Source organism: Anser cygnoides, chromosome Z (assembly GCF_040182565.1).
Source record: "Anser cygnoides isolate HZ-2024a breed goose chromosome Z, Taihu_goose_T2T_genome, whole genome shotgun sequence".
In the NCBI taxonomy this organism is placed as follows: domain Eukaryota; kingdom Metazoa; phylum Chordata; class Aves; order Anseriformes; family Anatidae; genus Anser; species Anser cygnoides.
In genome coordinates this window covers 81,674,567-81,818,745 of record NC_089912.1, presented here as the reverse complement: position 1 = coordinate 81,818,745, position 144,179 = coordinate 81,674,567, and the positions used below count along the sequence as shown (strand labels likewise).

Below are 144,179 nucleotides of genomic sequence, written 5' to 3'. Positions count from 1 at the left end.
AAGCAAAATTTGAATCTGTATAAAACAGATGTATGTATCTTGTATCAAAAAGCAATTGTTCTTCTAAACTGCCTTGCAAATGGCAATCTAAATTCAGTCCCAGGAAGAAAACAGACTTAATCGATTACCACAACTGAGTGCTAAGTAGAAGCAAAGATAAGCAGAAATGAAAACAGACATAGTAAAACAGTTAAGCAGAGATTTTACTTACGCCAAGGGAGCAAGTTGGCTGATAAAGTTGTCATCTTTACAGGAAGCTCTAACCTTGATAATACTTTCAATTTAAACAAAGCTCGCTATGTAATAGATATTTTGCAAACTCACGTAGGCAGGGCTTCAACAACTTCTCATGGAAAGTCTATGTACTTCACAGGCATATTCCAGCTTGACAAGATCTCCACAGATTGGTAACAAGTACTCCATCTTCTCCTCTTTTCCATTTTAATATTGTTCAACACCTCCTCCCACACACACCTCCAACACATGCACCTCCCTCCAGCAGACAGACAGATTCACTTATCTAAAGAGGAATTTATGCTGGTCTGAAAAAACACCAGCCCCCTCAACTGCAAGGACATGCCTGGATAACATATTGAGATATGCCTTAGATGTTGTGTCAAATGCTTCAAAGTCAGTTAAAGATGCACTACATAGCACCAGAAGGGTAATTACACTCTCACTGGGGAGAAAAAAAAAAAAACATTTTAAAATAGATTTGTACGTGAAGGTAGCATTTCTAGAAGTAAAGACATTATTTCCTAGTGAATGTGATGTATTTTTGGACAGAAAGCTCCCAAGTAGCCAAAAGCAATATTGCATCTTGGTACACTTCACTGGCATAAGATCTCATAATTGCTAAAGGGAATAACTAAGGCTACGTCTGCATGGCACAAAGGACGATGCTAATTAACCTTGCAGAGACACTAATTAATCTGGGCAGGACGCCATGATAACATGACTACACTGCTGTCCTGGGAATCTCCCCATGCCAATGTATCATGCTCTTTGGTCATACACGCCCACACACACACCAGCAGTGTCTTTCACATTAAGGAGTCTTATGCTGAAGATGAATCCCCATAGAGAGGTGTTTCCTCTCAGAGGCTGCCATATAGATTTTTTTTCATTATTTAAATCTGGGGTCTATGGTATACAATACCAAACTATACACTTACATAATTCTTACCGAATAGTAAAATAATTGACTGGTGTTACAGAGGATAATTAAGCTGTTAGGAGGACCATAAGAGGATGTATTTACGGACAGTCTTCTTGGCATTTGAAAGTTGGCACAGAAGTTTCAGGACATCATCTCAGAGGGGTAACTGTAATAATGGTGATTGTCTATCAGCCTTTCAGCAGCAGCAGTTCACCCCACAACAGTCCAGTTTCTCATCTGGTCTCCAGACAGGGCAAGGAGGGGTGCTTGTACGTGCTAGTGTAAGTGTTCGCAAGTTAGTACATTCCAAATAGCAGATAATGGAGCCACTGTAGTTGTTAGCACATTTTCAAGAAGTTAAGTTGTTGCCAAACCAACTCCACAGCTTTCCTTTTAACATTATGGTGATTAAACAAGTCTTGGGCTATAGCCAGAACAACAGCTACCTTATCTGCTATAACTGATGCCACCTCTTGGTACAGAAACCAACTCTTCATATACTGCTAATGGACTTTGAGCTTCTTCTGACTTGTTAAAACACACACTGTAAGTAATAGTGTACTGAATAGCAGCTTTAAGTGCCTGTTCCAATAGGAACTGGTCTTTGAACATGCAGAGAGCAAGAGGAAGAGGGAACATTTGGCATACAACACAACCTGCAACAGAACATAGTCCGCCCAACAGTGCAGAACAGGAGAACACAGAATGTCATTCACTGTGGCACAAAACAAATCACAAAACAAGTCAGAAAGTCATTCTACTGCCAGGCAGAACAGGCAGTTTCAGAGAACAGCCCCTGTCTATCCCTCTTTCTCCTCTCCCTCCTTAATCCACATTTAAAACCAGGGCTTTCCAAGACTATCCTTAAAGTCCTAGACTTAGAGGATGTCCTAGACGTAAAGGATGGACTCTCAAGCAAGGCAGACCTTCTACAAAGCACAGCCCCATGAATTTATGCATGAGCTACTTTAGTGACAGAACTCATATTGCTGGTAAATGGGATACACAAGATCAGCTAGAACCTGGCAGGCAATGCTGGCTTCTCATGTTTCAGTTAGTTTGCAGGGGCAGAGGTAACAGCACAACAAAGGGCAGCTTCACCTTGGTCCTTGGTTTGCACTACATCAGTCTGAAAACTTCTAGCCCTATGGAAAAAGTGACCAGTTTGAACAAGCGCACTGTTTCCTGTGGCAAAAGCATAGGGACAACTTAATCTTGGAAAGTGCACTGCATTCAGACAAGGACAAACCACATAAACGGCATCAAAGTGCTTTTAAGCCCTCCTTGCTCCTATCAGAGAGGACAAGCACTCAAACAAGTCTGTCTGAATTGGTCACGTACCATTTCTACACTACTGGGAAAAACACCACTGTAAAAAGCATAATCAGATTACTAGAAATGAAACAGCCCTTGATAAGGTGGTGTTAGTTGCAGTTCTCACGCTTGGACCCAAGGTGCATCTGCTCAGAAATGGAAAGGTGTTATTAAAAAACACATTTGCTACATGATCGCTCTCAAAACCAGTAATCTTTCTTTCACACACACATATATATACATATCAGATACCCATGGAAAAGACTAATAAAAGCTGTCTCCTCCAAAATGATTAATACTTTTTGACCCAAAGGCTGAGTGTTTGTGGATGGTACACAGTAACAATGACACTTTGGATAAACACTTTAGTCTCTAACCAGCAAAACTGGTCTACATTGTCACAGAACAGTACAACCCAGCAATCCACATGAATAGATGTGCTGAGCCTTAATACCTTTAGCTGTCAACTCAGATGAGACTGATTCAAATCACTGAATCCTCAGAAGCCAGAACATGCCCTACTCCTTCCTTCCTCCAATACCTTGCCTAGATAAATAGCAGAGTTCATCCTGAGTTTTCTGAAGGGTGATCTTTGCTTAGCAGGCCAAACAGTTCTGTGACACAGCCACCACTCCAGATTTTTAGCTGGCAGACAGCAATCTGAGCTTTAACGAGAAACAGGCTAACTTCTGAAACGGATAAGCACAACTATCCATTCTCTAACTGATGCTGCTATCATAGATGAAACTTCACTGACAGCACTTACAGCTTACCCAATGCTTTCTTTTATCCCACTTGCAGGGGAGTCACTGCTCATGGACTGTGTCACTCTATAGACCAAGAGGAGGGGAAGTCATCAACATACACAAGTTTTTTTCCTCTTCCTTTTTCCCATCACCCTTTCTGTAGGGGGACCAAATTCTTTGTTCTCTATCCAGATGACTTTAGCTATCACAAGTCAGATGGCCTAGGTTTAGAAATGCAACCTATTTTCTGTTGCTCTAAAGCAAGATGTATTTTACACAGCCACTTTAGATGGGCTAAATGTTAGGCAATGAATGGAGGGAAGATAGGGTGTCACAACTGAAGCAAGTTACCTAAAAGTGATTCAAGAAAGATGGAAAACTAGGACGACTCTCAGCTACAGATGTCTTCAATTAACCTTTCTCAATGCACCAGTTATTTATTTTTTTAAACATACTGTATCCAGTTATACCCTTTGCTTAGTCACAATATCACACCATGTAACTCGTCTGGCAAACAAAGTACCTAATAAATCTGTGCTTGCTCCCGTAAGGAGACCAGGGATTACCAAAGGCTGCGAAGGTCATCCTTTTTGTCCTGCAGTGAAAAAGAACTGGAAAAGTGGAGAACGACACTGAAAGAGGCCATAAGAAACTATCTTGCTTGTTCAGTTACTACACACAGATGGGACATGGGCTTCTACTGACAAAAGCCACCTGCATACCCCTCTGGTCCCATCAGAGATGGTCAAACAGGAGAGGGGGAAAGGCTCTGCCAGCTTGTAAAAGGAAGAAGGTTACTTCACTAAGTAGACTTAACTTTCAAAGTTAGGATACAGAGCTGGTTGTCATTAGCTACTGAAATAGCAGCTCAAACACTAGTAATTGATGAGCCTCAAAGAGTCTTAACTACTGGATTTCAAGCAACACAAGCACAAGGAAGCCTCTGTAAGAACTGCCCTTTCTTTGTGCTGTTGCCCCATCCCCTCATTTTCTATGAGAAGATTCCCCAGCATCAGGTATCACAATGTATCTTCATGGGTGTAACACAGCTAAAGGTAATAACAAAACAAAACATATATAAAGCAGCTAATCTGCTTTAGAACCACACCTGTATGAGAACCTGTATGGTAGAGGATACATGTCCTTCACATCTCCTTACCTAGGCCTGGGAGCCTCGGTCCCCCTTTGTCTTGGGACTGGCAACATCCTGAGGCTTCAAGTTGGCAGGAAAAAAGACAATAGGACTAACATCCCCTTCTGGCACCAAGGTAAAACTTGGACCAAGTCAGTCTGCTTTGCAGCTCAGGCTTTTCTATATCTGTTTTGTTCACATATCTTTGGGATTTTCAAACGGGTGTTACCACCATCTCCCTAATGAGATTCCAAAGCACTTACTCCCAAAAGATGGGTTTTTTGGATGAGCTACTGTAGAATAATCTCCAAGATCCATCACTTTTCTGAAATAACCCTCAGCACTCACCACACACAGTCCTTCTGTTATGGCTCAGTGGAATTTCTGATGCCAAACCAAGATGAGAATGTGCTTCTGTCATGCTTTCAGCCTAAAGCTTTGGAGATGAAATGAATTAATGAACCCCAAGCTGCACAGCACTGTTCTGCAAAAGTGTGAATAGTCACATATCACTGAGGGTTACTGTCATAGCAATGCTGTTTCCCTTGTGCAAAAGGAAAAACAAGAAATATGGCAAGCTGTCGCAGATGTTCTTTATCAATGACTTAAGCAAGAAGAGCTAAAACCAAAATCATTCTGAATTTCTAGGGATTCAGTGACCAAGAAAAGTAAGCAAACAAGCATGTGGCCTCCCAAAGAAAGGGGATATTGTCCTCCAGAGTCCCCCCATTAGCTCTTAATAGAACTGCTTTCCCCAATTTCATTTCAAGTTTACATTTCAAGGAAATGTTTTACTGTGTCCCTCAAATGAAGCAGGGAAGTAGCTGGTCCTCATCCTAACACAAGCTAAAAAGAATAGCAAGGAGAAGACAAGCACAATTAACATGCAGTGTCAGTCAGGATAGTCTTCTCTGTTGAAATTATCATGGGTAGTATATTCAGCAATGGGTTAGATCAGAAATTCTACCAAAAAAAGTACACACAAGTGTAAATATTCCTGTCCCTCCTGGAAAAAAAAAAAGTAGGGAGACAGACATTACAACAATACAATACACTGGATTTTCAAGCTCCAACTCACGAGCATTGAGTTTGTAATTTAACAGCTACCTAATTACTTGTACGGGGGAGTGGTGGGTGAGGGAAGTAATGATATACAAATGTGAATTCTGTTACTTTAAACGTGTTTCCGTCAAAGAGCCAGCCAGAAGGAAGAAAACAAAATTTGCAAAAATCCTCTCTGTACACAGCTCATAAAACACGAAGGCCACAGAACAAGGCAACTCAGACCCATTCTCCCCAAAAAGCTGCAGACTTTCATTTGCAAGCACAGCCCGCAGAAGGCGGGGGAGGGAGAGGACAGAAGAAAAGCACACGAAAGCCAGCGCAAACCTTTGCAACCCTGCTTCATCATGTCAATGTGAAGGCTCAGAGTGCTTGCTCAGGGTCACTGCCGATGAAAAAAAAAAAAAGATCACTAACTTGATCGCTGTCATGCCACAGCTCCAGCCTAACAGACTTTGATTTGTGCAGGACCATCCGGGATGTTGCAGCACCCTGTATGCTGCTTGCCCACCTCGGAGATACCGACGGAGGATTTTCTCACACACACGCATTATACACTCTCTGTAATACTTTCACGACATTAAGTACTGCCCTTCAAAAACAAACCACCACTTCACGCCACAAGGACTCCCCGATTAAGATATATTTTAAATAGCCCATTGGACTGTAACACTCAAACCTACTCAGCCACACGAAACCGGTCAGATTTCACTATTTCACAAAAAAAAATGAAATAAGACTAAACTTACAGGATTGTTACTCCACCGTTTCTCTCTAGCACAGGGCACATCATTGAACTGCAACGCCTGAAACAGTAACTTGACCTCTCTGGGAAGGTGGGCGGTATTATACAAGCTGAAACATTAGAAACATGCATAATTACGCCGGGTATTTGCCACACATTCTTTCATCCGTGAACAAATATGAATGGAAAAGTCACACTGACACTCCAGGCTTAGATTATGTCCAAACCATCAATTAAGAAGATTTTTCATGAGGCCTTGGGAGAACAAAAGTTTTCAGAGCAGGAGAAATTTTCTGTGGAGTTACACTGTGCATATATTACGAAGAGAGCACTGCCAGCTCAAAGCTGAGACAACAGTGAGCTAAGACTAGGGAATTTTGGCTTTCTTGCCCGCCACCACCGGCAGCTTAGCCTGTTGCTTTGTTCTCCTGGGAGCACACGGACCCGTGGCACCCATTCATGCAGCGCCAGCGAGGACGCCTGCCAGGGCGCCACCTGCATCCTGCCACTAATCACCCACCCCTTCCTGCAGGGTGACACCTCTCCTCCATGCCGGTGTATCGCCTTTCTGTCCCTCAGCACAGCCCAGTGAGAGCTTCATCCAGCCAAGGACCTTAAGCAGGACCCGTCTGGTTGGGCTTAAAGCATTAGCAGATGGACAAGGAGGGCAGGTGACTGGAGACAAGACACCGTGCTTGCCCCCAGCTGCACACACATCCATGGCTCACACCACAGCCGCTCAATCTTCTGGCAACGCCCCTTTTACACCAAGCACGTGGAGGACCCTCAGGGTATGTAGCCTTCCCTTCCAAAAATGCATTTGGAGGAACTGTACACACATCTAACCACAGTCTTCTGCTGTCACATGAAGTTTTCCTCTTCTTCAAATTCAAGACTTAGCCACGCTCCTGGCCAAGCAAGATGCAGCATCCACAGCTGCTGATCCTAGTTTCCCACTGAGATGTTTTGACAGCAACATCCACACACTTTACCTGGCAGCTCTCTAGCTTATCCCCTTTCCATGAGGAAAGGCTTTGCGTTCTTGATTCAACCACTTCATTCCCCATGCTTGCCCTACAAATAGACGTGGAATACACAGTGTTTATTTCAGCTAATTCCCCATGCACTACGGGCAATGCGTGCACATCTGAAGCACTGGTACGGAGCAGAGACATGAATTATTCTAGAATAATTCTTTTGTTTCATACTTCAAGCAGGCCAGCTCCCTTTCTCTCTGCCCCTTTGTTTATATACTTCAAAGCTTTTGAAGGTCATAGCAATGCATACATTGAACTGCCTCTCAAGATCTGAGAATCAGCATTGGTTACAACCGTTGCAGTTTCCAGACATGAGCTGCCACCAATGATCACATACTAAAAACTTAAGCAAAGTTTTTTCCCTACATATACCTGAAAGCACAAGATAAAAAATTGGTGAGTGCCAAGCAGCGTAAAGTGATACAAGAACTCGGCAGGGATTTATTTATTTATTCTTGTTAGCTTTAAACTTGTTTTTTCAAATAGTTCAAATAGTGGTTTATTCATTAGAGGTTAAAGCATGCATACTTTCTTGGACACTTCTGAAAACTGCGGGAAGCTTTATTTTGAAATTTCTCACCTTCTTTATACCTTAAAAATCAGTTAGAAAAGGAAAGAGCAGCTTTCTTAAACCTTACCTAAGATATCTGTCCAAAATGCTTGAGCTGTATGATGAAAAAGCTTTCAGTCAGAAGTGGTTTGTGGCCAAAAGAAAGGAAACAATGTGCATCTGCAGCATAGAAATGCTCACAGAGCAAAGACCTGAGTTTGCAGCAAATCCCCGTTGGAATCATTTAATTGCCACTACGTATGAATAGGAACTTATCAAGCCTTTTTCAGTATTTGCTTTTCAAGTAAATACTGAAGAACAGAATCTTAAAGTTATAGTATTGACTTTCCCATTTAGAAGTGGCTTGATAACAACCTTCCTCAAGTCATTCTGCCAGGAAGGAGTAGTGTGAGCACAGAGCTAATTTGGGCTTGTTAGTTAAGTTCCTCCTCCTGCTTTATTCAGAAAGCCTAGACAAATAGTTTATCCATGGACAGACCTCAGGGCCTTACAAAATATTTTGTATTCCACTGCAAGCTTAGGCACATCACATAAACATCTGGAGTGACCACTAAAAATGTGAACACCTCCCCCTCAGCCCTGCAGTAGTGTCTTCATGATACTGCTTCATAAACTGATCCCTGACAAAAATTTAAGAAAAAAAGTGTTATAGAGGGCTTCCATCAAAAAAAAAGTGTTGTAATCCATAGCCTGTCTATACATAAGCCAGGGTTTGGGGAAAAAGGGAGGGAGGGGGAATTCAGGTGTATAAACAAACTTTTCCAGTCTTCCTTATCAGTGCTTAACTTCTGAGAGGAAGAAAGAGCTTTGTATCATTACTGATAAGAGACTGTTTCCAGAAGTGTTGGAGACCAGACTGCTCTGGGGGGAAGTGACGGTGAGAATCACGTATGTTCATCTTCCCCCTGGAGGTACAGTCCTGTCTGGAAGTGCTCTGAGCACGCCGAACCTAAGACAGCGTTCAAGTCATTCTGGTGTACTCTGACACCTCCACAGACCGGGAGCACTGAAAACCACAGATCCTTCATGAAACGAGCACATCTACAAAGGCTCCCAGCTGTGTTGTCCATGCCAGAGCCCATAATTAGTGAACAAGCTGCTCAAAATGCAGCAGATACTTTGATACCACATTTCACAGCATATCTGGACTGGAGCCAAAGAGCTGCTTGCTGCCTGAGATAAGCTATAAGGGGGGTGAGGCTCAGTCCTCCCGGGAATGGTTTCCCCAAGTCCTAAAGCAGCAACAACAGCACCTTCAGCTTAGATTGCAAAAATACCTGCAAAATCACAGCTATCAAGCCTAACCACTGGGAATTTTTATTTTTATTTTCAAATCTGTAAAGAAGCTGTGCGTTACTGCGTATGTCAGCAACTGCATAATAGATGCAACTTGATTACCTCAGAACTTACTCTTCACAAAACCAGGGAAACATCATCCTCTTCACTGCTACTCCACGGGAGAGCACTAAGTGCTTCTGGTGACACGCGGGGCAGTAGCAAACAACCAGCATGATAAGCAGTCATTCACATTTCACTCCTGTGAGTAACGCATATATAGTTTAACAATACACAAAATCAATGTATATGTTAAACATGAAAGGAACTGTCCTCAAGAGCTAGATGCTCCAAGATCATGTTTCAAAGCAATGCTGTATCTTTCTGTTAATCTTTTGGGAAAACCAGCATGGATAGTCCGCTGCAATGTGATTAACACAGGAATTCAAGCCTCTCCATTGTGACCTTCCACAGAAACCTCAGGGGTCAAGAGGAGCAGCTTGTATGTGTTTTGCTACAATGCCAAGATATCTGAACTATCAACATAAGCCTTCTCTAACAATAAGACCAACAAGTTTCTTGGGGGGACTTTCACACAAACTCTCTTAAGTTTGCCACAAAACACATTCTACGCAGCCACTAAGGAAAAGTTATTCTTCTAAAAAGTAGTTGCAGAGATTCCATTTTGATATTCAGCTGGGAAAAAAAAGTTTACAGACTATCAGAACAGTAACAAGAAAGAAAAAAAGAACTGCTTTCTTAGAGCAATGGTTAATTAACAAAATGAAGCTGAGAGGCGATTTCTTGTTCCAGCAGTGAAGTGCTAGGCAGACAGAGGGAGCGCTTGAGGAAGGTCTTTTTTTTTTTTTAAATTTAATCTTCTTCAGCCACATCACAGCAAACCCTTGGAAAACCCTGATGTGCACAAGCAAAATTGAAGCCTGGCAGCAACGATGCTCTGTTGCCTTTGATGCCGGAGGTGGTCGTGCCATCCTCCCCCAGCTCGGTGACCGGCTCGGGGAGAAAGCAGCGAGGTGGGGAGGTGGCTGCAATCTATTGCTGTGCTCTGCAGAGGCCCCAGGCTCCGTGAGAACAGCAGGTGAAAATTTAAACTCAATCCCACTCAGTATGCTTGGTATAAATAGCCCCAGGGTGGCAAACATCAAGCCATGAAAAGAGATTATCAGATGAGTTTTTTTCTCCTCATTCTTACCCTTTGCAACTTGAGAAGAGTGAAAGAGGACACCAGCAGCTAGCAAGGAGGCTGCTAATTAATTCCTCCTCACCCAGGCATTGCAAAGCTTCCAGACACAAAGTCCCTGCCAATCTAAGAACAAGGACTTGATAGCACTAGAAGAGGCTTGATTCGTTCTGAAAAAATGGCATCAGAAAAGACATGATCATTTCACAAGATCAGCTTTCCCCCTGTAGGCAGGGAGAAAAAAAATGAGAGAAGCAGCATCACTCTTGGCTACATAATTTTAGGACAGGTTAACGTTCAGAGCACTGACTTGTGTCCCCAGTCATTTCAACCAGGGGTCAGCATGCTACAGGCACAGATACTTTCAACAAGATGACTTTGCATGAGGAAGAGTCTTTATGTTCTCTCTTCGGTGAAGACACTTCCCCCAAAATAAACAATCTCTGTAAGTTGCAAGAGAAATGCCCTGCTGTCAGGGCAGAGCACACATGCCATTTCAGGGTGACAAGCCAGCACAAGACAGGCAGCTGAAGCACTTGAAAGTGAGGGAGGCACAGCCCTGTTGTCTTTAGGTGCTCAGTTAACCTGGATAAAAGGCTATAAAAAGCTCTTTGAAACTGGTAGTAAGATGAGAGATGAGTCAGAAGAAATAATGGGAGAACACTAAGAGGCTCTGCAAAGATATTTCAGCTCTCTCAAGCCTTCTGCAACCAGCAGTAATTTGTTTGCCTAGCATGGCTGCTCTGTTAGCACTATCACAATGCCAGCAGAGAAGCCCTGACAGCGGGAGCTGGACTCCTGGCTGTCACCAGGCAGATAAAGCCATAAGTCAAAGCGTCATCTGAAGCACCTGCAGATCAGGTGCATCTTTCTGGACTGCCAAGCAGACACTGCAGTCATTAAAACTTCAAGGAACAAACCCACCTACAAGCACAAACACTCTAAGCCCAAACAACTTTCACCCTTTGCACCCTACCTGTGTCTGTGATGTCCCTCCTTTCAGCTAAGATGCAATGAAGCATGCAGCTGTTTGAATTTATATTGTGGTTTTGGATGGGGGAGGCTAAGATATAAACTAGTGCAACATCCAGAGGAGCTCTAGCCCCATCACCCTTTGCCAGTTATGCTTAAACACTCCCAGTTTTATTCCCCTTCACAACCTGCTTCTACCCAAGGCAAAGGGGGAGCACCAAGATCCTCTCTTTGCACTGCACGGGTCAAAGCTGGCACAGGACAGCTGGACAAAGAGCAACGTAAAGGATTTGGCTATGTAATATATACTGTGTCACCCCCTGGGCACACAGCACACATTGAATGCACCACAGATGTGCACCTAGCCAACTGTGTTTCCTCGCATCGGCTTTCCCATCCCTTTCCCCATCCTGAAACTGCTTTTCTTCCCTCCTGACCAGCAGTCTCAGCTACATTTTTCCCTTGAGAAAGAGACTACAATTTCTTGCCTTACCACAGAACAGAAGCTTCGCTGAAATCAGAGAAGAAAGAATGTTTTACTTGGTTTGAATCTGAAGACACCTGCAGTTCAGTCTCGGTGTGCAATTCAGAGCCAACTGCAAAAGAATGGAAGTGTCAGGACCAGACACTTAAAGACACCAGATTTTGCTCTGGGCAAACAAGAGGAACATATATAATATACATACACATAAAAAGATACTAAAGCAGAAATCCTCCACTGATGATACCCTGTTGCTGGTTAATCGGTTCCCACGGACAAGCTCCTCTTTGAGGAGACTGACTGGCTTCAAGCCCTTCTTCATGCAGGTAACCTGGAAGAGGATGGCCAGAGGAACCTGAAGATGCAGACAGGCTGGACCAGGAGTGCTGCTGGCCAGCAGGTTGTCTGGGTAAGCAGAAGTTACATAGCTATCTTCCAGATGGGTACTGAGCATTTCATTCCAATGCTATCAGATTTGAAGCATGAGATGGAGCAGAATGTGTAAAGGCAAAGTCTCTTCTTTCCTACTAAACTCTGTTTTTCATTCTCAGGAGCAATACAATGCCACAAACATTTCTTTTTTTGGTGTAAACTGAGGGCGAGTCCTTCCCTACTTGGGATAAACACACTTGCACACATTCCTTCCTTTTATACTGTGTACATCACTGCTAGGCATCACAGGCTGTGGCGGGATGACTCACTGTGGGATGTTACTGATTAACAGCTCACTTCAGGACTTTTCTGTGTGTCCCTACACAACTCCTTGCTCATATCACTCAGGCATCCTGACACCACCTGTTTCTTGTGACTGCCCTCGGGTATATCAGACAAAAACTGCCTTAATAGCCCAGAGTTCACCAGGTACCAGCAATCTTTTTCCTCCCCTCCAGGCCACAGATCTGACCTGCTTGCAACTGCACAGTCCTGCAGCACCAGCCTTTTGCATCCCTGGAGGCTCTGCACACCATAAAGCAGGATTTTGGGTCTTGCTAACGTCCCAGGTGTCCAAGCATTAAGAGACAAAGCTATGAGTCACTGAGCCCCCAGGGGCCAGGGTAGTGCCGGGCAAAGGCACACTGCACCTGCATGCCATGGGCTGGAAGCCTGTTGTTTGCTGGTCTAAGAGTTGTAACAGCTAAGGGACCTTCTCATGTGTCTACACACACACCTGGTCTTATTTCCAAATGCAAGCTCTAGCAGTCTGCTGCGATTAGTTGTGCCAGCCCCACTGATTTGCACAAAAGCCAGAAATCACTCCTGTGTCAGGGGACTGGTAGCCCCTATGAGTATACTGTAAATATTACCAGACAAAATGTACATCTGCGTCAAACCTGTGGTTTGGAAAAAAAAAAGTTATTTCAGCCCATCAGTGCTTTGATCCTCTGACAAATCATTTCCTGACACAAGCTGAAACAACACAAAGGACTTTGGACACCAACCAGCTGTCACAGTTGTGCTGAGAGCTGGCACTGAAGCCATGCAGCCAGAGGGGGAAGATTTAGGTGGTGGTAGTGGAGCAAATGGTAGTCTGCATGTCTGGATTCACAGCTTGTTTCTTCTTTAGATGAAACTTTTGGTGGGAGCTGGCGGAATGGGAGCCCACCAAAACACGTGAACAGCTGCTGCAGGACACTCTGACATCACCAAGGTATAGCAAAAACTCTTGGATGTATTACAACCAGGGGCAGGGGCGGGGATGAAGGAGAGATGGTTTTTCTTTGTTTTTCTCTCCAGAGGATGCTTAGGCATTGTCAGAGCTCCAAATGCAGTGACCCCTTTTTGACCTTTGGGCCTGAGCTGAGAGAGAGAGACAAGTGAGCTTAACAAACATCTGAGACACCAGATGGGAAAAGTGAAGGCAGAACTATGGTTTAATAGCCCTCTCCTTTTATCCTGTTTAAAATGAAGTATTCACACGGTAACCCACAACCTAGAAAAAAATGAAAGAAAAAACTGATACTAGCAGCCTGCTTTCAACATCCTCCCTCAGATATTCTCCTAGCACAGATATATTCATATTTTCCTCTGTTTCTACTAGCATATATAGCACCTGGCAATTAGAAAGAAATGCAGCTTGAGGGGAAGCAGATTAGAAGTATGACTTGCTACATAGTTCTGGTATGATGAATTCTTAATTAAAAAAACACTATTAATTCAAGGTGTTGAAAGGAACAGTCCACAAAACTAAGTAGTTTTTTCCAGCCTTCATCCTCATTTTAACTGATGTATTTTATCACCAGCCTTTGAGAAACCGATTCTACAGTCTTGAGTGGAACTAACCATAGCACACAAAACAAAGAGTGACAGAAAAAAAGAACCCTTGAGATACCCCTGACATTTATTAACTTTTCCTACAGACAACATAAAACTGAACTCCTGAAATCCTTCTAGTGTCAGACTTGTTACCCTAACGCTTCTTTCTTAAAACAAGTTTTGGTTGCCAAGCAGCTCTCAGATGTGCAACTCGACCTGCCAAGGTCTGGCTGCACCAGCGTCTTCAAGCTTCACAGCACAAAGGGATAAACTTAATAAAACCTGTGCTCGGTGCTTTGAACTAAGGCTAGATCCAGAACTGACATTACTCTGCAAGCCTCTGTTGTGATGCAAATGTCCAGCCTGCTCTCTTCCCCCCCCCGCCGTGCATCACTGCTCCAAGACTACACCACCCAGCCCTGCCCACGCTCTCGCACCAACATTTCACCTTTGCAGCCTCCTGGTCAACCTGACACTCGTGCCAGCACACCGGCAGCCACAAGGGAACAGCAGCAACGTGCCAGCACTGTGCGTAACCCAGAGCCAAAGCCAGCCCAGCTCCACAGCTGCTGGCCAAACAGGGCAGCGAGCAAACTGGGCAAGAGCGGAGGAAATGCTCATGTGGTGTTAGGTCAGGAGTTAAAATATCACAACAACCTGCAACTTCCATCGTGAACAGAACTGAAAAGTGCCAGAGCAACACAGAGGAGAAACTCATCTGCACAAGGCATCCAGCTTACGACGCAATTTCTGCCACCTGAGATAGCCAGCAAGGCAACAGTTAGAAGGGTCATCCTTCCTCCAGGAGGAAATTAAAACATGACTTAAAATGAAGTTTTCAAGAAGCAGCCAAGAAAATGGATGGAGCTAGTAGAGACTTCCTAAATCAGAGAGAAGCTCGGGATCTCAGTCTAACAAGATGAATATTATCCCTTTTTCACAATAACTAGGAGCCTTCTTTTCCTGCAGGTCCATCTTCAGCTTCAACATCAGTGCTGACAGTACCATTACCATCACTCACCTCACCTGACTTCAGTCCCCATTGGGCCATCCAGTGAATCATAAGCCAGCCATGGAGTACAGCAGCTTCCCCCCCCCCCCCAATAACAAAACATAATTCATACAGGAATGTAAAGCACAAGTCAGTTGTGGCCATACTTCTCCCAGAATGTTAGCAGCCCTGTAACAATCATCACTCAATTAACATGTTAATGAAAGGAAATCAAAAGGTCAGGTCAAAAGCCATCTGTGTGTAAGTCAGCATTCACAGCTAAGAAAATACCAGACTGCTGCACACTCTGCTGGTCAGAGCCTCTGGCATGCACAGCACACACGGCGGACACAGTCCACAGCCCACACTGCCCAGTTACAAACATCTCAGACTGCAGTACTAACGGCAGCACCCGTGACATCTCAAACCATTTGCATGCTCTGACCCCTGGCAAATATGCTTTTTTTCCATTCTTCTCTCCCTCCCAGTTTGATTTTATACTGTTTCCAAGATGACAACAGAAATGCAAGAAATGCACACAACACACAGGCATGACAAAATTCAGGCCAACATGCCTTGCTGAGAAAAGTTTCCTCTCTGCAGCTTGCCAGAGTTGGCAATTCCTCAATTGTGCATCTTTTATTAGTTACAGATAATTCTTCTTTGTAACTCTGAGACTTGAACTTAGTACCAAGAATAGCCAAGGCAGCCTAGCACCTCTTTTTTCATAACCAAACTATAACAGCTCACAGCAAAAACAGCCTGAAAAGTTGCAATTATCGCCCAGTGCTGCTGTGTTATGAGAGGCACCTGTATTCCTTCCCTTCCCCCCCCTCCTTGCAATGAAGCGAAAAGTAATTGCACAGCTGACTCATCACTCCTGCAATACTCCCTTAAGACAAAGCTCAGGACTAACACAAATTTGATGACAGACTGAAAATGCAAAGGAACAGTTTCTCAAGACAAAGTTTTACTTGCCAGATTCAACAGAGGAGCCTGAGGTCTATGAGGGCCAGCTCTTTCACTTTTTATTTTTTATTTTTTAACTTTTTTTTTTCTTGCTACCCCCTTCTCCTGTATTCTCTTAGAACCTCTGAATAAACAGAGTGGGCACTCAGGGGCAGGATGAAAGAGGAGGAGCGGGCACAACTTGATGGGGAGTGAACAAAGCATGTGCTAGATAGAAAAGTTACAGGAAATAGGAGTCAGGAGAGCTGAGGCAGAGGAATAGCAAAAGCATGAGAACAGCAGAGATGTTTCACAGACACGTCTGGGCAAACGTTCAAGGCCACGAGGTAGAAGTACTAGGAGCCGGGAGTCACATTGTGCCTCTTCGCCCTGAACAAAGCTACTGCGAGCAGCTCCCATGAGGGACCTGCAGGCGGTGCCACGGCTTCCACACCAGCAGCTTGTGGGCAGCTGGGAGAAACCAGATGCGCTGGGCATCCAGGCCTCCCCTAATCCCCCTCAATCAATACTCAGCTGGTGATCAACGTGGCTTAAGTGGTCAAGATGAGGCAATCGGCACAGATGGGACGAAGAAGTCCAGCTTAATCAGGAAGGCAGTCAGCTGGCATGGCCCAGACAGAGCTGCCCCTTGAGCAAGTTTAACCTCAGTGTCAGAACTGGTACTTTTAGCAGGGATACTTTCAGCCGCCTTATATTCACGTGGTGCAGTCAGAAGCATCCTGCTAATCCTCCAGAACTACCCTCCTAATTCACCAAAATCAGCAGGAAATTGATTTTAGCTTTTCTTAGGACATGTGCTGGAGACTACATCACTACGAGCTGTTCATTCATCCTCCTGCAGGCAGATACCTCTCACTGTGTGGCAGGCAAGGCAAGTGGGGGAAAGCACCATTTTGGCTATCTGACTTTAATTTACCTCTGTATGCAAGTCAAAACCCATCTCAGATAAGACCAGCCTCTTTGTAGGAGAAGCTACAATGATCTACTGCAGTTAAATCCTCACCTGCAAGCCACTATTGCTTTAATTAGATTCAGTTGAATCCAGGACTCTGCAGTCTAGACATGGTTTAGCAATTGCTTTTATGTGAGTAACTCATTGCAAGAGAACACAGTTCTTAAAGGAATTAGATACTCATCACATGTTAGGTTTTATCTGGGTCTTACCTCAATTTTTGGCAAAGAAAACTACTCTGGATTTGGACAGGACAAAGTCAGCCTAGCTGAAGTATTCAAGCACAAGTCCAAATGAAGATTTTACACAGGCAAGAAAATAAAATGTTCCTCATATAACCCTAACACTTTTCCCATGTTTAGGCTTCCTGTTCAGAGCAGAAACGTTTACACTACAGTTTTGCAGAATAGTATAGAAACACAATTGAGGCATTACAGATTACTATTACTTGTTCTGGCCCCTTCTGACAACCTCTGTACTAATATGGATTTTAGGCAGACAGAAAGATTGACACAAAGGAGAAAAAAAAAACAAAGTACCTGCTTCTGACCTACAGTACAGATACACTAGTCACATTTTCAAGGACTTCCCATGCTTATGCATCTTTTCACAGAAACCTAAGGCAGAAACATCAGAGCAAATCTGTCTCAGCAACTTGGGGGTTGAAATCAACGTGGCTAAATGCTCTAGCCCTCAGCTCAGCTGAAGTTGGTTTGACTAAGTTTAATGTACATAAAAAAGTGCTGTTGGATGAGAGAAAATAGTAAGTGCCATTCTTCTAGCTATAAATACATTTAATTGCTATTGATGCTTTTCTCAAAGAATCTCTGGCAGAGTTTTGGTTAGACAGGGGAACACCAGCCCAGTGTTTCTGAAGACTGGATGTGCAGGGAAAGACATCTTACATACCTGTCTAGTTCCTCTGCAGGGCACCAGTCACAATGGCCAGCCAGCACTGGTACCAGAATGGCTGTAACTTGACATTGCATAATACAGTATTGACCAGCTCAATTAACAGTTGCTCTCTAAGGCACCAGAGAGCATAAAGAAACCCATAAATCAGCCCATTTCTACTCGAGCAGTTGAAGAGAGCTTATTTTCTGCAGCTTACAGAGGAGACAACCCTGGCCAACTTTTATGATGCAAATCAACACGTTGCTTGGAGGAAGAAGGGGAGAAAAGGCCTTTTAATTGAAATTACAGTGAAACTTCCTCCCTACACAACAGCCACGGAGACTCCAGGAGCCAATTCAGGAGCACTGCGCCTCCTCCAGAACTGCACCGCACTCCTTCAGACCCTGCACAGCCAAATTTCTAGCCCCTTGTTTGCACACTCACGTGCCTTCTGTCACATCACTGACCTGCTGTCACCAAAAAGGTCTGGAACCACCTGAAACCAGCACCAGAGCACCAAGCTGTTCCTGAAACTGGGGGAAAGGGCTGCAAGTCACTGCCCTTCCACGAAGGTGTAGGTACAAGCAAGCTGCTGCGACTCCTTCACGAAGCCGTAAGTCTCCAAAGCAGAGCGCCTGCCCGACTGAAACAACTCAGGAATGCGAGCAATGTGGGCAGGGGGGCTCTGATGGATACTGAGGGAGGACAGGAGCAGGCAGACTCCTGTGGTTTCCCGGCCGAGCTGAAGGACCAGCCCTGCCAGCCCCACGCGTGCACGCACAGGCACAGGCATCACGGGAATGCGAGCAATGCAGACGGGGGGCCGAGGGGGCTTTTCTGCCTGGTAAAGGGGGATGAGAGCAGGTACAAGACCCAGGGCTGACTCTGGTTGCTGCAGGAGTCTTTAGGTCACAGCAGATGGGTCCTTTCCCATCCCAGCCTGTGCTTGTGGATGCAAAACTTTACACGCAGCTTTGCAGCAAGACCTTTTGTCGCTAATACCTACACTGGCTGAAACAAACTGCAGGTCCGTCCCCTGGTATTTGGCAAGTTGCTGACATCAAAAACATACCAGCATCAGGAGCAATAAACACATGCACTTAACACTTCCTCGGCCAGTGATTTGATATTCAGCCCTACAAACACAACCCTTCTGCTTTTTCTCCCCCAGGCTAACAGAACTGCTGCACATGGAACAGACCTGACGCTCTCCCAGCTTTACTCCGGCCAAAAATAACAATTCCTTACGGCACGAGGAACGCTGTTTTAAAGGTTCATGAAGAACACCAGGCTGTTTCTACCACACTTTCCTGGTCCCAAGGTCCAGCAGAGAGAGGGGCCGGTGCAGGAGTGTTGCTGCAGCAAGAGCTCCCTGCAGGGCTGATGCCGCAGCCGGCCAGCAGCATCTCCTTAGCACGCCTACCGTGCAACTCGTGACAGTCATGATGTGTGCACGGGCACAAAGAAAGGCTTGTTTTCCTTAAACTTCCCCAGCTGAGAAGGTTCCTGGCAGCCACTAGTATTTTCGTGGATGTGACCGATCTCACACATCGTTTAAAAACATGACAGTGGTCACAAGCAGCAGCGGTGATGGGGTGAGAAACTGCAAGAACAAACACACAAAAGAGATAAAGGCCAAGTGATAAATCACTGATGGGATCAGGAAGAGAGCAAGAAAGCTCATACTACACACTGCTCAGCCGTTGTCCGCTTGAAAAAAGATCACGGAAAAAAAACACAGAAGAACAGAGTTAAGAAAAATGCATGAACTTTGTCAGCGCAGCAAAGTGAAGCTGACAAACTGAAACTGCAGCTTATCACACCTACACCATTTTCAGCACGTCCTGATTTCAGAGAGATTCATTCCCAGGGTCTTCTTGCAGGTGACTCTCTGACCTGGTGAAGCTACCAACGGGCCACGCACAGAAGAGAATCCAAGCAGACTGCAGGTAAAGTATGTGTGTGAAAAAAACATTCAGTCCCAGTTTCCAAGCCAGAATAAGTCTTGCATTCATCTGAGAAAATAAACTCTTCAAGAGCTTACCATAAAAAAAAAAAGGCAACTTAAAAGTTTAAGAATTATTTCAATACCACGTCAGGAAGGAATGGAACTTTAAAGAAAATCTCTTCTTGTGTTGCTTTGTGTAAAATCTTAAGGCTAGTCAGGGATAAAGACTGTTGTTTTAAAAGCAAATTGTTTGAGAAATGTGAAGTGTGTTTTTTTAAAAAAATGCTATGAAGCAGCTTAATTCTAATCCCATTCATAAATCCACACTAAGTCTTCTGGCTCTTTTCAGGTGTCTTTGAATTAGAAACCAAAATGCAAATTTGCCTGCTCAAGAACTCTAACATTTTCCAAAGTCAACTTTTCTTTTTTTAAAGAAAAAATTTGCTCTTCAGCAAAACTGTTCAAGGACTAAAATTATGAGAATTGACAGTTAACGCGGAAACTTTCTCCCTGCTTTTCGTTTTGTTTGTGGAAAACTGGAGATTATGAAGAGAATTTTAAGTTTAAAACATACATTTCTATTAACATCTTCATTGTGACAACTGATCTTCACTCAGTTGCCAGTCTCTGCAAGAAAAGGTGACAGTGACAGATGAACAGAAAGCTGGAGAATACAGAGCAAGTTAGGAGGTATACTGAAAGACACAGGAGCTATGGTAACTCTACTTTAGTATAGCCATGAAGTCCCACCTTGGTGTACTTGTATGGTTTTCCATAGCGTCCATATGCAGTTTTGGACAGTGTCCTCCACTTCATTAGTATTTCTCCAGCCATAACTCAGCTACATGACAAATCACAGTGAATGACCTGCCTGATTTTGACCTTTGTTTGGTGATCTAAAATGTAAACAATGCATATCAAAGTTATCTATCACAGAATACCAGATACAACTTGGTCTACCTGTGGGTAATTGGCATTAAAAGTCAGATTCAAATAGATGTATGATTATACATTAAGGCACTCTGTTCCAAAAAAAACAGAACAACAATAACAAAAAAACCGCAGGATCAACCCCAGCATCAGTTCCTACTCTGAAGAAAGTTTCAGCTAAATATCTTCCCTCAGCAGATATTTTGCTATGTCAACTAAAGGCACATCCACTTCGAAGAAAGCAAGGCTTTGCTCCAGTGAGGCCCTCCAAAAGCCAGGCTTGCCGTGGGAAGCAGACTGTGCCTTAGTATATCAACCACTGACATCACAAGGAGACTCTGAAAAGAAGGAGTTGAAATAGAGTAGAACCTGTCTACTAGCATCTGAGTTACTAACAAAGCACTGGTGAGACAAAAAAAGACAAAAGCCCCACGGGCTTAAATTGCCTTTGCCAAACTGCAGAACAGAAAAGACCTATCAACTCTTTTGTTCCGATTTTTCTGTCGGAAGCTTGGAAATCAGAGACACAAATTTCACAATATTGTTTCATTAGTAATTATGCATGGGTCATGTCCCCTTACTTTTGTCTGATAATCAACATCTTGACTGTCCTTTGTTACTTTTTATATCCTAATTTTAAAACACTTAAAAGCCAAAAACAAGAGAAAGAAAGGCTCTAGTCTTAATACAAAGATTTTTTTTTTTCTTTTCTTTCCAGTCACTGCACTTCTTGGCAAGTTCTCTGGCACGGTACTGAAGAACTGCAAAAAAACTGATGTATCTTTCTTTCTCTGTCCAAACCGGATTAGCTGGGAGTAACCCTTAGAGATCCTCTGCATTACCATATGCTGAGACAGGGATGAAAAGAGCAACATTTGCAGAAAGTTTACTATTGTCTGCAGTCCCTTGGTTTTTTTTGACACAGCTGTTCCAAAGCAGCTCTGGAATGAGACCCCTCCTTTTCTCATTTAGCAGCTCATGAAGTGAATGAAAACACTGTGACAGAAGTCCTAACATACACAGCCATGTTTATGCACCTAAACAAACACATTCAACCTCTGACATGTCTCACTCCAGGGGAGACTCCCAGCCGTTACATATCAAAACCAATTACATTAAAAAAAAGAAAAAGTCAGAACAACTCAGGAAATCACTATTTTAAACTAAACTCTTCCATCTCTGCATGAATACGAAACATGAGGCAAAGGCGTTTTCCAAATCCCACGTGCAGAGTGGGATGCTCCTGCTCACCACCTTCGAAGATGTTTGTTAATGGGGCAAACTTTAGAACAAGCCACGTTGGCTTCCACAGGCTCATGGGGGAATCCCAGTGTCAGGAATTAATGGACATGAAGACATGGCACACCTCCGTGCTGGCGCTGGGATGCTGCCCACCCCTTGATCTAGGTCTAACAGGTTTGTTTCCAGACACATTTGGTGCTCCCGATCAGTTTCATCCCACAGCCCATAAATATTAGTGCCGTCACAAAGAAGCTGGCAGCAGGAGGACAAGAGGAGACCTCGCTCATCTCAGTGGGGCACAGGTTTGCAGCGGGCTGCAGCCCAGCAGGGAAGAGCAAGGAGGTGCAAGGATTCATAGGGATGGCAAAAGACACCGCAGCAGTTCCAACGCCATGTCTGACGTCCATGGTGCAAAACCACCTGGGTCAACCTGGGCAGCACCCTCCCCCTTAATAATTACACTGGAGATCTGGAAAGGGATCAGAAATGTGTCAAAATAATGAAAAAGTCTCAAAAGAAACTACTCTTGCTTTTAACTGATTGAGAAAGCACTGTCTGGAAGCAGCTAAGGAATCACATAAAATAAAGGCACATAAAAGGTAAATCAGAGCTTCTCCTTATCACAAGGATGAGGTATGATCAAGCTATGCAATTAGGAGTCCAAAATAACAAAAGAATAAAAAGATGTCTTGACTGCTCCCACTCCTGGTCTCATGTGCATGCATGCATACAGATCCATGCTACAGAAGTCATTATCACTGCAAAGCATCCATGAAGGCTATCAGCATGGTGAGGCTGAGAGAAGGATTGTACAGGTAATAGTATTATCCAGAGCTACACTTGGAAACCCTAAAGTCTTCCGGGAAAAAAAAAAAAGCCTAGGGACTTAATGTTAAAAAAAAAAAAATCAATGTCTGCTAATTACAGACTGATACGAGACATAAGGCAAGGGACAGATTAGTCCTCCTCAGCCTTGGGTGTGTAAATGCTACACTTCTCAAAGCCTCTGTTACAAAACTACTCAGCACAGAGCAGCCTTACTGGGGCTGGAGCCTTGCTGGATAAATAACAACTTGGCTGCTGTCTTCTCTCTGCGACCCTCCCGAGCAGCCTGCGCTGCCCCAGGCCCCTCTGCTGCCTATCTGCTAAAAGGAGCCAGGTGAAGGAGAGAAGCCACCCAAACCACCTGAGGAGAGGAGCCACCCAGACAAGACACGCTTGTGCCATGGTGGGCTAAGGACTGAGAGAGCAGGACAGCAGAAAACAGCAGCAGCACAACCCACACCTGCCAGGGCGCTGCAGCAGCACAACCCTGCACGGGCCTCCCTCCGGGCACAGAAGAAGGCAGGCCAGAAAGAAAGCCACAGATACTTGGCAACCTCCACCAACAGAGCTCAGGGCACTTACAGATGGGAAGGGCACCCTCTACTTCCCTGGCAAGTGCCAAAGTTTCATAAGGCATGGGCTTAAAGGCTTCCAAACCATGGCAGGCCACCAAACCATCTGGTCTGTCACTTGAGAGGTGCACTGATCGTAGGCCTGAGACCCACAGAGGTGTCCTTGCTGTCACCCCCCCGGGTGGCCCATGTCCACCAGCTGGCCATGAAGCAGCTCCAGCTCCCAGCAGTGCCATTCTTTTGTAATTCAACCAGCCACCACCCTTCAACAGACCACTTTCCTCAAGAGGCCTTGTTTTAGGGAAGTGTTGCAGCCTCCAACCCACCAGGGTCGGATGAGATACAAGGGTCTAGTGTTGGCTCCTGTGTGCAATAAGAAGCCTGTGCAAACATTTTCAAGATCAGTATTTTGGTTGACGAAAAGGCCAGACTCGTTTGAAAGATTTGCTTAGCTACAATTAAGTTTCAACTGTTCGTGCCTGACGCCTCTGCCTTCAGTATACTAACTCATCTGAAGAATTAAAGGGACATTTGAAACGCAAACTTATGACTCAGGTTTAATTGTCAGGTGTCCTTCTCCAGTACAGCTCTAATTAGAAATCAGAAACATTTCTGAGAGCAGAAAGAGACTAAAAATTGACATAAGCTACCAAGGGAAGCCTGTGGGAGCATTTTAGTTCTAACAGGGTGCCTTCTTTAACTTATGCTTTAGCTAAACTACTTGTTGGGCTTCATACATGGGTAAGAGCCTAGGGCCTGTGACAGCCTGGAAGTGAGGACAGACTGCAAGAGCATCTGATCTGAGTGACAGAAGTCCTTGCATTACTAGCAAAGCTCAGAAAGCATTGTCAGTATCCACAATCAACACCTGAAAAGCCATTTCCTGTTTTCCTCATCAATGGAAATGTACAGTTTAATGGTGAAGCAATGACTATCACCGTACACATCTTTCTGCTATCTTGCAGAGGTTGCCAGGGAAAATTTTGTAAGAAGAATATGATTATGCCTTAAACCAGTCTTCAGATTTAACTTCCAGTCTCAACATAGCTGTCATGATTGCAGACAGCTTCCCTGTGTAAAATACATGGAGGAAGCAAGTGAGATAGAAATTAGAGTATAATTCACAATAAAACACTGCTAGGAGTAACCTTCACAAAACATATAACTGCAAGAAATAATCAACTATCCTATTCCTGACATGTACTATTACTACTCTTTGGGCCCCAGCCGTCTGACATACAGACAGCTTGCACATTATTGCACCTCAATAGGCAGCATCTATAATGGTAGCAAGAGATAACCGTGGAGTATCAAAGTTGACAAGCCTAAGTGGTTTCCATGATTTCTCCATGAGATGCCTAAATGCTTTTTGGAGCACTGCCAATTATTCAACCGCAAAAACAGATACTTTTAAGATACTTAAGATGAACCATTTCCCACTAGAACCAAACACATTAAGTTTGATCATAAATCTGAACCTCTAGTCAAGACAAACTTATCTATCTTTTGTAAGTAATGAAATAAGATTTGTATAGTAAAATTCAGAATAAAACTCAAACAAAGAATGTTTTAAGTAAATGCAGTAAAAAAATTGAATTTTATTCACAAAAAAAAATTTAGAAAAGTTAGAAAGTTACTCACAAACTACATATACTGCATCATCAGAAAATTAGGTGGAATCAAAACTTTTTGCAAGTTGTTGGTTGTTCACTTTGTGTTGCAATTCCAAGTGAACTCCTCATCATTATGACACAACCTAGTTATTAGCTTTATTAGCTTAACACTCGTCATCTTGCCACAATGCACAAAAATCTAGAAAAAAAAAATCATACCTGCACCTGTACATACACACAAGCTTTCAAGCCGCCTTGGGAGTTCTACATTTCTTCCCTTTCTAAGGCACACAGGCAAGTTTGGATGGATCAGACAGTACAAGAAGTGACGCCTGAAACTCCCACCATGCCCCATTAGCCAATTCCATTAGCTAAATGACTAGGAAAAACCTACTTTTCCGTGACCTACTACTACAGTAGGTGCTGACACCACAAGAAAATTTGCAACTGTCCTCAATTAACAACTAATGCTTTGGTAACTAAAAGCACGATCAGCTGCCTGTTTGCAACAGCTCTGCATCATTTACAAGAGACTCTTCATTTAGAAGTTTTCATTTCACTTTCAGCATCTATTATTTACATGCACAGGGCACTGCAGAAAGCGAGTCCACAAGCAGTACCAGAAGCTTACAAGCCCAAGAAAACTGCCTAAAAGGCAAACATATACAAGGGGGAATGACTGAAAAGACTTGTCTCCTACAGAAGCCATTCATGGTATGAGAAATAGATCCATTGCCAGTTCTGCCCATGGCATGGAAGTAGCGTTTAGAAACCTGCTCAAGCAGCACCTGAAAGCTCCACCTTCAGTTTCCAATTGAGGGCCGAGTTTTGTCCTCAATTTCCCCAGTGCAATTTTAAAGTAAGACCTAATCTCTAAAGAAAGCAGGTTTGCGCAAGTTTAAAACCTGAGGCACTGGGGACTCCTCTACAGGCTGGAGTGCTACAGAAGTTGTCAACAAATTAGCCAGAGCAGTCATCTGTAATTTATTTAATGGCAGTATCATGTTTGCCACCAGATAGCCATCCACATCAATTGTGGAGTTTTCCTCTGGCTGGGACTCAGGCAATAGACAGAAAAATCTTGATGTGACATCACATAATTTTGTTGTGACATCACATAAGAGTTTAGAGTAACATCAAATCCCACCAACAAGCACACGATGGGCAAAATCACACATTTTGATCAGCACTAGTGTGTAGCCACCTACGCCCCTGCCCAGCCTGGTGTTACGCTGCTGATGGGTACTGTCCTGTCGGAATAAGCCATGTTTCCCCACATGCACCTACACCCCACAGGATGCTCACACTATGAACTCACACAGCCAGTCCCCCCAGGTCCCACACAGCAGAGGTACAACCTCTGACTCAAAATGGCTGGAGGAACAACACAAGCTCCCGTGCCACAAGACACCTTCTGCTGAGGAGGCATGCTGGGGGTCTGATCCCATTTTACCTAGTCACTAACATGAGCCAGATGTTCCCAGCTGGAGGAGAGACCAGACTTCATAGATGTCACTGGCTGGCTGGCTGGGTCCCAGCCAGGAGCTGTGCCCCACGTGCACCACTCCCCTTGGGAATCAGACTCCAGACCTGAAGACCACAGCAGCAATCCCAAGGGCTTGAAAATCCACTCAAAGTCAGAGCTTTCTTTCTACCTTGGGTGCCTATTCTAAGATTCAGCCTTTCTAAAACTCGCATTAAACCAATCAGGCGCCTTCCAACTCTCGCATATTTTACTTTCTTCACAACATGCACACACAACCTTTAATCAGAGCCAGCCACTCCATCAGAAAGAGTGAAGTAAAAGGGCAAGACATCTGATATTTTCAATCAGCAAATTGTCATGGCTACCTTTCTTGGCTCGCCAAGATTCAAGGTTGTCAACTAAGCTACAGAATTGCCAGAAGGACTGTGCTGTTATTTAAATGTTTTAGAGCTTTGATTTCACAAAAAGCACACCAAGACTGACCTTAACATCAGAACACGAAAGCTAAACATAGCTTGGTCTTAAGTAAAACCCAGGGCCAAAGAAGTCACAAGAAAGTCATTTGCAGTACCGAGGCTTACAATTATGCCTGAATAAGTTTTTAAACACAATTGTACATCGAGCTATAGGGCCTTTTCATGTTCTTTGTTTCGGAAAGAAACAAACAGTTTTCAGACAAACCATAACGTCTTTAAGTGCTTTTCGAGACCCATGAACAGCAGCCAAAGTTAAGGCACGTTCATAAGCTGGGCACTAAAACCCAAAGCTTCCCACCTCCACCGCCCCAAAAGAAAAATCGCTACTTTTAAGTGCTAGCTCACAGGTCAGACGGTACCGAAGGCAGTCCATTTAACCGAAGCGCGGACGAGCACAGGTCCCTCTGTGGATGCCACCCGCTCCCCACGCCGATACCCAGCCTCGCTCCCCCCCTCTACAGGTGCCTCTCCATCTCCCCTCGCTTCGGCCCCGAGACGTGCACACGGGGCACGACCAGCTCCCGAAACGAGCAGCAGAAACCTGCCTCCGGCGTGCCGCGGGCTCTCGGAGGGGCGCAAAGGCAGGGTGCCGGCAAGGCGTGCGGCTCGGCAGCGCTCCGTGCCCCGCCACCGCACCGCCGGCTTTCCCCTGCAGCACGGTGGCAAAATAAATACAACAATTAAATAAACAAAAAGACCGAAAAAAAAAAAAAAAGTTCGCATACCGCTGCCCGCCCCGAGGGAAGCTCCAGGCAGGGGACCCGCACCCGCACCCGGACCCGACGGCAGCGACTCCCCGCTCCCGCCCCTCCGGGGGGGGCTCCGCCGCCCCTCGCCCCCCTCCCGCCGCTCACCCGCGGTCTCGGCGCCCCGCGGGGGCCCCGCGGCGGGGGCGAGCATCCCGCACGCCGCTCCGCCGGCCGCTTTGTACCGCCGGCCGCCCGCACTGCGGCTGCGCGATGCCCAAAACCGACGGCGGTCCCCGCTCTCGCCCCCCGACGGCGCCGGCCGTGCAGCGACCCCTCCGCGTCCCGGCTGAACTCTCCTCCCCCGGACCGGCCGGGGGTGGGACTTGGTGGGGCGGGGGCGGCGGGATGCCGTGGGATGCCGTGGGGTGGGGTGGGATGCGGTGGGATGCGGTGGGATGCGGTGGGAAGCAGTGGGATGCGGTGGGATGTGATGGGTTGCGATGGGATGCGGTGGGATGCGGTGGGGTGCCGTGGGAAGCAGCGGGATGCCATGATGCAGTGGGGTTTTTGCCCCGGTGCACAGCATCCCGTTGCTGGCCGCAGTGCGTCCCTCCCCCCGCCCTCCAGCTCCGCAGTGTTGGAGATGCGCTGGAGGGTCGGGGGTTAATGAGGAAAAAGTTTCGTTTATTTATTTATTTATTTATTTTGCATCCATCTTATATCCCGGGTCGCCCAGTCACTGGGATGCAGGAGCTCCACACCGGGGAGAGAGGGGTTGCCGTTGAAGAAAATGCAGCATCCTTGGGTAAACCCCACAACGGTTCAGGGTTAACCTGGGAGAAGCCCTCCCAGTGCTCTGGGTGGAGGGACTGGCCCTAAACCCTTCGGGAGGGTTTGGACCAGCCCTGGTGCCAGGACAGGGCTGCCAGAGAAATGAATTTTTCAGCCTCAGAGCCTGGGCAGGAGGCACCCACCCGCTGCCAGCCTCTCTGCTGGACAGGGGCCTCGGCCACGAGCCCGAGAGGAGAGCAAAATGTGCACCAGCTCCTCTGAGCTGCTCTGGAAATCTCAGGTCAGGAGCAGTGTTATTAAGCCAGTGCCTCGATCTTACTGGCCTGAACAGGCTGGCTCTGAAGCCCTTGAAGCTATGAAAGGGCACAGCGGTCTCTGTTCCATGAGTCCTGAGTTTTTGGCTTAACTGCTTGAATATTCAGTGTGGATTGAGGCATGGTTTCTTTCACTCTTCCCACACTTAACCCAGGTGCTATCCTCATTGCCCCAGGCTCCCAGGTCCCTGGGAGCAAATGCTTTGGAGGCTTTGTGGTGGCCCCACATATTGGCACACCTCTTTTCCTGGTCTTGCCTGCACTACGGTGTCAAATGCTGGCACCTTCCCTTGCTCCCTTCTCATTTCCTTCTTTCTATGTCACTCCTCTGCTTTCCTTCTGCCTTTTTCTGTGTGATTCTCCATAAAACATGAATATTTCTAGATTTTTTTTTCCAGATAAAACACCTGAAGCTCATGAATGGTGAACAGCAAGGATTGCTTCAAGAATATTGATTCCAGAATCTAGCAAGGAAGACATTAAGAAAATTTTTAAATTTCTGGTTTTCCCAGGGGACCACACCCAAGTGGCATTAGGCAAGAAATTATAGGGTTTTCTTGTCCTATAAAAAGCTAGCAGGCTTAGTGATATTTCCATCTAAATCATTTCCAGTATTTCTTCTGAAATATCCAAAGCCATTAAAACATTTTAGAGATTAAAATGCACTGAGTATTTTTGTAAGTAAAGCTGTTATGATGTTGATATAAAATATCTCTCAAACCACTAATATTTACTTAAAAGAAGAAAAAAAAAGACACTTAAAGACACTTTAGTATATTTTAGTTCAACAGCATGTATTTTTAGAAATATTTGCAGCCCAAGTCTGTGACCAGGCCCCACAGCACTTTAAGACACTAATAATTATGACTGTGCTAAGTCTCTATGAAGAGGCAATTTTTTTTATGGCTGAGCTACCAATTCCAGAAAAAGATGGGGGGCTGATGAAAGAAAGTTGAGACAACAGAGAGGACCGCTTACCATCAGTTATAACAACAACCAGAAGTAAAGCACGCTCAGGCCAGCAAACAACTCCTTTGCATCAGCTCATTCATCCAAATAGTTGGGTCAGGACCGTGTTGTACCAGAAACTGTACAAACATGGAGTGAAAGCACTCCAGACCGCGGCAATGAACAGAGCAAGCAGAGAGGGCTCTTTCTACTCCTCCCACTTAATCCTTTCTTTCAGGAGTTGCCAGCTCTTGACAGTTTACACAAGCAAAATTAAATAAAGAAGTCAATTGTTGGTTACCTGCGTAAGTGTGGCCAGAAAAGACTCTTAGCATGGTCATGCAGCAGATGTTACTTTTCTCTTGGACATTGCAGCTGACATCAACAGATCTTGGTCCACCCTTCAGAAAATGGGGGTGAACCTGAGGGTCTGCCAGGTGGGGAAGAAGGGGGATGTAAGGGAGCAGAAAGAGAGGAGGGCCAGTGAGCGTCTTCATGCTCAGCTCCATCCTCCCTGGCCTCCCGGGCACAAGCACGTGGGGGAGGTTGGGAAGCGAGGTGGCAGACACTCCCCAGGTTCCCTGTAGGGAAAAACCAGCTTTAGTCTAAAGGAAAGCTAGCAGAGCCTGAGAGAGGGAAGGGGTCGAGGGTGACAGCATGTTCCTCACCCACTGCAGGTGGGCACATTTAGTGGAGGAGCAGGGTGCTGCTCCCTGGGGTGCACTGCGGGTAGGAGGGCTGGATATACCCTTAACTTTCAGCAGACAAAACCAACCCATTCACCCCCTAAACCAACAGGAACAACAACAACCAGAACACAATCCCACCTATATTCCTAAAACCAAACCAAACCAACAAAACAGGTGCCCCATATTGGTGAGCAAGGTGGCCAAGAAAATCACAAGAGTCATGTCCTGGGTTTGAAGAAGTAAATCAAGGTAATTACTTGAAGAAAGTGTTCACATTGCAATTTCCATGATCAGGATCTGGCCCAGATAAATATAGTGTATGCTTTGACACACTTGTCTGTGAGATATTACTTATACTGTGAGTGCAAATGGCCTGGTAGCTACATCAGAGGCAGGCTGCACCAGCCCTGCTCCCATTTGCGGCCCAAGCCCTGTTTCAAAGTGTGGAAAGGATGCCACAGATATATATCCCAGAGGAGTCACTTTAGGACTTCCTCTAACCAGGATGGTGAAGCTGTGCCTTCACAGCAAGCAGCTCCTCAGCAGGACAGTGGATGGAAAAGGCTGATGCTCACTGATGTTTTGCACAGCGCCCTGCCACCACCTCCCTGCAGCACCCCAAGATCTGAGATGCAAAAAGTTGCAGCAGCTGCCAGGGCTCTGCAAGGCTCGCAGCTCCAGGGAGGCCCCTGAGGCCACAACAAACTTCACCTGGTCTGTTGCTGTGAGTGGAAACAGCCCTGCCTCTTGAACAGAACAATCCTATTAAAATTTCACAAACAGAATAATCCCGGTTCTGCCAAAACAAAACAAAAAGTTGAACACTTTCTTTCCATCGGAAAATCCAGTGCTTCCCTGTGCCTGATTTTGCTCAGCCCAGAAATATCACCGACACACACACATAGACACACAAAGAAAAGTCCCCTTACCAAAAAGAGGCTCTGGCTTGTGGGAAGCAGTGTTCACAGCACAGGCATAGGCCACGGCACCACCCCAGTTCACCCCTGCCTTCGTCTTCCTCGGGTCCTGCAGGGGGATGGGGTGGGATGGGGCTGTGCCGGGGGGAAGCATCTCCTGCAGAGCCCTGGGGTGCACCGCTGGTGTGTGAAGGACACTTTGAAGTGCTGATCACTGCCCAGCAGCTGCTGCTGCCAAAGCTGAGTACCAGCTTAAGGAATTAAGCAGAAGTGCATTTTATAAGCACTGCTTCCTTTCTGCCCTGCGAACCCTCCTGCAGAGCAGGGGCCACACGCTGTGCTGGTGTGGATGACCCCACTCTGTGGCCATGGCAGCTGGGACCATTACACATCCCAGGACTTAGATTAACCCTCTCTGCTAGCAAGCCTGTAAAAGCCCAACTCTTTTTTCCTCTGTGCGTCTGCTGTCCTGACTTGCTTTTTAGGGAAGCAGCAGATTCGGGACCTGTATAGACCCTCTGACACTGCCCTCAGCCCAGCGCTCCGCTAGCAGATTACACTGCATGGCTTGTTCCCTAACACCGTCTGCAGAGGAGGGAAGCTACACAAACACAAAAGGAGGCAGGCTGTTTTCTCTGCCCTGGCTCAGGACTCACATCTGTGGCAGCCTGGAAATAGTACCATGTGCTCGCCTGTCAGTCCCAAGTGAGATGAAGCGATGCAGCGTGCGGCTGAGTTCCTATCGCCTGAGTTTTCAGCCCTGGGGGGTGCATGTTGCCATTTGTCACACGTTGTCTCGGATCCCACCATAATGCCTGTGGACATTTGAGGCTCAGCAATTTTCTTGATTTGTGCATGAATGCACAGGAATGCAACTCCAGAAATCATTTACCAGATGAAATGTAGCACTTGCCTTTCCCCTTATCTTTAAAGGAGCAGTGCCAGAATACTATACTCCCCAGGGTTTGACCGGGTCTAATAAAATGGAGGAAAAGTCACCATAACTTTGCCTTCCAGATTTAATCTACCTTTTATCACTGAAATGTTTCAAAGGATGATTGCTTTTTTCCGGAGCTACCAGAATTTTTATTGTACTTCTGAGCTTGGTGAAAAAGCTATTGCATTTTCAGTTGAACCAGCAGCATTATGCAGTTTTGTTACCCAACTCAGCCTCCACAAAGAGCTTTACTTGGATTTGACATCTGCCATGAGTCATCTGACAGCTAGAGCAGGCACATAATAATTTCTGTAATGGGTACCTGCACAGAGCAACCTGGGTCTAGAACTACCTTAGGGAAACATGCTACAACCTAACATTGCCACCAAAGGTCTGTTAGGACAAACACGATGGAGGAGATGAGTGGGTCCACAGGCCAGCTCAGGAGCGGGAGGGTTGGGCTGGAGAAGTTCACAGGACACCTGTTTCTCCTGCCAAGGCAGGCAAAAAACTTTTCACAGCACCCCAACAGCAAACTAGAGACCCATAGTGAAGGAGAAAAGCAACAACCATATTATGCCATAAGAAGAAAGCAAGAGAGAAAAAAACTTCAGCAATTTCTTGCTGGAGCCAAGATGTTTTTTGAGTGATATCCCAAAGTTAGACTCAAGCCAGAGTGATCCTAAATCTGTGTGTGTTCACCCCAGGGAACGGCAGGGTCAGGAAATTAATGATCCAAGCATTCTTTTACCTAATGGAGGAGTTCCTGCCTTCCTTGCAGCTGATACTCATTGCTGACTTTGGCTCTGCAGCAAGAGATAGGACCCGAGGGACACTTTGAAGCATCCCTGCATTTTATATGCATTCAGAATTTTTTTTCTATCTTTGTACCCTAAATTAAAATGTGCTCTGCTCAAGATTTGGGCTAGTATGGACTGCTCTTAGGCACAGACAGATCTATTTGCTTTGTATAAATGATGACTGGATTTCAGCAACGGATTTCATGAAATTCATTAGTCAATTGTTCTCTCAGGAGGACAGCTTTCTCGAGATGGAATATTTCTCAAACTTCATCCTAGTTTCAAATTCACAATGTCATTTAACTTAGCAGAATTGTACTTTTCTCTTTTTCTTTCTTTCTTTCTTTCTTTCTTTCTTTCTTTCTTTCTTTCTTTCTTTCTTTCTTTCTTTCTTTCTTTCTTTCTTTCTTTCTTTCTTTCTTCTTCCTTCCTTCCTTCCTTCCTTCCTTCCTTCCTTCCTTCCTTCCTTCCTTCCTTCCTTCCTTCCTTCCTTCCTTCCTTCCTTCCTTCCTTCCTTCCTTCCTTCCTTCCTTCCTTCCTTCCTTTCTTTTTTTCTTTTCTTTCTTTCTTTCTTTCTTTCTTTCTTTCTTTCTTTCTTTCTTTCTTTCTTTCTTTCTTTCTTTCTTTCTTTCTTTCTTTCTTTCTTTCTTTCTTTCTTTCTTTCTTTCTTTCTTTCTTTCTTTCTTTCTTTCTTTCTTTCTTTCTTTCTTTCTTTCTTTCTTTCTTTCTTTCTTTCTTTCTTTCTTTCTTTCTTTCTTTCTTTCTTTCTTTCTTTCTTTCTTTCTTTCCTTCCTTCCTTCCTTCCTTCCTTCCTTCCTTCCTTCCTTCCTTCCTTCCTTCCTTCCTTCCTTCCTTCCTTCCTTCCTTCCTTCCTTTTTCTTCCTTCCTTCCTTTCTCTCTTTCTTTCTCCCTTTCTTTCTCCCTTTCTCTCTTTCTCTCTTTCTTTATTTTTCTTTCTCCCTTTCTCTCTTTCTCCTTCTCTTTCTTTCTTTCTTTCTTTTTCTTTCTTTCTTTCTTTCCTTCTCTCTCTCTCTTTCTCTCTTTTCTTTTCTTTTCTTTTCTTTTCTTTTCTTTTCTTTTCTTTTCTTTTCTTTTCTTTTCTTTTCTTTTCTTTTCTTTTCTTTTCTTTTCTTTTCTTTTCTTTTCTTTTCTTTTCTTTTCTTTTCTTTTCTTTTCTTTTCTTTTCTTTTCTTTTCTTTTCTTTTCTTTTCTTTTCTTTTCTTTTCTTTTCTTTTCTTTTCTTCTCTTCTCTTCTCTTCTCTTCTCTTCTCTTCTCTTCTCTTCTCTTCTCTTCTCTTCTCTTCTCTTCTCTTCTCTTCTCTTCTCTTCTCTTCTCTTCTCTTCTCTTTCTCTTTCTCTTTATTTTTCTTTTCTTCTCTTTCTCTTTATTTTTTTCTCCCTTTCTCCCTTTCTCTCTTTCTCATTCTTCCTTCCTTCCTTCCTTCCTTCCTTCCTTCCTTCCTTCCTTCCTTCCTTCCTTCCTTCCTTCCTTCCTTCCTTCCTTCCTTCCTTCCTTCCTTCCTTCCTTCCTTCCTTCCTTCCTTCCTTCCCTCCTTCCTTTCTTCCTCCTTCCTTTCTTCCTTCCTTCCTCCCTTTTCCTTCCTTTTCTTTTTTCTTTTTACCACCAAGCTGAAGAAAAGAGCAGGTTCTTCATTTCTGTTTTGCAAACAAATTTGTGAAGCGGTTTTGGCAGAGATTGGGGGAAGTTTTAGCTGCTCTTCAAATGTATGCCTTGCTGATTAACTTGTGATTTATAGCACAGGAGCTGGGTATGTGTTCTCCCTCATAACTCAGAGATTCTTGGTCCAGCAGCATCTGATACTGGCTGCTGCACGGGTAGGAAACAGGACGAGCTGAACCACATGCCAGGTCTAATAAAGCTATATTTATTTTTTGAGAAACTTGTGACCACCAGTGGAAATCTTCAGCCTTTGGATGTACCTCCTGACAACAAAACCTGGCACAGACAGTGAGTATGGATTCCTCTGTAAAGTAAACTGCCCTATTGCTTTGTTTTTGCCAGGCAGAGGCTTAATTTGGGACGTGGCAGTTATTGTACACACACAGATACCCTCTTACTGTGGTCAAACCATTTGGGAACAGATGAAGAGTCCCTGATTTCCACACATGGTGTTCTATTCCCATCTTTGCAGACAGCGATTGCACTTTGGTGTTTCTAACCATGCCATGGACAGCCCAATTAGATGAGTTGTTTTTACTGATACAGAGCACTGCTGGGGACTCAAAAATAAGTTAGTCCTTAAAGCATTTCTTGATTTGTTGCTTTTCCTGCAGACAATGCTGTGACAACTCTGTTTCACTGAGTAAGGGCAGTTTTACAGCCCTGTTTCATGTGTTCACTAATGATCTGGGTGATGGGGCAGTGTGTACCCTCAGCAAGTTTGCAGATGACACAAAGCTGGAAGGAGTGGCCGATAGGCCAGTAAGTCCACAGTGATTCCAGTGCCCTTGGAAGCAGTGCCCTTGCTGCCAAGAAGGCTATCAGTATTCTTGTCTGCATTAAACAAAGTATTGCCTGCAGGTCAAGAGAGGTGATCTTTCCACTCAGCACCGGTGAGGCTGCTCCTGCAGTGCTATGTCCAGTGCTGGGCACCCTGTGAAAGAGAGACCTGGACATACTGGAGAGAATGTGGCAAAGATGATACCAAGATGGTGGAGGGACTGACGGGAACACCTCGCGTGTGAGGAAGGCTGAGAGAGCTGGGGCTGCTCAGCCTGGGGAAGAGAAGGCTCAAGGGATCTCAATGTAAGTACCCAAAGAGGGTGCAAAGAAAACAGAGCCAGGTTCTTTCCAGTGGTTCCCAGTGATGGGATGAGGCAATGGGCGCAGACGGGAACACAGGAGGTTCCTTCTGAACACACTTCTGTGCTGTGTGGGTGGTGGAGCACTGGCACGGGTTGCCCAGAGAGGCTGTGGAGTCTCCTCCTTGGGGATCTTCAAAAGGCACATGGTCCTGGGCACCCTGCTTGCTTGGGCAGGGGTTGGACCAGAGGTCTTCCAGAGGTCCCTGCCAGCCTCAGCTGCCCTGCCGTTCTGTGATCCCACCCTCTTTCTAGCACTGGCATTCAGCAGCCCCCTCGGTGGCACATGCTGGCATGTCTCAGCTCTCCCATGTAGTTTCCTCAGTGCTCTCCTGCACAGATGTGAACCACAACACCTTAGTGAGCATCATAGCAGCTCCCTCTGACTGCTGACTGTCCTTCTCAGCCCATGCGTGTGTTCACAGCGGTCAGGCACAGGTGTCTTGGTACATGTTGAAAACTAGAACAGCATCACAGAGGGTGGAGATGGGAAGTATTTAAAAACAAACCGCTGAAGTTAGACAGAGGATTAAACAAATGCAAATACCAGGTCCTGAATGCTTTCCCTTAGTGGGCTGTGGGAATGATCAGCAGAGAAGGAAGGCATAGCTGACCTTTCTAGGAAGATGGCCTCCTCCCATGAAATGTTCTGCCTGCCAGGTGGGGCCAGAGGGTCAGTGCCCCTCTGAGGGTACCTGGGTCGCCAGCATGACCACAGCGAGTGGACTTGGGTACAGCCCCCATCAGCTAGTAAGAGAGATCAGCAGTGAATCAAAACTGGAGGGAATGTCAGGGCTTTCTGCCTTTGCCCTCTGTTTCCTCAAATTGTTCTGTGAACTGGTGTGTGTGCAAAGAGCAGTGCAAGCTGGAATGCCAGATACAGATTTCCCAGCCCCTCACGAGGACAGGATGGTCGAGAAGCAGGAAAGCAGCAAAGCACGAGCCTGGTGCTCCCTTTCCAACCAGCAGCACTCCATGAAAGGAGCGGGATGCAATGCAGCCATGTTCATGCTTCCTTATCTGGTGCTCGATGGCCAGGGCAGCAGCACTCCACGTTATGTACGTGCTTGGAAATGCTGACAGCAAATCCACTGCTTTGAACTTTTAATGACATGAAGTCACCTTGGCCAGATTCCTGTCTCTGATGGGAGCTAAAAGCAGATGCCTAGGAGAGAGGATAAAAACATAGCAAGTATAGGAAAATACTTCTGTCACTATACACATCCATCTCCTGGAACGCTGCAGTGCAAAGACTTCCTAAGCTGGGCTTCGTCTTCAACACTGAGTTTAACTGATCTCACTGTACCTTCCTTTTTTAGATCGGTACAACTACTTACTTAATCTATTTATATTTCTGAAATCCAGATTATTTTAGGGCAAGGAGTTCCAAATCTAGTTCTTTTTTTTTTTTTTTTCTTCTGGTGTGAAAAAGGTCTTCCTCCATTTGCCCTAATCCTGCTGCCTGATCACTATCATTCTTGTGCCATGTGTATAAGGCAGCCCGCGTTCACCTTCTCCATTCAATTTGTGATACACACCAGCCACATCTTCTGGAATACCCGTGTTTCCAGGCTGAATCATTTTCACCCACAGCATCCCTTGTGTGCACAGGCCGTGCAAACCGCAGTCACTCTTGGCACCAGTTGCTGCAGGAGGTGTGTGGAGCCGTGACGCTGCTGCCCGCTGCCTGGACCCTGCTCTGCAGGCACAGTTCAGGAACCTACTCTGCACCCTCCAAGGAAAGCACAGGGTGCCTTTTCTTTGCTGCTTTTTTAGTCTTCCAGGTCTTGATGGAAACTAGCGAAAGCCAGGCAATCAGCAAAAAATATACACCACCACCTGCACCAAGAAAATCCGACAGTAACAAAACCCCACCAAACCAAAACAAAACAAAAGCAACCCCTAAAACAAACTAAGAAGAATATAGAAAAAAATATCGTTTTTTTCCCTGTTTTCTTATTTTTTAATCTTCTGTAAATTATGTTTGCCTGGCAGCTCCCATGAAAGGACAACACCCTGCGTTTGGTGCTGAGTGCCCCAGGCAGTCTAGAAAGTGAGGTGCATCCAGTGCTCCATCTTACTTCTTTCTCCCTTTGTTCCCTGCAGGGTGCTGGGTTTTAATCCTTTGCCCTCTTACCACTTATTTATTTCATTATGGATGGATTTCTTTCACTCAGCTGCAGCCTTTGCCCCATGCTGAAGCAGGTCATGCGGGGCTACTGGGTTTCTCCACAACCCGAGCCTACCTAGTCATGAAGGACTGGTTGTATTCTCTTTAATTTGCTGTGGATTACAAGAGTTTTGCTCTTCCTATTGTAATCCATGGCTGAAGACTGATACATGAGCAGATGTAGTTGAAATTTCTAGACCCTATCAGCTATTCTCCCAGTGTTAAAAACTGGAAGCATAAAGTTACAGTGGAGGTGGCATCATTCCGGGACAACTCCAATCTTTCAGGTAAGAAACATCAGCTTAGTTTTTGTAAAGTTGTTCTCGCTTGCCTTGTATTTTGGTTTTGTTTTGTTTTGTTTTGTTTTATTTTATTTTATTTTATTTTATTTTATTTTATTTTATTTTATTTTATTTTATTTTATTTTATTTTATTTTATTTTATTTTATTTTTTATTTTTATTTTATTTTATTTTATATTTATTTTTGTTTTGTTTTTAATTGTAGTATCAGTTAGGAAAAATGTCACCCCAAGGGCTCAGTTTTAAGTCCAGGATTTTATGCCTTCACTCAAGAAGGAAGATAGTCTTTTGGAAGCACTTCCAACCTTTTCTTGATACCTGAAAAGGGGCTGTACATTTCTCTTAAAGTTGACCTGCAGACAAAGAAAATTATATGTTTTTTGTTTGTTTGTTTGTTTGGTGTTGCCTACTTCATCCTCTTATTAAGTAAGTCCCAAAACACTTGTTTGCGTGGGGTTTGAAGATCACTTTCTGGTACTCTCAAGTTTTGGATGTATCAATGATAATAAGCTTTTGTTATTGTTGTTGTTGTTGCTGTTGTTGTTGTTTTCTTTCTTTTTTTCTTTTTTTTTTTTTTCCTTTCTGCAGAGATTTCCTTGGGAAACTAGAATTTGTGCAGTCATTCACATTTCAAAAGTCAGAAATGTGCAGTAGGAAATCATCCCTTCCAGTTGTTTTACAGATGTTTGCTAAATAGCACAAAACATAGTTCCCCTGCTATCTAGCTGAAATTCCTTCCCCTCCAATTATTAGAGTTTCACTTACTTTGTAATTTGGATTTCACCAGTAGGCATCCAACACATGTTTAGATATATTCCACAAATACAGGTAAATACAGAAAAAAAAAACTTATTCCTATCAAAATAAATAATATGAAGTATTATTGAATATGAAGTATACGAAATATTACATAGATATTTTTCTGTGCTATAAAATTCAAAGTCAACTTTGTAAGATAGAAAAAAACACATGTGTAATGATTTAGAATACTTATATTTGTATTTCTATTTCTATACACATGGAATTTAAATAAGTACGTACCAATTTTTCCTCACAATTTTCATTGAGAAGGCATATAGTTTGTTAAAAGTGTGTAGTTCTTGTGTAGTAAACAGGAGTTAATCCATGTTTAGGTCTGTCCAACACAGCATATGCTGCATAAACTCACTAAGGGGAAGATTAAAAAAAAAAAAGGTAGAATTCAGGTTTGCGATTTTTTTCATAAAGGGAAATTTTTGTTTTGAAGGGTACAAAGCAGCAACAGATTGCTTAAAACAGACAAGCAAAGCAAAATGTTACAATTTTCAAGGTTTTCTAAACTAGTCCTAAAAAAAAAAAAATCCAGGGTCACTGGCATTTTTGTTTGTTTGTCCTGATCAGCTAAACATTTTGTTTGATATCCTCAAGATTTTTTATTAAGCAGGATTCCATGACTCTATTGTTTGTGAAAAAACTTCAGAGAGTCATAGAATATTCATGTTCGAAGGGACCCACAAGGCTCATCGAGTCCAACTCCTGGGTCCCCAAAGGACCACCCCAAAATCAGATCATGTGTCTGAGAGCGTTATCCAAATGCTTCTTGAATTCACTTGGTTCAGGCTTGGTGCTGTGACCACTGCCCTGGGGAGCCTGTTCCACTGCCCAGCCACCCTCTTGGAAGGTTAGATTTTTAATTCTTCAGCACTTGGAAAACAGTCGCTTTTTAAAATAAAAACATTTCGTTTAAACCAATCCCTCACTGAGAGCATAAGCAGCCACAGAATTATATTCATTTTACTCTGTCGAGCAGTCAATCAATGCCAGGTTTTACTGTTACCTTTCCAAGTAGTAATTGAGCTCTACTGTGAGCATGCATTGCCTTTATTCATGTAATCAAAAAGTACTTTTCTACAGGGGCCCCTTCTCCTTTCACTGCCCTGGTTAGACCAGTGCATTACCCAGGCTGAGATGACTTATTTTAAACACGTCATTTAACCAGCTTAAAAGATTGTTAAAACATAGTCAATTGAGCTACTCCTCAAATCACCCCACTTCCAAATTCAGCAGTAATTGCAACATCCTGTGAACACTTTTTGTATGTGGTTCTGTCTTCCAGAAGGAAGTGGCACTGTCACGCAGTAAAACACTGTTATTAGGTGGTTCATTTCTGCAACAAACTCTGCTCTGAGAGATTGTAACACCTTGAGGAGTTCTTGCTGTTGTGGCAAGATGGGGCACAGCTGGGGCTGTGAACAAGCAGATGCTGGCACTGAGCTGGAGGATTCCAGCCTTAAAATCAGCCCCGCACTCCTTAAAGCTGATGCTCATTGGTGGTAAATGCAAGGAGTGAAATGAGGTGTGGTAAACTCTCAGCCCAGCCACCAGTGGGAACCTCTGGATCTGGATGGAGGTAGTTTTGCTTGCATTTGATTGCAAGTCTCCATAGTTTACCCCTGAACCTCACTCATATGTGTGGACACACACAACCTTCTCTGACCTTGAATAGCCCAGAGAGCATGTGACTGAAGAATCAGGTGTGATTCTGTGTTATACCTACACTCCGCAGGAAGGAAGGAGGGCTTTACAGTCACTGAGCTTCCAACCTGCCATTTTTCATGGCAATTGAACGAAAAAAGAAGTTGCGAAGCTGCGCAGACACAATTTATCCTAAGGACAGACCAATGCTTTCCCATCCCAAATCTTTGCTTTCTGCTGAATGGACGATTCTACAAGGAGAGGCTGTTCCTACTGAAGCTTTCAGACACATTTTTTCTGAGGTACAAGATGCAACACAGTGGTGCTTCTGAACTTCCTACGAAACAGTCACTTTATTGAAAAAAAGAATATCATAAGGTAGAAAATTTACATTTCATATAGTTCAACTCTTCAAAGAAATGTACAAACCATGTGTCATTTGTGGAAGGGATGATGTGGGCTACAAAGTGAGGGCTAGACTGGCCAACTGTTTGAGGGGTGTTCAGCTCATAAAACTTGAGCATTGAGTCCTTCAGTATTCAAATTACCCAGAGAACTGTTACAACACAAGGAGATCAATTGCACAGGACCACACAACATAAAACACTTCCTTACTTTTACATACTATATTGTACACCTGTAGGATTTTTTTCATTTGTTTCGATTTTGTTTACCTGATGTTTCTGATATTTAGCTGTAAAGGATAAGCATCTTGTAAACAATGAGGCTGGATTATGGGGTGGAAAGATGACAGTATGCTCACCTTCTTCCAAAATAGGCTGTTAAAGAAGGTAGATAAGAGGCTAGGCTTTGTCAGGCAGCGATTTCATGGCTTCAAAGCTTTGGGAAATTAGTCATCTTTTTAACTTAAAACTGTTTCACAGTAGCTTTAATATAGAAAAGCCACTCCATGGAGGCATCTTTTCCTTTGAGCTTTTTAAAGTATATATATATATTTACAAACTTTGGATGCTTTCACTTCAAAATCACAGTATTTATTTCTGATTGTTACATTTAACAAGACTATGAATGAGAAGGGAAGTATTTCCTTACACTCTAAGTGCTGTATAAGTGCAGTATTTTATTTAACTTGTTTCCACACCTCGTCTTGTTAGACCATCTCTGTGAATCTTCTGCATATTACATGCAAAATCTGGCTTACTCAGATGTCAATGGAAGTGCTGGGAAGATTCCTAGGGAATTCCTAGGGACTTCTGGGAAGGCTGCAGATGAGCATAAAAAGTCAAAATGTTTCCACTAAAAGCAGCAGCCTCAGCCTACCTTTTACTGACACAGCAAATAGGTTTTGTATTGAGAATCACATGATCTCTGAAAAGGTTCAGTATAATTTTCTAAAACAATGTATGTAGAAAAAAAACTCCTTAATTTCACTATTTCATTTAATTTTAACATTAAATTATGTTCTTGGGCAAATAGGATTGGTTACTTGAATCAGCACTGAACTATCATTTCCAAACAGTGAAAAGATAGAAGAAAGGAAGTAACATCAGGGGAACTTATTTCAAAACACAAACATTACACAGTAAACAAGGTCACAGTGCAAATTGTGGTTCTGCCATGGCCTCACTAAATGAGTTCTGAAGTCTTAAAATCTCTGTGTAACAACATCCCCATCTGCATAATAGTAACAATGTCTCCTCACTTCAGAAAAGTGTTGTAAAGACTATTTAGTAAGATGCTTGCTCAGGGATCAGAAAATACTAAGCATTAGGCATTATAAATTACATGGTAATTTATCTTTAAATGCAGTAAAGCCTGCATAAGTGCTTTGTAGGAAACCCTCACTGTGTGCTTTTGAAGTTAATTTTGAATAAGGTTATCTATGTAAGAGCATTACATAATAAAAATCAGTCATAGCTTAGCATCTCCTTTTTAAGCTATTACTTATTAGCTTTGCTAAACATGACATTGAGTATTAAGAAATACAAGAAATCCAACATGTCAGGTAGTTGTCTCTACATTTCACAGGAAATGTACATACTTTTCATACAGAAGAAAGAAAAAATAAAAAAATTTATAAGAATTACTCTTTGCTACTTGCTTTCTGAGCTTTGGTAAGAGAATTTGTGCAGAAATCTCTCTGCAGTTGAACACTGTGTTGGAAACTGGTGATAGAAACTGAAGGAATTTTTCCTTCCTACAGCTCCAGCTCAGTGAACACTGAGCAGGGGTCCATGTCCCTTCTCATTAAGAAAACATTTAAGCATGTGATTAACTTGCAGAATGTGTTTTAGTGCCAAATGGACATGGATAAATGCTGTCTTGGAAAAGGAACATAAATAGACGTCATTCCTCAGAGTCTCTTAGACATCTTGTTTGGATTCATGTAACACCTCAGCCAAACCTCAGCCTGCCAGTGGTGACCAATCTCATGCCACTGATCACTGCAATGCTCTGCCCCTTCCGCATTACACGACTATTTCACAATAAATGTAAAAGCATCTAAAAAGCTCCCCCTTTTTCCCAAGCCCTTATGAGATATAGTTGATTTGGAGTCATCCCACAGTTCTCTGAGATCTCATTTAAATAAATGCTGTCCAGAAAGAGCACGTGCTATCTTGTAAGAGGAGATTTCTGATTTCACTGGTGTTGAATACTCCCATCACTTCTGGCTTCTGGCATGAAGCTCTTCCTTGGCTGAAGCAGATAGTTCTTAGGTGCTCTGTGAACTCTGGGCATCATATTTCTTAAAACTGTGGTTATGAAAAGATTCCCTGCAATGAAATGGATCCAGAAATAAAATTTGCAAATTAAAAAAATCCAGGAAATACCTGCACCGTGAAAAGGAGCAGCTTCCCAATCACCAGCTGAAACATGTTACATGTTTGCAGGCCAGAAGCTTAGTCCTTCTTCCCCTCCCACCCCACACTGGACACAGTGGATTTGTGAACAAGCATATATTCTTCAGTAAAGAGCAGAAATAAAGACTCTTCTGTCTCAGTCATGGGACTAGACTGGATTATGTTATCTGGAAGTGAAAGAATCATTCTTACTTCATGCTGGCTAACACCACAAGGTGCCATACATTCAAAATATACATGTTCTTATCTGGCTTCAAGTGTTTAAGAAATGGTTAAGATACACTTGATCAGGTTGAAGGGGAAGTCTTTTGTCACCGTGCATTAAAATGACATCAGTCCCTAATCCATGATGGAAGTGCTTGAGAAACACAATACTACATTCTGCTCCAGTGGAAGTCAGCAGACTTCTTTCATCAAGTATGAATTTGACAGTGTGTATTATGGCCTGTTTTTTGCTGCTGGTAAACCTGCCTTTCCTCCTGAAAAAAAAAAAAAAAGGCATATTTTTGTATAGCTGCAACAGAAAGTCCTGCCCTGTCTGTACCTTGTACTGTGGACTTTCACTACAGCATTGTACAGCTCTGGGATCTTCCTCTCAATCATGGGCCTAAGGTTCTCCTTCAGCTTCCCGTAGTTCTTTTTGAGTTCTTGTTGATATTCCCGCTGGTCAGCAGTTATAAGGCGCTTGTTCTTATCCACTGCTTCACCACACCTAGACAAAAGGAAAGAAAAGAAGGTATGACATGTATCACCTAGTTCTGCTAAACTCATTAACTTTGCATTAGGTAATCTGAATAGGCCAGTTGCTGGCTCCTCCAGGCCAGCCATTCCTGTGATATCTGGTCAAGTTGAAAGTGATAAAGGACAAGTAAGAAATCTCTGTCCAAGTACACAAACTGAAGTAATATTTTTAAGGAAATTAGAAACGCATGAGAGAGCTAATAAAAATAAAAACAAAACAACAAACAATAATAATACAAAATAAATGTAATGGTTGCAGAATACTGAGTAACTGGCCAACTTACTGTCAACACATGCAGCTACGGTATCTGACAGTAGTATTATATGCACAAGGCTCATTCTGATTTTATTCAGAGTTGTCCTTCAGCAATTGTGCTTTGTCTGGACTAAAAGGATAAGTATCTTGCTACATGAGTATGCTTATTAAAATTTACAAGCATATCTCAAAGCAAAGGCCGTATGTGTCTACCACTACCAACGTGTCCTGAGAGGGTCAAACATTTTCTTATATAAATATATATAAGAAATATTTATACATTTATATTCCTATATATAAATATCTTCTAATAAAATCAAAGCATTAGTCTTAAGTGCTCAATTTCCCTAAAATATCAGAAGATAAAACAAATTTAAGCTCTTATTTTCTACATAATTCTTTTGAAGTGTTAAAATTTACTCTCATTTGGGATGCAAAACCCACCAAAGCACTGACCATGAAGCAGAGACAAGTTCTGCACCAAGTGTCTGAAGCGTGAGCTGTCAGGATTTGTGGTTCTAGTTTGCATAATTAATTACACAGTCATATTACTGTTGCATTATTGCCATTACTGACACTATTGATGCAATTCAATATTTCAGTTTTGTTTTACTGACCTCATTATAAATTCTTTGAAGCATAACCTCAGCTTGTTGTGATGTCGATAAAGTTTGGGGTCTGCTGGAATTTCAGCCAGGAACACTTGTGCTACCTCTAGCGGTCCCTTGTAGGAATAACAAAGGAAAATATCAGAAAAACATCTGCTTAGACTGAAAACAGACCACATGTTTGGTTATTTTGTTTGTTATTTCATGTGTAGAATTATGAAAGAAAATAAAACCATGCACAGTCATGAGAACAGGACGTTTTTGCTTGTTTTTTCCCTATTTTATTTTTGTTAGAGTTTTTGCCTATTGTATTTTATCCTCTCCTCCTTTTATTTCTCCTCCAGGCCCACAAAGAAGAGAAAGAACAAATTCTAGTCAATAAAGAAGATCTGGGGTAGCTGTACCACCAAATCTGGTTACATGAGAGAAACACAGTTCCTTATGCTTGGTATTACAAAGACCTCAAGGGAGTTAGATAAGCCCAGGGCAGAAAGGTGCCACTCTCCAAAGCTCAAAACTGCATCTTACTTCATACTGGAGGCTTTGGCTGATGAAGAATCTGGAGAAACCAAGTGTATTTAGGCTTTCAGCAAAGAAACCAAGTCCTGTGAAAAGGCAAATAATGCCGACTTCCATTCTTTCCTTTCAGGTTTATTTATTTATTTATTTTTACTGGGCATATTTATGTTATTATAGCCACATCTCAGCTTTCTTTTTGAGCACCCATGTATTCGGCTTCATGTATTTTCTGTGAACTGTCAGTTTGTGATGATCCCACAGCAGAGTTATTATTATATTAATTCCCTGAGGACGCATCTGGAGTGAACAAAATGGCTGAGATGGCTAGTGTGTTAGAAATAGAAAATCCTTGGATGAATCCACAAGGCTTATGTGAGTATCTGCACCTACAACCAACACAGCTCTTCAACAAGCACTTTTGCCAGGAGAAACACTCCCACCTCTGCTTGACTTCACCTCTACTTGACACAACCACATAGCAAACCTGATGAAGGAACTGTGCTGAGAACTACTTGAGTAATAAAAGAGAAGATTGCCTCCTTTCATTTTTCTTTTTTATTTTTATTTTTAATTTTTTATCCCTCTGCCAGAGAAATCCTCTGCATCTGTATTGGTTTGAAAAGAAGGAACTGTGGACACGAAGGGAGCATGGAAGACCATTCTTGTCAACAGAGACATGTTATGTCAGTTTAGAGCATTTCCTAGACCTGACACCCATACCTCAGCTGATCTAATCCATGTTAGAGGCTCTGTGACCTGAGAACCAAGCTCTCATGAGATGTATCTAGCACTTCTTATATCACCTGGGGTGGCAATATCACAGAAACACAATGTCTAAGCATTTTAGTGTTTCTGCTTTCAACCAGGACTTGGAAAGTGTATGCACGTGCACAAACCTGCAAATGAATGGAGGATAAACTATTTATGCTCCCTAAATCTATGAGCAGAAAGTCCTAATGACTGTACAGAATACAAGAACTATGTATCAAGGGATAAAGTTTAAATGCACATTGTGACTAAATGTGTCTGACTAAATGTACTTGTCCCAGTGCAAGAGATTATTGCGGAAAAAGTGCAGAGCATTATGCAGGAAATATTCATCTGGCTTATTTTGATCCCTTACCTGATTTACAGTGGCTCCAACTGAGCCCTGCAAAACCATTTGTAACATTTTGGCATCTGGTGGCTCTTGGTTTGTGGCTGCAGTTAGTTCCTGTGTTTTTTTCCTCATATCTTCAATAGCAACTTCAATTGGTGTTAAAATAAACTAGTGGAAATGGAAGAGATTCTTCATTACTTGAACTATATACACAGTTGAACCATTCTAAATCTGGCAATAAAACTACCATCAATCCATGTTAGAGTAGTAGTTGTGAAGTCCAGGAAGACTGTTCTTTCTAAATGCCGTCTTGATAAATGCTCCATCTGATCCACAACTCTTTGACGTCTTACCTTGCAAGAGTAGGATTTGGATCAGACTCCCTGTTTGTACATACTCATTATTATCCTAAGTTACTGATTTTATGTCTTAAAGAGTTTTCCACTTCCTACTGCTAAGAAAGTTTCCTTGCCTCTATAGCAGCTCTGAGCCCAATTTAACTCTTTAACTGTGCTTTATCAGCTGAAGTACAGCCATAAACAGAGCTCCACGTATCCTCCAGCACAGCAACTCAGAGGTCAAAAGAAGGATGTATATCCTCCATCCTCTCTGTTTCACCGTAAGTATTCATCTTGCATTTCTCTACCTATTCTATGCCATTCCAATTTATGAGAGTAATGTCTGAAAAATTCAGCTTTCTTTTCTTCTGTCAAGCAAAGAATTTGAAAATCTCCCCCTCTCCCTACCCTCTGCCCAGAGACTCCTTCAGCCCCCGAGAAAGTAGATCTGTCTTCAAAACCCAATTACCTCTTCTTTTTGGATAATATTTATTCTAGTTTTGATGTAGGGGAAAGCATGCATTGTTGTCAAGATGGTGTTCCTCTTGTATTGCTCGCTAAGCTCTCCTCTAGGGCGCCCATCCATGGTGAAAGGCGTAGTGTACATGAACCGACAGAGGTTGAAGTTCTTCTCAAAGTAAGTTACCCTGTCCTTCATCTCATACTCATCAAAATACGGCTCCACAAAAGTAATCTGTATGTATGCCTGAGAGAAGAGGAATACAATGAAAAGAGTAAAGGAATGGTACATATGAAATATCCCATAGTTCACACTTGGCTAAGCATGGTCTGGAACTGCACAGAGCTGCAAATCCTTCAGAGCTCCTTCTTTTCTCCAGAGCTGACAAAACTTATCTCTGGAGAGGGCACAGCATAACTCCAGGAATCAGAGCAAGAGCAGGGACTGGAGATCAGAGCTTCAACTTTCCATCTGCTGTGACTAGCTACCAAACCAAGCCTTTCACATAAGCTTTTATGGAATCATAGAATATACCAAGTTGGAAGGAACCCACAAGGACCATTGAGTCCAACTCCTGGGTCCCCAGAGGATCACCCAAATGTCAGACCATGTGTCTGACAGTGTTATCCAAATGCTTTTTGAACTCCATCAGACTCAGTGCCATGACCACTGCCCTGGGGAGCCTGTCCCAGTGCCTGACCACTCTCTGGGTGCAGAACCTTTCCCTAACACCCAGCCTGACCCTCCCCTGTCCCAGCTCCATGCCGTTCCCTCGGGTCCTGTCGCTGTCCCCAGAGAGCAGAGCTCAGCGCCTGCCCCTCCGCTCCCCTCGTGAGGGAGCTGCAGGCCGCCATGAGGCCTCCCCTCAGCCTGCTCTGCTCTGGGCTGAGCAAACCAAGGGGCCTCAGCTGCTCCTCATACCTCTTGTCCTCTAAACTCTTCACCATCTTCACAGCACTCTTTTGGATGCTCTCTAATAGTTTTATGTCCTTTTTGTATTGTGGTGTCCAAAACTGCACAAAGTACTTGAGGTGAGGCCACACCAATGCAGAGAAAAGCAGGACAATCCCTTTGCTTGACTGGCTACCTTGATGCACCCCAGGATATGGTTGACTCTCTTGGCTTTAAGGACCTCCCTAGTCACACAGGTATAGCTGTAGTGTTTTTTTTTTTTTTTTTTTTTTTTTTTTGTGCTTTGTTGTTTGAATATAAAAGCTTCAAGGAAGGAGATCCCTCTCTCTCCCTTTCTCTTCTGTGATGAAGTACTCAACTAAGTAGTACTTTCCCTACCTTATTAGGATCCAGCTTGCTTTTGTCTACAGGAGCGGAGTCTTTAATCACTTCCACAGCATCCTCCCCAAAACACTGGCCATAAAATCCCTGGAAAAGAAACAGAATTATTCCAGAGTGTTTTAAGTCCTTAATACAAAGCTATTGACCTAAGTGTCTCTAGGGAAAAGGAGCAACTATGACTATTTCTGGGCTCTGTACAGTAAACACACTGCTTCATGAACAACAGCTGGCCAGGCTCAGGCACCTTATTGACAAAGCTCAGTGTGAGCTGCTCACAAAAATGTAAAGCTCCAGCTAAAAAGAGAAGAAGAGAACATTGCAGTTTGAAGAAAAAGTTGAAAAGGTACCAAAGCAAATATTGGGCCTGTTTAGATCAAATCATTCAACATATCATGAATCTTCCCATTAGCGACATGGCCTCAAGGTACTGAGAATGGATCACTTTCATCATTTTGCCGTAAAAAGGCTATAAAAGAAAGGATATATACAAAGGGAATAATCTATGGTATAGATCAGATTGTGATTGATTTCTGTATATCAGTAATAATATTAGAGTTGTGCACATTCATTAGAAAGTATGACATAGCATAGGAGATTATATTATCACAACATTTTTTTCTTTACCTCTAATCTGTGAGAAATCTCTGGAAGTTTGGTAATTGCAGGCTCCTTATAAACAAATTCCTGTTCATCTAAGTCCCCAAATTTAGATCCATAGAAACCAACACGGAAGTAAGTTCCAAACATTCGCTTTTGACCCTAAATGATGCAGAAAAAGAGGAAAATTACAATTACTTTTTATTCAATGGCAACATAGAATACTTTGAATGCCTTTTTTTTTTTTCAATTTGATGTACTGAAAACAACTGAAAACCTACTAATCCTACATCTTCCCATAATTCAGAGTCATATTTAGTTTTATGTGTTTTCAATGCCAATGAATTAGAAGCACATGTTCATGAAAGCAAGCATAGAGGTGAAGGGCAGATTTGACTGAAACCTAACTTAAAATTTAGGCTGACCATGAAGTGACTTTTACAAAACAAAATAATATATTCATATGTTTTTTTAATTCCATCAAACTTGACAAAATTCAAATTTGGCAATGAGCAACGGTTGGTAAGAACTTGAAACTGACTAGACTCAGTAGTAAAATGCTTCTGGAGGTAGAGAAATTAGGGGGCAGCACGCATGTTGAGAATTCAGCCAGGCATTTGTCTTTCTTCTATTTGTGCATTGAAAATACTAGCTAATGGACAAGAAGGTTGTTTTTCTTAAGTCGATGTGGCCAGGTTGAATCAGGCAATTTCTTCTTCTAGGTCTGTTCAGATGTTCTTCTGTAACTCTAAAACAGTTTTAGATTCATTTCTTCTTTTTCTTACAGGGAGAATAGAGCCTGTTTCACTGTAGAGTGTACTTCAGAGGTAAGACAAAGCAGATGGTAGCTGTTATTACAAAAAGGAAATGAATCTAGTTCATACCAGTTTTCATTTTATTATCACCAGTCATAAACAAACAGTGCAACCCAGTAACCTGTCTTGCTAGTGCTGCCTTGCCTTACAAGTACCTTATTAATAATGCTGTCAAAGGCCTTCTGTAGCTTGCTGTGTGTCAAGGTAAGCTTTCTGAAGTCTCGATGTGCTTCCAGTATAGGGATGACAATTTTGTACACCTCATTCACAGTTTCATACAATCCTCCCTTGGGAAAAAAAAGGGAAAAAAAGAAAAAAACATAGAAGAAAAGAAATGAGTCCTCAGGCACTCTGAAAAGGAACTGGATCTATACCAATGGACAGGCTGAAAAGGGTATTTATGGGACTTCAATCTGTTATGTAATTTGTTTTAGCTTTCTAAAATCCAATAATACTAGAAGAGTAGTTCTTAAAGTAGCTCTAAACCAAAAACTGGATCAAATTTGGATCTCTGATCTGCTGAGCTCTCAGCCCCAAATTCCTGTGTGAAGAACGTGGTTTCTGGTTATGGACCAGAACAGTTAGAGTTCTAGGTGAGAAGAAGGGAATGGATTTGTTTTGTGTGTATAGCTTTATTGAGACCAATGAGCAACAAAATCTGCATCTGCAATAAAGGAACCCAAATGATTTCTTCAGAGATGCTAAATAATGCTCTTTACCACTGCAGCAATGCAATGAGCTAGTTGAGTATTAACATCGTGACTCTCTACATAGTAAGGGTAGATTTTTAGGTCAGTGGTTATACTCTGTGTGAAAGCATAGCAGTAACTCTCACATCTTTCATAAAATCTGTATTTTAAGCAGGCCCTTTTTTTTTAAGATGTACCATCCCATGAAAATATCAGCCAGAAAGTCAATCACTTTCTGTTCATGCTGCCTGTAGTCCCCACAGTAGAGGTGGGTATGTGGCTGAGCTAGGCTACTTGTAAAGTGTGTTATGTGGAGCTGTTTGAGACAAGGCTGGGTCAACCACAAGATGCATCCCTTCCTTTGTTATCTGCAGTGGGGCAGATCTGTGGAGCCTGGCTGAGCAGTAAGCCTGCCATTCCTTGTGTGCAGGAAAACAAGCTGGCATAGCCCCTCTACATCTCCCCATGCTTTTGGCCCTCACTCACCGTGCTGAAGAGTTCTGCTGCTTGTTCCAGTAGCCCTACCAGACCACTTTCTGAAAAATACCTCCCAGAACATATACCATCTTCGTCTGGAGACAAAACATCATCTGAAACAGCAGATTCCTCCAGCACATTAGATGAAATGTTCTAAAATAAATCAGAGTAGAAAAATCAGGATCCAAGAGCAATAGTCTACAGTAAAGACCCAGGCAGAAACAGTTTCAACATATTTATATGACAGGAAGAAGAATGAGATGGAAGTGCAGCCAGGGGGTAAATAGTTAAATCTTATTTAGAAGCAAATGGAACATCATAAATCTTCACAGATGACAGATCAGGAGATTTTTAGAAGAATCCTAAACTTTCTCGCCTCAGGTTTAAAAGGCAAACTCCTGTAGATCACTAACTGACCTTCCTCTGGTAGCTGGATTTCCCTGGATCTGCAATGCACAGAATCTCCTATGCTGCAGCGGTCACTAGCAGCCATACCCTTTCAGTTTCTTTTACCTCAGAGGTGAAAAAAATTCAGGCTGTACATCAGGTCTCCTGTGAGCTGTTTGAATAAGCTGAATTTTCAAGTTGTTAATTTTACAACTTCTGCAAACAAAGAAGTAGAACATATACGATATTATTCTAAGAACTATAATACTGGAATGTTCCTTCTTGGCTCAGCCTCTACCCTGTTACACCTTGATCCTAAACAATTTACTCATTTTTTTGTTAAAGTTACTGATCTTATCGTGTGTTTAAATAAAACTAAGTAAATTATGCAGTGTTAGTCACTCTTTTGAGATTCTAGACCACAAAGTAACAAGTCCACAGCTCTTCAGGATCCCTTTGGATTAATGACACTGGGTAGAACCAACATAAAAAATATTAGAATATATAGAACTACATGTAAATGCACATTAAAATATGTGCAAATACAATATGGAACTAGCATATGTGACTTTCGAGAGCAGCAATAATCCTAGGGTTCAATTTGTTAGTAATTAAAAGAAGTTAACTTGGTGTCATGGTGTCTCACTTCAGCAGAACTGACAACGGCAATCTATCTGAGTGCAGGATAAATGCCAGTTGGCTAGCTATCTGACTCCTGAAAGACATCTTTATAAAACTGCAGAGACACTGAGGGCTGTTACTATTGATCAGATTTCAGATAAGGAATTGGCATCACATATCATTAGCAACACAGGACTTTTCCCTGTGGATTTTGTAGCTGTATTTATTCCTCCACAGGTGAAATTTACTCCAGCCATGCTGCCATTACCGTGTCTAGTCTGAACACCATGTCAGCTCCACTGCAAGGGTGAGCACAAAGCTCAGGACAGCATCTGCAGGAGTTAAGAATGTGTCTGAATTTCAGCCAGAGGGAAAACTGCAGCACCTTTTAGCGTTCCAATGCCTGCCATTTTTGACCTACCAATTTCATGTCATGGAAGACAGTGACATAAACCACAGTTGGCATACCTGGCACATATCTAGGGAAACTCATACAACACGTTACAGTTCAATTCCTGGCTTTCTGTAGCAGTAGCCGTTAAGACTGTTTTCAGAGAGTGGCATGCAGCTTTTGAGGGCTTTCTTGTTTTGTTTTCTTTAGCAATGGGAAAAGTGTCCAGAGAAGTGATTTATTTGTGAGAGAAAACCAAGAAAATCACAGACATTAATTATCTCTTCTTTGGCTCTAAATCTGTAATAACTTATGTCAGACATGTATTTCCATGTTTTACAATCCACATGTTCTAATAGGAGGCCACCCTCCATGACATATTTCTGGTGCTAGTATGATGTTTTGCAAAGTGGACATACCTCATTCACCTTTAACCTTGATCTACCTTCCATATGGAAGAATTTTGTAAGTCACTATATGATAAAGGCAATACATAAGTTATGTCATATATTATTTGCAATTATTTTGGACCTCATGGACCTATTTTTCTTTAAGGAAAAGTGACACTTTTGTGAACTCAAGAGGCTTGACAGTGATCATCGGCCCTTATCCCCATGTTAGGAAGGAAGACTGCAACTTAGATCCCTAAAACAGCATAGCTGAATTAGCCTGACACCAGGCCCAGGCTAATTAGCCATGTGTCTCAGCAGGTAGATGTACACATACTAGGACCTTGTCTGTGGTAATATAAAGTGACTTTATAGTTAGTCCACATGTAGTTCATGGTTTCCTTAAGTCCTCCTCATCACTTGTAAGGGTGATTTATTGCAAACACAAATTGCTAATCTCCAGGGATAGTTTTATGATTGCAGAGATGGGAGCATATACAGTTTTGCCTGGCACAGTATAAGGACAAGTGTTATATCACTGACAACCAGTTGTCTGGATGTTAATGGAGTTGTCACAAGAGACCTATGTCAACTCGTTTAATTCTTTGCTACATCACTTTACTCTTTTATGCATATATACGTATATAAAAAGATAACACTTCTGCTCATTCAGAACAATAGTTTTTATACACATTAATTCTCTCAATTCCACAACTGAATACATATCACCAATACTAGTTAATTCCATATTCAAGCTAAATGGAGAAATGGATACAGAAAGAATCAGTGGGTGAGATCTGGAACTCCAGGTAAAGCTGGGACACTTTGAGTAGTGTTATTCTTTTTTTAAAGAGGTCATCTGAACAAGGTAATCACAGGTGCTACAAAACACAAACCTGTTTGTAAAGAACGGGAGCTCCTCTCTTGAAAAGCTTTGTAAAAATGCGAAGTGCTATTATAGTTAATTATTGTCATTGAGCAAACTGAGGTTTAAAATTATGCTGTCAGATGAAGAGTTTTGTAATTGGGTTTCTGGTCATTAAGGCATTTAATTCCCGCTCCCCTATGGAGCAACTGTTCCTTTAGCAAATGTAGTTACATAAGCATTTTGACAAAGGAGACTGATTTGTCTAAGATACTCTTAACTCCTAAGTTTTAACTTCTCTAGTGCCTTGTAGAATAGACTTTAGTTCTCTAAAATAACTGGAACCATACTCATTCATCTGATCAGTCTGGGAGGAAGGAAAGAAGGAATTGCATTAAGGTCAACTGCGCAAGATTACAAGTGTTCATGGTAGACTGGGAGCAGAAAGACCTTGGAAAAGGAATGCAGATTTCATCTACATGCAGACGATAATCATATAAAACAAGTAGGGAGGAAAGAAGAAAATAGAAATAATTATTGTAAGTTACAAGTCAGGAATGCAAAACTGATATGGGATGCAAAAGAATAAGGGATGCAGAAGTGTAAATCCATGGCCAGAATATTATCCAGTAAGAAGTATATACAGGTAACTACCAGTGTACTAATTGTAAAGGAATTCTAATAATGCTAGTCCATTGCCTGATTGCTAAGGTGGAATTGTGAATACTATTCCCCAACATATTTAACTCAATGCAAAATGCCATGTGGTTCAATAATATTCACATTTACTATTCTGAAGGGAAAAAGCAAATGTGTTGTGATTATATCAAGGGATGATGAATGTACCAACTACTAGTGTTAGCCATTTCAAAATCACCTGGATCATAAAATGTGCCCCTCAACTCTTCGAATGAACTAAGCAAAAGGGTATTCATGCAGCTAGTACTGAGTTGCTGTATGTTTTGGAAAACTGGAGAAGTTCCAGAGGAGGAAATGTCTTTTGGGGACTACATTTTTAAAAAAGCGAACAGGATAAGCAGCCATTGGTAGGTTTATCAGGCTACATTCCAGACAAAATAGCGGAAATTCTGATACAAACTTTTACTAAGGAAAAAAAATCAGAGATTGTAATTAATCTGAATCAACACAGACTATAGAAACTCAGGTTCTACTTTTAAAGAGATTATAATCTGACAAAGGCAATAATGCCCAAACAACAGATGTCTATCCAACATCTGAGTTAGTACTGCACAACATTTCTATTAATTGCTTAGAACGATTCCAAAGCATTGCAGCAAATGCTACAAATGAAAAATAGTCTTAGATAGATCTTCACATGTCTTAGACAATAATCACAAATGAATAATCTACACATGGGGATATTTTTAGGGTACAGTCATTTCTGGTTTTTAATTATGTGTGGAAAAAAAAGTGATAAACTCACTAAGTTGGCACAAAAATTAGTTCAGGTAAGGATAACTAAAACTGCATAATCTGACAAACTATGTACAAATAAATAGTTGCATTTCACAATGTCTAAGTGACAATAAAGAATGACTTCCTTATCCATGAGATGTAGAAAAGAAGTGTGTAAGAAAACAAATAAACAAACAAAAACCACAAAAATTCTTTGGAAAAGATCAATGTATCACTGAGAAATGAGCTCAACAAGGCCAAAACAACCAGTGGAGTCTTTGAAGATAAAACTGAGAGATGGTACTTCACAGGGTTAGAGAATTTATGGGACACTTTTACTGCTTATAGACTAATATGATTATGCCATTCACTACTCAGAAGGATGTTGGTTAGTAACTAGAGGACTGTCAAAGAATTGGAGAACATATCTAAAAGAACACAGTAACTCCAGTTACCTAGCTTATCCGAAAGAAGGTTGAAAGATTCATCTCTAGTTATTAAGAAACAACCCTAGGAAAAGATATATGATAATAGAAGGGTTCTATTTGGCAAACGTGAGATTACAGCATCCAAAGGATGCAAAGAGAAAATAGAGACAGAGAGATACTACAGTACCAGTTTTCATCAGTGAGTGTAATAAATCTTAAGCACAACCTATCAAAAGCATTGATGGATTCACTGTAACTTTTCCTTTCCATACATGCACTCTTACTCTGCTTTAACACAGGAAGAAATACACACACCATGACAGATCATCCCAGCCTTATACTGTCAGAACTTTGGATCCTCTCCTTACCTGAAAGCTGACACTGCCCACTGGGAGATAGCTATGATCTTCAAGCATGCTGAGGTACTCAGCCACCAGTGCTGCAGCATGGACAAGACACATGGCTGCTTCTGTGTAGCACTTCCTCTTGGTGTGCTTCTCTGCCATATTCTGCAGCCAAGTCAGTCTCAAGTCAGGCGATGTCTGGTATCCTTTAGCAATTCTAACAACACGAGGAAGAAAGGAGATATGACTGATCTCTTCTTCTCAAATAACAGAAAGGACCCCTATAGTTCCAGGGTAAATGGAAGCGGACACCTGTTTCTTTATTCCGTGAATATGATTCACTGAGCACTGGGCAAATGAAATAACTAGGGAAGAGGAACGAGGACAGAGAGAGATTATGAGGAGAGTAAAATTCCTGAATCCTGGACCCTTCGGTGATCATTAGTCCCTGACTCCTGTCCTTGCCCAGGCCCATGTCCACCAGCCACCTCCCACGGCTCCACTGCAACACTGTCCATCCTGCCTGGGCCCCCTGAGAGAGGTCAGCTGTGCTGAAGTAGCAGTGTACATGCAGAACAGCCATTGGCTTTGTCCACAGATTGTCCCTAACATACACAGCTCTTGTGCTCACCTCACTGCAGAATTTCCTCAGTAACAACTGTAAGTGGATTCACCTGTACATGAGATCCATGAGCATCTCTGGATCTTCCTGAAATTCCCTCATTTTCACCGTATCTGACAGGATGCTGTTCAGATTACACAGCAGCTCCTCTACCTGCAGTAATATAAAGATCAACATGAATTTCTCACGCATTTTTTTTCCCTTCTAGAAAAACACCAGCATCTTCACCAAATGATAAGTTATTCCCATTTAGTTCCTCTTAGCCAAGGAAATGACAGGATGCTGAATTGCTACTAGGTATGTTTTTCCAGCTCTACTCAATGCAGCAAACACTGCTGACATAGTAAATCTTATACATACATTTTAATGAATCAAAATGAGTTGGACCCCTGTGATCAGTTTAATTCTGAATGGAAAAAAATAAACAAAGCAAAACAGCACAAACCTACCTGCTAATTCAGTTCATCTTTAGTTGAACTGTGATCTGATAACAAAGCAGGTGTTTTTGTAAGTCTTCAACACAAACTAAGTTATTTTAAGAATTTCAGCAAAGCACCTGGAACTTGTCTGAAATGTTTTTCATTATTGCTACTCCTGCCTTATAAACTGGGAGATAAGCTTTCATAGTGCTACTTGTCTGAAAATATAATTAATCAGATTCCTTCTTGGGAAACTCTTACAGTGTACAATTCCTGCTGGAGTCTAGGAAAAAAATGTGCACAAAGCTAAGAGATAACTCTTCTCTAACGTGATTCCAATGGAAATTTCCAAGAGTTTATTCTACAAAATTACATCCTCCACTTTTGTCCTGCTTATTATTGCATAAGAGATAAGCTCAGGCAATAACTCCTGCATCCTTATTTTCATTACTGTGGAAGACGAAGATTATAGGTCTTGCTCCAAGCACATTGCTATGTGAAAGCTCTGATATAAAGCCACAGATATCACAAAAGATTTGACCTGAAGGGGAAATGGCGTTGCCTGCATATCCACATCTTCTTCTGCATAGGCCAGGATGGTTCGTAAGGAACGTCGAAGGAATTCCTCATTAAATTCGGGTGATTTGCCAACCAAAGAAGCTAGTGACATGGTCACCTGCATCTTCACTCTTGCAAAATTCTTTCAGAAGAAAAAAACAAAAACAAGAGAATGATGGCTACACCACACCATGCATATCAGTTCACATATCTCTGTCTCCTAAATAAACCAAACACACTTTTCCCTGCCCACACTGAGTGGATAAAATCACTGCTCAGGCAAGTAAGAATCAGCAAACCCTGACTCTGATGTGTCCATGCTTTGGGGCAAGAATGTGCCTTGGAATACATATGCTTGCTTCAGACAGGGGGAAAGTCAGAAGCCCTTTTCTTTTCCCCTCTGGACAGGTCAGCAGGTACATAAGTCACGCCATCCACAGAGAAGGAGAGGCAGCAGGACTATGTAAGCATTCTGGAAACAAGTCTAGGAAGCAAAAGGCCTCTGAGGGCTTCACATGGTAATGTACCATGCCTTGCTGGTTAACTGTCTCAGAGGCATATTCTGCTCCTGCAAAGCCAACACTTTTCACATATTCAAAGCTTTAAAAGTAAAAACTAGAAAAAATACTAGAAAAATACTGTGTAAAATCAGATGCAATCTAAAATGCTAATGAATGTCCTTACAGGCTAGGACATTAGGAATCTACAAGCATAAAATAAGCATTTTGCTCTGTATGCATGGGTACAGTCAGAGCCTAGATTACTGTTCCCAACACAAAAGGGCAAGTGGAAAATTCACATTAATAACTAAATACAGTCATTCCACTGAGGCTGTAAATGCATTAGAGTAGAACTGGTCTAGGTTTAAGCAGTTCTGACACAGGAGTGAAAAAGAATACCAGAAAAACTGAAGAGTGTTGTTTACCCATAGAATCACAGGATCGTAGAATCATCTAGGTTGGAAAAGACCTTCAAGATCAAGTCCAAACAACAACCTGACCTACCCAGCCCAATCCCTAGACCATGTCTTGCCCTTGCTAACAGAAGTCTATTTGAAAATGCATTTACAGATACTGCATAAAAAAAAAATAAATCACATTTTCCTAAACAAGACAGAACAATAATTAAAACTACTTTTCCCCTACACTTGTAGGCACCTCTTTGACTTCATGTATGTGAAACAGCACAACATATTAATCTGCAGATGCTTCCCATGTGTTATCACAACTTAAGTTTTACTTTCACTTGGTCACAAAATTGATGTCACAAAACATACTGCTGTTCTCAGAATCTTACACTGGTAGAGCTGAAGCTGTATCTCATGAGGAGATAAAGAGTAGCACATGCTTGAGTCCGTGTAACATCTATGCTGCTGCTGCAGTGGTGGAGAACTCTTTGACACAGGTCAGCACACTGTTCCACCTCCTCTTCAAACAGGAAATCTCCAAACTAAGGGAAACAAAGAATACATCATTCATTACTCACATTTCTGGCCATTAAAATATGAATTTGTGCTTAGCACACAAAAATCACAGGATTCAGACAAAGATTAAAATTTGCAAGAAAGATATTTTATATCCTTTGATACAGACATCTGATTTCTGTGCCTCTGTAGGTTCCATTTCCAAGCCTTTTTACAGAAAAGAAAGGTTTTAAAATAGCCTTAGTGTTTAAATAAAGAGCAACAGATTGAGAGAGAATAAATTTTTTTATGGAGTCCCATGGCTCCAGAAGATTTTGAAAGATCAAATATTGCAAAATTCATAAAAAGCATGGAGAGTTGCTATTTTCAGAATATATAATGGTTGATGAAACACGCAAATATTTCCTTAAGCATAAGGAGCAATTACTAGCTTTTTGCACCAACACCCTACCCTTCCTCAGCCCTCCAGCATGTTCTCCCTCCTACGGTATGCCACAAAACTTCAATTGCCCAGCTTTCATCCAGACCCTCCTTTAAAGCGACTCCTCAACACACCTCATAGACAACAAACCCATGGGACAGGATGTCTGTCCTAAGAAAATGTCAGTGTATACAGCACAGATGCACCAGTACCGTATGTACATAGACTGGACTGATAAAGGTGTGTGAACAGAATACAGGATATTATTTCTCATTTCCAGGACTATTCCCCAGTCCTCAAACTTTCTTCACTTGATTATCTCACTGTTTTAAGCCTAATTTATATTACAAACCTGCTGGCACAGGGTTCTATCATTTTCATTTGTTTATAAAATAACATTTATATACCTAAGGTGTAACAGAAATAATTGGAATGATTGCTTCATAAAATAAAGAACTGAGTCAGCTTAACTGGAAGATCTATTTCAATGAAATAACGATTGCTTCACAAAATTCATTATTTTAATTGGAAGTTAGCTTTCAAAGATAAAGTACAATGAAAACATAATTATGAGTTTCATAACTGCTCATATACCTACCCTATAATTAGGCTTTGTCATCCAATCTACATCTAACAGCAGACAGGCATTAATTGGACAGGAGTATCCTGTTTATTATTTGCATTTTAGAAACGTTTAGGTGAAAAAAGCATTTCACAGATTTTTCCTTTTTGGAAATGTTTTTCTTTGTAGGTGAATGGATCTTTACCAGATTTTAGATTGGAAAGTGGTCTTGATGGCTTAAAGGCTGTGGACGTGGTCTACCTTGACCTCAGTAAGGCTTTTGACACCGTTCCCCACAACATTCTCCTCAAGAAACTGGCTGCTCGGGGCTTGGACTGGCGTACGCTTCGCTGGGTTAGAAACTGGCTGGATGGCCGGGCCCAGAGAGTTGTGGTGAATGGAGTCAAATCTGGTTGGAGGCCGGTCACTAGTGGTGTCCCCCAGGGCTCGGTACTGGGGCCGGTCCTCTTTAATATCTTTATTGATGATCTGGATGAGGGCGTCCAGTGCACCCTCAGTAAGTTTGCAGATGACACCAAGCTAAGTGCGTGTGTCGATCTGCTCGAGGGCAGGAAGGCTCTGCAGGAGGATCTGGATAGGCTGGAGCGATGGGCTGAGGTCAACTGCATGAAGTTCAACAAGGCCAAGTGCCGGGTCCTGCACCTGGGCTGCAACAACCCCAAGCAGAGCTACAGGCTGGGAGATGAGTGGCTGGAAAGCTGCCTGGCCGAGAAGGACCTGGGAGTATTGGTGGATAGTCGGCTGAATATGAGCCAGCAGTGTGCTCAGGTGGCCAAGAAGGCCAACAGCATCCTGGCCTGTATAAGAAGCAGTGTGGCCAGCAGGTCGAGGGAAGTGATTGTGCCCCTGTACTCGGCTCTGGTGAGGCCGCACCTCGAGTACTGTGTTCAGTTTTGGGCCCCTCGCTACAGGAAGGACATGGACGTGCTCGAGCGAGTCCAGAGAAGGGCGACCAAGCTTGTGAGGGGTCTGGAGAACAAGTCTTACGAGGAGCGGCTGAGGGAGCTGGGCTTGTTCAGCCTGGAGAAGAGGAGGCTCAGGGGCGACCTCATCGCTCTCTACAGTTACCTGAAAGGAGGCTGTAGAGAGGTGGGGGTTGGTCTATTCTCCCACGTGCCTAGTGACAGGACGAGGGGGAATGGGCGAAAGTTGCGACAGGGGAGTTTTAGGTTGGATGTTAGGAAGTACTTCTTTACCGAAAGGGTTATTAAGCATTGGAACGGGCTGCCCAGGGAGGTGGTGGAGTCACCATCCCTGGAGGTCTTTAAAAGACGTTTAGATGTAGAGCTTAGGGATATGGTTTAGTGGAGTACTTAGTGTTAGGTCGGAGGTTGGACTCGATGATCTTGAGGTCTCTTCCAACCTAGAGAAATCTGTGAATCTGTGAATCTGTGATGATATAATAACTCATTTTACTTCATGGAATCTGTGCAGTCCCTAGAGTTAAGATTCCTAATTAAAATCAAAAAGTATTTAAAATGATTAGATGGATTTTTTTTAACCTTTTTTATTAGTGAGTTTTCTATATTCAAGAGTAAACTGCTAGAATCATGAAGTTATTCTGATTCAGTTAGTCCACTTTTTGTGGTCAACGAAATAATCTCGCAACAACTGGAGAAGTTTCTCCGTGTCCCTACAGACAGGCATTGGTATTTACATATGCAAAACATATTTAGTGAATGCCACAGGAAAAATGGTGAGTGAATGCACACAGCTCTGCTCTAGAAATGCTGCTCTGATAACTTGACTGGAAGCATGTAAACAGAAGTATTTCAAGAGCATACCTTAGCAATGAGTGCTCTGAGTGTAGCAAAGCAATGAGTCAAATAAGTGGTGCTCTGATCGCAGCCAAGAGAATTTACCAGGACCTTCAAAACTCCTCCCAAAAGATTGTCTCTGCATTCTGCCGCAAAGCTTGCCTACACACGGAGGAGAAAAACAACAATAACTGCATTAGGTAATTCAGCAGTGAACTGGCACATAGGAATTGGTTGTTCTACTATCCTGTCCACAAGACACATCTGGCAGCTTGGAGATCACAGTTTTTTCTGGTTTTTTTTTTTTTTTTTAATTTGTTAATATTTGCTGAAAAGGAAACTCAAAACAGTTTTGTAGTGATCAGGAAGATGAGTGAAAATGTTTCCAACATTTCTCAATATCCACAGACCCCCAATGCACTTTTAAGCTCAGCCAGCTTCTGCAGTGACTCTTGCAGCACTGTCCACTTTTTGTCCAGTCTTTCATGCACATTGGACTAGGAAGTGATTCCTTGGTGGCCATGCACCAGCCTTTTCCCTCATGCATTTCCTGGGCATACAAGCTATACAGGCATACTGGTATGCTCTGATCAAACCCGCAACCTGGATATTGGGAACACAAGGCTCTATGAGGAGTGTCATGCAAAAATCATGCCTGGTACTGCAACTATCTGCTAAATGCTTTTCAATTAGCAAGTTTTGAAGAACAAAGTCTTCTCTTTGTTATGTATTAATATGTATGTTGCTCCAACAGCAGTATTCCAATACCCATGACTTTGGAGCATCTTTCCTAAACCATCCTGGCACAGTTAACTATCACAGTTCCACTGTGAAATTTTGCTTCATCTGACTCCTGCAAGTTAAGTTCTTTACATTGCTGTTAAGGGGGAAACATCAGCACATCCTTTTCAGAAGCATTCCATGCTGGTGGAAGATCCTTTCCTGCATCAGGCACTCTGTGGGAGTCAAGGCTAAATCCTTTTCTCTCACAGGATCACATGAGAAGCAAAGTATGACCTAAGGCTGGCCACCAGCCCAGTTCCAAATTACTAATAACTTTCGATACATTCCTAACATAAATGAAAATTTTTCTTTCCTCATCCTCTCCAAACTCCTGTGTCACAGGAGTGAACAGCTTTCAGCCACATCAGCTGAAGACAAGGGGGTAGCCTTCCATTTCATTCACACTAGTGTAATGCTGTATAGTAGAAAGTGCTTGTGACACCAGTGTAAAGCAATAGTTTTGTCTTTGAATTAATTCATCCTTGTCTTCCCCTCCACTCCACTTCCCCACCCCAATTATACAAGCTTATAGGAGGTCTTTAATGAAAACAATTTGCAATGCCTAAGAACATAAAGGCTTGCTTCCACTGACTTCTGAGGGAGCAGGGATTGGTACAAAGCCAGCTCTGCAGTTTCCCACCTGGATGATGTTCTCTTGCATGTCAAGAATGATCAGGTTAGCTTCAGTTGCCAGGTTTCCGCTGATCAGAGCTTCTTGATCTAGCTCTGCTTTTGTCCTACAAAAAGGAGTTCTAATTAAAGCACACAGCAAGTATCACAGGAATTAGATGACCTTCTATCTAAACAAAAGCAAAATACAAATGATGGTATTCTGAATGATCCTGTAAGAGCAAACAATGAAAACAGTGTTCAGCAGTGTTTCTTAAGAACCATGGTGTCAAATGAGGAGAGCTGATGCTGTAGGTTACAAGTTCTAAAGGGAACACCTGAAAACTAGTCCACTGGATAGGTCAAATAGATGCTGATGCTTCCTTCTTGGCTACTCTACCCTCAATATCACGCTCCATTGTTCAACAACCTAGGCAGATATTTCTGAATGCATTAGCAGGACATGAAAACCCAAAATGGAAAAAAAAAAAAAAAAAAAAAGGAAAGAAGGCTGCATTTGGCAGAGGGGAAACAGCTTCAGCGCCATAGCAGCAGTACTTAATATAAGAACTCAAGAACGCTGATTCTTGGGATCGTTGACAATACAAGACAGCAGGTCCCACGGCTGCAGGGTCAGTGCAGCAGCACCCCAGACCACCTAAGAGAGGTCTGAAGCACTTCCCAAAGACAGAAAGTATGGCAATGTGACACCATTTTAGTTGAGACCTAAGGATGAGATCTGTAATACAGTTCCCCTTCAGCTGAGCACTCTGAGCTTGGGGCTCAACTCCTAACAACTGTGTATTTTCAGACATGCCATAAACACAAAGAGGAGGTTTTATTCTACTTCCTAAACCACTCGGAAACGGGCTATTGCATGGCCTGAAGCTACTCTTTAAAGCTTGAGATTAGAGCTGCTCTGACTTGGGCCAAGAGCACCCAAAGGTGTATTTCTTGGATAGATGAACAGTCTTAAAACCACACTTCTAAGTGAGTTAATAATCTGTGGCTTTTCTGCTATGTTTGCTTCCCTTTTCTGCCCAGTGGAGTCACACCCAAAAAGAAAACCAGAAAAGTAAAGAGCCATTCTTTGGGGCACAACCAGGTAAATCTGGAGAGGGCCAGGACAGGAAGTCACGACAATAGTACAGTTATTAATTACAGTGACTCAAAGCAATGAAGAACAGAAGGGCCTGCCAAGAAGCTGGCCATGGATTGCTAAATACGAGTAAGAACTGAACAAATCAAGCAAACAACATAGTCCTTTGAACCATTTCCAGCAACCACGCAGTCTTACACAGTAACCATGCTGAATGGATCTTCTTTGACACCACACTTAGCTTATATCTGCAGCTCCCATCCCAGCCTATGCTGGGCTCAAGGAGAAACAGGCTGAGTGGCCACGTGCAAACTCACCATGCCACATATGCCCTGCAAACACCTTACCTGCAGGAGGTACTCTATGGGGATCCACAAAGGACGAGAGCAAAGATCTCACATACCATAGTCACAAGCACAATGAAACAGAAGTGCCTTGACAACATGAAGAGCTTAACTTATTTACCAGAATTTGTAATTTAAGTGGTTTAACTGAACCAATACAAATAGATATTGTAGAGCTGCTGCTTGAGGACTGGCTTACTCTGGCTTCAGTGAAACTGGGGGAAAGCAAGCTGCTTTCAAGGCAAAGTAAGAATATCCTCACAAGATCTGCACCTCTTCCAATCTTGGACAGACAGCAGAAGGATTACTCTTTTAAGGTTCAAATAAATTCCTAATTAACAATCTTTGTGTTCAAAAATGTGTGTGATAATCACAGATGAATGCTAGGTGGCAACAACACAGTTGCTGAGCAGAGCACAACCCAGTATTCTCAGTTCAAGCTCACACACGTTGAAGAATACCATCAGAGCTCAGAGCAGCTGGACTGGTGAGAGGCCATTGTGTGTCACATAGTCAAAATTCAAGCAAGTATCTATGGAAAATGATCTATGCACAGCCCCTTTAGGGAAAAGCAATAAGTTTCATGCTCATAGAAACTTAGCACACATCATATGAAAATACTGTTAGTAGAAAACCTTTCTTGAAAATATGTTTTTCAATAAGCCTAGACACTCACTTGTGTACAAGTACTTGCGTACACTTGTGTACAAGTACTTGTGCACAAGTACTGAAAAGGTGAAATGTATTGGTACATCATAACTTACAAACTGCAACAAGAAAAATGTTCATAACGGAATCACCTTCCCCTATTCCTGCCAATAACTCTTCCGTTAACACTGCACATCAAACCCAGCTCAACTTATTTAATGTGGCAAAACTTACACCACAGTGTTAAACACAGCGAGGTGCTACAGCAGCAGCAAAGTAAGCATCATAGCAAGCCTCTGTGAAGTATTTGACATGACGTACCAATGACTAGTGTGTCCCACTCTGGTATCAAAAGGAAAAAATGCATAGTGATTTAAACATCCCATTCAAGCATTTGTGATCTTTTTCTTGTGCTACAGCAACAGCTGATACCTCTGCTGCATAAACATTTTCTATTTCTTTCCCTTTGACAGAGGAGTGAAAGGATTGAGACTGCTGATTTTGCAATACAACAATCCTATGAGAAAGAACAAAACATAATAATAATAATAAAAGCTTGGTTCTAATAAAAGCAATTTATTTTCATTAAATGACTTACTTATCTTGTCTCTCATTTGCCTGCCGCCAGTGAGTCTGCTCCTTTCTCCACCTCAGGTTTTCATTTAGCCCCGCTGACCTGTCATTCCCTAAAAGTGCAATATATATCAGTGAGATCAAAGGAAAGGGGGACACCTGAAGTCTAACAGCTCATTGAAAGACAGAGCTACAGGTCTGAAAAAGTCTGTTAGACTCATTCGATTTTATGGCCTCAGGGTTCTAGAAAAACGATAGGACCATTTTTTCACCTAGCATTTTTAGAACATCAGCTTGTGTACAGCTGTCGTCAAAGACCAAAAAAAGAATTATTCCATTTATTAAATGAAACTTTTTTTTTTTGCTACAATTTGTTCTCATTTATAATTCTGACACTATTTCATAGCTCTTGATTAACAACAATTTGTCAGAACATCTTCAGATTTTTTGTTTGCTTTCATATTCTTCACCTGAGAAGAGGCCAGTCCTAGCTACCTGCTGCATAGTTAAAGACTAGTAATTTTTTTATCCACAGCAAAACAAAATGCTGGGAAAGGGAAAGGACTGTGGGAGAAAAAGATAAGGATAAGAACAGGCAGTGTGCATGAAACACAGGTTTCATGAAACTCCGGGTTGGAAATGAGGAGACATTTCTTCTCAGAAAGAGCAGTCAGGCATTAGAACAGGTTGCCCAGGGAGGTGGTGGAGTCACCATCCTTGGGGGTGTTCAAGGAAAGGTTGGACGTGGTGCTTAGGGACGTGGTTTAGTGGATGATAGTGGTGGTAGGGTGATGGTTGGACCAGATGATCTTGGAGGTCTTTTCAAACCTTAATGATTGTATGATTCTAAGAAATTCAGCAAACACATTTGCATCTACAACCTCTTGAGATCCTGTCAAAAGACATGGGGAAAGGGAGTATGAAGTACCAGCTGGTATTCTGCAGCGCTTCATCATTTCTCCTCTGGCTCCTTCACCTCTCAATAAAGCCTCTTCTAATCGGGCCTTCACGTCTCGGGACTTCTGGAGTGCTTGGGTGCTAACTTTATCTGAGCTTTGTTTGCCCTGAAAGTAAAGTCAAAGCAATCACCATCAGTGCTGCCACCTTTGGACATGAGTCCAGGTTACACCACCAGAACCAAAGACAACAGGAAAGACTTGGACAGCAGGCAGAATATCATTGACTAGTATACAAAGGTTGGCACATATACTTAAAGGTTGCATATGAGGAAGGAGATAGTATATATACTGTTAATAAACACAAAAATGTAGCTCAGTGTTACAGAGTGAGGAATCAAAGCACAGAGATAAAGTTATTTGACCCATTTCTGATAGGCTCTGTCAGAGAGGGGAGTCCTGATGTCCAGACCCAACCCTTAAGTGAAGGGTCATCTGCCAGGACCTTGCTTTAAATGGGTAGTGCATAAAGAGAACAGCTCCAGTAGTGACAGTTCCAATTGCTTACATTCCTTCACAGACAAAAAATATTAGTAAACTGGACCTGTGGATAAATAGCCTTCAAATCGCCAGGATAAGGAAAATAATACAACCAATAATAAAGCAACTTTATAAGATGCCCTCAAAGGTTTTGACGGCATTATGCATGAATGCTGGTGTCAGTTATTTTATCTGAATTAATTTATCTATTCGTAGTTTAGATTAGACAAGAGCTAATTTAACACTTATTGATAACAAATTTCCCCTGGACAGCCAGAATGAAAAAAGAAAAACAACAACAACAATAACAACAAAAAAAGATCACCAGACAAACAAACAAAATACTTGCCAACAAAATCATGCTATGTTTCACTTACCTTGTACTCAAAGCATGAAACACAAATGAAAAGGAGGTCTAAAATCCTGTTCAGTTGCATGGATGGAAGGTCTGCAATCCATTTCTGTATTAGATTCTGATCAGCGTTTTTCATGATCCAGAGGAAACAAATCAAAAGATTGCGAGTGGTGTCAGGACCTAATGTGGCACTCTGTCTGTAGGGCTGGAAGCAGATAAGGTAAATGTCAGCTGGAAGAAGAAAAAGAAGAGGGAGGATATTCAAGTGAAGTAATGTTACTTAAATTTCAGTGGAGTCAAATCTCAAGGTTACGCTTCAGTAAGTTTAGCCTCTTTCAGGTTATACTAACTGCATTTTTAAAATCTATGCATGTGTATTAGTGACAGCAGGTTTAGTTGTATGTATGTGAAAGCAAGACAGAAGCACAGAACCACTGTTGCTAGATGACTGTATTTTAATTTCTTTAGAATAATGTAGGCATATATTCTATAACTGTTTGGTCCCCTCTTGCCAGCTGCATCAGCCAAATTGCACAGAAGATAAAAGCAATTACAAAGAAAAAGATTTATAGAGAAAAACTGCATGGAGCTACGACAGAGGAGGTTCAGGCTGGATATTAGGAAACGGTTCTTCACCAAGAGGGTGGTCAGGGACTGGGACAGGCTCCCCAGGACACTGAGGCTGCTGGAGTTCAAGAAGCGTTTGGACAACCCCCTAAGGCATATGGTCTGATTTTTGGGTGGTCCTATGTGGAGCCAGGAGTCGGACTTGATGATCCTTGTGGGTCCCTTCCAACTCAGGATATCCCATAATTCCATGAAAAGATGGATCTAGAGCCCTAATTCCATGGATTTAGATGAGACTGGGACTGGGAGGTGGAAGGGTGGGAGATGGGGAGTTATAGTAGCATTTGCTGATGTCAAAATGTGACTAGGTTGGGTGTGAAGATGGCAATAGGCACATAGAAGAAAAAAATGGAATCACTTATGGTGAAGAGGCAATTAGAAGATTGGAACAGAAGAGTAGGAGATGACAGGAGGAATATACATGAAGCATTCTTGGAGGAAAGAAGAAAACAATTTCTTATGACTTTAGTTATTAGTCACAAGAAGGGATACCAAGAAGGAAACATATGCAAGAAAGGAGACTGGCAGAGCCCTGGACATACCAAGGACGCCAGCGATATTCCAGAGCTCCTGAGGCTGAACTGATTCCCCGCAATGGCAAGTGCCACATTTTGATTGATTGCCCCTGCAGACTCTTGTTCTTCTTCTGGGTTTCCTGTGCGCCCCTTTCCACTGCGTGCATCTGAAACTAGATTTGAAACATTCCATTGGGACTTCATCAGCAATCCAGTTGTTGCTGCTCACATGTCACAGTCTTCCATTAGGTGGTTACCTAACAATACGTTTGGCACCTCCATCCCTGAGACTTGGTCTGGCTGATGTACTAACCAGCAAGAGGCACAGCATTAGCAAGATCGTTTGAAGTCACTCGCAAAAGATGTCAAATTGTTCAAACAAACACAGGGAAAGGAGATGTGCCCAATAATCTCCATGTGTTCGTGGAAGCTGAATTAAAAGCAAAGGCAGTAGCAAACACGAGGTTGGCTCTGAAGTTCAAAACCAAGCCAGAGATGCTCAGTTTCTGTCTATTCCAGGTGAAAGGACCAATGTGAATGCCATGCCTGAGCTTGGGGATATGCAGAAAGTACCTAAGTCCGCTAACACCTAACACAGGCAATATTTCCTGTAGGTTAAAGGACAAGCTTAATTTCAGTTATTTGGCTGCTTCTATTCCCTGCAAGTTCTTGAAATCAATTTTCAGCAAATAAAGTTAGTTATACCCAAGCTTCATAAAAATCTCATTTGATTCTGAGTGTCCATTTGTGTTTTGCAAGAACTGTTTCTCACAGAAACTAAGTGACCAGCCAATCTCAGTGTGTTCAGAACAAGATCAACAACCTCTGATATTGCAGGTATTCAAAAGAAAGGCACTCTAAAAACTAGCCGTATCGGTACACCTGGGCTTCTTCACTCTGACTCCTTTTCATCTGTGGCATAAGAACAATAATTATATTAGAAGAATGCAGTGAGACCTGATTAACCTATGTGTAAAAAATGCTTTAATGTTATTAGACTGGAACTGCTCAATAATACATTCATAGTATTAATTGTTTTGTCCAGACATCAAAATGCAAAATATTTTCAGAACCAGTGACAAAAGTATATTCTTCAAAGATTACACCTTTTTATTTTCTGTAGTCTTCATTATTTTATTTTTATGAAAGTGAAAGGTAGTTTTCCAAGTAGCAAAGATCGACTCTCAAATAAACAGTCAAATTGTTATTTTGAGCAGCTTCATATGAAGATACTTGTAGAAAAACAGAAGTACTTAGATAAAAATGTATTAAAAGGCTTAATAATATCGGGCAAAGTTTACAGTTATAACAGGTGATAAGAACATATTTCCTGACTGATAGTTAAACTTGCCAGAGATTAATTTTGATATCATGTTAATAACCCTAAAGAGCAATAGAAAAATGTGGAGGGTATACAATCCAATTTATTTAACTGTGACGTAATGCAATGTCCATATCAATCTTGTTTTCTTTCCTACTGTCTGTTAAACCTATCTGTATCTCAATATTTCTTGCAAACTCTTTTTGCAAGATTCTACAGACATATATCTCTGGTCTATTGTTTGTTCACGGGTGAGGACACTTAAATTTTTCCTGTCTTTAAAAATCCTGTTTACTTGGAAGTAAAGAAATATTCAACCTTGCTGAACTGTGGGGAATTTCAGCACTTAGGGTATACTTTTAATGCTTAAGTCACATTGTTTAGACAAGGTACTTAGAGTCTATCCGATCTAGTGGGAGGTGTCCCTGCCCATGGCAGAGGGGTTGGAATTAGAAGGTCCCTTCCAACCCAAACCATTCTGCGATTCTATGAAGAGGCTGAAAAAGACAAACGAATAAGGGTCTTACTTGTAAAATCATGGAGCTGTGGCAGTGAATCCAAAATAATACCAACCAAAGGGAGGTATAAAGCTGCAATTTTAATCTTCACCTCTTTTTTGGAGCAACGTGGGTCTAGGTCATGGGAACTCAGCAGGCTAAGGATAGCACTGACAGCTTTTTTTTGTACCTTGCTAATCCTGTTAACACAAAAAATAGCCACGAGCTCCATTAATGAATTATGCACAAATTATTTTTAGATCAAAGGTTTAAGAAACACGGAGACGGTAGAAGAAACAAATTAATACCTCAATATTCATTATATAATAACATCCACTCTGAGCAGAGAGCCATGTTCCCTGCAAAAGATAGCTGTCCTACGAGGCCAATTCAGTTCAGAGCACCCAAGTCTTTCAAAGCATCTCATAAAAATTCAAAATGGTGAAGAGAGATTCTTAAAGATAAGCATCAGACTCTGTACAAAGTTAATCTAACCTCTTAAGTTTAGACAAATGCAGTGGTGTTTTACAGAGAAAAGCAACTGAAATTTTAAGCTGTGATCTGTCTGCTTGCAAATAGTACTTTCTCACTCACTGAGATCAACATACCACAGATAAAGCAATGACTGTTTTATTGCTATGTTACAGAGTGACTCATTTAAAGATGGTGAAGACCATTCTTTTGTTTCCCTTTCTCCAGAATCAATTTTCTTCACAACGACTGATTTATTAATGTTTGTGAGAATGTCAGTAGCAGATATCTAAACATCCACTGCATTTTTATATGAACCTTTATGAAGGTTCATGCAGTAGTACTTCTTTATGGAGGGAGCACCAAATAAGCTTTGCAGGACTCACCCACTCTGTGCCAAAGACAGAAAATATTATTTCTCATAACTCCAGCCAACACTGCTATGATATATTCAGCGCATCCAGGGGATAAATAGGACTACCCTGTAGTTAAACTATGGCCTAGCCAATAGTAATAGTGTGACAATGTTCTATTCTAAAATTTGCAGATTGGGATACTCACCCCTCACTGTCTGCATCCAGCGCTGCTGACAATTCTGTGAAGAGTAAGCCAGTCAAAAAGTGCTGCTGACGGTATTCTGATGAGAGGTCAAACATACCAGCGATTTTCTGGTCCTGGAAACTAGAGCAGGAGCTAGAGTTCTGCAGAAGTATATTAGAAGTAGTTAAAGGATGATTACTGAAATGAAACTTTCTTAAAAATGTTGTAGGGACATCCATGTAGATTACGAAATATCCTACCAGAGAAGTACAGACATTAAAAGAAGTTTGGACATTTTGGAGGAAAATATCTGAGAGTGAAATAAAAAGCACCCATTTTTCAGTGAGTTGCTTGCTAGGATGCAACCTCATCCTTTCCATTCTGCACAAATCAGTAACTCATTTGACATTTTTTGAGACGTAAAATTCCTACGCTGTATTTATCAGTTTGGGTAGGAGAGAAAGTCAGAATTTTCTCCACATTCAGGATTCTACATTGCTCTTACTGTTGCAGAGCAGATGAGGTGGACTTTGGAAATCAGAAGCTCTGCACTCTTCAGCATCCACAATGTCTACCATGGAAGTAAGGTCAGGAAGGTTGTGTGAACAGTGTTTCCTTTCACCCTGGAAATCCTTGACTGAGCTAACTGTCAGCAGACATAATTTAGAGCAGCGTTCAAACTCCTGCAACTTATGACTATGACTGATATACGGCCAGTCCAGGAATGGAAAGTTACTGCTATATATGTGTTGTGAACTTTTTAGCTTCTCCAATCATAGGTGCCACAGGTCACCTAGAATGCTTTTATCCCCTGATCAGGTGAGCATAACTCTTAGACTCTACTCCACAGTGCAGCTACTAGGGTTTATGAGTCCGAAATTTGCTTTTAATTTATATTGTTCAATATTCTCTCCCAGTATTTCCGTCAGTCACCTGGGAATAGTCCCAGAAAACAAACATATGAAGTATCAGTATACCACATCATGGAAGATGTCTTCCAGCATACCGGATCAAATGAAACCTACATCTCTGAGTAGCCCCATATTTCGGATTCACATAGCTCCACCTACTCCCATTTAAACCTCAAGCAGACAAGCACTGGATGTGATTTGTTTGTGTGGTATAACACTAAGGTGAAGAACATCCACTTAAAGTGAATTTGGCTACTCTCCAGGAATTCTAAAAGATTTATTCACAAGGCCGCATTTCTTACTGAAAATCTAACTGTAGTTGGGTAGCACTCCTGCAGACAGATCAGAATTAGTGCAAGGGTGGTCAGCTATTGTATTACATCATGCAAGGTTCTCAGAAGCCTTATTTATTTGTGTAGTTGCACTTCACAAGTTACTTCTAAATGAAAAAAAGAGTTGATGCTGCTTGAAGGAAAATGATCAAATTGGTGTCTACCCTGCTCTGATTTCCTAGAACTAGTTGCAAGAGCTATGCTGATTTCCCCCACCCCCACAAGCAGTGTACCCCTGTTCTAGCCCTTTGACATTCAGGATTAGCATTAAGCAAAACTCTAAGGAAAATATATATAAGGAAAACCAGGAAAAGCTCTAAGAAAATATTATTTACTATTATTGACCTGTCAGAACCCTTAAGGTATGAGATGTAGCATATCTTTAGCAATGACACTTGAAGAGGAAACCATAAATTTGAATTGCTCCATTACTCAGAGAAATCACTGGCAAAGTCATAGCATATTCTGTACTACGGGGTGGGGAGGAGCCCAAGAAAAGAACACTGCTATTTAACACAGAAAGAATGATAATCCTTCTCTGCACAACACTACAGCTCAACAGAAAATTTTTCAATGATATTGAAAATTACAGTGGTTTAGTCACTATCTCACATAGTGCTAGCACCTTCATCCACTTGGACAACAGAAACTTCGGCTAGAAGGCAAATGCACTGAAAGTTTGCTGTGCACTGCCACACGCCAAATTTTCCATAATGTCTCCAGACACTGATACTGAAATACATATTTGTGGTTGTGTGTGTGTGGAATATAGGTATGCCTGTAAATGAGCTCTGTACCTTCAGAAGCATGTTCCTTTTAGACCTTGTATGTCTACCTTAACAGTCATTTTCTATTTATATGTTTCTAGAGAGGTATGCTGAAGAATAACCACAAATATATCTGTGCCATACAAATTTTAACTTGTGTGGGTTCAGTTTCACAGTAGCACTCCTTAGTCTTTACTCTTTTGCCCCTTTTTTTACAAGAGGGAGATTGTTCTCCCCGATTCAGTGGTGGCTGATTAATTCTAACCTAAGCAGCATAATACAGAGCAACAGAAATCTTTCCCTACATTCATTGTTCAGGTGAAGTCCACATAACATTGCCTGATGGATGCCTACCTGGGAGGACAAGGATGGGGAGGGGGATGCTGGAGCAGAAGCTGAGGTCATGAAGAAGAGGTTCAGATTGAGGTAGTGCTCATGGCTGCAGAGAATTCTCAGGAATTCCAGCCTCATGGAAATCAGGGTGGAGAGTGAATTCAGCTTGTTCGAGAGCTAGAAAAACAAACCAAAAAATGTGCCTCGTGACTGGTGTTTGCTATTTAAATTACCATGCAGTGAAATATCCTCCTTCCTGAAACAGCCCAGAATGCATTAAAATGCTCAGTGTTTCCCTGTACCTAACCACTGTTTCCATCCATTAGGTGGTGTTTGTTTGGAATGGTGGGTGATGCTTTTTTTCCCTTCTGGCTGACTTCCCAACTTCCCAAGAGACTGTCATTTATTTTTTCCCTCCCAAAAGAAAAACACATAATAATTTTTCCCTTTTCCATAACAACAAGATGAAAAACAAACAAAAATTTGTTGAGTCTGTGGCAAATTCATCAAAAGGCTGGCTAGTCAGCACACAGCACCAGTGGTCTTGTGATGTCCCTTCATAATAATACTGACATTAGTGGGATTTTGCACGTACTATAGGAAACTGGGGTGGCAGACACCTTGAATTCTCCCATCTCCCATTAGCTGACAGCTTTGCCTTGTTTTGGCAGAAAACCTGCAGCAGGTATATCAATTCACAAGAAAGAAGGAAAACCTTCCAACTCAAACACAACAAATAACTTCATACTATTACCCTGAAAACATAATTTATTTTTAATTTTTTGGAGGCTTGTTGTCCTGGTTTCGGCTAGGATAAACCACAACACTTGTAAAGGAAGAAGACAGAGGTGGATGATTTTGATTGAACCTCCCATATCTAAATCTTGCCTATAACAGCAATGTTTTAGTGAGAGACCAAAAGCTGCTCTATATGCTCTGCAGGCCTTGAGGATCACAAGGGCTGCTACTCAGGGATGTAAAAAAGGAAGGGAAGAAAAGTAGCCCCATGGATGCTCTGCAGCAGTGTAAGGTATTGCATTTCTAAAAGAATCCTAACCTCTACTCATTTTTTTTCCCGCAGACCACAAATCAAAAGAGTTTTAAACTCTCTGTATATGCAATAGGAAATAGGAAATTTACCTTACCCTTTAACACAACTCAAAGGATCCTGATGGATAAATGAATCAAACACAACAGAACACAAGACTGGCCATAAGCCAAATACAATCCCAATCACGCATGATGCATACCTGATTGCAGTAATGTTTGATGAGATTAAACACAAATCCTCGGTCCATTAAAGAAAGAAGATCATACAAGAAAAATGCCAGGCTGATATTAATTTTTTCTGCTTGTTCACTTTCCTTTAAAAAAATAAGGGGGTGGGGAGAGAGAATTACTGTTATGATTTACAAATGTCACGTAAAGGAGGAAGACTTTTTAGAATCATTGAAAAATACTGTAGGGGACAGCTCCCAGAGACATGTCATGGAATAGACTGGACAAATTGTTTCACTTCTCTAATTTACATGATCTTGTTAAAATTATGCAGAATCACTCCTGTAAATGATTTCTACTGTTGCTGCTTTCAGAGAGAAATTGGAATAGGAAGAATAACCAAGTTTATCTTTGCAAACCTTTGGGCTGACAACACTGAAATGGAATTTGAAACCTGTTCTGAACTACCTATGGGCTCCAAACTTGTATATGCCACTTTCTTTCTCTTTCTCTTTTCTTTTTTTTTTTTCTTTTTTAAATTGAACTTTTAACATTACAAAAAAATGTTTAGGTATTCAACGTATTCTTTTAAGATCTTAATAAAAATACTGGATATACTGATGGAATGCCAAGTATTTTGTTTAGAAATTTAATGTTTAAAACTGATCAGAAAAATATTATCTCTAAGATAAACCTGTGGGTTCTACCACTTGTTAACTAAACTCCTTTATATTTACAATTGGCCTGATTACCAGAGACACACAAAGAACTCCACGTACCCTCTAAAACAAGGGTACAGTTATTCCAAACATATCAGTTTAAATTATAATAGCTCAGTAGCATATGTAGTTCACCGAGAAGAATTTGTGGAGGTGCCTGAGGGGTCTGCACACGTTTTATGCTCAGAGCCCTCAGGTGGGTTAATTGAAGACTGACAGGAGATGACTGCAAAAAATGTTACTGCTGCTGTTATCTCTGACTAGTGAGAGCAGGTGTGCAGCACCTCAGGGTGCTTATGACTTACTTTTTCATTTTTCAACCTTTTTGTTGCTTTTCAGGAACATATATATATATACATTTTATGATATGAATTTACACTGCAAAATATTTTTCAACTGTGCTGAAAAAAAATAGTTTTCCACCAGCTTACAGGGTATTCTAAGCCTCAGTTCAATCTAACATGTCCAACCATATATCGAAACATACAGATTGTAACTTCGTGGGTTTAAAAAGCAGACAGGTATCAGCTCCTGCTGTTCTGTACAACTAATCAACAACCTTAATTCTGCAAACACTGCAGTAGGATTTTCATACGTAATTAGGCTCTGTATACTCAATCAAAATTGAATTGAATTAACAATCCATAAAAACCTGTGTATTTCTCATGAAGAAGCCATAAAATACTAATCTCTTGGTAAAACTTACAGTTCCATTAAAACATTTTAATGTAGCAAATTTTTATCACATAGCATAATAATAATAAAAAAAGTCACTGATGCCTAAGTGAACATTTCCATGAAATGCTTTTCCTGCACGTGGCTATCACAGTAGCACACCAAAGGATGGAGTGGAACAAAGGCTGGAAACTTCAGAAACAACTTTTTGGTGGACAGTGATGATCACCTCTACCATTCTCTCTCTCATTTGTCTGGTTGTGGCCCTTCACTAGTTTCAGCCACTTGACAGCACAGCTGGGCACAGGTGGAGAACTGGACTGGGGACCCAAGCTGGTTGAGCAGTAATTGAGCAGGTCAGCTTTCCAGCCTGGTTTGCCCTGTGGCAGAACATACTGCCCTGCCAGCACAGTGCTTTGGCAGCTCTGGGGCATGAAAATAAGCCAGCTGCAACAACAGAGTGAACAGAAGTCACCCAGTGCATATCTGTGGCTTTCACTTTATGTACTGGCCAATGGGGAGTGGCATCAGTGATGCCAGTTGACAGTAGTGATGTTAAAATACAAAGCGCATTTCATGATCCTTTTAGCTTCATAACCCATTATGTCAATGGAACGTTAAAATACACCAGGAGAAAGACTTACATGGGTTTTAGGGTTTATTTTTTGTCTTTGAGTTTCATGTGACCAATTCATCTTTAGAGATCTTTGGGGCTATACCACTCATGGCTGGGTTTTGCAGACCTCAGGACGTACACTGCATTCATGTTACAACCAGGGAAGTCAAATGTAGAAAGAAGCGCTATGCAGTAGGATTGCGGGTAATGAGAAAGGCGGATAAAAGGAAAAAGCTACACATGGGCTGCACCTTGATGTCCTACAACTGAACATAAAGCAACTCAGCTACTGAAAGAGGGAGTCCAACCTTTCCTGTCTGTGGGAAATGGGATTCCCTCCTATATCAAGACTACAGCCTCAGATTTGGTCTAATTCCTGTGACGCTCTTGAAGGTAAAACAGGATTAAATACAGCTTAGTGTAATGTAACATGATCAGCCATTATACTTATTTCATGCATTTACCTTCTGTGGTTTGACTAAAAGTGCAGCAATCTCTGAAGTAACAACGCTAACTATGGTGGTAATATCATCTTTGAAACGGTCAGAGAACCGGCTTCTTCGAGGGTTGTCCTGTTTCTCTATATTGTGAACATACTGAGCCATACTCTTTATCTGCAAAGAAAAAAAAAAAGGAAACAGAGATATAACAGAGATATAACTACTGCTTTAAGTTAGTCCATGGGAGTAAGATTCATAAGATTCCTTACTTCTTTCTCCCTGAATGTAGCCACCCTCATCTTCTCAGAGCCACTTGACAAATCCTACATTTATTGGCAATGACAACAGAGAGCTTAGGGCTCGATCGTAGATGGTCACTGATTCCTGCTCATCATCACTTGGCTGGCTGCTCTCGGCACTGAGGCTGGGATGACCCTTGCTGGTCCCCTGCCCCTGAAGCTCTGAAATTCTGCTGCTTGCACCTTCTGGCTTTCACGATGACAGACAGGGAGTAACACTTTCGGAGTTAATTCCCACTCCTTGATCTGCTCTTGTGTTGTTTATATGCTTTCAGTGGAAACCAGTATGTCAAAAAAATTTCCAGTGGCATCTGTCACCTCAGGGCTCTGTAAAACTGACTTTGGGAAGCCTTGCCACTTCACCTATGTTATTAACAAAGTGTAAGAAATGGGAGCAGTTATTCACAGAAAAGGAAGAACGGGCTCAGTTTGACATGTCTTTCAGACTTCTGTAGCTGTAGACCACTGTGCATTTAGTTCATGTGAGATTTTGGTGTCACAGGCTGTCAGTTGGGAACGGGAGTGAATATGGAGAATTTTTCACATGTACTTCCATTATCTGGAATTTTACAGATAATATCACAGATAATGTCACAGTGGGATTGAATAACTGAAGACATTGTGGTCCAACTAAAGCTGTGCCTGCTGTACATGCTGCATTTCACCGTCAACTTGATACAAAACACCACTGATATATCTTACCAGGAGTTCAAAGAAGAACCAGGCGTACTTGAAGACAGTCTCTCTCACCATACCCGTGCTGACCACCATCTGCAGTGCCAGCTCCTCATGGAAGTGCTAGATAATAAACACAAAGTGTTGGTAAATGGCTTTTCATCCAACTCTTCCTTCAGTTTCAACCAACCCCCAACACTCACACCTTCAACATCACTCATACTGGAGTCAGTAGATGGTTGGGGACATGTGGACATCCCGGTAGGATGAGAAGGTGGATTTTACTAAAATGCTGCATAAGGAGCATGATGGTAGCAAACAGGCTTTAGGATCCATTTTTCTGTGGATCCAGAACCTTGGATACCCAAATTGGAAAATGCCTTTGGTCCATTTTCAGCCCGTTGGCTGTGTGCCTGGCAGTGAGTGGTCACATCCTCTGCTCCCTCCTGAGTGTTGCTGTTTAGTACATTTGTGTTTCTTGAGAGAAGGTGTAAGTAAGATTAACTCTGTGGTGGGAGAGAAAGACACAGCAACAACCACAGCAGAGCATTCATCAAATTTTCAGTTGGACACCACTCTCTTTGCAGTGAGATCCAAACATAAGACTCACAGTCCCAATGATCTAAACTTTTAGGAAGCTCAGATCTGGACTAAGCATTTATTGTAGTGTTTATTGTCTGTTTCTGACACACAAAAAAATAAAGCTAATGAAATTCCAAAGGCTATTTACATTCAATAGAACACAATAGTGCAGACAAGATTCAGGATGGGTATGAACCTATGCTTTTTGACACAAATCAAACTGATAAACAGGAATAAGAAAGAAGTGTCTCTTAACCACAACAGAAATTCTGGACTGCTCACTGTAGAGTTTTTCCCCAGCTTCTTCATCCAAAGCTACTCCTGCTGATTAATGCCAAACATGAGATACAGCTCTGGAGGAATTAGCTATCTAATATGGTATCTTCTATGTTGTCAAAAAGCTATTTGGGGTTACTTACTCAGGATGAGGAGGAATTTCTTGGTTCTAAAAGCTACAAAAAGGGGAGAAGTAAAACATTCCTTACAGAAGACTGAGGTGGCAAACATGTCTGAATGCAATTTACGGTAACATGTAAAGGCAGGTATCCAAGGGGAAAAAGCAGTGAAAAAAGACAGAGGCCCTAGCACCTTGAGAAAGAGAGCAAAGGGAGGATTCAGGCAGGCTGCTACTTGTCTAAATCTGTCCCAGAAAAAGAATTTAAAGACTATGGAGGAGAGGCAGAAATGTTTGGGCAATGTTTACCCACAGATTCAGTATTCCACCACAGACTCCTTGTTCAACAAAACTGGTTGTTATTTTGTTCTCCCTCTCCCCTCTCCATGTGTAGAAGTGCTTATTACCAACACTGTCCCCAGAGACTCCAGGCTCCGTTAATTTGCACCCTCACACTTATTGGTATGCTACCTTTTTATTGGATGGTCTTGGATTTGCACAAACACTTGGCATATCATTTGTTCCTTCAATGTAGAAAGACATCCGACTGGAACTGTGATCCACAGGCTGAAGAGAATGGCCAGAAGAAATATATACATAATAAGCTAATACATAGAACGTGCTAATTACCAGAAAATAAATCAGCAGTGGTGTTTTCTTGGCAGGTAAATACAGATGTTCACCTAAACATCTTTTTTGCGTCTTTCTCTCCCACTGATCCTCCTCCCCCGAGGAGGCCAAAGACCACCTGAATTTGGCAGACACAGGGGAGCGAAAATACCAACACTGACATCATGTGCCCAACGTCAGCACTGCAGCTGTGTTTTGGAAGCTCTAAATTTCACCCTCGAAAGGTCCTTTGAAAGGTCCTTTAAGTATATTCGGTAGTTCTACATCCTAAATAAACTATCATCTGGGATTCTTCCTACCACTAAAAGTAATGACAATGTAATGGCAGTGAAATGGCAGTAGTCACTCAAGCATTGTAAATTGCTACATTTATCAATGCGATGAAGCTGTAACATCAGATGTTTTAACTGTGTATTATTTGGAAAAAAATAAAAACATCCTGAAATTAGGATGCTTCTGGTGATATATACAGTGCAAATCCAACTCTGGTTTATATGTATACATACATAAGAAGCAAATCCAACTCTCAAAGAGCAAATCTCGATTCTCAGCTCAGGTTTTGGCCCATACACTTCTCCAGATATTTGACTTCCTTCTCTTACCTTGGATGACATGATGTTTTTGACCTCCTCATCAGTAGCAGCCTGTGTGACAGTGATGTCAGGATTGCTGCAGCTTATAACTCGGCTCTGCAGAAGTTTGCTCCCCACGGCCACTGCAGAAGTACGCCCAAATGTGTAATAACGAGACTCCGACAGAATGGCACTGCCCCCTGCACCTGCCCATGGGGAGATGTTTGAACTAAGACTGAAGAACATATTTATATGAGACAAACGTGAGATTCACTGAGATCTCTGCTTGGTGCTGCTACAGCACCAGCAATATGAATAGCACAGAGCTCTCAAAAATCTCACCACCAACAGCTTTGTTAACAAATTACTTAGGCATTGAATAACAAGGAACAGACATTTTGTGAAACTACAGCTCATAAGGTGATTGTGTGTGCGGTAGTGAAAGTTTAAGAAGACTGAGTAGCAGCACTATTGTAGTAGCTCTTTCTTCCCTCTATCGCCTCTTTTTAATTTTTCTGTAGATTAAGAAAAGATTCACATGCCTAAACAGATAAAATTTAACACCATACTCAAAGTAGCCAAGAAGGCTGGTAGATTTGCCTGCAGGAATTTCACTAAACAGTTACCTAGTTTTCAGCTTCCCTATGGATCTTATTTTTCCAAGATAAAGATTTTCTAAGTATAGGCAAACTTAGAGGTTTTAGCACATCCTAATGTCTGCCTAAATGTTCCTTACGGGAGGTTTACATGAATATTTGAAAAAGACTTACATATCTTCAGTTCTCACAGCACAGCTGCTTGGTGATATGTCAATCAATACATAGCAATTGATCATATGAATCCCATATGTTTTAGGACAATAGACACCAACAGAGTCACAGAACCAGTGAATGGTTAAGGTTAAAAGGGACCTCTTGAGGCCGTCTCGTCCAAACCCCTGCTCAAGCAGGTATACCCACAGCAGGTTACCCAGGTCCCTGACCCGGTGTTTGAGTATCTTCAAAGAGGACGATTCCACAACTTTTCTGGGCAACCTATTCCAGTGCTCCGTCACTGGTACAGTACAGAAGTGCTTCCTGATGCTTAGATGGAACCTCTTGTGTTCCAGTTTTTGCCCTTTGCCTCTTGTCCTGGGCACAGCTGAAAAGAGCCTGTCTCTGTCCTTCTTTGCACCCTCCATTCAGGTATTTACAGAAATGGATATGAACCCCTCGACCCTTCTCTTTTCCAAGCTGAACAGTCCCACCTCTTTCAGCCTTTCCTCATGGAGTGATGCTACAGTCCCGTGATCGTCTTGGTGGCCCTCCATTCAACTTTTTCCACTACATCTATGCCTCTCTGGTACTGGGGAACCAAGAACTAGACACAGCACTCCATCTGTGGCCTCAACAGTACTGAATAAAAGGGAAGGATTATATTACTCAACCTATTGGCCAACATACAGGATTTTATTCTCTGCTGACATGCTTAATGCAATGGAGAAATTAGCAAAGCTTGGCCCTCTGCCACTTAGCAGTAAGTTGATTTGCATGGAAAGCAGTTCACTGATTTACAGGCCAGTAAGAAATTGGCATCTTAGGGCCATTTTAATTTTGGAGGAAATTTCTTTGAAGAAAGCCTCAGTTCAGGACGTCTTGCACTTTCATCTCCATGGAGCTACATGTTGCCTGTAGCCACAATGCATGCCCTCTGACCAAGACTCTGGATCTTAAACAAAGGACAGTGAGAGAGAGATCATGGGTGGCAAATCTATGTTGCTCTCTGCAGCACTCAGAAAAGTGATGCATCTAAACAGCGCTGTGCTTGAAAGGTATGTAGTCTGGGTATAAGAAGTTCTTTTTTGCTATTTTATAGGCAGTTGCCTATGTCTCAGAAGCAGCACACTTAGAAGCATGTATCAATAAAAAAAAGAATTCTTTTGCAACTATTGCATCAATATTACCTAGTTTGGCCACTTCTCTTTGAGGGTCTGGCAGACGAAATACATAGTAGACATAAGATGCCAGAAGGCAGTTTCTCCCATGCTGGTCTTTGCTCAGATCTTTGCTGTTGTGGAGACTGTTCACTATTGCAACCACAGATTCAAAGGCAAACTGCGAGAAGTTGGCTGTGAAACAAAAGGCAAGAGTTAATCTTAGCCCTGAAGGGTGTTACACAAATAGGTTAGGGCATTCCAACTAATTCATACATGCTTTAATTCTGTCCTTAACAAATTCACAGCTGCAGACAACAATTGTTATACCACGCCAGAATCAAACTGTATATAGACCAATAACCCATCTTCAATTGACCTACTTTCTGCTTCTCCACCAATTGGTGCTTCAAAAAGGCAGACCCTAACTGTTAATTATCATTTCTAGAAGCCTTCAGGCATTTCCTATAAAATACCTACTTGAAAGGCACCAATACTCATTCTCCTCCAGCTGACAGGGAAATACAAGCTACCAGGCTCTTCCACAAATAATACAGTGAATGACAAGTACTGATTATCAAAATGAGATAGGAAATCAACTGCACCACTCTCTCCAAGTATGCTCTCCTTCCAGATATAACATAAGTAATAGGCAGCTGGCAGCTTCAGAAACAGAAAACGCATGACTATATCATCTCTGTTTTTGTGCTCACCCAATTCTGTCTAAAAATACTTGGGCAGAGGAAGTGGTGCAATCAGCAGTGTCAGCTGTAGAATAAGTTATTTTGCCGGTCTTTTCCTTGCAAAGCAACTGAACTCTAAACAAAGTTAAACCACAATCCTGCTTCTGATATGTCTCTCCAAGTAAGTAAACAACTACAATTTACCTCTAAAAGAGAGGTACCTCTGAAAGTTTTATGTGTGGGGAGAAGAGGAGGACAGATAATCTAATCAAACCTGATTAAATTGTGTTGTGAAATTGTGTCTTGAGAAGCACAACTCCTTCTGAAGTGGACTACCCCAACTACTAAACCTGAGCCTTAGCAAGCTTTTCCACAGCCACATATTTAGTTTGCTTACACTACCATTCTAAGACCATGCATCAGTAAATACCTGTTTGGCCAGCTATGACCATGGGCTGTACAGCCAGCTGGAAAAGTTTATCTAGTACTAAATGTAAAAACAAAACAAGAGGTTCGAGGCGTGAAGAATTCAAACAGATAATGCTGAGTTTCAGTTCATGTTCCAGTGTAGCCTCTGTGATCTTTTGGTCCATCAGTCGAATGGGGAAGGTCACTTGACTTTCCAGAGAGTGGCACAGAGTGAAGAACTTCTCCAGGTGATTGTCCTGCAAATACAGTGCACTCACAGTTAACAAAGTTGATACAGGTCAGCCTGCTACTAGCTAAGCAGAGCCTGAATTACATCTGATATGTGGAGAAAAAATATTTTCGCCCTTCTGGCTTAAAGTGGTGGTTAGCTCTAGAGACCAATTTCGAAGTCAACTGCCACAACGATTTGTTTGCTTCTTTTCATCTGGCTCAAATTCAGAATGTGGTTAGCTCAGATTAAAAGCAGAAAAGCTAAAACCCGCACTAAAGTGATTGCTTCATTTCATGACAATGCTGTTCCTTCTCCCCGTCACATCGTAAGTTTATAGCTCCTCTGCTACCTGCATTTAACAGTCTCACTTCCAGCTACATATAAGTTATGTGCCTTATGAGTATGCCATACTTGTATGTAAGAAGTATGCTATAAAAGGGTAGCAGACCTGCTTCAGACACCGGATCTCTGGTTGTTTGGATGTAGCTATCAGAGTTAAACAGAATAAGAGAAAGAGTAGGAGACACAACAAAACACCAGAAACAATGCAATCTGTTGAGCTTCAAATCCCAACAAAAATGGGAAACCTCTGATTTCCTATCACATTTACATGACCAGATTCCTAGAGTTCTCATTCAGCACTAAGCTTGGGTCCCTAGACCACATGGCATGGGTGGCTGAGCTGCCTAAAGCATTTTGGCAGTCCAACCTGTCCCTGAAGGAGGGGAGATGCCATGCTTCTCTGCAGATGTGGGTTCTTTCCACAGCTATAAGACAGTAGGAACTTTTTAGCTGTTTTCAAACCTGTGTAGGCTTAAATGTCTCCAGTGTATAAACCTCCTCAATCAGCCTGGACATCTGAACTCTCTTTGAAATGAAACTACAACTGCATGTTGCTTCTGATGCATTACCTGGGTGTGAACAGATGAAACAGCTTGCACTTCAATATTGAAAACACCCTTGTGTCCTTCAACCCACTTAATAGGTGGCGTCTGTGATGGAACTTTCTGTGATAGAAAAGAAATATGGGAATCATTGTCCTCCTTTTAATGATCAAGCAGAAAGCCTGTTTACATAGGTCTGTAGGGTCTTCATGTGTTCACTTCAGATATCTAATTCAATGCCATACAGAGGACCCCAGTTAGGCATCTTCTTGCTGTTATAGACTAGGTGAATTAAAACTGATGCATTAAAGAGGGAAATGAGGAACATTTCAGCTGGATGCCTAGCATAGACAGTGTGAATGCACATCACCTGATGGGAATTTTTTAAGGTTAGAAGTTCATAGTTAATGAAATGCCAAAGGCACTCATTGGTGATGTGGTACCCATGGACAGTTTTTAAACCCATGGACAGTTTCTAAACCTGTGGAGAGTCTCCTGCTTGCCATATTTTACTCTGATTGCAGTTTTGTGCTCTAGTAACAGTACCTGATTCCATTTCCTCTCCCTTTCCCACATAGCTACAAAAAATGAGCAAATCATGCTGTGAAAGAAAGCAAATTATTAAACTGACACCCTCTAAACAGATGTATCACCGGTTAGACAATTTGCAATGATTGGTTTGGATTAATAACTTTAAAAAACACAATATAACAATTTAAAATAATAATAACACCAATGAAAATAATAACAACAACATTTTTCTCCAGAGCTTTCACCCTTTAAAGTACAAAAAGGGGCAATTGTCTACAAGCAGACACCAATGTTAGATCATAAAATACTCATAATGTTCTTCTACACTGGGAAAATATTATCTTTTTATAATTTTCTTTGTTACCTCAGGAGAATGAATTGAGTAGTGGAAAGGCAGCTTATCCAATGCAACAGGAAGACAATAATGTCCTGTTTGAAGACGATCATTTAGCAGAATTGGCAGCCACTGAAACAAATGAAGAGAAAATGCGGCAATATTCATGACTATATATGATTAGAGCTATTTATCTAATTTGTTATGGACAGTCGACAGAACAACAAATGAGATATTGACCTGAGTTTCTCTGCTCCAATCCATTCAACAGTAATTTGCATTTTAAATTCACTGATAGCTACTGTAGAAAAAATGTTCAAGACTGCTTTACAAACCAACTCTTTTGAAGAAAACAAACACAGAGATTTTAATGTGACATATTTTTCAAATAAATCCTATCAGAAAGATTTAATAGGGCCCATGTTTTTATTTAAAAAATAACTTGTCTTGAATAGGCTGATTTCTGGCTTTGAAGCAAATCAACAGAGTTAAAGTTTTGTTAGGGATAAATTGAAGGTTTTGCTAGGGATAAATTGAACATTTTGCTCAATGTCACCATGAGGATTAGGGTCAGAATGACCCATCCAAACTCTGTATTGATATCCGGACACAATTCTTTTTGCTCTTATTTAAATCTGAAAGAGGCTGTGCATTTGAGTAGCACAATGCAGACATATTTCGTATTTAGGTGAGTAGAAACCTAAAAATTAAGTCCTCGCCTATGTCAAGTCTTGCTTCTGAACTACAGCCTAAGTTACTTCTTACCAATACCATTGGAATTGGTGGAACTGTATCTGTCCACAAAAGAAAGCCCATTTGAAAGGATTCTTGGTACTGGAGTCAAAAACAAACACATACTTCACAACCAGAACAAATAGATAGGCTCTACAGTTCAATAGCACTAGGACTTTTTCCATTCTAAAGTATTATCATCATTTATGCTTTTCACTCATTTTAAAATCTCTCTAGTTAAAAATATCTATTGATAAAGAAAAATGTCAAAGAGATTATACTACAATATGTATTTCTTATGCTAAAACATGCTAGGTTCAACATGAAGATAAACAAAAGTGATAGAATTACATTTTGGCTTCTGGATTTTTTGTGATTTTTATTTTTACAAGGGTAAAGACCAGTTTTAAGATAAACTATATGCCATATAAAACTTAATTATATTATTTTAGTTGTTACCTCATGTATGAACATGTTAGATAAACAGCAAATAACAGTAATTGCTTTTTTTTTTTCCAGCAAATAAAACCTAACAGAATTAGGTGCTATACTATAAAGCACTGCTGTTGTAAATATTTAGGTGTATACTTAACTTCAGTTGCTTTGAGTTAATTCATCAACTTCAAAGATGCTTACCAATGTTAAGTTACAGGACAAGGATGTAACATAGCACAAGTTGCATCTGTATTTTTAAAACCTGTACGCTTAATGAACATATAAATATGCCTGTGTTATCTGTGAATTGACTATGAGGACCTTCTACAGGTTTTGATGTGTTAACACAACCAGAAAGGAAAGGTGTGACAAAATTCTTGACAAGCAAAGAGTCTATATGCACGAGATGCTCACCATGCCCACTTACCCCCCATACATGTACACATTTATATTAAATGAAACTTACTGAATACCCGACGACGGTTTCCACAGATGCTCCTTGCTTTGGCTGGCAGCTGATATGATAGAATGTGAACAATAGATGGTGTTTCTCTGTGAGTTTTGCTGGCAGTTTAATTTTAACTTCTTCATAAAAGTCAGGAGACCTGTTTAAAAAAAAAAAAAGCCACACACATCTCCAGAGTAAGTATGAGACTGGGCAAAAGGCATGTTTGCCAGTAGGCTTCCAGATGTTTATAAGAAAAGTATAGATACTGAAAACAGCTTCTGAGACAAGTTAAGCAAATGGGGTACACCCATCTCTGGACATACATATGAACTATCTACAGCTTTGAATCAGGGAAAAAGCATAGATGCAGAGTGTATCAGCTGGAATGTTTCAAGTATCACCCATCTTCTTACTTCCAAAACCATTCAGTCTTAATTTGGGATTTCAGCTGTTACTGTATAAAACCAAATCTTGAGTACACATTCATAAGAGAGAGCCCCTTCAGCTCTTTTGGATCTGTGAATTCATCAAAGTGAATGTTATTACAAAGTTGTGCTGCTGCTTCCTGCTCTTACTCCTTAACCTTCAGACTATGAATATTTTTGACTAACCTTTGACTACAGAGCTCCAAACAAAATAAAGCAATGGTCACTTACGCAAATGCGTGTACTAATCTAAATTAAATACTGACAAATACTCATAAAATATAAAAGTTTAAAATGGATTAGTACCATTATTCTTTAATTAACTGTGTAGGCTGAGAGTTATGTAAAGAATTCATGATTAATACATCTCATCTCATACAAATAATAAGAATGCTTACTTATTATGATATGTGATAGCTGTGTATATCTCCTGCACAAATTCTGGACCTGAAGATTTCCCAAAAATTACCTGCATTAAGAAGAAAAGTAAGTAACAGCAGTCAGATCTAAAGCATTTAATAGTTATCATCCTGTATCAATTTTAAGACAATATATCAAAGCTGAAAATAACCCTTCAATTTGATCTTTGCATGTTAAAACAAATGTGTTATTATCTGGCATCTTCCCCACGCAACATTCAGTGTAAAACACCAGGAAAATGGGGCAAAGGCACTGACTATCTTGTATTATATTGTCTAGTCATGCACTATTAAAAGTTAGGAACTGCAGAAATGAAGTTGTGATAAGCCTCTTGAACATTACCACATTGCCTTTAATCAAATGTTAAAATGCTAAATTATCTTTTTTAAGTTTGTTTTTCAGTTGTATCTTGATCGTTTAGGGTGAGATTCATCTCACCTTAACCTTAGAGGTCCACAGCTCCTTTATGTTTAATGGTGTTTGATTCACTTTTCTCATTTCAGCCTCCATGGTAAGGTGCTGGAACCCAGCAACCTTAAAGGGAGACCAGGGAAATAAGCTCAGACAAGGACATCTGTACAGCACAAGCCCGTATGTACTGAGGTGAAGCTCACGCTCACAGTGCAGAGTGATGCAAGACAAACTGCCTCTGTCCTAAATGTTCATCAAAACTTAATTAGTGATACAGGCAGAATTTAACAAAACCAACACTGCAGTATTGTGTGAAAGATAAGTGTTACATTCATACAGCACAGCTCCAGAAGAAGAAGAAATGTGGCTTCGGAAAATATTGTGCTGATGCTCTGATTTCAATTCCAGAGCTCAACTGGAGTAAGGAATGTACAACTGTAAAGTATGCACTGTGTTAGCATACTCATAAAGGCTGATCAGGTGTCAGTTCCTGCTCCAACATATTGCTGGATTAGGGTTCCTCAAAGTAATATTTCAATTCAGTATTTTTCCCTTTAGCACAACTAAAATCACAAAAGATGTTATCCCATGTCATTCTTAAATAGCCAATGACGTGGTCTGAAAGTTTCCCAAAAATTTCAGTCTGAAGCTGATGCCTACACGGCTAAAGCACTTCAAGCTTAACACCTGAAACTTAGTAAAATTGAGGACAGGATCCTATGATGAGAAATGTTGGATGACCTGAACACTGACAGCACTGCCTGCTTTTCTAGGAGTGCATTCATGTGCCTTAATACACAGGACGGTCCAGAAAAAAACTACCTAAGCTGCATGATTGTGCACCCGTTCATATTCACGTAACGAAGACTTCAACTTCTGCATGGCAGTGTTACATCATTTGCGTACACACAGTGCACATGGATGGGTTACACTGGATGGCAGAATGCATCATTCTTAAAAGGTCGCTGAGGCTCTGTGAATTTTACTGGCAGAGTTTCCAACATGGCATTGGTTTAATATAGCGCCACTCTTTCGAAAATAAAGTCGGAAGAGTTAGATAAGAGGGAGCGATATGCCCGTTTTCCACTCCAATGACAGTTCTTTCCTGGCATGGGTCAGGACTGCAGTTCTGCTTCCTGATGAGTTGACAAGCTTCACAATCTCTCTGATGTTTGCCTTCCTAAGGCCCAACTAGAAACTGTGGCAACATGAAGTAAACAACAAGTTGTCTCTTCAGTGACTCCTCAGGACTGCACCTAAGCAAAAGGTTGCTAAAAATGCTCAGCTTTTATTACCGGCATTGCACAGGATGGGTCTTCACCGCACATAAACTGGATCTTGATAGTAATGTTTCTTGCAGAAGCTGGTCGGTTAGCAAAATTCAGCCTCTGAGGGTAAACGTAGAGGAGATTTCTGAAAGAAAGAGAAAGAAGAATAAAATAGGCAAATGGCAAGCTTTTCAAAATGAAGTGCACAAACTTGCTTTTACCTTCTCTCTCTTTTTTTTTTCTTCTCACTTCTCTTTCACTTCTTTTTTCATTTCTCTCCCTGTCCTTCAGTCCCACCTATATAGTGAAAGCTTTGCAGAAACAATTTTCCAAAAGTTTGCATGGAAAAGATAAGTTCTTTCTGTGACATAAAACATGTTGTGTTTAGGGATTCTAATTTCTAGATAGAAATGAATGAATAACTCTGCCTGATGTAATAAAAAGTAGGAATCTCTCAAGAAAGCAGCTCCCTTCTCAGCTACAAAGAATCAGATTTTGAAAGGGGAAAGGAATCACTCAGAGGATCACAAATAAAACCAACAATATACACTCCTAGATTACAACACCGAAAGCGGCGTGTTTCTAGATTATGCAGATCGAAAGGCAGTGTTGATAATGCTGAATAAATATAAACAAGAAATTTAACCTGTAATTCTAGAAACTGACTAGAAATGAGCTTCAGAACTCATTTTTTAGTAAGAAATACAAACAATTCTTTAAAACACATCATACATTACTAGCTTCTGTACCCGGACAGATTACTAAACTTAAAACGCACCATTAATTTCTGTGGGCTATTTGGCAGCACAGATGGTCTTCTGAGTTCAAGACCCAAGAATTCTGACAGAAGAGTCAAAATGAAAATACAAAGCTTTTTCTCCACTGAAGTCTCTGGAAGGTCTGAGATTTCAGCTAGACCTGAATTGTACACATTCTGGAATCACAACTATGTCTATTTTATGAGTAATTAAATAGCCATTTTGGCATAAGATTCTCACGCTTTGTCCTTATAGTATAAGAAATAAGATGAATGTTTGGTGGAAGCATGTCGGCTTCCAACAAGCAGTACTCACGGACTTTCACCCTTGCTTTGTGTCTGTGACAGTCAGAAACTACACACAAAGTTTCCCTGTCCTTATCACAGTACCTTAGTGCTATTGTCAGCTGCAATTGTGTGGAGTAGCTTTGGAGAATATTGTAATTAAATCAGATAGTCCATCTTCCATTTGTTGTATTCTAGGACATGGAAAACTGTGGTTTGTACTCCTTATTGTCATGTGCCAGAAAGTGACAGTACTTTTCAGTTACATAGTTCAAGCTACTGCACCAACCAACATACGCTACATGAGCCATGGCATGTCTTAGCAAACAGACCAGTACGTGACTTGCCTTTGCCTTAGTTCAGCATAGCACTCCTGGCTGCCACACTAATGTGCTTTCTTCCTTACCTTCCTACATGCACTTTCTGCTCTACCAAATTCTTTCCAACATGATGTTAGGAAAAGCTAAGTGAAAGTGAGAAATATATCAGTAACCTCCACTGAATTATGTCTGGGGAATGGCATATTAAATGAAGGATATTATCAGCATTACAACTGTCAGAGATGAAGAAATACATATAGGGGAGGGTGCATAATCCAGTTGTTGCTTCATTAATCTGCAGCCCAGCAAAAGATGTCACAAATCCATATAATGTCCCTGAGCACTGTATTTTACATTTAGATGTGACTTGAGATGAAAGATATGGAAAATCACAAACAAACAGAGCTCTCTGCTGACTCTGCTGACAACCAAGGAAGCATTACTCCAGCATGTACTGTACTGAAGAGCTAAAGCTTATGCCATTTATGCTCAAGCAGTTTTAGGGACCTTGCTTACATGTGTATTAAACCTGAGGAAGAACAGAGGCAAACACTGATTCTGGGCATCCTGAAGAGATGAAAGTGATGCCTGACTCTAAAAGTAGGAAGCTGGAAAGATGATTGAATGAGGTTTCTTCACACTGCAATAGGGACAGGCATGAACAGCAGATCCTTTGCTGTCTAGTCCCTAGAGTGTTACTACCTGCCAGCATCAGTGCCCTCCAAAAACCACAGAGCCTGGGCATTTCCACACAGCAGTTAGCATGCCTCTAAGGATGTGGTGAGCTCCAGGAGGCATCATGACCCCCTTGAGGCTCTGTGCTGAGCTGAAGTATTCAAACAACATGCCATAGCAATTGCTTTCAGATAGTGTAATTAAACTTCTCCTCTCAGTCCCTCAACAGAAAGAGCAAGGGTCTATCTCCAACCATAGCCAGAAGCATGCACAAAAAACAAAAGAGCCATCCACAAGTCAGTAGGCATCTACAAAAGCCATGGCAGAACACTGAACGCCAACACTAGAGTCCCAAAGGATAACAGGGTTCTGGGGGAGGTACTGATTCAGACAGCTTCTCTGGGTCTGAGGCTGACCCAGCAAGGACTGTAAAGTAAAAGGCTGTTTCAGGATGGGAAAGCTAAGGGTCCATACAGCTTGACACAGGACACAATGCAACAATTCTCAGTTGAATTTGCTGACTTTTCTATACTTTCATGAGACTTAGCAGTGATGATTTGATCACTTCCTATGGCCAAAGCAATGCAGACCAGTGTTTTGTCAAAATAAAATCTATGCATACTTTTCAAGACTGTGATCTGACAGAATTTTTGTCTGTAGTAATTTGCTGTGTATTATATGTGTGATATAAGGAAATCTTTCTTCTTGCTGTTACATATAAGGTTTCAACAAGTGCATCTCAAACTTCTTAGACATGTTAATTGATGACTGTACATAACAAAAGCCAATTTATTAGCAAGCAGTCACTACTGATAAAAACTACAAATTGTGTATAAGTGTACAGAGACTGATCAATCAGCATTGCTATATGCTACTTATGGTATTGGAAACAAAACCTGATACTCTCATTAGTTATAACTTTCAATCTTTGTGGATTTCTCTTGTTCTATTCTTTCTGGGGGAATCTTCAGAAAAAAAAATGGTTGAAACAGAAAATGTAAATCAAAAATACTGTACAGAACTACTGCCCTTACCAGGCACTGACTAGAACAAACGGCATAATGACAGAACTTCAACATGTCATATCCCAAAGGTTGTATATATATATCATATATTGTATATCTTAGAACAATTTTCTTCTAATTTGGACAATAGTTTGAATATTTTTTCTCATGTTGCTGAAATTAGGAAGTATTAAAGAGCCAGTGGTCGGACCACATTAAATTTTGAGTGAGAGTAATTTTCAGTTTAGTCTGTCCATTAGTACCGTTGTGAAAACCTTAATAAACATTCTATTAAATTTTTAGTTAAAAAAAAAAATGTTACCAGAGGAATGGAGTGAAAGGCTGACTCTTAACATCAGATTCCTGAGGATTCAAATCACATCAAAATTATGAAAAGAAAGTAGATCTTCCTAAGCTTAGATGTAATCTAGAGCTTAGAGTCAAGGCAGACAAAAATCTTAACAGCTTTCTCTCCAGAACCCAGATTTATTCTATATACATCATTAAACTGACTTCCTGTTACTTCAAAAATTAAATATTACAAAAAAAAAAAGTAGTCAACCACATAACGTGATTGACAACCAGGACCAAAGACAAGTAAGTGAGATGATGTGAATCATAAAAAGCACGAAGAAAATAATGTTACTCATCATAATAATTTTCTAGTGTTCAAATGTAGAGAATTTTCTGACCCACAATTCTCTACTTCACATTTTCTTTTTCAGAAGTTAGTCTTAAAACAACTTTAAACTTTTTCAATATGAAAAGCAGAGATTATACCACCTTCTGAGGTCTCTACCCTCACATTGCAGTCCTCTGCCATAACTAAATCCACTGCTCCACTGATAATAACCTCACCTCCTTAACTTCCCAAGTAGCAGTGTTATTTAAGGGGATAAAGTGAGTGGATATCCACCAGGTATTGACTATTACAATATGAAGACACTGTAGTAACCAGATGGTAGGTCATACATAAGGCATAGCCCTGTCACTTGACTGAAGTATGAAAAATTGAAAAAGGAAGATAGCAACCATGACTTAAAGCTGTATTTCTACATCCATTCACCATCCCAGAACCTGCAATTCCTTTAGCTCTGTAAACCTAGGTGAAGTTCTACCTCAAAATTATTTGTAGTGAATCCCTGATAATTAAGGACATACCAGATCTTTACATGACAGTCAACCTACTCAAAATATGGTGGTATGGTTGACAATTGTGGTGGGATAATTTTGGCTTTTAAAATTTCATTTGGAAACTTAAAAAAACCTTAATGGTGGCCATAGGATTCAGCAGTAAACCTAGCACAGAAGAATTATGCAGCTAGGAGTCAACAAGTGGAAGCTGGATTTGTCTAAATTGACTTGTGGATTGCATTCACCACCACCACCTCCCCACCCTCCCCAGATCCTGATCTGGGAGGCTAGAATTTATACTGACAAGCTGCAATGCTCCTCAGTGATACCTCTTCTCTAAACTGCATGCCTCAAGGTATCTATAAAGCAAGAATAGAAACGTATTGAGAAAAATGATGTGGTCTCTGCAGAAAGCCCTGCAGAGCTAGGCTAAAGAAGTCATCTGTCTTACCAAATGGGAAGACACCTACTACTACCACCAGTAATCCAACATCTTAACAATTCTCGGGTGAAGTTCAAGCATGTTCATTTTGGTGGAAAGCAAATGGTCTGAAGAAGAAGGCACAGTGTCCTGAGGTCAGCAACAAGATCTGCAGGCTTGCAAAGGAATTCTTTCAGTTCTGAGAGTCCTGGCTGAGAGCTCTTTACAATAGAAACAGATTCAGTCAGTATCTCTCAGGCTCACACTACTGAACTAGGGTTAGTATCAGTGATCAGAGTAGCTTCATTATTTCTCTCCAACACCTTCACACAAGATCACAGTATAAGCCATGGCCTGATGAAGTGGAGCTGCAGCAAGACCAAAACAGTGAAGAGGATGATTCCAATCAAAATCATCTGGAAAGGTAGATGCCTCATAGTAGTTGTTTCTTTCATGTTTTCAGTATAACTTCTCTCTTGTGAGGATGGTGAGCATTTGGTGTTGCACTAACTAGTAGCAATAATAATAAACGAGCAGTTCAATTTTTCTGGGAGTGCTTGACAGAGCGCTCTTATCTTAACATCCTAGAGTAGAAGCAATAGTCATACCTTTTACAGGACACAGAAGTGGGAAAAAGAAATAGCCTCAAATTTTGGGGAATCAAACCACAACAAATTCCCAGAACTGACTGAACATAATATACAAATATTAGTGTAAACCTTCTGACGTTCCTGCATGATAGGCATCTTGCTGTGGATGTGACCATGCAGTTGGAGAATATGAGATATAACCATTAAAACAAGGTTTTGCAGAAGTCAGTGACAGAATCGGAACTGAATTTAGGAAGAGCCATTCAGTCCCACATTTCTTATACTTTAGGATTCTGCTTGGACTGAGATACCTACATGTTAAATCCATGCAGTCTTTAATTCCTGCAGGTCTCTGGAAGACTCAATTTTACTTGCAAAAGACATGAACACTAGTTTCTTTGGAATACATTATGAATGATTTACATTTACTTTCTGTTAATTTCAAAGCTGACTTCAACAAGATTTTCTTGCTGATAGTGTTCTTTTGTTTCCACACATCAGACTGAAGAAATAATACTGAAGCTGAAGAACAAAGGCATCAAGAATAAAACATCAGCTATGTTTGGAGGCAAAACACAACATTTAGGTAAGATGTGACACTATATGGTAGATTTTAAATAGTATAAAAGTGCTATAAAAAGTAGTATAAAACAGAATGTGAAAACAAATATTATACTAATGATTTCCATATAGAGCAGCTATTCAAGACACCAAATTGTCAAGATTTGGTTAAATGCTATTGCATTTCAAATCACACTTGCTTAACAGCCAACTCAAAACTGTGTATTTATGAATCTAATTTATGATGTTAAATTACAATTACCCAAAATGTTTTGAACAACCCCCAAAACCCCTCTAATTAAAGTACTTGCTTTTTTTTTTTTTTAATAATAAAACACTTTTCTTTAGAGGCTCTGCTTTCATCTGGAAGTTTAGGCAAATACATATTTTATTCAGATTCTCTGCTCAGTGAATATGCAATGATTACCATGCCATGGTGGCATGTTTTTTTCTGTGCCAGTACTATATAACTAATGAAGATTGTCATGAAAAACAAGCTGTCTATGGGAGTGGGGCCTGTGCTCCCAGAACGCTGTTTGTGAAGTTTTTATCTTTATTGTTTCTGCTTTGTTATACAGTATTTGACAAAGTCATTTTTAACTAAGTAATAAGCAGAGGAAATTTTATGAAACCTTCCATGAAAAGTCTTACTTCCCCCTCCAAATCTCATCAATCATAGGCTCATAGAATCATTGAATCATTAAGATTGTAAAAGACCTCCAAGATCATCTGATCCAGCCATCACCCTACCACCAATGTCACCCACTAAGCCGTGTCCCTAAGCACCACGTTCAACCTTTACTTGAACACCCCCAGGGACGGTGACTCCACCACCTCCCTGGGCAACCTGCCCCAGTGCCTGACTGCTCTTTCTGAGAAGAAATGTCTCCTCATTTCCAACCTGAGCCTCCCCTGACACAACTTGAGACCATTCTCTCTAGTCCTATCTCTGGTTATCCGTGAGAAGAGGCCGACCCCCAGCTCCCCACACCTTCCTTTCAGGTAGTTGCAGAGAGCAATGAGGTCTCCCCTGAGCCTCCTCTTCTCCAGACTAAACAACCCCAGTGCTCTCAGCCACTCCTCAGAGGACTTGTGTTCCAGGCCCTTCGCCAGCTTCGTAGCCCTTCTCTGGACATGCTCCAGGGCCTCGATGTCCTTCTTGTAGTGAGGGGCCCAAAGCTGAACACAATACTCGAGGGGCAGCCTCGCCAGAGCCAAGTATAGTGGGACAATCACTTACCTAGTCCTGCTGGACACACTTCATGATCCAAGCCAGGATGCCGTTGGCCTTCTTGGCCACCTGAGCACACTGCCGGTTTGTACTCAGCCAACTATCCACCAATATTCGCAGGTCCTGCTTTAGTAGTAATAGGGGAATCACAGAGCATCATTTACCTACAGTCTTTCCTCACTCAACACTAGTCAAAGATGGGTGGAATGACTACCATAGAAAAGCCTCCAACTAATGCTGCAGACTGCAGACTAGAGCAAATCTGAGCACACTGCCAAGTGGTGTGCAATTAAATGAAATAAAACAGCATAGAAAAGCTTTTTTTCCCCCCTTCCCTTAAAAATCCTGTAAACACTAGGCACTTCTCCTATCAAAGCACAGACTTTCCATGCCTGGTTAAGCTGAGTTACTGCTGAGATGATGGGACTTAACCATCCCTTTTCCTCAGAACCAACACCTCACAGGGGCAGTAAGCATCACCATTTTCATTTATACTTCACAACAAAATAAAATGATAAACAAACTTTAAATTATATGTTTTTTCCTATTAAGAACAGAAAGAAAGGTATTGAAAGAAATAAATCTTGGAATGTTTTGACATTTTCAGGGAGCTATTTTTATTAAAGAATTGTAGGTACACAACAAAAAGAAGTGTTCAGTTTCTCAATGCACAAAGAAAGTGGGCTGGCTGATCTCTCTGGCATAAATCAGAAACAGAATCACCTAAAATAATGGCATTACACCAGTATAAAAACTAGCAAAAGCCAAGTTCAAAGAGTACTACAGAGGACTCTGCTTTTCCTACAATAGAGAAAAAACTATTATTCAAAAAGAAAAAAAAAAGACTTTTTTTTCCCCCCCTCAGGTATCTTACACTGGAAAAAGAAAGACAGACAGACAGATAGAAAAGAAAGAAAAGAAAGAAAAGAAAGAAAAGAAAGAAAAGAAAGAAAAGAAAGAAAAGAAAGAAAAGAAAGAAAAGAAAGAAAAGAAAGAAAAGAAAGAAAAGAAAGAAAAGAAAGAAAAGAAAGAAAAGAAAGAAAAGAAAGAAAAGAAAGAAGGAAAGAAAAAGAAAACTAAGACTTTGCATCTCTTTTAAACATCCAGGCAACAAACTGAAGGTAGGTATTTCATTAGTATTGTCTGGACATGTGCAGAAGTATTATTATCTTAGTAAGATCTTACCAGACTGTATTTTTAAAAGCTTTTATTGATTTGTTATTCTAATAGTTTTCTATATGTAACCCTCTCCTACGTTCACGGTAACACATTAATAGGAAACAGCTAATAACTTCATCCATTTTTCATTCTTTTAATACCTAAATCCATAGCACTGGTAAATAAAACTGGTTTGTAGACTTACAGTCAAAATTAGGAAACATTAAACTGACTTCAGCACACCAGCAGGCCGTCACAGTCAATTCAGTTATGACTAACTGCTAGCACATTGTTTTATGAAGCTATGGTTCTACTTCTATGATTCTATGGTCCTTGAGTTAGAGGAAAGATAATAAAATAACATAAAAAACTTCGTATCTGGCTTTGTTCAAGTTCAGAGTTAACTTCGTGGAGGGTAGCTTTGTCTCAAGCAAGGAGGCTTGGATGGCGATTAATTTAAACAGATAATTGGCTTATACTCCCTATCAACACTTATGCTCACCAAAAGGAGCACTGTTGTGATTGTGTATATGGTGTAGGAAAAGCATCTCAGACACAGCTAGGTTATTCTAGCTTGTAGGAAAAGGAGGTGCTTTCAATGTTGCTGCACAAACCCAGGTGCTACTTCCTGGCCCCACCAAGTCCGCATTTTTTAAGGTTTGCAAAGCTGCCTCATTTGACTTTCTGCGGAACTATTTCTGGAGTTCAGAATTATTAACTATTTCAGCAGCCTTTATAGGCAACTCCCTGGTCTGACTCCAAACATGGTTGCAGTCACAAAGCTGTCAGAACACAACCTAGCGTTCTGGCGTTTTTTTTTTTCACCTTTCCCCCAGTGTATTTAAAAAGCTGTCTCCAGGGTTAAATCGAGATATTAACTGATTGAGTTTACAGTTTACAGCATAATACTAATTATGGCATGCCTGTTGTGTCATCACCATTGATTCATTAATTGAGGTAAAGATTACCTAAGGCAAATATACTAAATAGATCTTCTCTTTATTACTTACTACTAGTTAGGCAGGACAGCATCCATTTTGTTGCCACAGCTTTTACTTAAGGTGAAAATCAAAACAGAGCTCAAAAAAAATCTGAACAGGCTATGCATGCTGGGTGTGAACAACTGCTGAGCAACAGCAAGAGTTTCTTCTAATATGGACGTGTTTATGCAACACAGATGCCTAACTACTGAAGATGTGTGGAGACACACCAACTTGCTTCTGGAGATCCACAAATTAATTTTTAACATGGTGACTCTGGTATTCAGGATGTCTAGCTGCAGAAATTTACCCTGGTGAGAATTAAAGAGAATATTCTGTGTGAACTCAATTCCCTTTCTAGCTCAGGAACTCACAGTGGTTGCCAATGCTTTTTGTTTTCAAAAGCAAATCTTTATACACTACATGGCTCAACACTGGAGCTAGAAAGTGCTGCTCATTTTTGGAGACAGACAATGAATAGGAAAGTTAAAACTTCAGCCTATTTTTTTCATTAAAAAAGTGTTTTTACTCAAGTTCATTTACGTTTGCATTTTCAATTGTATAAAAACTACCACTGCTTTTCTTCCATGTTTTCACTAACAAAATGGTCACATGAAAATATTTTTTATCTGTAATACTGTAATAAACACCTTTTGAATTACTGTTAGTTAGCTACTTCCAGTATCACTACTTATTAGAACACTATGCTGCACAAACACATTGAAGCACATTCTTTTGATACCTGTTGCTTCTTGGAGACTCAGGTATGTCAGACCACTAAGAAATGCTACTGAGTATTTTAGTCTTCTTGAAACAACCAGAACAGATTTAATGAAATAAATGACATAGAGTCCTTGTTCAAAGTGAAAAAATACACAGAGCTACACATTACTTCCTTAGATGGCCAGATGACTCAAATTAACAGTAGTAATTATCAAGCACAAATATCTATGAAAACTATGAATATTAAAAATAATGGTAATTGAAATAAACACACAAAAGGGAAGATGATTATATATATTAAAACGTATTTTATATATATATAATATGTCAAATATATATATGTGTTTGTGTATCAATTATATATATATGTAATATCTATGTCAATATATATACGTCCATTATATATATGTCAAGTCAATGAAAGCTGTTAGGTTTTTGGACATTTTAGAAATATTTTGCATGGGACAAGGTAACTACATAACTAAATACAGCATCCAGCAGGTATCTTACCTTGTAATGGCTAACAATATCAAATCATCAGCATAACACATAGTTTTAAGCATTTAAAAAATATTTCTGAAAAAATAAATCACAATTATCTTTGCAAATGGATCTTAAGAATTAAAGAAAAATAATCTTACCTATAAATGGTATGGGGAACATACACTTCTCTAATTGGGAATTCCAAAATCTCTTTGTGAGGACGACTACGGTTTTCTGGAAATGGCTTCACTGGTAGTAATTCTGGTGTCAGGCAATAGCCGAGGTTTTCTGGAGCTGGGGAGATCTCCAGTTTAAGTGTTCCTTTAAAGAAATCATATTTCAGCAAAAAAAAAAAATAATCAAAAATAACTAAAGCATAGAAATAAGCAGAAGTAAGAACTGGATCTTTGGTTTGAGGCCTACATAAGAATAAAAAACATGCATGTAGAAGGATACACAGCGAGCTGAAAAAAGGTGCTGTCTAGCAGAGTTCTGTCGCTGTCTATGAAGATTCTGCTTTGATTAATATCTGCCAAAGTAGACACCACCCAACAGGAACGACACACTTGCTGTGTGGTCAGCAATTAAATGATTACTACTGATAACATTGACACAAAAATTAACCAGGCCTTCAATTTAAGTTTTGGTAAGTGAAAACTTTTGGGGGAACACAGACTTGTCATTTCTGGCTGTCAGCTAAAAAGGCAAAAGAAGCTTTGCACTCAGTTCGTGTTTTCTGAGGTTCCTCTACAATCCAGAAGAGTTCAAGCCATAATTTATGTAAAAAGTGAAAATCAGCTGGTCAGGTGTTTAAGTGTAGCTAAACTCTATCTTCACATCTCTACTTTGTTAGCTAACACTGACCCAAATACAAGATGAAATATGTACACATTTTAATCTCCTTCTGTAAAATATGACCCATTAAAAAAAACTGCAAGGAAAATCTCCTTTGAAAGCACTGTGTTCAAACAGCTTGAATAATAATAAAAGGCATCCAGTAAATACACTGTAAATTAGGGAGGAAAGCAAATCACTGGAGAGTATCAAGCTAAATATGAATCTTCATACCCACTCATGTGGACCTGAGGAACCCAGAGAGTTCCACAACAGTATGTTATAGAGTTTAAAAAAAAAAAAAAAGTTTATTATATTTTGGGGTTGGAGTTGATAGAGCAATTTAGAGGAGAAAAGTACGTATATTCTATTCCACCCAAAATGGATTATGTACCTGGTAAAGTCTTAATTCTTCTCTGCAAGGAAGATGATCTTTTGAAATCAGCTAAAAATTTGAACAGATCTTCATCACTAAGCCTGTCACCTTCCTACATGAGAAAGACAAAAATCAGTATTCTTATAACAATACGCCATGACACTGAGAAAAGTTTCTGAGTGAAACATAACCTTGAGGCATCCAAAGCAGGTGGGTCGCTGCCAACTCAACAGCAATTATCCTCTGTACCCCCACTAACATCACTGGGTAATTTTTCCCAACACAGCTCACATGACACATATGAAATATATCTTAGGCAATCAGAAATAAAGAGCATCTTGTACCTGTTTAAAGAAGGTGCTGAGTGTCAGAGAGATTGTTTTGAAGTTTGATGATGGATAATTGTCCTCGGAGCTGAGACTTCTCTCAGAAAGTCTTCTCGCCTGTAGCAGTGTTGCCTTCTTGTCACTAGTTGATCCTTTCCCTTCAAAGGGAAATTAAATAAAATACCAGCTTGCTTTGTATTGCTCCTCTACAAAGACTATAAGGATACACTAAAAATTCACGAGTTCCTGGTAACGTCAGAGGACAGAGAACAGTACCTACTACCTTTTGCCTGTATTTCCCACTACTCGTATTTCAGACTATGCGACATAATGGAATGCCAGGACACACCTAGTGTGACATTATTTCTGCTGCAACGCACAAGCTTATTTAAATTTTTATTTAATGGGTTTTATAACCCCCTTTGGTCAATGTTGGGTGCAGCTTAAAAATATCACTTGTACACTCCAGAAACTAAGTATTTTGATTCCTACGTATTGCAGATGAACTCCATACAGTAAAGACACTTTCTCTACTACAAAGCTAGTGTTCAACCAAAATTGAGTCTAAAACATGGAAGAATATTTAGAGTACATAAAAATACATAAGCAGAGATGAAATAGTGAGAATATTAAATTGTATTTGAAGGCTGAGAAGGTGTGAACTTGAATCTGTCAGTCATTCTTGAGGCCAGAGTGAATGACATTGTTTCCTATGGTCAAAACCACCTAAGAGTTGCTTTGTGTTAGTTAGAAAACTTAGATGACTACCATTTAAACCTTCAGTCTCAGGTATTTCTCGTTCAAGTGTGGAAACATTGAAGAAATTAGTTAGGCTTATGGGAATCCAGGCGAACGGCATTCTGTATTTCCCCAGCCGCTGACAGAAGGATTCAGCTTGTGCTTTCAGTTTTTCAATCTTTTCTTTTGTCTAAGACAACGAAAATAATGAATGTGTTAAAAGCAATCAGTTAGTTTAACTCAGTAATGAGAAAAAAAAAAAAAGAAATTTACAGTTCAGTAAATTGCACTCTTATCTCTTGTGTTTTCTTGTTACGTTACTGCCAGGATCATAGCTGTTTTAATTTGTAATTCACTTCCCATTTCTTTTTAACAAGTTCATTTTTATTATCAAAAATGAGTATGCAGATCTTCTTGCAGTGACCCTTATGTCCATCATGAGCAAGCACAATAAAATGTTAGCAGGTTTAGTTCCTTCAACAGATACACAAACAATATTCTACTGAAGGTGATATCTAAAAGGTGAGAGATGTGGTGGGATTCTAGGAAACACTATCAGTCTGCTCCACGGAGGTAAACGACCATGCATTCCCTGAATAAAGCTCATGCTATCTAGTGATGTCAGCAACGAACTGGTCATGCACACGCCATAACAGGTTGGTTGTCTATCCAAATTAACAGCTTGTCCCTGAGGTATAAATATTTGTGCAAAATCCATTTTGCATTGCCATCTTTTTTTTTGTAAATCCCTAGCTGCTTTGTGGCTCAAGACTTTGGAATCAGTACAGATTTTCAAAGTGGTCAGGAAGCAAAAAGTCTTCTTTGTGTCTTGTCTTCTCCTGACTTCTTCATGTCAATCAAAGACACCAAATTGCTTGTCCCATGGATGCACCAACTGACTTCCTCCCCATTGTTCTGTGGATTCTGTCCAATTCCATGTGTGTGCATTTTTTGATCTAAACATTCTTCATGGTTGTTGACTTACCTTGCCAGCTTCACTTTCTTTAAGAACCATGTAGGGTTCTGCACAGTCTCCAATTTCTCCTTGCTGAAGTACTTTTTCTATCTACAAAAAGCAATAAAATAAGACACTCAGAAAGGAAAAATGTCACCATAATTAACACATTGCTTCTCTAGCAATATGAAAGAACCAGCCTAAATTTACAATACACAACTCTTAAAGCAGTCTTTATGGACTAATGTACAATGAAACTTCTCCCAGTTTTCCATCTGTTTAGTTATAAAGCAGAAAACCTGTATGTGACAACACTGTCCATCAAGTATGACTGAGTTTTCACTGAAATCAAGAAAATTAACGCATTCCAAATGAAACGGTTCAGGCTAACTTAGTTTCAGAATTAAATATACAAAAAAATGCAAAGTGTTCTAAACCAAAGGCCCTTCTTCCTCTCACCCCCCCAATATTATTCAAAAATTAAAAATGACTTATTTCACTTTACTTTTAATTTTCTTAACAAAGAGAGAGGAAACTCTACCTACTAGAACTAGAACACAGAGTATTGATATAACTTCTTAGCTTGGGAGTGAGATATACCTACATCTGTATGATTAAAAATTATCAGAATACCTCCTCTCAGCTATTGGAAACTTATGTTTGTTAACTATTTGTCAACTCCACAAACTCAGACAATAGGCACGGCTGGGAACAGGAAGCATGTTGTTGAGGTAGCACTGTAACATACCTTTATTACTAGGTATATATCCGATGAGGGATAAGTGACAGAAAACACTGCTGATCTTGCCTGAGTAGACGGGTCAATGGAGGGTGTATGAGAACGCAAGAATCCTCTTAATGAATCAGGGTTCAGGTCACAATGAAAATTTTCAGAGATCTTGAAAAGAAAAAAGACTTATAATGTATTGCAAAGTAAAAATGCATTGAATTTTGTTTTAATAAGTCAAAAGAAGTAACTTGAACTACAGAATAAACAATTGCAAATGTGATAGTTTGAATAAAAAGAAACCTGGATCAGGCTGCACACGTGCAAAAGTTGTGTACTTTTTGTAAGTTATTCTAAATAGCTTTTAGAGTTAAAAGATATAAATAAGAGATAAAATCCAAGCCAATTGAAAAAACAGAAACAGAAGACAAGATAAACGTCCTAGAATTTTCAATCAATAATGAAATTAATCTGAAAAAAGTAAATGAATGAACAATTATTATTCCATTCCTTTTTTAAGCTGTAGTGTACACTTACTTTTTTTCTTTCTTTTATATCATAGAGAGCTATGCATGCAAACAAAGGTTCAATCTCTATATCAAACCTGTTAAGGAAAGACACATAGTACACTCATTAATATTTTACTCCTAAGACTCTGCATAACAAAAAAAAAAAGGGCGGATATATTTTCACTGGTATTTCCATTAGGAAGTGAGGAAAAATATTTAGTTCCAGAGTTTGGCTCTCCCAAAATTTGGAGGATTTTTTTTTTTTTAATAGTGCCTTTCATTAGATGATTTCAAGAGGAAAAAAAACAAAAAGGAGTAAATTGCTGTCAATATTTTCTAAATTGGTCCGAAAGCTGGTCTCAGATATCAGTTAAAATGATTGTACCATTCTTGATTTTTTTTCTATTTATCAAGTCCACTAGCATGCACAGAGACCAATCTAGTTTTACTCATAATATATAACTGGCATCATCTCCAAATCCTTTTCACCATGACAATATAAAGACTTCTGTAAATATGGATAGAAACAGTTTTCTGCCAAAATTACACATGGCAAGAACAAGCAAGCATGTAAATGCTTGTTGAACAGGAAACATGCAGTGTAACAGGTCTGTAGCAATACAATCAGATAAATTAAGAAACTGTAAATGAGAGCTGTAACTGAGGCCTTCCAGAGAAGGATACTTACTTCAGAGACTGCAGCTTTACCAAAATCCTGTTACCCAGGTGTTCCTTTGGGCGATCTGGCACTGGTCGTATCTCCACTGCATCTTCCTATCATTAAACAGTTATTCTATTCATATACTGTTAAAGTAATTGTAAATTTGCATGCTTACATAACAGTTTTATATGATGTAACTTGGCTGCTGCTACCAAACAATGTTCCCTCACTCAGCAACCATTTCACCTCTTCAGCCAGAAAGAAAATTGATATATATTCCCAAAATTGATATATATTCCCAAATATCTACACTACTGACTGTCATCTGGTGTGTTTCCCAGGCATGTGTTGCTTGTTCTGACACAAATATTTTAACAGAATGTGGCTTGATCCACACTAAACGAGGGTAGCAAGGCCTTAGGCAACACCATGAGTCTGGTACAACCACCTGAATGCACATACAAAATACTTTGTGGAGCCCATGGTGGTGTCCCTTCACCCAAGCTAGACACACAAAAGCAGAAGAGGCAGAGATCCAGGCCAGGAGCCCCATGTTTCAATGTGGAGCAGGCATCCATCAACACTCCGAGAATGCCCCCCCCAGCAAAGCACAGCTTGTGCACGGGAAGTCCTCCGAGCTCACCTCGTCCACGGATGGGTAGAGGGCGAGGAGCTCAGCGTGCCTGTTGGTTCGCCGGGCTTCCTCGTTCTGCCTCTCAAACTCCTCGGCGCTGACGTGCCGCAGCAGGTTCTCCAGGCGGGGATCGGGCTGCAGGCTGCGCAGGTCGAAGTCGCAGGAGGCCGGGGCAGTTCTGGAGGTGTCCTCGTGGAGCGTGGGCACATGTCTGGGCCCCGTCTGCTGGAAAATGAAGGCACAGCAAAACCTCTTACAGCCCACTGCGGTGTGGACGTCATGAGGTTTCTCTTGCCTATCTTTCAGAGGCTGCCTTAATTTCACATCTGCCAGGAGGCCCAACAAGTGGGAGATGATGGCAAGTACTGTCCTCCACTTTGTGCCTCTCCACGTGCAGGGGAACAAAGAAAAGGGTTGTTCACCTCCCATTTTCAAGGTGGACATTGCTGAAGTCAAAGCAGAGCAAGGTGAGGTGGTGAGCCATTGTAATTCTTCAGGTCTCCGAGCCTGACTATATCCATGTTGAGAACAAACAGGCCGGGGGACCTCCAACAGCACATAGCCCACTTTGTTGCTCACACTTCCCTGATCAGGGGGGTGGCAGCGGGAGTTACACAGCCACACCAGCCCGTGCACTGATACCTCCATGCTCTACAAGCAATGGTTACAGAAACTCCTCATAAAGACAAGCCAACTGCTACAGAGATCCCAGTATGCTGCACCTTGGCTTCTTCTGAGGGAAGCTACTATATTTGATAACTTTTTCTAGAGAAAATAAAAGATACCTGAAAACTTGCTTCACCAGAGTCCAAAGTTTCTGATTCAAATGTTTGCTTCTGAAGACGCTTGTGAAAATCTTTTCGGGATCCCTTATTTTTCAGATTACAAGTATCTGAATTCCCTTGGTTCCTTTCAGAGAGAAACCCAAGTAAGTCAGGATGAAGCAAAAAAGGAATTAAAGGAAAACAAAACAGAAAAATAAAAACTAAAAATTAAGTAATTAAGCAAATTAAGTGTATAAAACTATTTATTCTTTTCGAACAATCTGCTAAATTCTGTGGTAGCCTTTTTGGAATTAGTCTCCTTAGTTACAGTATCTTGCTCTGTTCATTTTCCTTTCCATAGCACTTACAAAGCAACATCTAAATATCTCAGTACTTTCATAAAGATGTCACAATACGTAATTATTGATCAGGGAGACACCTTTTATTATATTTTGAGACTAACTGAATTATATCATCTGATGTGTATTAATTTTAATTGTTTTTGAATTTTAATCATTTACCAGTTCAGTGCAAATGAAAACTGAAGTCATAAAAGAGACAACCCCATCTGTCCTTGGTTATGACCTTGTTTTGGAACTGCATTAATCATCCAGAATGAAAGACAGGAATTTAATACAAGTTTGTTTTGAGACACCTTAGCATCCATAAGAGGTTTTGTTGATTTATTTTTAACTACCTCTAGTGTCATTCCAATGATGAATACAGAGATTTGCTTACCTGAGATCACACTTTCCCTCTGAGGCACAAGCTACACTAAAGATGCCCTTCCCATAAAGCATTCCTGGAAATTTATTTTACTTATTTTTAAAAGGATGGTAGCAATTAAAACTCACCAGGAGGCAAACTCTGTTTTTAACAGACATGTCACATTAATGGCTGAATTCTAAAAGCAGGACAAGGAAAAGAAATAAAGGACAACTGAAGGGAGAAACCAACATGCACAGGAACTCACCTCACCTTGGCCTATACCAAAATAATTGTGGTGCTTTCAGACTGATAGCCAAATAAACTCCACCACACTGCTCTTTCCATCGCCCCTCCTCAAAGGAAGGAGTGCAGAAAATATGATGAGGAAAACAAAAACAAACAAAAACAACCCAAATCCTCACTAGCTGAGATAAAGATAATTAAACTAAATGATATTTAGTCACGTCCTGGGAAGCAGGGCCTCAACACATGTAGCAGTTGTTTGGGAGGACAGACATAATGACAGCCCACCCCCGCCCCTTCTTCCCCTTTCCCAGCTTTTATTGCTGAGTGTGACTCCACAAGATAAGGAATATCCCTTTGGTTGGTTTAGGTCAGCTGCCCTGGTGATGTCCCCTTCTCACCCCTTGCCCACTCCCTGCTAGCTCTGGGAGGTTTGTAGGGAGTCTGGGTGCTGTGCCTGCACTGCTCAGCAGTAGGCACAACACTGGTGTGATACCAGTGCTGTTCTAGCTACAGGTGCAGAGCACAGCACTGCATGGGCTGCTGCAGGGAAAGTTAAGGCAGTACAGACATAGTACAACCACAAAGACCCCTCAGCTGCACCTAGCCCCTATTGCACATGTCCCCCTGCTCAGAGGCATGAGGACTAGGAGACCTCCTCAGTCTTTGCTCCTTGTGCCACCCACCAAACTTTTTTCGCTCTGCTGCCTTTAACTTTCCCATCCAGGAATGGATGAAAGCCACACACACATTTCTATCACCCACAGCTCTCCAGACCATAAGTTCATCTCCCTGTCCTACAAATCTTTATCTCTCAAGTTGACAACCACATCCTTTTCAGACTTTCTCAATACAGTGGAAAACTTCCTATGAGTACTTTCTCCTCCCTTAACTTCTTTGCCTCCTCCTCATACCTGTTTTCAGAATAGTGCCCCAGCATACCATGAGACTCCCAATAGCAGCCACTGGTTTTCCCAACAGTGGAGCATCGTTTATGCTACCTTTTTCTTTGCAATTTTAATTGCTTACTTTGTTAGCCCTCAAAGGTCAGCTCTTTGGGAGGGCTCAGACTTAATAAAGCGTCTGAATTCAAATTTGCCTCACTTGAAACAGTGAGACAATAAAACACCCCAAAAGTCTTTTCATGCATGTGTATCTCTCTGGCTCCATTCACATTTTTGCATGCACCCATAAGAGCAAAAATAGCCATGTGCTATTTATTGTTTGCTGCATGTACTTGACTGCTCAGTTCCTATTTGTGTGCAGAGACAATGCTGCCTCTTTACAGTGCACTCAGAGCTGTGCTGTGTGAAAGCATGAGCACTGTGCTCTGCACAGTGTACGTAGTGAGCCTGCAAAACCCGCCAGCTTCTTTCTGGTGACTCATTGTGGATCACTTCTGAGAACTGAACCAATTTCATAAGCACCCCTGGAGGAAGTCTCCTCACAGCTCTCGGAAGCTGCTTCCTCCCCGCACAGGTGGCAAAACTGAACCATGCAAATCCTTTATGGCCGGGGGGAGATGATCCACAATGCATGGTTGCTGACATACCCCCACATCAGTAAAACCAGTAGCTGGGTGACTGGGCACAGCACAATGACAGCAAATATGCTGGCCTGCCCAGTGCCACATTGCTCCTCAGGAAGAGGGCATGAGCACACGAGGAGGTGAACAGGAAATGCTGCAGAAAACTGGAGCCCCAGAAAGGTCTTTCTGAGGAACTGAACAGGAGGGTCTGCTGGGGAAGGCAGAGAGCTCCACTCACACACTGCATCCCCAAGAATCTGGGTTTGGGCTCCCCTGCACAGCAAGCATGTGCTGAAAGTTCCCTTCACATGTAATATGTGAAATTGAATGAAACGAAATAAAAATGGATAAGAGAAGAAAAAAAGGAGAGGAGGACAGGACAGGACACGACAGGGACAAGGATGGGACAGGACATAAAATAAAATAAAATAAAATAAAATAAAATAAAATAAAATAAAATAAAATAAAATAAAATAAAATAAAATAAACTGTAATGCATAGATCCAGTTCTCTGTGTTGAATTACACTGACCCCAAATGCAGAAATCCTTCACCGGATTCTATGTAAAATAGTTTTCTTGGATGTATCGGTAACAATCCAATGAATACTGCCAATCTCTGCCAGGAAAGCCCATAATACTCTTTTTTTTTTTTTTTTTTTTTGTTCTAGGACTACACTTCCTTTTCACACACCATTAGAAATCAAATCATGTAGAATTTTCAGGGCATGTAGAGGAAAGAGATGATCCACACATATTTATCCCTGTTCTCATTCCTTTTAGTGTTATAAAATAGTAAGTTAGCATAAATCAAAATTAGTGTGGCCTGGTTATTTTAGCAACAAATGTAATAAAAATGGGAAATGCACTTTCCCTGCACTGTCAATTGTACAGTGTACAGTTTTGACCTTTCGTAAAATGATAGCATTTTCAGTGCAGGGGCATGTTCTGGTAGCATCTGAAAATTTAGCCATGAGCAGAAATCTGTCTTGTTTCTGCTTAAGGTGATTCTTTAAATCTCCTGTTTTCTGACAAGAAATTCACAAAGTTTTGGAAGCTGTGGATCTTCAGGAAATCTACAGCATTTGCAAAACATAATCACAAAAACTGTATATAGAATCATAGAATACCCTGATTTGGAAGGGACCCACAAGGATCATTAGGTCCAACTCCTGGCTCCACACAAGACCACCCAACAGTCTGACCACATGTCTGAGAGCATTATCCAAATGCTTCTTGAACTCCAACAGGCCCGGTGCCATGACACTGCCCTGGGGAGCCTGTCCCAGTGCCCGACCCCCCTCTGGGTGCAGAACCTTTCCCTAACACCCAGCCTGACCCTCCCCTGTCCCAGCTCCATGCCGTTCCCTCGGGTCCTGTCGCTGTCCCCAGAGAGCAGAGCTCAGCGCCTGCCCCTCCGCTCCCCTCGTGAGGGAGCTGCAGGCCGCCATGAGGCCTCCCCTCAGCCTGCTCTGCTCTGGGCTGAGCAAACCAAGGGGCCTCAGCTGCTCCTCGTACATCTTGCCCTCTAGTCCCTCCACTATCTTCATAGTGCTCCATTGGATGCTCACTAATAGTTTTATGTACTTTTTGTATTGTGGTGCCCCAAACTGTACAAAATAAATAGTGTACAATAGTAATCAAAGAGCCTGAAAGGACTGAAGACTAGACAGCTAACAGCTGTATATTAAAAGCCTGGTATGAATGGGTAGAGTGAAAACTGACAAAACTCAAACTGCAATAGTCCTTACATAAATGCACAAAACTTAAAAAGAAAAAAAAAAAAAAGAAAAGAAAAAAAAGATTTTTCAAGCATCATATAAAAGGAGAAAAAGAAGGGATAAGAGGTCACGATGAAAGATCAACTACTCACCACATAAACACTGAGTAGACACCGAAGCTATTACAGTAGGAGAAGAGATTAAAAAAGCTTGGCTTGTTTAGCCCATCAGTTTAAAAGCTGGGGTAGGATATGATTGCTGTCCCTCAGTGTGCAAAGAGGCTAAAGAGTAAGGAGAGAAGAAACAGCATTGGCCTAAGAAGAAGTGGCACACATGGCTATGAAAATGTTTAGGCCGGGACCTGGAAAATGACTGCAACTTTTAGATGAGTAAAGTTTTAGGACAACCGTGGTAACAGCTACTACTACTTACTACTAAGATACTGCATTAAAATGGAGGTGAATCAGATTAGAAAGGTATTAGGTAACCTGAAAGCAAGGGATTGACCTGACACCCACTTGGACCACACGGTTGAGGAATAAAATTGGAATATATTTGAATTGGTTCATTTGTAATTTGTTCATGAATTTATGACATGGAAATTTTAACTACCAGGCATTCAAGAACTAAGCTTTGTTTCTCTGAAGATAATATTCCACCAAGTATGTTATAGTTGCCAATTAATTGACTCCTGAGAATGCAAGGAAGCACAATGAATGTATCCTGAATTAATCCTGATTTAGATAAATCATCATTATAGACACTTGATGTGAATTACTTCCTGATTAATTCCTAGAGAACCTGAATATAAGAAGCAGGTACAAAATTATTTAGCCCATCGGCTCAAACAAAACAGTAGAGCAAAACTACTGAGAAGTCAGTTCTGGTCTTCAGTCACTGATTCAAATTATTTTTTAAAATTACTAATAACATACATCTTCTCTCTGTTAAATAGGACACAAAATGTTTTCTACTTCGTTTACTTGTAGGTAGCTTACTTTCTATTCACAATCAGCCAGTCCCGGAGATACGTCTGAACACAATCTCTGACATGTGAATCCAGTTCAACCCTGTGGAAAAAGCAACACATGGTAAATATTTTAGTAACTAGGTCATGCCTTAAGGACAGAGAAATTTATCTAAACATGCTGTTCAGATAAAGGCCTCACTATTAGTTCTCTCCTGTATGTTTATTTATTGCTAAGCTATTGTTTGAGGTTTAAGGAATATGTGTACTGTATGAGTACCCTTATGCAGGTTTTGGTTGCTGTGTTTATAAATTAACAAACATACATTTAACAGAGATAACCACTTGCCAGGAATATAAGACTGGTGTTGCTATAAAGTACTGCAAAATAAAATAAAGTGTACCAGGTATCCATCTTTGTGTTTTTCCAATAGAGATACTTTTCCAGAGGCCTCAGCTCCTGTACTCTTGCAAATACATAGTCTCTTTGTAAGACTTTGGTATAACTTTCTTTCTCACAGAAATGGAGAAAATTCCAGAAATGGACCCTAAGCATTTAATCAGACAGCTCAAAAAAACTGTGAGATATGAAAATACTTTACAATTTTATGATTCTGAAATGTCTCATCTAATGTAGAAAGTTGTCAGCGCTGCCTGAGAGGCTGGATACTTATTGGCACTGAAACATTATAAGCTATAGTCAATGTTAGTGATGATGAACGTGCTATCATGATGTTGTAGCACAATTACCCTACCCCTATTCTGAAGAACGTTAGTGACCTGTACCAAAATCGATTGTTAGCACTTTCCACCCAGTGCTCAAATAGATTTGCAGCCCAGGCTGGGTAACATCTGATCGGGGTTGAGATCACCTCATGGCACGAGTGGGCTGAGGCAGCACGTGGTGACTTCCTGCATCAGAAGGACATGCTTTTGTCAGCAGCCAGCACATTAACCTCATCTGGTTGGTGTGTCTGCTTCCTGCTTTCAGCACAGGAAGATACCAAAAGCTGCATTGCCTGCACGCAGATTTCCAGTGTATGCCCTTCCCAAGCGATCACCTCCCTAACATGCCATGCATCCTTGACCAGGATTTTGCATGTGGTGTTAATATCCATAGTGGCAGCGTAAATGGCTAAGCAAGGAGCTGTTGTATAAAAACGTCTGCTGGATACAAATTTGTTGCTACTGTCTCCCCAAGCTATGCCACAGATACCTTTAAGTATATTTTAATACCACCGTGGTGGAAAAAGTTAACTGCTGTTTTAAATAACAGTTATACTGGGAGACGGTGCTGCAAATGTGTGTGTGTATGGGAATCATTTTGTCTTTTAAAATCACATTGAATAACTACTTGAGCTGTTAATAACAATAAACTTAATTTCACTTACTCACTTGTTGTGAATAACTTAAGTTAAAACATAACTTAAACACATAAACTTAAGTTGGATATTTTTTTACTATTTTCATCCTGTCTCCCTGTCTTATTAGTAGTGTATTTATATACTGAATGTGAACTTCAAGCATCAAAATATTGTCTTTTGATATCCGTTCTCTTTCCCCAGCTACAAGAAAACAAGAGTTCATAAGAAAGACTGGAACATTTTATATGAGTGACTTCATGTGCAACTTTAAGTCAAAAATCACATTTTGTGCAAATTTTACAAAATCTCATGGGATCTGTATGATTCAAAGAGCTCTCAGGATCTGCATGATTAGTGTGACACCTTCTCTACCACCTTTGCTCTTTTGAACTTCCTGAGAATTACATTAGGCCAGGAAGGAATATGCAGGCTGAGAACCCACCTAGGGGGACTGAGCTAGTCCACAGACAGTGAAAATCACCTAAATTGTCATTCCCACTTAGCCTCATCACATTTGGTGTGCTGAGCAGAAAGCACTGAAGGCATACTGTTGTTGTATAGGGCTCTAATTCATACAGCTAGCTGATATAAATTAGGACAGGCTGTTACATCTCATGCAGGAGCAGAGGGGGATGCAGGTCTGCCCTGAGACAGGACACCATAAGCTAAGCCTGTTCATGCCTTCAGCACTCAGGTTCAGCACAGCAGAGAACATAGACCATGTTCATATGGTTATATCGTGAATACACTGGAAGGAGCCAAGCTGCATCCCAAACACTCCTACACAGTTAGCCATCTTTGCAAACACAACAGTTTGGGGCTAAACTGGTGCTGACTGGTTTATCTGGCTCTTGCTGCTTGCAAACCTTGCTACACCTTTGTGGTTCTACTCAACAGTAACATTTATGGCCAAACAATCCTTGGTGAGTATTTTGCATACAGTGCATAGGACTCTCCTAAACCACACTAGAAAATTCTCCAAGGCAGTGCTTTTCCTCATTCTGAAAAATTCTTTTGCTCATATCTTCCTTGTTTATCAAACCACTGTAAGTATTTCCAGGATAGATAATTACCAGTATCAACTCATGCTAACTATTATAATTTAAAAACCATTGAAAATAGTGGAAAGCTTCCTAATTATTTCAATAATATATACTTGGGCCCAGAATTGACTTCTACACTAGAAATTGATATTTTTTTTCTTCCCCCAAACCTTCTGAATATTAAACAAAGAAGATACTGAGAAAAAGATGCTTAGTGATCTAGTCAATGCCATGTAACACGTAGCTGGTGGGAAAGAAAAAAAAGGAAAAAAGGCTTGGTCCTATGGTTGTTACATGATCAAAATCAACCTCCACCTCCAAGAGTCACAGCTACAGAATTGTTTTTCATACTACCCTCCTGCCCTTCTTCCCTCTTTGTCCTGGTCTACCCCTACCTCCCATCTGCAGCTACCAGCCAGAGCAGAAAGTTGTCTAAGTTCTTGCATAACTTTAACTGTGCCAACAGGCCTAACAGAATCAATGACAAAGTTCAGATGTTTAAAGCTAAGCAAGTACATGAGGGCTGGATGGATAGCAGAGTGAGGTGTCTGGACCAATATCTTTATGCTCAAAACTATTTTTAAACATGCAGCATTTCAGAGAGAGAAAAAGTCTCCTTACCCATCTTCTGGCATAGAAGGTTGTAAAGTCCTGCACTCTTTGGGTGTAAAGACAACATCCAAGTCATCTTCAGGAAAATCACCAAGTTCATGTGCCAGTTCTGAGTCCAAGTTGTTCAGCTGCATCATTAGGAAGCCTTCAAAATCTAGTGGGTCTACTGCGTCATAAAAGGAGGGCTAAAGAAAGAAAGAAATAACTTTGTTTTAGTAACAGAGGTATTTATAATAGTGTAACTTAGGCTTCCTTATTTAATTCTTGTCATTGTCCCATTTTTATTAAAAATAAGGAAGAGCTATCTAGCCTAATGTACTGTGCCATTGCACTGAATGCAGGGAAAAGTTGCTAACAAAACATGTAGCTGTAAAAGAAATGATGAAACAAAGAAAGAAAAGTTTTAATGTAAAACAAAAACAAAAACAAAGAAAAAAACCAAATTTGCACCTATTTTCCTTTTTAAGCTTTCACAGATGCTGGTAGGAGTAGTGCTGTCTGAAGTACATTCTGGATTCCCTCAGATGTACTCTGCTGGATCCCTGTGAAGCACACCCAGTCCCTCTTGTCCAGTCTATGGCGTTCATCAGAGTGATAGAAAAAGCATCAGAAAGTAGGAAACAAGGGCAAGGCAACCAACATGACAGTGGCCAGCTGGCAGGGAGCTGCCAATGGGCTCTGAACCATGTGTGAGAAAGGCACTAGCAATAACAAGGCTAAGGCAGTAAGTCTGGTAGGTTACACTGAGCTAAGTGCCAGCACCATGGCTGCCATCGTGAAGATGCCTCTCAACTGGGGTGTTGTGCCTGAAGGGTACTGGCTATTAGAAATGCTATGTGCTTACAGCTCCAAAGTTGAGGGCAAGATTTACCCAAAATAGGAAGAAATTATTTTCCATCTCTGAATGTTGTTGGTTTTAAATTGTTTGGGATTTTAGTTTTACTTGTTTTAATTTTATTGGATTTTTCAACAGTTAGTACAATAACTATACAACATATTACATGGAACTACTAAAGTAATTATTACAAACCTTAGGTAACCACCATTTCTATGGCATGTGGCATTGCACCTCGATAGAGAACAGAAGTATTTGATTTTATTTTATCAGCCATTCTTACACAGAACATTCAATCCACAACAAAGTTCAAAAAGTGCAAGCTCTGCCACTCGTACATGCTGTGAAACTGTCTGGCTCTTTTTATTTGGTTTGTCTCAAAAACAGAAGCAGTAAATGTAGTTTGATATCATATCTAAAATTGTTACACATAAATGTAACTTCATATATTACTTTTAATGTATTTTTCCATTTGTAGATAAAAATGACATTTATTTTCACTTTCTATATGGTCAATAAAAATAGATTGTATATGTGTAGAAAATAAAATATCTGTCTAGTTGTGTGCAGAGACCAGCATCTCATATTGTTGACTGTCTTGACAAGTAACTAAGAGTTCTAAAAAGTACAGATTTAGAAAACTCTGGTTTATGTTTTGCGAGTTCCAGAAAGGCCGTGGAAACCTAAGTGCAGTAATATCAATGAAATATAGTTAGAGCATTAAAACAATAGCATTGAAATACCTTATTTATTAGGAGGAAGAATTTTAGCCAAAAAAATAGATATCAAATCATCCTTGATTGTGAAGAACCAGGACTGTATAGCACCAGCCAGCCCAAACACATTTCATACAACGGCTTTCTGAAGCTTCCAACAATAGTTAGTCTGAAACTTGATAAGATAATCTATCTCTATGGTTCTGTTGATGGGGTGTGGGGAAAACAAGGCACCTGATGTCCCTGATAATAATACTGCCGTTATATGCAATGTTACTGTGACAATTGTCTCATCCAGGGTATAATCTCGAGCTATTCTCTTTACATTTCTGTCTTCTTCTCCACAAATAAAATCTGCAGGTCAAAACCATGAAGTTTTCACTCATTATTACTGAGACCTACTCATGAAAGACTCTCATGGGAGTTGGCTGGATTTTCACCGGAGTAAGAATTTACTTCTGTAAGTGACAGTGTTGTACTCAGGAATTTTATCTCAACAGGACAATGAAGAATTCTGCAACTTATGAAAAGTACAAATGTGCACAGCAGTAACAAAGGTCTGGGTAGCTCTGAACTAAAATGGTTCACGCGTACCATGCCACATCACATCAGTCACTGTAGATAAGGAGATGAGTTAAAAATGGTTGGTGGTATAACTACAAGTATTGGAGGCTTATTAGTGTTCTGGAAACTTAAGTGAGGAAGTTATTCAGCTAATGAAAATCCAAAAACATCACAGAAAGTGAAGCATATTTTGGAGAAATACTGTAAAAACATCTAGGAGATGCAAAACATTTTAAACATTTGTAAAAAATAGCAAATGATGCTGTGGAGACCATTGAGCACACCCCACAAAAACCCACATATTCCTCTTTTATAGGGAAACTCTAGTGGTCTCTACATGAGCGAAGTGTCAGAACTTGCCCATCTGCCTGTACATTTAAATGATCTATTGAATTCTCTGAAATCAGTTTTGGAAAAATTTTTCTCATTCTTTGCCCTTCTTACCCAAAAGGAAAACCTAACACTGACTGAGCATACTGGGTCAACAGTTATGAGTAAATAGGAATCTTTATTAGCTATTGACTTTTCACTAATAGTCTTAGGACAATATCCTTGAAGCCCATTTACTGCACTGTCCTGCTAGTAGTTAGAACAGTATGTGTTAATGCGTAGATATATATTAGCAAACTGTACAAAAAATAATTTGCAAAAGATTAAAGCAAAACACAGTTTAAATTATATATATATATATATATAAACATATTATGTCCTTTCAGTTGCTGAAGATGTAATGTTTTGCATGCAAAATAATGTTGCTTATTACAATCTAATTTTCAATTAAGCATTGCATTTCCTTTCAGATACCACACTTCGTCATTCCAACAAGTCAAATACATCACAATTCGTTATGTCTTGTAACTTTTTCTAGCTGAAGTGATAGTAATAATCTTTAATTAATGGAACTGTGTGCTTTTGACTATTGTGAATGAGATACAAATGGAAAAGATGGTGAAAAAGGTAAATACAGGTGGAGGGTAATGGTCTCCCTAACTGTGCAAATTATCAAAGAAAACAAAGAGAGATACTGTTTCAATCCAGAAGCCTACACTCATATTCACACATTACAGAAGTGTGCAAAACAATCATTCTACAAAAAAAAAGAAAAAAGCCACAAATCATTACTACAAACATACCTTTTTAAGGAGGATGGACTAGAGGCATGTAGATTGTGACAGCGCACAAAATGGCAGCTATGGTGCAATACCCAGGAAATGAAATGTTACCGAGTTTCTTAAGAGCAAAAGCAACTTTATGCATGCAGAAGAGAACCCAGCCTCCACTGTCGGAATAACCACAATGAATAAGTTAAAGCACACCACAGCATTTCAGATTAAGGAAGTGAGTAGTGGCGGGAGGCCCTGACACACAGGAAGTAAACGCTTACATCTAGTGTTTTTCATTTTTCACAATCACTGGTGCATAGAGACTTTTTCTGCTACTACTTATTGATACCAAAGTTCTTTTTTTTTTTTTTTTTTTTTTTTTTTTTTTTTTTTTATGGCATAGCATGTTTGCAGAATCCTCATCGTCCTGAAAGGCAATTAAGAAGATCTGGTATTTTTTCCCTTTGTCATAAGGGCAATGTCATATGGTCCGATTTTGGGGGAGGGGAAGAGGATTAACTGTGGAAGGCTGAATTTGGAGCCATATAACCATTGACTCAGTTAGGTCTATGCCAATCAGGACACACTTTGGCATTTCTCACTTAGCACGCTTACTCAATATCACTGAAAGGCAGGCTGGCATGCTGTCTCTGCTGCTAGCTCTGGGAACTATGAAATAAGCCATGCTAGTAGAGCCTCCACCTTTCTGTTTTTTTCTTGTTGATCTCCTTTTGTAAAACATCTGTGGCCACCACACAATGCATTTCATTGGTTGTGGAGTTGAACATTTCTGGCAAGGCAAGGCAAGGCTGTTATATATTCCAACACTAACTATTTAACTTTGATTCTCAGTAGTATGTAGAACGACTGTCTATTTCAGGCTCCAAGGACCATTCCTAGTTCTTTCAAGTGTGTAATATCCTCAACATACCAGGGAGCATTTTTAACAGCTTGAGGCAGAAGACAGGTGAAGTAAAGATGGCTTAAGATACCAAACTTGTACATAGAAGACAAACCCAGAACTTACCAGATGAAGAGTAGAAAAGCCAGGTGTGCTTAAACTTCGTTGACAGAACTGCGCAAAGCCTGGTTGGAGAGTAAATTGCTTTCTTATTTCTGCAGAGGAGTACCTTTAATTAAGCAGAGAAAACCCTTATAATTACAGTTATACACATACATATGTCAAATCCTAGACCTCATCCAATCTAGCCTTATGTCCCAGTGTTTAGAAACATATTTTGATTATGTTCTAGACTCCTCTTGTTTTGTAATTCATACAGATCTCCAACAAACATTTGCAGTCCTAAGTAATTAATATTCTGACACTCTTTCAACACATTTATATCCTTATGTATCCTTGCAACTGGGAAGGATTACGCAAGAAAGAATTACCTTGCCCTTAAATGAAGTATGACTGCAACCTGTGGCAGTGATACCTGCAGATTTGTTTCTGTAAAAAAGAATTAAAGAATAATAGAGCAAAGAAAGAAGAATGAACATCAGAGAGGAATATATTTTAAAGAACTAGTAATTGACCAATGGATAAAATCAAAGTAGGACTGCTCATTGAACAGTGTAAGCACAGATTTATGCTAATAGCGTAGTCTGTTCTGAACAACACAAGAGAAACCCAAGCATGAATTTAAAAAACAGTCTGAACTGTGTCAGATGAACATTTGAGGAAAAGAGAACTTTAGTGCTAATTAGTTGATTTCAATGGGAACAAAAAGGCCAGTACTGACTTCTTTGGAAATCCCAGAGTGATAATACAGTTGCATGTACCCAGAGTGCAAAACAGAGCAGCTTGCTCATTCTTCAAGGAAATAAATCAATAAATATGTAATATTATTTAAGACTAATCAAACATGAAGTGATAACAAAACATTTACAATATATTACTCCATGAATATTCAGGACAAGATTTTCAAAAGAAGAAGAGGCAATTAAGCAGATTCCAAATCTGAACAAAAGCCTTCTGGCAGCCAGCCCACCAGGACAACCAACACTGAGACAGGAAAACACAGAGGCAAGAAGACCTTCTCTTCTATATGAGACTCTCTTCCAACTCCAGCGAGCATTGGTAGGTGTCTTCAAACTACCAGATGCCACAGTCTCCTTATTTCCTGTGCACCTTCTTTCCGTGACTGCTTGACCTATTCTGCCACATGTAGTTTCTGGCTACTGCTGTTGTTCACACGTATGACAAAAAACAAATTCTGCTGAATGCAGTTCTACTCTTGTTAAGGGACAGGCATCTCACAAAAGGTATTCAAATTTTTGGCCTTATTTCCAAAGTATAGATGTATAAGATGCATAACTAAGAGTAGGTGCTTGGAGGTCAAGGCCTGGCATGAACGGGACATGACTATACTCTAAAGGCAGCAGTAACTGCAGACAGAGCAAAGCCAGAGTTACAGAGAAAGAAAAGGAATCCATTTGGAAGAGAAATTCCTTGTCAATACTGATATCCCAAATCTCAGGAAGTACAAAATGTGTTTTTTTTTTTTTTTTTAAAGGTGACTCAATATTTATATAAGAAAGAAGCCATGGAGGGAGAGTAAGGAAGTCTGCAGATTTCCTCATTATTATTGCCCTATTTTGAAAAGCAAACCTGTTTGTATATCAAGGTGGTTTTTTTTTTTTTTCATCTTCCCACTACAGACAATCTCTAATCATGAATGTATGTAACAAAGCATGAAATACACCCCAGATTATTAAAAATTATGATTTTCCTTTGAACAGAGTAAGTCAGTTTCTATCCCGTGCGGAAATACCTGTTACTGATGTAAATAAAAGTCTAGGAGCAGATGTATTCATAAACCTGTGTTACAGTGTATTGCAGAAGCTGCTGCTAGGGAAAAAAAAAAAAAAAGTAAAAATTACACCAGATATGGGGTCATTTTTGAAAAGGAAATGGTATGAACTTTCATCCACAAAAGAGGAAGCATGCATGTGGACATGGGGGCTAATTTGCTGTCTGGTAAAAGCCTGTGCAAACCCAGCTAACTGAGAGGAAACAAGTTTCTCAAAATTAGTTCCAGAGGCTCCCCAGTATGCAAAAGAAAGAATTTGCAAAATAAATTGCTTCAACTGAAGAATAAGCCCATAATCTATGAAGGTGAATTTCAAAAGGTTTAAGAGTAGTTTAATTGATTGATTTCACATTTTTCTTATCTCTGAAGGAAGAATGAGAAGAAATAGAGTTATAGTTACAGAAGACAGCAGGTTGGTTTGAACTGACTCAGAAATGATTGGCAGGATCTAATGGGAATAAGTAGAGGAAAGACACAGCTGCTAAGAGCCATCAAACCCAAAGTACAAGTCAGCTACCCAACATGGAGAAAAGGTGGGTGCTACAGTCAGAGATTGTCATGGAGAGTTTTGAAAACCTGAGTACCAAGCTGGGAACAGATGGCCATTCCAGAAGCCCTTCATGATTATTTGAGTTCTCCGTTTTCTGGGAGGACTCAAACAATCACGAATCAGTCAGCTTGTCTCTGACACTCAAAAAGATAGCAAAGTAAATTACTGGGCAATCAACTGATGACCAGCTGGAACTGGTCCAGGTCCCAAACTATAACCTCCAATTGAAGCACAGGCCATGAAATCAATTTTAATCATTAATCACCATAACAATGCCTGTTTATTATTAGCCTGATGATGAATTGCACAGTGAGCAACTAAAAGTTGTTTAGTACCCCAAGGTCTGAAAAGTTTGTGACTTATTGGTATAGAAAAGAAAAATTAGATAATGATGATTATGGATTTATCAAATGACAGTCACATAAAGATTTATAATACTTTTCTCTGAGAGTTAGCTGGTTTCAGTAAGGCTCTTGTTAGTATCCCTCACAGCATTCCCTTAAGCAAATTAAAGAGAGAATGTGTAGATGGAATCAACGCAACTGCTTCCAAACTTGGTTAAAAACAAACAAAAACAAACAAACAAAAACAAACAAACAAAAAATATCCCCACACTTATGCAAGGTGTAGTCATCAAAAGTTTAGAGGAAGATTGTGAACAGATTTCAAAAAATGTACTGTAAGTGTGTAAAGTAATTTGTCTTCAGCCTAGCTCCAGCCTAGCATTTTATTTAAGAACACTGATGATGGTATAGATGACATAGTAATGAAATTTGTGGATGACATCAGACTGGAAGAAATTGTGAGTACTGAAAAAGAGGGCTATACTTAACATGATCTCACATTTAGAAACTGTCTAAATCAGCACAATTAAATTCAATAAAAATAAATGTAAAACCCTAAATGTAGGAAGAAGAAAGCCCATCAAACGCAGAAATACAAAAAGGGAGATGCACTGTCTAAATAAATAACCACGCTGCAGACAATCTGAGAGAGAAGACCAGGCCACTTATTAACAGAGTACTATAAGTGCAGAAAAAAGGGGAAGTTATTTCTATCTATTTAAGCCAATGACAGTGTTAAAGCTGATGTACACGCTAAGAATACCACAGAGGAATATGCAATCACAGTGAAAAGGCTCCAAAGGAAAGCAGTGAGAATACTCGACATTTTGATCCACCTGGTAAGACTGAAAAAAGTGGTGTCCAGATTCCAAAAGAGATGAGTGAGGGGAGACAGAGCAGTTGTCCCCAACTACGTTAAAGATAGCAAACCATAAAGAAAACAGTGAGCAATTCATGTCCATAAATGGAAAAAAGCAATCTTCTTAAACTAAAATACAAAATATTTAATAAGCAATTGGGAAAAATGTTCCCACTTTGAAGGCAATGGGACACTGGAAGAAGCTATCTGGTGATGCCACAGTGATGAGAGCACACCAGCACTGTAGTGAATACTACCAAGAACTAACAAGAGGCAACAGCTGGGCAGCTGCAAGCCTTTCACAGAGCAGAAGTGGCACCAGCAGCATTAACAGCTGCTGCAGCTCTAACAGCTCTACAGAACTATCATTTTGGTACCAGTCCCCCTGCCCCCCCCCCCCCCCCTTTCTTTTTTTTTTTTAGGAGAAAGCTGCCTGAAAAATAAAAATGTAGATTTGGAGGAGTTTTTTTTTCCACAACAGTCACGGTGGAATTCACAGTTAGTCAGTGTTCCCATGTTATGTTGCAAGACAGTATAAACCTAGAGAAAGATGGGAGATGATTGCAGCCTAAGGCTTTCCTGGGTTTTTTAGATCCTTGGTTGCTCCACAGTGTTGGAGCAAAATAATGTCAGTTGGAATTCATTGCTTCACTCTGTATTGATGTGGCCCTTCATGAATGATGATGCAGTATTCCTTGGTGCAAATCTTGAAAAAGCTGGAGCTCTCCAGACTTTCTGAACCACCCAAATATGACACAAGATAGCCAAAAAAATATACCAGTGCTGTTCTGCTTAATCAGAATTTTGACAGCATCTGCGTCACTCATTGATACAATCCTCCAGCAATTCTCCTGAATTGCTGAAAAAAAGTTGAAACATTCAACTTTTCATTGCAAAAATACTATCCAATGCAAAGTGTATAGTTTGTATAATATATTAAACCAATACTGCAACTGATGTAACAGACTGTATCTGTGGGTTTTAAAAATTAAATCTAACTCGTAGGTCAAATTCTGAGGTGTGTCTCAGTAGAGAGCTCATTGCAGGTTTGGGGACCTGGAAATTTGGGGTAGTGCTTGGGCCTAGATGAGGTATCGGGAAAGGAAGGTAACATTGTCATTTACTTTCTCTCTCTAACATGTAATACTGTAGTTGAACACGGGTAAGTTCTATAATTAAAGTGATATGAATATACATAATGCAAGGAGCTAGTTCTGTAATTCTTTGAAACATGTTTAAAAGAAGAGACAATAAGGATTTTGCTAGTACAGATATCATACGAAATCTTGAACACAGAACGAGGGATTTACAGAGAAAAGAAAACATAAAGAGAATAGTTGTAAAGATCATCTATTTATTGGAAAACAGAAGGTACGTAATAGGAAAAAAAAATCTTAAAAGTATGCTTCATACACCTACCAATCCAGTTATCCAAATAAAATTAAACATTATGTACTAGATTGGGGTATGAAAAGAAAATTTTAACACCCTGACAATCTCTTTCAGCAGATTCTGAGGAATAGTGAGTTGCCTTCTGCAAGAGCTGCCTACATAATATGACATCAAGAAAAGATGAAAAAAAATGAAATAAAAAGGGACTATAAGAACAACATCCAAGGATGGAGAAACATTTGCATGTAAATGTATATAGATGGGAGAATCATGAAGTAAAACAGTGAAAAGTTTGGCTTAACAGGTAAAATATTAATCCTTAGCTACCCTGAGAAGTAATCCCTTCCATCTGTTGCCGGTGCAGAAGCTTCTCAGCTAGCTTTTGTTCTTTTTCTGAGCCTTCAACATGCAACTTCTCTAGTTACAACTGAAAAACACAGAACCAAAAATTCTAGAAGAGAAAAAGCTATCAAATACCTACCCCTCTCCTCCACTCCCACACACAAACACACAGATTTTTGGGCAGCAATCCAGATCTTTAACTAGCAAATATGGGAATCTTGCTTAGAAGTTCTTCTCTTGCTGCCAGTGGAACTGCCTGTTCTTCTTTTAAGTTTATAATTAGTCCTTAAGGCACCAGAGGCCAGCTTTGTTACTCACTGTTTACAGCAGTGGCTGATCTGAACTAGCAGCTAATTGGCGACTCAGGTAGGCTGTGCATCCTTTGGCACACTCCTTCTTAGGGGTCTACCACATTACGTCGTATCAACTAAGGCAATAACAATCCTATTCAATTTGGCTGAAATTTAACCACAATCTTCTCAAAAAAGATGGTGCAGGAACGAAGAGAGAAGTCTTGGAGGGGAAATTGACTTCATTACACTGGCAGCTTGTTACACAGAAAAACAGGCAAGAGGTCACTTTTTATTTTTGTCCCAGGTCATGTATGCCATTCATTCAGTGAAGATTTTTCACTGCAGCTTGGCTTTGCTGTTTCTCCCTCAGGAAGAGACATAAGCTTACAAGTAATAGTACTAATACTACTACTAATAAATATTCTCTAATCCTAGCAGTGGAGGAAAAGGACAACCATACTTTCTTGCCATGCAAAGAAACAGAAGACTTAGGATGTGGCCCTGATGAACCATGCTTTTATGGGCTTTTTAATCACCGTGTTCTGTGGATAATATGCAAAATATAACATTTGAGAAGAGGTTGTACATTGTTGACTGGTTGCCTATTGCAATTGGAGTGTTTCTAGGTGTGTTTCATGTGACAGTATACTGGTACCTCCTGGAAAGCAAGGTATATAAATCAATCTTACCTGTCATTTTAGTGTAGGCTTAAACTGATCATGAGAGTTTATATACTCAATACAAAGTTTCTAATGAATATTTCACATGATGCTAATTAGCAATGCTAACAGAAGATAAATTTGTGTGGAAACTTTTTTTTTTTAAAGTACCCATTGGCTTAAAATCTTACAGCATGCTGCATTATATACACAAATCTTTCATTCTGAAGTGATTAAACTCAATTTATCTAAGGATAATTTTCCATGGTTGTCTCAAGAGAACTTTCTGTGTGAGCTAAAGCTCACATTAGGGCCTCCTTAAATAGTCATTTCAACCGAGAGGGCTGAAGAACATCGTTCTAACAAATGTCCCCTGATCTCTACAGAAGACTCTATCGGTATTCCCGGGCAATACTTTGTGGCTGTGCTTAGTTCTTTGTTTGTTTGTTCCTTGCTAAACTGTTTAAATGGCTTCCAAAATCCCGGATCATCTACAACAAAAAGGGCAATTTCAAAAGCATTAGTGATCACATGTGCTAGCTTTTATACTGTGACTGAAATGTAATAGAGCGGCATCAGCATGTCCTTCTGGATTTTTGTTTGGTCTGCACAGTTCTACCAATTCGAAACAAGTTGATTATGGCATAAATGTAAGGATTTATCTTTCAGCTCATGCATATCACCTGAGCTTCACAAAGACTTCATTACAAAAGTGCTACTGTAATACTGATAATTTTTTAAAAACCCATAATTATGCTTTGTTTCCACTTTCCTCCTAAACAACAATTATTAATAGTAAATGAAAGAAAGTCAGACATTAAAGATAATTATAAAGAGCACTTTAAAGTTATTCTTGGGGAAATTTTCATTTTTTCTATGACAAGGCTGGTTATTTTGTCACTTCTTTTCTTTCCAAGATCAAGGTTGTTATTTTTATCAAGAAGGAAAGAATGTGTATTTTGTATTTTTCATGACTGGCTTCAAATCAAATTCACTACATATTCCAGATGAGTCTTTCACACTGTAATAATGTAATTATTTCACAAGCCAATGGAGGAGATAATGAAAACAACACAGAATTGGAAAAAAAAAAAAGAGTTAATATTTTGGCCCCTCATTTCCTAAGCATACTGATTTGTAGAGGTTCAGTGTGACCTTTCTGTGGGTGACCTTTCATTTGTTTCATGAGGAAGCAGCAGAGCCCTGCTGTGATGTTGCTAATGGCATAATGTAGGACTTATGCTGATATTGTTAGACTGGCATCTTCAACTCCTCTCCTTGTGGCCTGTGCTACCACAACTCACTCTGGAAGATGCTGCTTGGTCTTACTGTAGATGTAAGTTCTTTACGACACAGTATTGATGGGAATCTCATAATGCTGATGATTATCTAACTTCTGCCTCTCAAATATGCCTAAAAGCAGTGACTGATGTTGGAGCTGGCACTGGGATAACACATAAAAACATACAAATCTTGCCCCACCAAGCTAACACACTAGATCAGTAACAAAAATAAAATCCTTGAGTGGTTTTTTTTTTCCCAGTTATTTCTTAGAATAATATATATTTTTTTCTTTACAGCTTTAAATTTAAAGGAAAAAATAATGATCTTCTACTAGGTCTTTGTACCTGAAAGACTTGGCACAATTTCACGTACATGGGGAGGTACTGCCATTTTTAGAACAGAGAATTTTGATTTCAACAGAATGCAGAGCAATAACTAAGATACATGTGAAAGCTGGATCTTCTGCTCACACTCTTATAAATAAAAAAGCCCAAAGAATTTTGCACATTAACAATGATGTTGTTAAAAATAATATATTTTTGTATCTGTTGGCTATTGCTAGAGGTACAAATTCTGTAGAAATTATGCTATACACATACACACACACATTGGGATGATGCATCATGAAAACTGCATTTCAATTTTTAATTCATCTGTAAAATGTCAAGCTTGGGAAAAGCTTAAATATTATTCTAACAGTGTTCTGGACATGAGATTTTGTTATAATGATTGTAAAGCTCAGCTCATGTGACTACTGAAATAAAATATACTCTTGCCAAATCCAGATTGCTTGACTTTACGGAAAAATAATACTGAGACCAGGCTTGCTAACTCTTTTATAAAAAATCTCCAGGTCATTATTATCAGAGTTAGGTAACTGCATGACTTATCACATGCAAGTATTGCTCTATGAAGGTCAATAGAAAAAATGCTGTTGAAGTTTTTGTTTTTTGGTGAATTTGGCTAAACAGCTGGTTTAGTCCTAGATCTATTCTGCTGTAACTGCATTCTTGGTGGCAAACATTTAGGACGGGTATGGTATCTAGTAAGCACTTTTCAGAGGGTAGAATTTACCTGCTGCTACAAACAACAATATAGTTCCGTCTGTTTTGTTTTGTTTTGTTTTTTTAAAAAAAAGGTAATCAAGTTAGAATAGAAATAAAGACAACAATGCTCAACTATGCTCATGTACAATAGTTTTAATGACCATAAAACCTAAAATAGGTTTTATGATTTTTTTTTTTAATGAAATACAACATTAAATATTCCTCTTTGCTGAAAATCATGTCTGAAAATTCAAAATGCCTGGAAAGGTAAAATAAGGAATGCTTATATGTGGAAACTGGTGGATGTAAAGATGTTTCTCTTTTGCAACTTCACTTTTTTTTTTTGTGTGTGTAAACTTAGCATTTCCTGTGCCACAAAAACAGAACCTCATCACAGACTGCAGCTTAGACTTCCCAATGCATGTAAATGTTTGAAGTCTGAGAGTGACATAAGATTTTTGAAATGGATTCTAAATGCAGCTTTTGTGCAGAGCCTAAAGTCCATTTCTTGCTCATCTTCCAGAGATAAACCAAAACCCACAGTATTCTAATCATGCAGCACAGATTATCATGTCTGGCTTAGTGACTGCACAGATATATGTGCAGTATAAATCCAGTCTTCAACAACTGTTATAGAAAATAGCTGTATTTTAAAGACAATTTGAATAGCCAGTCAGATGAAGAGATTACCTTCCAGCTAACACCTGTCAATAACATCTGTCTCCACAGTAACAACAGTATTCTGCTTGTGTGGCCAAATGTTCTCTAAAGGCTTTGTTTCTACAGAGGCTGTTTGCTGATAAGTGGCTGCTGTTACCTTGGTTCTATAAGAGGCAGACCACTCCAGAAAAGGTAATCATAAAATTTAGGGTAAACAGTACAAAAGTAAATCACTGCAAATAACCAAGGTCATCAGCATCCTCGAAAAGTAGGAGGATGGCATTTTCTTACTCTTTCTATTCTACTTCCTAAAAGTTACTTTTTTTTTTTTTTTTTTTTTAGGCAGGAAATGTTGTAGTCTTTTGCACAGATTACCATAAGAAAGGTCTGTAGGTCTGTGCATTTATTCTTTGTAATGGACAACAGGATGTCAAATCTAATAAGAGTGTTCTGAATAATCTTATCTTTGAAAAAATGAATGGATACTTATAGACATTTATCTCAGCACTATGAATTTATATCCTATGGCATAATCTTGGTATATAACGTTGATTACTTTGTAAACTCATTCCTGTAACTGATTTACAATCCGCCTCTGTCAGAACCAGCGTTCACAGTTCCCACCAGGATCAAGAACTTCTAAAGGATTCACATGGTGTTGCATGGGCACATGTGTTTTTGCAAATTGCTTGCTTTTCATTAACTCTGTGCTTGTACAAAATATGACAGCTTGCAATCTAATCTGAGTCTATAACATGTTTATGGGAATTTGAGAAAAAACCTTGTAGCCATGTTCGTCTTTACATGCAGTTGTCTCTCTTGGGGCCTCCAGCTAGGTTCTAGCTCATATGGTCTACAGCACGGCTCACTTCCAGGTGCAGTCTGATTGTGTGGATGCATACAGGCTTTAATATAGTTGAACTTAAATGCAACAACTATTAATTGCAAAAATGTTATATGCAAATCAGCTGATACTGGTTATATTGCATATAGTGACCAGCTAAACTGCACCACCTACATTTGTCATTTGCACAAGCATGGCTGTAAAGCAAGTTTAGTAGCAGTGCACTGATGTAGATTTAGTCTAGTTTGACTACTCACTGGAAACACCCTAGCAAAGGCAAATGAATTATCTTTAGGGCTGATGAAAAGATAAACTCACAGGCATTAAGAAGTTCCCTCTATTAACTGCAGAACTATTTACTATAGACAGGATCCCTACCAAGCCTGCTTTAATATTTTTAACTATATGGTAGATTTAGGTCATAGTTCCTGCAGGTTACATCTCCCCCTTGGAGTGGAAGAATACTTATAAACATGTCCCAGATAAGAGAGACAGGATATTATACCTAAGGAAATAGCCATCTGAGGCATCTAATGTTGCTTAGTCTTTCACATGCAGTGAGCAGTCATAGCTGATACAACAGGGATGAAACTGTGGTCTGAACTCCTCCTCAATTTTTCGGCTCACTCAGATTGTCCAGAACCCAGGAAGTAGTGGGATGGGAGGTAAAGAACCTATATGCAGAGGCTGCAGCAGGGACTGGCCTTCGTGAATAGCACATGAAGGAGCAGACTTCCCTGTCATCTCTCTTCTCTGCCCCTGCTCTAGATGCATGTACAATCTATTCCTTGTGCTGAATACAAATCCAGAAGACACAAAGACACTGACACCTTAAAAAAAATAAAAATAAGGCAAATCAGCTTGCAGTAAGTCAGGAAGAAAGGAGTGACCTTTCCTGGGAAGAAGTAACGCTTAAGAAATCAGGTCTTTCATATGTATAAAGGAAACAAGTCTAAAGCCAATGAATTATGTGTTGGATGAGCAGACAGTGAGGTAGTTTGAGAACTGGCTGAACAGCTGGGCCCAGAGGAGGCTCATTGGCCTGTAGTCTAGCTGGAGGCCAGTAACAAGCAGTGTACCCCAGGGGTCAATGCTGCATCCAATCCTGTCTAACATCCTCATTAATGATCTAGACAATGGGGCAGAGTGTGCCCTCAGCAGGTTTGCAGATGACACCGAACTGGGAGGAGTGGCTTGCTTTTGCATACACCAGACCCTCTGTGTCTTGCTGCCATCCATCCAGAGTGACCTGGACAGGCTGAAGACATGGACTGACGGGAACCTCATGAAGTTCAGCAAGGAGACATGCAAAGTCCTGCACATGAGGAGGAACAACTCCAGGCATCAGGACATGCTGGTGGCCACCCAGCTGGAAAGCAGCCTGGCAGAAAAGGAGCTGGGGGTCTTAGCGGACACCAAGCTGAACACGAACTAGCAATGTGCCCTTGTTGCAAAGAAGGCTGGTGGTATATGCTGGAAGGCTGCATTAAGCGAAGTGTCACCACCAGGTTGATGAAGGTGATCCTTCCCCTCTCCGCAGCACCAGTGAGGTCACACCCTGGAGTGCTGTCTCCAGTGCTGGACCCCCCAGTACAAGAGAGACATGGGCATACTGGAGAGTTCAACAAAGCGCCACAACGATGCTGAAGGGACTGGGGCACCTTTCCTATTAGGAGAAACTGAGAGAGCTGGGACCGTTCAGCCTCAAGAAGTGGAGGCTCAGGGGGGATCTTATCAATGCCTACAAATATCTGAAGGAAGGGTGCAAAGAGGACAGAGCCAGGCTTTGTGGAATATCCCTCCTTAGAAATATTCATTGCTCTGGACATGGTCCTGGGCAACCTGCTGTAGGTGACTCTGCCTGAGTGTGGAGGGGTTGGACCGGATGACCCCCACAGGTCCCTTTCAACATCAACCATTCTGTGATTCTGCAAAAGAAATGAGCTGATAATTTGATCAGATCATACTCTACCCTGTAAACTGGAAATAGGTTATACATGCTCTGGCAATTGAGAAAAAACGCATGTTGAACCCAGCTGAAAAAATGGAAAAAAAAATGACTATAAAAATTAATGAAAGGTGAAAACAGTATAGTGATAACCTCAAGAGACAACTGCCCAAATATTTCCTATAGCCAAATTAAAAAGCTGTCAAACAAAACTAGCATGCAGAAGCAAGATGACAGCCTGTTCTTTATGCTCCCTGCGTGTGCAAATCAAAGTAATTTCAAAAGTCATCTTCTCATTTAATTTCATGGAAGTCTATGAAAACTGTCCTTTTAATATAAACTGTTAGTAAGAAGCTGTTACATATAAGATGCAAAACTTACGTACATGCCATTTTTATCTTTAATTTATTACCGCTTAATATTCTCCACGCAAAATACAGAACCACTACTATTTCACACATGTAGTACACAAAAAGCAATCTGTTGCCATAGTAATTACAGATTAGATTTTTTTAGCTTCTCTTAAAAGCCATACTTATATGTATATTTATGCTTTGGATCTCAGACTAATTCAGACAGATTACTATTTGATTGCTTGAACAAACTCTTTTGAATATAAGCTTGCAAGGGCTTATTAATCAGAGTTATCATCACTCAGATTCCCATTGTGCAACTCATTTGAGTGAAACAGGATTTAGAGCTTAATCTGATCTTAACTATTAACATACTGTTATTTTATTGAGGTTTCTATCATGCACTACTTTATGTAAAAAACTGACTAGGACAATTTACCACAGTTTTTGAAAAGTGCATCTTTACACTTACCACATGAGCCTGTTGTACATACAGAATATAAAAGGATTGAGGATCTCTCTGCAGCTTATTGAATATATTTAAAGTAAAACGAACAAAAAAAATAATGAAAAGAAATATCTTGGCCTATGCAATGAAGTCTGGAAAACTATTCTAAGTAATTATTAGTTTATTATATCCATTCAGTAAGAGTTCTACTGAAATTCAATCAAAAGATACATGCTTCAATCCCATCAAGGTGATGCAGTGAACAGAAGTCTGCTGTCAGAATAGGTAGGAAATGGCCTGTTCTGCCACTGAAACCATTCTGCACTGTACCTGACCCCTCTGCACTAGGCTTTGCCACTTAAGGTAATTTCTTCTGAACCTTCAGAGATAAGACTTTGTACAATACAAGAGGTTAAGCTGGCTTTATTGTGTCAGGTAGGAGTAATTTTAATGTACTGTTGTTATTAGTGTAGAGTTCATGGTACTATTTGAGAATGAGATAAGGTTTTGACTGTAATCTTAAATTTTATTTTTAACAGGATTTCTTGAGCCAAAGGTTTGCCTTAATATATATTTTTAAATATAGATCTATGACTCTAAACTCGTCCTTAAGTGTACATCTTAAAAACTAAAAAATGAAAAAAAAATTGTTTGGCAACTGGACAATTTCAAGAACACAGAAATTAAATGGTAAAACTAAATACTAAAAATGTTTTATATCACTTGCAAATGCAAACATTGGTGGTCTGTAGAGAGAGTTCAGAAGCATGTCTATTGCGAGGGTTTTAAATTGCATGGGTCACATGACTGAAAGTTAAGTGATATGTTAAGGGGTTGTAGTGCTGCTCTTGATAGCCTTCTGTTTTGTAATGTATCTGTTGAAATGTTTTGATTGTACAGGTAGGTGCCTAAAGCATAATTTTCTTCACTTGAAGTCAAAACAAAGTACTACTACTGTTAGATCTATGTGGAAGATAAAATAATAAACTACATTAGCTAAATAAAAGTAATAAAAATAGAAATCTCTTTAGTGAATGTTATGTTTATCCTAACCCACTGCTGAGGCAAGCTGCTTAAAATTCAGCTTGTATTGCCTCTCAGACATACATTGCTCAATTGCTACATGTTAGAGCCCACACTTTCGACAATGATTAGTTGCTTTCTTCAGCACTTTAATAAAATTTTTTATCAACTTTCTTGGTTTCTGGTTAGAAATTTTGTGATTGAAAAGTAGAAACATTTACAACATGCAGTCCATGTACCTTCAAATTATTATCTCAGATTTACTCGATTCAGCATGGACAATCAGCTTTTTCATGTTCCGTGGTGGTTTCTGAAAACTATGGACCCCTAGCACTCTCAGACAGCACCAAAAACATCTCCCAATAGTGCACAGTAAGGAGGATTTTCTTCCCCTTCCTTTGCCCTGTGCAGGAAGCCATTTGGAAAGACAGGTATAGCTTATTTTCTTTCAAGTGATACCTTTATATGTTCTTTGAAATGAAGTCTAAGTTGCACACGAATTTAATTTCTCATGTAATAGTAATATTATTTGAATAGGACGTTTTCTGTGGTCTTGCTGAGTTTTCAGCCACTCAGCTCTAGGTAGTACACAAGTAAGTTTTAAGAATGTTGCCTAGCATGAGGGACACTAATTTAAGGGCTTGCTCCTTCACTCTGCATATAAGATGAACATCGTTATATATAAAAGTTATCCCATTAAAACAGAAGGAACTACTCACACATGCGTGCATTAAAAACACATGTGCAAGTCTTTGCAGGATTAAAAAAGGCAGGAAGCAACAGGTTGGGGCAACAAACACAAGATAGGTGGAAGGAAAAATAAAATGATAGGAAAACATGGTTATGTGGGCAGGTTGAATATGCAGCCTACAAATCTGTACTTATTTTAAAGCCTGATTTTAAAGTTTGACCTTATTTTAAACAATTATGATGCTTGTCATGTAATAGTCATTCCTGAAGCATCTGCAACCCCATTGCACATGATCAAGGACTCATGCTAACTTTAAATCATGACACCAGAGCACTAACACAACATTTTGGATTATGCCACTGCTAATTTTTTACAGCACAGTGGTCAGCACAGCTTGCAAGATGGTTGGATACCTATCATGCTTTCCACGAACATAAAAGGCTCACCCATAAGATCATGGAGGCAGCCAGTGTTGTTGTACTGAGGAACCTGTAAAACTCTACTGGTCCTCACTGAAAACTGCATAGCTTAGTCAAGTCACTGGTGAGAGAAAGAACAAGAAAGAGAAGAGCTTGCATATGTATTTGTAGTGAATGGAGAGTAATTATACAGACAATGTAATAACTCCTGTAAATGATGCCTTGCTGGTAATGACCAACTTTCATTAAGAGTTGTATTTTGAAGAAGTAAGCTCAGGAACTCTGAAGAAAGGGGAACAAAATTTTATAGCTGTAGAACAGCCTTTTGTGTAAGACAAGTAAATTTAGACAGTGACTTAATATTCCTCTTATTTTGAAGATTCCTTTCCAAAAAAAAAAAAAAAAAAAAAAAAAAAAAGCTTCTTGTGAAAAATACTACTCTACTGTCAGTAAAACAAACCACGCTTGGGTCATGCAAAAATGGCCTGGTTCTTTTGAAGAAAGGGAAACATGATGTTCTGCTAGCAAATACACATCATTCCTACCAAAGTGTAAAAGAGAATATTCTTACTTGCCAAATAAACATGCAGGTTGTTAAAATGGAACTACAGCCAGAACATGATGAGTAACATATCTGAACATTTGACTTTCTACCAAAAATACTGAATATTTTGCTATCAGATCAACATAAAAATAAATAAAAATAAGATCCAAATGGTTTAATTTCACAACAGTTCTTGCTAGTGAAACTTTTGTCAGCCCTTGTGAAACAATGCCAGATTAATTGGTATGACTGCACTCCTTTGCAAGGCTTTAGTCACACTGATGAACAGTGACCATCACCACAGCTGGGAAAGGCTGCCAGAAAGCTGACCCTAAAAATAGGAAGAAAAAAAAAATAATCCAAGCCCTCTAAATATCAGCCAGTTACAGTATATTCAAACAAGCCTCCAAATGATCAGAAAACATGGCAGGACCCTGGAGGGAACCGCTCATCTGATGGCTTCTCAATATGGTATCTCACCCTTGTGTATATTCCCCATACATTTAAAATGAATTCTCAAGGGACAAGGAAAGGTACACTGATGTGTACTCTGCCATGGGAAAGGCATATCACAGTGGAGCTAATTTTATCCTCTGTAACTGAAAACCCCAAGTCTTCCAATAAATTGCTGGGGAGGTGGAGTTTCTGTGCATACTTTTCTCTCTGGCTCAGAGATTGGCCTTTTCCTCAGTTTATATTACCATTGTGCTATTTGCTCTTTTACGTGTCAGCAAACTCAGTTACCTTGTACTTACATCAACACCATGGAAACAGAGATTTTGTCTCAAGCAACAATGCTCCTGAAAAGCTGGCCTGTGTTTTCCTTTAACAGTGTGAAAATAATTGTATTGCTTTCCTACTGCTGCCACGGAGCAGAGAGACCAGCTGAGAGTCACCACTTCCCTGGGAAAAGACAGCGGAGCCTAGCAGACTGCAAGCTCAGAGTTTGGTGTTCAACAGCTAACTCACCCACTTGATTCAACGGGGGAGAGAAGGATACATTTATTTCTAATCAGAAGGATTTTTTTCTTTTCATAGATGAAAGGGTTAAAGGAAAAAAAAATAGCGCACGGAGGGATGCCACCGCAGTACGGACGCCCTACATAAACCTTCAGTTTGCCGGGTGCGACGCTTTCAGCCTCAGATCTTTTTGCCGCTGCGTGCGGAGAGGAGGAGGAGGAGAAAGGGAAGGAGGAGGAAGAGAGGGAGGAAGAAGAGGAGCCCCCACCTGCCCTCGGCAGGCGCGGGGGCGGCGGCAGAGCCCGGCTGCCAGGGGCAGGCAGGCGGCTCCGCGGCCGGGGGGCTCCGTCCCGTCCCGTCCCGTCCCGTCCCGTCCCGTCCCACCGCGGGGGTCTCTCTCTCACCTGTTGATTTTCAGGGCAAACGCCCTCCTCTCTGCGGCGGGCAGAGTCGCCATGCGGCCGCCGCGGAGGGCAGAAGCCGGCTGCACGCACGTCGGGCGCCTGGGTTATTATTTATTATTATTATTACTACTGCTTATTGCATGCTGCGGGCTACGGAGCCGGCGGCCGTCTGACAGCTCTTGGGTGGCAACTTCCGCATTTCACCTTCCTCGCCGAAATCGGCCCAAGTGGGAGGGCTCTGCCGCTCGGCACCGACGGCTTCTTGCCCCGCTCCCCCGGGACGGGGGGCTCCGGCGACCCCACCGCGCCCCGCAGCCCCCGCTCCCGACCCCGCTCCCTCCCGGATCCTTCCGAGGGATCCAGAGGGGATCGGCGGAGAAAGCAGGAATTTGACCGGGAGAATTTGCCGTGGAGAATTCGCCTCGCACCTGTGGGCGAAGACCTGCGGAAAGTGTTGAGCATCCCCGCCAACACCCCCAGCCCCTTTCACTGGGGAGCCGTGGCGTTGGTGTTGCACACCCACATACTGCCATTTGCACGTGTGGTAATAGCTGGGATCACTTCTCTGTCCCTCCAGCACGGTGATGGAAGGGTTCAGGCAAGTGGAGGTGGCAAGGTCGGGAGCACGTGAGGGTCAATACCTGGGTATTGAATACATGCGAGCCACAAGCCACGTCTGCAAGGAGGAGCACACCTCACCTCAATGAAATGTCACCTCACGTCAATGAAATGTCTCATTTCACCTCAGTGAAATGCAGGTTTAAAGCTTGTGAAGCTAAAAATTAAGTGGTAAATAGATGCCACTTCTTGACCTGTGATATTTTGCCGATACACACATGCACTCTGGATATATCTCCCTCTTACCCCTTAAGTACTTGACTAGTAAGGAAAACCTACAAATACCAACACCAGATACCAGCTAAGTTTGGCTCTAAGCAGGCACCACTACCGTACTGTTCACCTTCACTTGCAGCTTGACTCTTTTAAACTGCCATTTTTAGTAAGTATCTTGTGGTTGTGTTGCAAAGCGATGTTTCCTGACTGGTATGCTTCTCTCGGTCTTGGTGCAGATTTCACTGCTACTGCAAATAAGCAGAACTCGGGCTTCATTGAAAGGGGAAACAAAAGCTAGAAATGGTTTCTGTAAATGAATTCTGGGGTAGCAGAGGCAATTCAGTTTAGGTTGTCCGGTTTTTATTAAATCATTGCCTTGGAGACAACAACATTAGGATTCAGCTGTTGAAAGGCAGTCACAGCTTGTTTCTCTGTTCCCAGTGAGCTGAAGGGTATCTACAGGTAAACAGAGTAAGCTGACTGAAGCAAGCAGTGGAAGAATATCATGCAGTGCAGATCTAAAATTGTATTACCAACAATTACCTTTGACTCTACAGGATTCACCAGTTTTAAGAGCACTGTTAGTACGGGTGGTCTTGAATATGAATGTTAACCCATATGGCCTTCAAAGAGCACTATCTACACGTCCTTACAGACGGGCTGAAATGCTGAAGAGCTGTAAGATTTAACAACAATAACAACAAAAACAACAGAAGTAAATAAATGGAAAATGGAAACAAATATAGACATGTTTAGGGGAAAAACATGCAAAGATCTACAGCAGAATGAGATCTTGGAGACAGGTTTGAAAAACTGAGAAAGAAAATACTGAAATCTACTATTAATACACTGTTATTAACTGGAAAACAATTGCTTTGGGAAGAATACATTAGAAACTTTTTTGGACAGAACTTACCCACCACACCCATCCTTTCTTTACGTCACCAAGATAAAGCTAGCGCCACTTACCTACTTGTAATTTCAACTTAGTTATCACTTGGTTACAAATCAGTCATAACTGTGATCCGGCATGTGTGTCGGTCTCAAGAAAACTGTTGAGTGTCAGAGATACTGGACGAGGCAAGATAGTGCTTTGCACTGCCTTACTTCTGTGCACTTGCGTGCGTCTGTTGAAACTTGATCACTCCTTCCGAACTCTTTCCAGTGCTCAACCCAGCTGTGGGTTTAATAGATATTTTACTACCATGCAAGAAACTCCAGATGTGCAACCTGCCCTCTGACAGGCCATTTGCAATCTCCTTGTGTCAACAGTGAAAAAACAAGAACAATTAAACATTTTTTAATAGACCCATGCAATTTTAATTGATACACCTATTTTTTGAGAGCTTAATTTGACATAAAATGCACACACAATTGACACAAAACACCCAATACTTGATTTTTCTTGGAGCACTTCACATGCATTTCTTACCTACTCTAGTTGGAGTCAAGGGCCTCAGCACCTTTGAAAGCTATGCATCAGAAATGAGCTGAAATATTTACTTTAGTATCCTGGCCTCTCTAGATCACTTACTCTTTTTGATATTACTCAGAACTGGTATATAAAAGACCTTATTTTCTCTTATTTCCTTTTTTCTTTTCAGAATTTTAGCTTAGACATTAATATAAACCACACTCTTCTTAAGATGCCATGAAATAAACACCAGTTTGTCCATTTTCTGTGCTGTTCAGACTCACTGCAGAACAGACAGGAGACATTATTATGTCCTCTTCATACATGTTGAGATGGTCTCTCTCAGCTCAACTGCGTTCTAACTCCTCTGTAAAAGGAGTAGTGGAGGAAAAACTCCATTTGCAGTTTTTCACCAGTACAAGGTTACTGCTATCACATGCAATTCTTTTCGGGTAGCTTAAACCTGCGTTATGGATAGCCTGTCATTAGAAGAGCTACGTGTCCACAGAAGTCAGGTCTCTTGTTTCTCAAAATATTGCTTCTAAAAACCATAGCCATCCTTTCATTGTTTAATTTCTAAAGCCTCCATGAAGTGCTATGCATTTTCTAACTATGAGTCTGTTTCTAGCAGCTTACAAGCAAAGGAGGAGAAAAGTAAGCAATGAAAAATAAGCAAGTAGCTCCCTTAACCATTCTGTACATTGTCTGGATGTGGAGACAGTAGGACAAAAGTTTTGGCAATAAATAGGTTTCACACCCATCCTTCTGGTCACTGCAGGCCCAATCACAGGAATAGGACTTTCTCATTCTTCCTTTACTGAAGTGTATGGTTAATTGGGTTTGGGGTGTTGGTTTTGTTGTTTGTTTGTTTGTTTGTTTGAAGACAGGACCATTCTTCTATTTCTAGCTGTGTCTTCAGAACTGCTAACTATTCATGAAGAAATCACTACCTCAATTTTTATGCTATAAAAAAGTACGGGCTTTATCTTAACAGCTCATGTGGTACCTTCTTTGATTGCCAAATTTGGCCACACAAACTGAGGTGGCAGTAATGCATATAACATCTCAATCTCACAAATACACCTGTTTATGAATGACACAACTATTTATTTTGCAGTTTCCCGCTTTTTTTTTTTTCTTAAACGAGGACAAAAGGATAATTCAAAAATAATTTGTCACATGTGGGAAAAAGCACCTGAAGAGAAACACAAAACTAGGGTGTTGTGGTTTAACCCCAGCAGGCAGCTAAGTACTACACCCTTTAATTAATCACTACCCTTCAATTAATATGCAGACATCGTTCACTTAGTTTAAAGACCACCCCCATGAAATGCCCTTAAAATTTTCATAAAATGTCTACTGAGTTCTTTCAGTCCATGACTCAGATTCTACCTGTTGTGGTGGCCGCTCAGGACAGGAGAGTTACTGGATGGAGTTACTGGATACCAAGGCCAGCTCAGGTTGGGTCACTGCTGCACTTGCACTGCTTCTTGTGAGACTCATGCTCTGTTGGTTTGAGTGGTTCCTGCTACAGAACTTCCTATAACATGCGACTCAGATTGGGTTGAATGGGTTACAACAATTTAAAGGCATATCCATCACAATCTCCACCCCTGGTCCCCTCTGACCAAGCTACAGGGTTCCACATTGCAATGAGCTCCTCCCCTTGCCCCTGGCCTGGCTAGCAGCAGAGGGTTCCTCCTATAACACTTCCTACAAAATGCAGCTCAAATCATGAGTTACAGCAGTTTGAAGGCATATCTATTACAATCTCTACTCTTTGTGCTTTTGGACCAGGCCATAGGGGTTGACATTGCAATGAACACCTCCCCTCGCCCCTGCTCCAGCCTGGGCTTGTCCACTGGCCACAGTCCCTTAGAGGTGCACCTGCTCCGGCACGGCCTTATCCAGGAGCCACAGCCTCTTCAGAGGCCTACCTGCTGGGGCATGGAGATAACCACAGCCACAGCCACCTCAGGGTGTACCTGCTCTGGCATGGAGACACGGGACCTTCAGACGTCCCTTCAGACACCTCCTGCGTTGTGGTCTCACCCACGGCCACAGACACTTTGAGGTGTATTCTGTCATGGCCTTATCCACGGGCATGGACACTGCAAGGCGAACCTGCTGTGGCATGGACATCTCCACGGCCACAAATGCTTCAAGGTGCACTTGCTCCATTGGGGCTTATCCATGGCCAGAGATGCTTCGGGGTGTATGTCTCCCACGTGGGCTCACTCACAGGTCTCTATCACTCAGACTCAAGTTCACTCTGGAGCCCCAGCCTGTCCAGCAGAGCTGCACAGGGACAGCAGTGATGCCTTGGCCATCTGTCAGCCCAGGCGCATGGTCACAGCTGTTATCAAAATGTTTCCAGCTGAGCACCATGGCTGCGCGCTCACCCTCCCCAGGTGGGATGGGGGAGAGAGTTGGAAAGATAAAAGTGCAAGAAATCGTGGGTTGAGATAAGGTTCCCCTACTTCCCATCAGCAGGCAGGTGTTCAGTCACTTCCAAGAAGCAAGGCTCATCACGCAGAATGGTTTCTTGGGAAGACAAATAGCATCACCCCAAATGTCCCTGCTCTTCCTCCTTCTTCACATCGTCTTTTATTGCTGAACAGGACATCATACAGTGTGGGACACCTCTGTGGTCAGTTGGGATCCACTGTCCTGGCTGTGTCCCCTCCCAGCTCCTTGTGCACCCCCAGCCTCCTTGCAGGCAGGGCAGCATGAAAAGTCCTTGGCTCTGTGTAAGCACTTCTCCTCAACAACTAAAACATCGGTGTGTTATGAACACTATTTTCATAAAAAATTCAAACCATAGCAACATACAAGGGTCTATAAAGAAAACTAACTCTATCCCAGTCAAATCCATGACACAGGGTTTCCATGGCTGCTAGTATGTTTTATATTGTCTAGTATACTGTCTTCAGAAGACATTTAGATGAAGAACTTAGTGATATGGTTTAGTGGAGGACTTGTTAGTGTTAAATCAGAAGTTGGACTTGGTGATCTTGGAGGTCTCTACCAACCTAGATGATTCTGTGATTCTGTGATATTCAGCAGCTACAGCCCAAACATTTAGATCATTAGAAGTTTTCATCTTTTTGGATGAACTGAATTATCAGCAGCCTACTTCATCAAATGAGAAGCAAAAGTCATCAAGTATTCTTTTTCATATATTATTTCACCACTTTTTTTTGGTTTGTTTTGTGAAAAAAAAAAGGAATTCTGTCATGCAAGTTTACATATTTTTAACTCATTGGATTTATCAGATGAGATGTTAGTAGGTGGACTTTTTAAACTATCTGATCCAATAAAATTTTGTCAATAGTGTTGCTTCAGCTTATTATTAAACACTGTCATTGTTTGAATTCCTGCAACTAACAAACCTACTATATACAAGGTCATGAAGTGTAATCATGTCTTTAGGAAAAGAAGTAGGAAGGTCTTTCCAGTCAAGAGGTAAAAAAGTCATCAAACCAAGTGTGAGTGAAGGGAGAAAAAAAATCAAAATAAAGCAAAGAAAATAATGCAATTTGGAACACATGGTGATTTTCCACACCTGGCTTGCTTGGATGGCAGCAGATGCTGAGTGGCCTTGCATACAATACACTAGAAAGTACGATTTCATTCCTCATCTCCTCAGCCCCATCCTCCTGTCACAGACAAAACCGTCCCAAACCGTGATCCTAATCATTGGTTCTTCACGCAGCACCACATTTCAGCCCTAGAATCTGTCATAAAGGCATGCATCCCCTGAACCCCACTGCATTTTCAAATGTTCTCACTCTGCTTTGGTCTCACTCCTGCAACCTGGCCGGCAGGAGGTGGGACACCAGCAGCTGGGCAGGGTGAGGAGCTGCAAGGCCAGCCTCCAAAGGCAGCGAGGTGCTGCTGACTGCTGGTACTGCCAGAGCAGGTACAGTCCTGACTGCTGCGTGTAACTGTCAGAGCTGGCAAGGGATTGGGAAGCACTGGAAGGGACAATAAACAGCGTGTCTATGCGCCATCTACCGGGGGCTTTTTTCTGTAATGACACGCATTTCTAAAACCCTTTTTCCTTAAAAGTGTAAATAAGGAATCGCTTGTTTACTGGCAGTCATATCCCTGAAAAAATGCTATTGCATGGCAGGGTGCCTACCACTAAACATGACTTTGTGGCCCAGGACAGTCAGGGATGATAAAGCCCTGCTGAGGCTCTGAGCGTCCCTTGCTCTTTGCCGAAGACATGCCTTTGATGATCTACCAGAATCTGAATTAAGTCCACGGGAATATTCTCAGTATCTTTTCGAAGGGTAACTTTGTATCCTTGGCAAAATACACCAGCAGTATGCAATTTCAGTAAAGAATAACTGTTTACTGATCACCTCATGAGAATATTTGGAGGTTCACATCAATGGGAAAACTGTGATGATCTCAGTAACCGCCAGCAGCACACAATGACTGACGTTTGCTAACACAACACCCTTCTACAATGCTGCTGGCTCATGTAGCCAGTGCCACTACGTACTGTTGCTAAGGGAAGCTGGATCTGGTCATTTGCAGTGCTCTCCTTGGCATAAATCTCAGTAACGTCTAAGATCACTTCAAGTTTAATAAGACAAAAACTCTTATATAAAAATTAGGAGGCTAAATCTAAGAAAAGTGTACTTTTCTACTACTCCTACTTATGTGTGAAATTGGCAAAGAGATTCTCAACCATCCTTTAAAAAACAAAACAAAACAAACAAACAAACCAAAAACCCCACCCACCCACCCAACAACAACAACAAAAAACCACTTCTATCTTTAAGTTTCATTTCTGTGTTGGTGAAACATAAGAAAGGGAACTTAGACCACACTGCAGCTGCCGTTTCATAGAACACTTGATTCTAGAAACAAAGCAGTAGCCTATGTGAATCTTCTTTTTTTTCCATTCTTTTACCATTAATTTATCCAAATTCTTCTGTAGAAATATAAATATTATAGGCTGAACTCTCAACAGAATGCTCACATTCACAGTAAACAGCACTTAGGTGGAGACAACGCTGATAGGTAATATTTTCCATTATAACCACCATCCTCTTACGTACAGTTAGGGAACTTGCTAGGTTGTATATGTTGATATTCAAATTCTGACTATAGGCCATGCATCTATTCAAATATTGTGTTTCATTAAAACAAATTAAAGCATAACGTCATATTACACTCCAGTCATAAAAAGCAGAAGTGTCAAAAAGTGGGTGTACTGACTGAAGTAACACTGTTGCTTTTAAAAGCATTTCCTTGTCTTATATTGCATGTTAATGATGAGTTCACTAAAAAAGAAAAAAATAATACAAAAATCCGGCTATGTCCTTTTATCAGGGAGTTAATATTTCAATATGCAAGTCATTTTCAGAGTTCCACATGGGCAGAACCTTACCTCATTATCGAACCTCGCTACAATGCAGCAGCTACAGAGGTCTGACAGCACCCGAAGTGCTTCTCTGAGTCAGGTCAGCACGTGCTGATGACACCGACTCTCCACATACATAGTGCCAGGAATCCATCGCAGTATTTGCAGGATCTGGGCCAGCATTATATCTTTTACCTACTGTACCTTTTTTACCAGTTATTACTGGACATCATTTCTCAGAAGATTGCTCAAGCAAAAGGCTTTCAAACCCTCTTTATTTATCTGTTTATTTCCTGTGTGTCCAC

The 144,179-nt window shown here is 40.8% G+C and overlaps 2 protein-coding genes and 1 long non-coding RNA gene across 10 annotated transcripts in view; all 3 read right to left on the bottom strand.

Moving 5' to 3' along the window:
• KANK1 (KN motif and ankyrin repeat domains 1) overlaps positions 1–27,852 on the bottom strand; it is a 127,599-nt gene extending 99,747 nt beyond the window's left edge. For 2 of the 4 annotated variants that reach the window (XM_048051706.2, XM_013192152.3), the window contains exon 1: positions 6,163–6,268. The gene's annotated coding sequence lies outside the window, so the exon portion shown is untranslated. Of the gene's footprint in view, positions 1–6,162; positions 6,269–20,452; positions 20,519–27,700 lie in introns of those variants that run through there. The other 2 variants (XM_066987889.1, XM_013192146.3) reach the window with 2 other exon arrangements.
• A 13,151-nt stretch (positions 27,853–41,003) lies between these two features.
• On the bottom strand, positions 41,004–136,487 carry DOCK8 (dedicator of cytokinesis 8). Of its 5 annotated transcripts, none has more exons than XM_048051709.2 (48): positions 136,247–136,480; positions 119,398–119,500; positions 115,162–115,337; positions 112,165–112,236; positions 106,990–107,113; positions 106,214–106,426; positions 105,598–105,683; positions 104,938–105,004; positions 104,422–104,571; positions 103,704–103,784; positions 102,749–102,908; positions 101,999–102,138; positions 101,673–101,766; positions 100,603–100,765; positions 90,150–90,267; positions 88,422–88,492; positions 87,617–87,755; positions 86,014–86,115; positions 85,146–85,241; positions 84,025–84,259; positions 82,942–83,106; positions 81,030–81,205; positions 80,269–80,364; positions 78,849–78,944; positions 77,872–78,021; positions 75,430–75,543; positions 74,201–74,356; positions 71,858–71,997; positions 70,856–71,025; positions 69,035–69,180; positions 67,888–68,070; positions 67,003–67,138; positions 66,100–66,187; positions 63,442–63,538; positions 62,046–62,180; positions 59,131–59,283; positions 57,818–57,976; positions 56,910–57,010; positions 56,260–56,452; positions 51,404–51,547; positions 50,384–50,515; positions 49,441–49,575; positions 48,814–48,903; positions 47,533–47,769; positions 46,750–46,893; positions 45,117–45,223; positions 44,047–44,214; positions 41,004–43,415 (listed from the first exon to the last, which is right to left on the bottom strand). In XM_048051709.2, exons 1-48 carry the CDS (start codon positions 136,297–136,299, stop codon positions 43,355–43,357), a joined length of 6,315 nt encoding a protein of 2,104 aa, XP_047907666.1. In that variant the 5' UTR covers positions 136,300–136,480; the 3' UTR covers positions 41,004–43,354. The 5 variants fall into 5 exon arrangements, with proteins under 5 accessions (XP_047907666.1, XP_047907665.1, XP_047907669.1 ...); XM_048051708.2 differs by having other exon boundaries at positions 106,214–106,429; positions 136,247–136,479; XM_048051712.2 differs by lacking the exon at positions 80,269–80,364 and having other exon boundaries at positions 136,247–136,487.
• Positions 136,488–136,715: 228 nt separating this feature from the next.
• Positions 136,716–141,665, bottom strand: LOC136788940 (uncharacterized). Its single transcript, XR_010827569.1, has 3 exons — positions 139,887–141,665; positions 137,624–138,257; positions 136,716–137,536 (listed from the first exon to the last, which is right to left on the bottom strand). It is a non-coding gene; the product is annotated as an uncharacterized lncRNA (long non-coding RNA).
• Positions 141,666–144,179: the final 2,514 nt, after the last annotated feature.

Coding starts and splice junctions, on each gene's coding strand:
- DOCK8 (XM_048051708.2), bottom strand. CDS start 136,299: ATGGCGACTCTGCCCGCCGCAGAGAGGAGGGCGTTTGCCCTGAAAATC. Junction 102,909..103,703: donor AAGAAAGTGAAGCTGGCAAG/GTAAGTCAACAA, acceptor TCGTTGTCTTAG/ACAAAAGAAAAGATTGAAAA. Junction 50,516..51,403: donor CAGCAGAACTCTTCAGCACG/GTGAGTGAGGGC, acceptor TTTTTTCCCAAG/GGAGGATTGTATGAAACTGT.